Here is a 137,684-nt window from a genome sequence, read left to right on the forward strand (position 1 = left end):
AAAAAATGTTTTCAAAAAGTATAAAACATGCAAGATTTTGAAGAAAATTATGCTATTATATGGTTAGATGAGTTGAGACTCCTTTTTTATAAGAAATACGATTTCGCTTACACTGTCTTCGTAGTATTTTCGTAATTGTCAGAAGAAAAGTCAGTCATGAAAGTTTTATAATCTAGACAATGTTATCAGTGGATAAAGGGAGTGTTCATGGATTTCGATGGCAAAAGTTTTTGTTAATGTTTTGTTTACGGCAAAATATAAGGGTCTTTGTATGCCGTTCATGATACCAACAATGGCTACCAACAATGGCTACCATCGACTTATTTATAAACAATCTAAATGAGACTGAGGTCGAAACTTTTATTTTTCCGCTTTAAATAAAGTGCACTCATATCATACATTTGCAATACTGGATAAATTGTATTTATATAACATATATCTTGGTTATTTCAGACCCCACTCGATTCATCCTTTTTATTCATTTTTCTCTTAAAAAACAACCATGGGGGTGGCAAACTTTCCTCATTACATTTTAAGCACATTTCGCAAGCAAATACAGCAGAATCATATCTAAATAAAACCATCGTTTCAAAATATCAGTATCCGGTATTTAAAACCTATCTGAATTTAAATAATACAGCATTTGCAAACATAACACGGAGGTCATTTGTTTAAAAATAATACTTGTGCTACAAGATTTTAGGAATTATTGTCGCTGAACGAAACTTTCATTACACCTTTACATCTGTATGGACGAAAACTAGAACCAAACATATATACCTCGGTTAACCAAAAACACGCAGTTTAGTTTTACATTATTGGACGCAATACTTGTTTCAAGACTTTCTCCGCAGTAACTCAGAAGACGAAGAAGAAAACGAAATAAATTTAATCGTCTTATTAAATGCGAAACGGTTTAGCTTTAACGATTAAAAGTATAGTGAAATATCTATTTAAGAGGAATTTTAATCAATTAGTTTAGTCTCTTGGACCATTCTATAAGTCGAGTTTTCGGTTCTTTTAAACTAGTTTCTGCTAAATGAATTCACTACGATAGTGTATACGCCCATATATCAGAGCATCTTTTATGTACGAGTAGTTATAGCTTATTATATAACAAAAAGGGGTAGGCAACAGTTAAAATAACTGGCAAAAAATGAAAGCAATGTGATTATCATTCCATTACAAATTATCCTTGTTTACTCTTTACATAGCAATCACATAGGCCATTTTCACGAAACATTCACTAAAGAATTTGGAACCAATGTACCTAAATACCAGCAAATAAAAAGCAATTTTGTTCAAATTGGTTATATTAGTCGGACATGTTTTCTTTTAGATGTTTTTATATAGTTCCGACCCATTTTTTTGTTTGCATACAAATCTATGACACGGTGGACATATATCACGAGACATTATGGAAGTAAGATCACGTGATTGTATGGAAGTAAGATCACGTGATTGTATGGAAGTAAAATCATTATGAAATTAAGATCACGTGGTGCATAATGTAAAAGAACAATGAAAAATAAACTATTACATTTTAAACAGGTATTCAGTATTAGATATATGTTGTAGAATGAACTTGTTTCGACTATTTCTTTTATGAGAAAAAAAAACATGTTTTACTTTTCATTTCCGTTAATCGTAGAAAAGTGATTTATATGTTTACTTCAGAGACGGAAATAGAGTCTGTGTCATATTGATTTCTTATTATACTTGTAGAACTATACAAAAGAACGATTTCAATTGTATCGTTCTTAAAATATGCATGTCCTGTCTTTAAAATCTCAATGTCATCATTCACTCAGACTACAAAATGCAAACGTCATTCAACCGATTTACCTGCAAAATCTGGAATAATACGTCGCTATCAAAACAAAGGCTTGTTTCCGTCAGTTATTGAACGGCTTAAAAAAAGACTTGCCTTATGTTTGGTAAACCATAGTTATATGCTGTTTATTATATATTAAGCAGCAATATAAGATTCGAAATAAATAGCACAAACTGTTTTTATACAACCTATTTTTGGACAGACCAGCCTGGCCTTATCTTAACACTTTTTTTACAATGACATTTACGCCATGGACGAATCACTGAAGACGAAAAATCAATTCTTGATCACCTTATTTAATGCGACATTGTTTATGCTTAGACAGATGTATTTTTTAAGACACGACACATATTCAAATGAGTGAAAACATCAAATTATAATTGATTCTTTTTCGTTAAACTTCGATATTTCACAAAATATATCCAATGTATAGAAATAGCAGTTCCAAAATATTTGACCATGGAAGTACAGGTGAATAACTGCGCTATATTAAGTCACAAATTAAGCGGTGTTTTGCTTTTAAGAATGACTGCCTAAAAATCCTCTCGATTGGACAGATATTAAAGACTTTAACATCAGTTGCCATTTTAATTTATAAACGAAAATTGTATTCATGTAAAAAAATTCACAGACAAGCCGTCAATTGATAAACGATAAAAAAATGGTTATTGTCGAGTCGCACAAATATTCACGGATACTTTGTCATATAAAAAAGTAAAAAGCGTTGTGAAACTCTTTATAATGATGAAATTAATCCCCATGCCAGGAACCCTATAGTGCTTTGTAAATCTTCAGGCAATATTATTTAAATAAAGAAAAATACTTGCATGCATTTCAGAAAAAAAAGGATTTACAATGAACATTACATTACATTACATTTTTTTTCGGTTACACAGATGTGTGTCAAAACAGCGAATACCTCGTCAACGGAGCCAACCCGGTGATCGATTCCCAGCTGTCAGTGTCCTCTGTGTGGGAGAATAACGAGGCGATGTATGGAGTCCGAGGTGCCCGCTTACACACACCTCTTACAGATACGAATGTGGGTTCTTGGAGCGCAGGTGTTAGTGACCTAAGCCAATTCATACAGGTATGGGCTTTTTGTATAAATATCACCTTTTCATACAGTTTTCTAATTTATTAGATTTCATATTATGTTGTTTGTTACAACGGAGAGTAATTCTTTTACGGGAACACATTGTTCAGAACAAATTGGATATGTCATGCGACGTCATATTATACACAATTTTATTCAACAAATTCAGGCAATATATAGTGAGCGAACCTTTGGTCAAGGACTAAATGCAAAAAACTGTGCACTAGATGTTGACAAGTGTCAGATCCTGTAAGAAATGTAATACCATTACCAGGACAAATTTCAATTCCGTTAATTATTTTAAATTGTGACGTCATATCTCCTGACTAATTGAACTAATAGCTATATCCGACTGTTTCAATTATGTTTATAGAAAATGTGTTTTATTTTGAAGAGTGACGTCATATCCGGTAAGATAACGTCATTACTTGTTTATGTCCGTGGCGTCCTTGCAGAAATGAAGTAACCGGAATCATTCAAAACCATATAGGCATCAGATCGCTTTAATTATATTTGTAAGAACAATGCATACTCAGATGGTATTCAGTAAAAATCACAATATTAAACTTATACTTTAAAAGGCATCTTAGTTTTTGGTTACTGGGTTTGTCCTTGTGTTTCCCCGCACTATATGCTGACGCCTTGCTAGGAGTCTACGAACGATAATGGACTTATTATGTACTTTTATTGTCGTTCTGTATTAGCTATTAGTTCTTCATTTAATCCTGCATTTTGCAGGTCGATTTCAACAATTTGGTCCAAGTAAAAGGCATCGCTTTGCAAGGCCGAGCAAGCCAGACTCAGCACGTTACATCATATAAATTCCTGTACAGCCAAGACTGTGTCAACTTCACTACCTTTCAGAACACAAACGGAACAGACATGGTAAAAATTGCAGCGTATTAATGCACCAGTCAATTGTAACCACGCCCCCCCCCCGTCAAGGTTCGGGTGTATACCGGGGATTGCTGGGGAAATGGGCCGTGCTTTTATCTTCCAGGTGGCCCCGCAGTGCCGGGCGAATGCGGTGGTTTTGTCTTCGCGCCAAATATATCGGGGAATGGGCCTTATCTAGGGTCCCTGGGGTAAGGGGGCATTTAGCGGGGACTTAGCCAAGAGTTCGTCCGTGCAGGGCGGGGATTTTACCTGGGGTTGGCATTCAAAGTCCCCGCTTTTCCTCGGACCTGGGGTCGAGGTGGAGGGGGGAGGCGTGGTTACAATTGACTGGTGCATTACTAATACACATAATGAATGGGGATAATTTTAACATAACCAAATTGGATACTACTTCAGGAATAAATATATGGACATTATATATTGCCACAAATCATCACCGTTCTCTGTCACCATGACCAATCAAGTTACTCGCTGATATAACAAGCTCTTTAGTCAATTCAAATCGAGACAAGCACGTAGTTGTATTGTCATTTTTGAAAGGTAAACACGAAATTCGTTGATGTGGCTTCAGCCCATAATAACTTGAGTAAAAGGTGGAAACATTAAACCATATCGCGCTTCAAAATTCATGTGCACATCATAATGTTTACAATTCAACAAGGATTCATTTAATACATGGAAACTGTTTTACCAGGTATTTGCAGGGGTTTCACTTAGTTTTGGGTTCTCATTGTTCAGTTTTCGTAGTTTTATTCACATGCGATCAATTGTTTGTAACGCGTTTAAACTTTCGCAATAAACTTACATGTAAAAGATCTGACATAGGTGTCAGGTGTTACCATTAATAATTGTAAAAGGCTCTTGAAAGGTTTTAATAATGTTCTCAATTATAACATTATTTCATTGACGAGTTTGACATGTATAAACATATGTTCAGGTATTCTTGGAAATGCAGATAAATATTATTGTTACAACTATGATACAGAGGGTGAGATAGGGCTAGTGTTATGGACAGTATTGTGGTTTGGAATCCCGCAAGGGTACTACTTTGTCACCACTTCTCAAAATTGACGCTTGTACTTATTTCTTCCAATTAAACAAACTCGATCGTAATTGTATAAGTTGTCAGCTTTTGTCACAAGCCAATTAAAAGAACGTTTTGCTAACTAGCCTGAGTCTGTTTTATTACTACGGAACTTCATTTATAAGTCGTGCATAATGAGTTCAATTTGCGTAGTTATATTGCATACCTGTAGACATTGAATATTTCAAGGTTTTTCCCGGAAATACAGACCAGGAAACCGTTGTGACAACTATGTTACCCTACCAAGTGCCCGCACAGTGTGTCCGAATCAACCCGCAAACATGGACCTTCCACATCAGTCTACGATTTGACATTCTCGGATGCTATTAAATATACTTACGGATTAATAGCATTGCATAAAGAAAATGACTGGCCTAAATGTAAAAGGTACTGCAAATTGTTCCTGAAAGTGCGTATGCCATTTTTTCAGAATTATGTAATCATTCAATTCAAGTTATTTTTTTCAAAAGTGATTTATAAACCAGTTCATTTCGGCATGCACAGTTATTTGTCTGCTATTATATTAAAGGATGCTATTATATATTGTATTTGAAAATCTTTAAACTCTATATCTTCTTGATTGAGACAGTTCTAAGGCGGTTAAAGATCACAGAATTATATTGACGACGATTAGTCTTTTCTGTTTGATGTGTATGTATATTGGATATTCGTTGTGTATGTTTTGTTTTGATTAATGTTCATTTTAACATGAACATGGTAGCTTTGGAGGCTGCTGGATGTCCATGTAACTTTGGTTTCCATTGTACTATAAGTGTATGTAAGGAATACAGCAGGTGTGCGGTAAGTTAGACGGTTCACAGATGGTAAATAAATTATTTAATGGAAGACGTTTGCAAGTAAATATTTATGCAAAAAGCTACAGAAACGAGCTCAGTAGCAAAACGTTTAAACATAAACCCGGTTAAGTGGCACTTGGCAAACGCCAAAGATGTTTTTCGGGAAAATTCGAATTTTATCTCGTGAATACCAATAATTCACATTTGAAAATCAATTCATTATCATCATTTTAATAAGTATACAAAGTTACTCTTTACCATTGATGTTTCATGTATCCCTTTGTTATTTAAGAATGGAGAGTTATTTTTTTTATATAGAGTTTTAACATATATTCCTGATTGCTGTGCTTTGATGTTTTGAAGTGAGGTTTGCTGTGAAATTGTGTGATTTTCTTATTCTAAATTTGCTAATTTGATCAGTCGACAAAAGTGTTCTTTATAGCATAAAAAAGTATTTCTGTTATTACCGATTGGTGATGCAAAAATACTTTTTATCTTTAATGCATTACATTGTTTAACTTGTTTGACTTAAATGATCAAAACAAAAACACAAAAGGATCTCGGTGCAGGCGCAAGGATATTAGCGCTAGTTGGGCGCTTTTTAACATCGGAATTTGTGGCCACGGAGCTTAATTAACAAAGAAACATTTTAAAGTCTGTTATTATTTTAGTTTGCACACAAACATATGATGCTTCATTTGATCATTTAAGTCAAAGGATTAAAAAATTTAAAATGTATATTTATGATGCGCATTCAACCCGTTTACTCTGTATTTAGCGTTTACACGTCTAGATAAGACCCCTTTATTCGTTGAATTACAAAACACATGCGTAAACATGGGATAAACATTCTTATATTTTTTAAATATGTATGTCGCATTTAATACAAAACCAATAGTAAATTTATTTTATTCAGTAATAAGCGACATTCAGTAGCAAGATATAATAAACATTTCTTTATTAATAATAGTTACGAATTCTTTTAAATACTGTTTTCTTTTGATGTGATATTTGGTGTGTATAGTTTTAATTTTACGTAATCATCTAGTACAATAGTCATCTATTTTAATTTTGCAATGTATCTTATATTACATTTAGAAATACAGGGACAAGCCCGGTGGTGGGAAATTAAAAAAACATAAACCCTTTTTAAGAGTTGAATAAAATAAAAATTGATTTAATGATTCCGTAAATTGGGGAGCATGCTCTCACTTTATATTGATATATTATAATATAATATGTTTAAAACTGAATTCCCTTTGTTCATGTCATCCTCAAAATGGTGTTTTGTAACCTGTATCACTTTTTTGTTGACTTCATTTGTCATAAAATAAATGTTGACATTTTGACCCAATTGTGCTTGTTATTTGTTGAAACGGGTTAAAAACTGCATAAATCGTCACCCCATTGCAATGACTATAAATATAAGCAGATATTTCACCAAGGGACGAAATATGTCCCTTTATCACTTTATTTGTTTTTAAGCCATTCAATTGGTGTGATTATATGTACCAGTTTCTACTAACTATATGCGAAATGACACAAAATGTATTGGCCTAAATCGGTAAATCCGATTCATTAGTCGGCCTGTCTGTTCAATTAATCGATATTGAAAATCCAACCGATTTTCCATCACTAGGTTTTGTACAAATTCCGCTCGCTTCCATGGTGGCCAGACACTTCGGTGGACAAAGTATTTTTCTCTGTAAATAGTACAGTAGAAATTTAAATTGATAAGTTAATATTTCTGCTACCCACCACGGGTTTTACACTGATCGCGGAAAACGTTACTGACAACACCGAGCATACTGGTGGAAAATAATGCGTTATTCATTAACTATAAAAAGGAAACAAACTGAGTTTAAAACAAACTGAGTTTATCTCCGATGCGTTATTCACTATATATGCATGTACGTACCTATCAATGAAAATAAAACGATAACCGTTACGTGTATACGTTTGTCGTTGTAAACAGTGCATTTTGATGTATGTATCTGCAATTGAAATATCGTTAACAACGATCAGTCGAAAGCTAATTAGGTGATCGGGAAAGGATAGTCGTTGAAGAAGACATGTTCTCTCAACCACTTGATTTTTGAAAAAAAAACATGTCACAAGACAACTTTACATTTATACATATATATGTATTGCTATATTAGTCCAAGAACACCAGGCTACAAGCTTAAGTCCATCTTTAAAACGAACAGGAATCAAAGGCGAAGGGTACATATGGCAAAGGAAACAAAACATTTCAATAGTTCAAAGTTATTTATCCTCTTCAGTTTTACTCTTTTCACAATTGGTTTCATCTCCCAGTTTGTGGAACCACTTTTCTGTCATATCATGGATCTCCTTGCATTCAAGAATCGCACCGTCCTTTACCTGCAATAACATGGGTATAGAGAAGCATGTTTGTTTAAATGAAACGGAGTTAATGTGCTTCCACAAACTTACTGTCTAGACTTCCTTAATAACTCCGACCACTGTTACAAATAATATAATTCTAATGAATAAAAGTACCGAAGAAAAGTATGGGTAAGAACAAAAAAAAAACAAAAAAAAACAATACAGCAGATATTTTGTGAGGTGTGTTCTTCTGTAGAAGTTGAAGATGAAAGATTATGTTTAAATTAGTACTTTTGCTAAACGAAATAAGAAACTTAAGGTTATAATTTTAAAATAATTTTAAATACTCATTGAATTGTAAAATGAGTTGATACTCCTAGAAAACTGAAGATGCCATTTTAGTAAAATGCGTGTATCATTGGGGAGAACTCTTCAACATCAAAGCTCACTTATATATAGTATACATAACGGATCTGGTAAGATTGTGAGATTATAGACATATAAACTAGTTTAAGCCCAAATAGACTCATTCGTGAACACATGTTTTACATTTGTGTATGTGAGGTTTATACGTCAGTGTCTCAAGTCCATGGTAATTAGGGCTCTTGCCTTGTGGACAGTTTATTTTTTTAAACAACTATGCTTGTGCTTGTGGTTTCCCTTGTATTGTTAATACAACGTTTGTATTAAATGGCAACGAAAGTAAGGTTATCTTAGTCACATGACATAGTGGTCGATGAAAACGTTCGGTAAAAGGTTTGGCGCTAAATTAGTAGGGCGAAAGGACTACTCAAAAATCAAGTTATATTACACTACTGTTATATCTTCCCCAGAAAATTCGTGAATGTTGTACAGTGGAAACTCACTAAACCGGACAAGGTCCGGACTGGGCAAAATTTCCGGTTTAGTGAGGATTCCGGTTTAGTGAGGATATGATGTACGGAGTAATTTTACTCAAAATATTAATTGAGTTATCCTTTTCAGGGAAGTTGATTTAATGCTTGTTAAGTATGTTTGATAGTTTAATTAACGCACCGCTCTAACTTAATTCAATCTTAGAAGTCTTAAGATAAAACAACCCTCCAAAATGATCACTTAATAAGCGTTTCTAGTTCTTTATTTTCAGCAACAAACAAATTAATGTTGCAATCAATTTTCTTTTCACAAGTTGGATGATCGTTTGATTATCGCGTGGCAGTCAATCCACAGCGCAATCATCATTATCGATTATCGAGTTAACACAACATCACAGGTGCAATATTTAACGACGCACCGGCTGTCAAAACAAAGTGACACGCGATTCGCGAATTCCTAATACGCAAAAACTTTTTGACATGTTTGGAAAAATATACGTCCGGTTTTGTGAAGTAAAACTACGTTGATAACGAACACATTTTCTCGATTTTTTGTCCGGTATCCGGAATTCCGAGGTTCCGGTTTTGTAGGGATTATTTTACATTGAAAATAGAAGGGGGAAATAGAGACTCTGAAAAAAGTCCGGTATCCCGAGGATTCCGGTTTTGTGGAGATCCGGTTTAGTGAGTTTCCACTGTACTTCACTTAAAATAGGAAACGCCATGTGATAAATACCAATTCAATGAGTGATTTCAGCTGGTCTCAGTGTGCGTCCCATCCTTGTTGTTGATTAAGAGACAAACTCAACAAATGGTTGAGTCATAATGACATATATTGATACATATAATATGTATTTGACAGTTATCATCATGTGCTTTAGAGCAATTTATTTTATGATGTTATGTGTATTTCAATGTTTTCCCAATTTTGCCCAAAATTCAAAATTGTTAACACTGATACCGACTCCATGACTTCGACCATACCTAAAGAAGCATATAGGCTAAATATGTCAACATAGATTAAGTTCATTATATGGGATGAAGTCCAGTAATGCAAAACAATTTACTTGTGAACAAACTCTTGATAATTATTGTGACTTATTGTGCCCGTCTTATAACCGATTGCCTGTGATGTCAAGATATCGTCAAGTTAATTAAACAATTTAAATATGAATGACAATGGTTAATTATTTAATTGCGGAATTGAATCTACAAAAGACATACAAACACCGATACATGATAGCTTTTGTATGTATTGGTGTAATCTAATATATGGCCTTAAACTGTAACATGATATACTGTTGTAATGATGGTTAAAAGTCGGTTCCATTCATCCCTTCTGTTCACTTGGTTCATTAACAATTCTGTGGTTACCTAGACACCTCTTGTTGTTTGACTTCTTCAAGAGATTTTGTCTCTTTTGTGATGGAATTGAAGGACTTTCCACTCATATCTTTGAACTCCTGACACTCCACCACAGCTGAATCGGGGACCTATAAGGGGAGGGAATGGAAAGTCTTGAGTGGATTGAATAGTTAACTCTGAGCTTGGGGAATATATGGAGGCGGGGAAAGTAGAAATGTGTATGGTTAAAGATGAGATAGAGGAATATATGGAGGCGAGGAAAGTAGAAATGTGTATGGTTAAAGATGAGATAGAGGAATATATGGAGGCGAGGAAAGTAGAAATGTGTATGGTTAACGTTGAGATAGGGGAATATATGGAGGCGAGGAAAGTAGAAATGTGTATGGTTAAAGATGAGATAGGGGAATATATGGAGGCGATCGAATGGAAATATTTGGGTAAATATATGCACGATTAAAATGAGATTAGTTCATATCAGGAGGGGATGGGATGAAATTTAATAGGTAGCAATTTCTGCGGGTAGAGATGAGATACGGGGAGATATAGAGGCGTTTGAAAGCTCATGGCTAGTTATCTTAATAGTAAACGCTGTGAGTGCGGCACTTGTTGGTAAAGTATGAGATTGGGAGCTATATTGGGATGGGGAATTTGGAAGTTATGTGGTAAAAATGTGTCTGGCTAAAGCTGATAGTAGGACTTATATGGTGGTGATGAAATAAAATTCTAAGGGTGATATGGTGATATGTACATAGTAAAACTTAGATTGATATCTTCAACTGGATTAAAATGGAACTCCTAATAAGATATTTGTATGGTTAAAGATGGAATTGGGAGCTAATTGTAGCCGAGGAAATGTTGATTGTTTTGGGGTTTATTTATAATTGGCTAAAGATGCGATTGGGATCTTACTGAAAATGGCGAGAAAATGGAATTTCTGGGGTCTATTTTTGATAGGCTAAAGATGAGCTCGGGGTCTTTATGAAGGCGAGGAAATCTATCTTTGGGTCAAACACGAGATGAATAGCTATATGCAGATGAGGAAATGGACATTTTTGTATGCATATGGAGGCAAGGGATGTTTATGGATAGACATTTGTATGGTTAAAGCTTGGTTGTGACCAATATGGCTTCGATTAAAATGAAACGACTGGAAAGGATTATTTAAATGACAAGGGCCTTGTTTGAGACCTGTGAGGAGCAGGAGAAGAACACATCTGCATTTGGTACTCTTTATGAGAAAAGTGGAATGTCTGGATATAAAAATAAGAGATATCTGACGGAGAAAGACTTAAAAAGTTACATTGATACCACATTTATTTGAGCATTTAAAACAAATGTTTTGTAAGATTGTGTGATGCAAAGGTTGCTAATTCTTCAAAGCAAAATAAATCATAGTATTATTGATTGATTTGAAAAAAAGAAAATCAGATGAAACGTATGTTTTTCGAATTCAAAGTGAATTAAAAATGTATTCATAGAAAACCTTACTGTGTTAAACTATATCGCATCGTGAGTTTATTAAATTAAAATGAGATACAATGCCCATTGTAGATCCTGCAAATGTTCTAAAGCATATATAGGCCAGTCCTGTCCCTACATTCTAGACAAGCTGGATATAATCTGGTTGGGAATGATAGCGAAGACAAGCATAGCAAACGAAGAATCATTTTACCTTCTAAAGAGGCGTGTATCTGGTTGGGGTGGTTACGAAGGAAAGCATAGCAAAAGGAATATTCTCACCTTCTGAAGGGGCGTATATCTGGGATGGTGATGCTCCTTGGTAGGGTTATTATCTGCCTTGTTGTAGGCACAAAGGAACGCCCAACGCCGGGCTTCGCTCATGTTGGCGCTGCTGCAGTGAAGCAAGTTGCAGTCGAAGAAAAGGGCATCGCCTGAAGTGAAAATATATCTGTTAATATACATTTTAGAAAGTAAATGGATATACTTTGTAATATTATACCATAGGGCAACGCCTAGTATTGTGTACATATATAATTTGTGTAGGGAATGGATAGTTCTTGAAGTAAAATTTAAGGTTAAACTTATGCATGAGAGGTATGTATGTGTTGTTCGTATGTTTTGTACGTGCGACGTGTTAGAACGTCCATGGTTCGATAAATGTAGTCAACGGTTCTTGTTGTTATAACATGCTCGATATGATACAAAAAAAGATAATTTAAACGTTTACTTTTACGCACTTTTGATGATCGCGGCTCATAAGAGGAACGAGTGATTATAATTTATAGCGAAGATAGGTACGGAAGATTGTTAAAATGGAGTATCACACCGGCTATTCCTATACTGGCGAAGGTAACGAAGCAGATTAGACCATTATTAACCGTGCAGGAAAATGAAACGCAATTGCAGTAGTTGTATTCAAGTATTCAATTCGAATTATGAAATATACATTGACGAGAAATATTACTTAGATTATAAAATACAAGTTTTTCTATTTTTCGTATTTTAGTAGAGCATATTGCTTACCTAAATAACATAATCTTCAAGTTTAAATCCTTTTCTTTAAAGGCCCCCAAGGTAGTTTACAATTCACTTTTTATAAATGACAAATGAGTCTATACCGGAATATGATTTAAGGTAATGATATTCTTTAGAGTACTTGCAGTCACTTTCTTACCCGCCACCATCTCCACAAACTGTAGTGGGCAGACCTTGCTGATCTCATCAACCCGGGAGACATCTGCTCCTACTTGGTTCCCAACCCTCACGTGGTCGATACGACCACATTTGTGCGATGATTTCAGCACCTGATTGAGAAGACAAACTTATCAATGTAATATGTGCATTAATAGATTGACATTATAGTGTAACTTTTTAGTAGTTACGTTAGAGGAGAACACTTGTGGTGGACTTATTTCCTGTGTCCCATCCCCCCTCAGGATTAGAAAATATACTTACTGGGAGTTTGGGCGGAGATTTGGCATTGGAAGCGTAGGTTAATTTGAATCCAAAAGACTGCTTTTTAGGATATCTCTTGCCCTGTTAACCATATTGACACGAATCGTTCACCTCGACATTTAAGGAGGACAAGTGCGCCACATCTGAATAAACTATTGCTCTATACTCGAATTTAAACTTCATAGTTATAGTTAGATTGTGTTATAAAGCTTGCTATTATTAATGAATGGTTGAACAAGTGAGAGATTTGGTACCAATAAATCGGTTTGAACCCCCAGTAAACTCTCCGTTTCGAAGACAGTTCCAAGGCAGTCACCAATACATTTGTTGCAAGGTAACAGTGTTTTTGTTCGGTATCTATTGGACTTTTAACGGTCTGTATTTAAGTCTGGCTAGTTTTATAATGTTCTAGACTTCTATACATAATTCAAACACGAATTTTAAAACTACAGACGCCACGAAAAATACTGAAAACAAATTAGGAAATCTCAGCCAAATGAAATATCATTCCGTGATCTAGTTTTAAAATGTATTTCACGAGTTGTTAGAAACGCAATATTCTTTTGGTTTAATGAAAATTCGTCAGCTTTATTTTGCTTCGACATAAAGCAGATATAATGCCAGACGGTTTTAAGCTAATAATCGGCCATATATGGCTTAGTCTCTTACGACAGGAACCCGCATAATACCTGCAAACAGCTGTTCTGCTTTGTACAGTTGTCGATGGCGATGAATACGGTCATCATGTCGGGAAACAGGCAGCCGTTGTTGTACCAATACCTGGGATGAAAGTGACACTCTAATTCAAATTCAATACTTACACATGTATAACAAACATAAATTTTGAGTGACAAACCCTCAATTACTTACTAAATAATGCATTTATGGAAAATATTAATGACTGATAACACGATTGACACCGTGTATTTAATGGTTGAAAGCGCAAAAACTGTAAATGATTGGTGAGTGCTAAAAGATTTAATGAGGTCTATTATCGTCTCATAAGAAGGTCATGCCTTGTTTTCTGCAACTTTCTTTAAAATTAAACTCGGTAACCATCATAAGTACCATTGGTTTCGACATTTATTCATTCGTTTCGGTATATTACAACAATTATATTCACCGTGGTAAATCTTATTTGAGAGTAAGAGTGCATCTTTAAAGAAAATGTGTATGGCAAATCATATTGTTTGCACACGCCTAGTATATGTATGTATATGTTTGTCTTGCTAATTTTACTACACTTCTCATTCAACAAAGGCAGCGTGTGTATACCACGTGATAAATTGCGTCATAAATGCTACGTCGGAAGGCAATATTTTGCTTTAAAGGGAGACTTTAAACAAACATAGATTTACTATTGATTCCGGATGATTAGTGAAAACATACGCCAAGGCCCATGAAGGCCGGAAATTGAGCCCGGGATGCCTTGATGAGAAGCGAGTGGGCTAACTATAGCCCTTACTAATGAGCCGATTAATTGAAAACTAAAAACACAATTAAGGCGTTTACCCATAGTCCTGGTGCCAGATGTGTTTGCCGCCAACTTTCGCAGGCTTCTTCATTAGCTTTGTATGGTAATGGTAGACCTCCCCACCGAGCAGCTGGTGTGTTTGTATATTTAATTACAATAATGTTAAACAACTTGAAACAAGATCAATAATGTATACTTTGTTTTACCGTGGTACACTCAGAAGTTGTATATTGTAATTATTTCAACTTAACAATAGGCTGTTGAGAAGCTTGACAATAGAAGCTTATTAAAGTGGTAATTAACCTTAGACAGTGGTCAGTTAAAAACAAACTAAGACGAGAGTAATTTTCCCTGCCTAAAATCCAATTATCTGATTAGCTTGTAAAACTAGCAAGCCAATTATGCGGCCGCAACGTCTTATCATTGTTTGTCATGGGACTTATAAAATAAGCGTGAACCCAGGCCCTGGCGCCATTTTTCCATAAAGGTGGCGAATTAATAATCATTATGTATACATTTCTAAAATGCAAATGTCATAAAAAAAGTTAATAAACAATAGTGAGCAAAATAGAAAGTTCACCTTTTCGCAACTCCCGGCTACTTTCTCACACCTACCAACCATTCCAGTGACGTCATTTCCGGGGTGATTCCAGAGGACCATGTGTGCTTTCTTCCCTTCTCCGTCATCTACCTGTGATTAAAAATACGTTTATTTGTAGACTGAACATGAAAATAACACTATAAAGTACTTTAGAATTTAGAATTGTCATTAACGATAGACATGATACTTGAAACAATTGTGTGCATGCTAATCAATTTAGTTGCTTAATGAGTTTTTTAATCATAGCTTTATCACAGCAATGATGTTTTATCGTAGAGTTATAACATAAATAATGTTTATATTGTAGGTCTATCCAAGAAATGGTGTTTTATCGTAGATTTATAACAGCAATGGTATTTATTGTAGATTTATCACAGTAGTATCTATTATCGTAGGTTTATCACAGCAATGTTATTTTTATCGTAGATCTGTCAAAACAAAGTTTTTTTTATTTGTTTGTTAATCACATCAATAAAGTTTTATCGTAGGTTCAACATGGTTGTTAAATTATTGGTACCAGGTCCATCACTTAATATGTTTTATATAAATGAAACAACGGATTGGGCGGTACTCTCTTTCCCGATCACCAAGCCATATTGGAGAATTCCGAAGGACCAGAACGCAAACAAATACACACAAATGGTGCTACGTTACCCCGTATGAGTGGTTTAGAATTGGTCCTTCGATAATTGCTTTCTCAATGTGTGCCACCTCTTCTGTTGAAAACAGACCTCTGAAAAGATAAGACAATGAGAGCATATTAAGCGAGATTCATACCGTTTGGGTCAAACTACTTTTATCAAACCCACAAATTAGGTTCATCATTGAATCAATATTTATGCTATTAATTTATTTGGTAAAACATATAATACGGCAATAACAAATATTTCGAAAACTATTTATATATTTTTCCTACTAGGTTAAAACTAAAATAAAGTTATTTCAAATGATTTAAAAAAAATTATAGCTATTTCAATTAGTTTAAAACTGATTAAAACTCTCTTTACCTGACGAGTATGTAGCCATCTTCCTTATAAGCGTTTTTCATTTCATCTGTGATGACGAAATCACCACCCTCATATTTGAAATCTAGAGAATCAACCGAAACTAATAAATCATTCAGTAGTCATGTACTCAACTTAATTATTACCCCACCCACATGGCCTAGAAATAATCTGACATTTTATTATGTGACATAAATAAAAAAAACGTGCATAAAACAGTTTGCTCATTTTTATCTGTTCTATATGAATGAGAATCATTACATACCAATTGATATAACGTCGAACCACTCTGATATGAATAGTCATAAGTTTTAAACCAATGAATAATTCTAATAGTCACGAGATAGACATGAACTAACAACTACACGTGAACTTGAATTCTGAATATATTATATAGTTCAACAAAGCAAGAAATTATCGATGGCTGTTCTAATCCGATTTGTTCCTCTAGTTGTCGAGTACGTTTCGTTTACCTTGACGCCGTAGTTAAATAAAAACTACTCGAACTACCACTTTCTTTTTACAACTTAATATATTAAAAAATACTAGCTAAATTATGGCGCTTTTTTACCGTGGAATTAGTGGCCACGTAGCTACGAATGCACAAAAAACATTCATAAAGGCATATACTTTATATCTGTACACAACTCATATGCTTTTTATGTTTTGATCATTTAAGTCAAATGAGTTAAACCTATGAAATATTGCATCTACCTATAGTATGTGCCTTTAACATTTTAATGTGGATTTTAATACATATAAATTTAAAAACCAGTTGAATTTACATAAGTTTAATTATAAGCATATAGCCCATTTTTCACGCTTAAAGGTTTTCTATTGTGAGGAGTCCGGATATAATGTGGATGAAATTTGAAACCCAAGAGCCCAGTGTAAATATAATTGGCTTCAAATCGTTAACTTCCGTCATTCAATACAGTATACAGAATAAATAGAATACCGGCAGCTGTTATTGACCCAAATACATGGACTTAGTAGTGTAAAGAAAGCAGGTAAAATTTATATATAAACATATTCTCATATTCGTTAGTAGATATTACAATTCTTCAGTATATATGACAAATATAACATTAATATGCGTATTAAGAATTAAACTAACCTCGAAGACTCATCTTGTAGAAAGAATATGCACACTTTTGATAACTCAAAGGTTAAAAACTAGTGGTTGGTCTAAAAACTAAAAACATCAAGTAAAACTAGTGTTATCCGTTTAAAAGTCCATGTACAACTAGTTTGATCTCCGTCACATCTATATCATGTAAATTTAAAATAAACTCATTATTGTTCAATGAATATTTTATCTCAAATATATCAGATAGTATGCATATCACTGAAGTGTGAGTTTATTTTACATTAACCTCAATTTATACACACTAACTAAGGGAGGTTACTATAAATAAGGACAACTATACTGTATGCAGATAATCACGTGACACCTCTCCGTTTACAAATAATTGTGTTATTTGCATGCTATTTTCAGTTGAGCTGTTACATATATTTTATAAGTTAACACTTTATTTTATAATACGGTATGAATAGGGTTTTAAAGGCGCACAATATAACTTAAAGCCATTTTAATGCATTATCATGTTTAACTCATTTGACTGTGTTTATACATATATTTTCCAATGAGTGTGGAACAAGTTCTTAACAAGTATAAGACACTTGATGTTGACACGACTTTACCTGATAGTGTGTTGGTGTGATGTGGGGGGGGGACACTTCCGGCTTTGTGACCACACACCAAACGTTGCTTTTCCAAGGCCGTAATCGAACCTTAGACGTTCAAAATGCTGGCAGCTTGATTGTACGTCTTCCGAATTACATTTTAGTTAAGGTATATTAAAATAGGAATAGCACTAATTTTAATTCCAAACATAACTTGATGGTATGCTTTAGAATAACCATATGGTTTTCTTTAAAAAAGCCTAAATGTATTGTTCATGAAAGAGTTATTCCATACGTTTCTGTGTGCTAGCTATATAAATTCCTACTGAGTTATTGTACGACTAGCATACAGCTTTTACTAGCGGAACCGGAGGGGGCGGCGGGTGAATCCTTTAATCGTTTATTTTAATTTCAATATAGAAAACAAAAAAATACAAAAGGATTACGCCTCTAAGTTACCCCACTTACCCAAACTTTGGGATACCCCCCTATCATTCATATATTAACTTTGCTGGACACTGTGTTGACTGCAAACTTTGTTTAATACATTATTTTCAATGAAACAATATAAATATCCTCGATGAAAGAAAACAAGTCTTATCGGATAAAATATGAACTGCATTTATTATAAAGACATTGGAAGACAAAGACAAATGTAACAATTTCTTAATCTTGGAAAATATTCGAAGTCCCTTTAGGAAAAACAAGACAAGCATAATCATTAAAAAAACGCGCACCTTGCGCTTGTGCCCATATGAAGGTTCATGTAAAATTATACTAATTAACTGTTACAAATCACATAATACTGTTTATCAAATATAAAGGGCCGCAAGAACATGTGCTATTTTATTCATTCCGGTGGTTTATATCGATTTATCAGTGTAATATAAATAATAGATGAAAGATTTTGGATCTGTTTTTCATTAAGCTTTGACGTCTTCCAACAGCGACGTTTTGTCCACTCCTAGCGGCATGAAGTCTTTGCCTTCCACGTCAATCATAGTAGTGCACGAAAGAATGGATTCATCCGTCACCTGTAATTAGGAATATAAGACTAATACACGTCCCCGTCTATTCTAGCTAAGTTTCTATCCATGCTAGCACATATAGCAATAAAACACAGTGTGGAGTTCACTTTTACTTTACTTGGCTCAAACGCATTTTGAACTTACTTGTAATTCCAATTTGGTTCAATGTTTACAAACAAGGACATATTGTAACTCAAGTAATAAATCCAATTTAGGTAAGTAATAATCCAACTATATTTTGTATAATTGATTTAGCTAATCTCAATTATTTTATATTTCGTTTAATTTTTGTGGTATCTACATTCGTTTGAGCTTGAAGACTTAAAACGGAAATGAAAATATCTTTATGAAAATCACTAGAAACTATTTCATATTTCGTAAAAACAAGATTTAAGAAGACATTTAGCTGAATGAATTACGCTACATAAGCTTTTCTTTGTTTGGAAACTTTCATTAAATTGGGACCTAACCTTTTTCAATGGAGTGTATTGCGGGTGATGATGCTTGATAATGGGGTTATTGTCGGCCCTGTTATAGCAACAGAGTAAAGCCCATCGGCGCTTGTCGCTCAGATTGGCGCTGCTACAATGCAGAACATTGCAATGCATGAACAACGCATCCCCTGGAAATAAATAAATACAACGAGTAATATAGCAATGCTACCGCTGAATCAGTTTCCATGTTTATGCGATGTACAGCATCCTCAAAGGTAACGAACTTTCAAACTTGAATGTTTGTATTTTAACTAAAAATTAAGATGCCAAAAATGTGAAAGATTATTGAAAACTATTCTTTGTTGCATATAAACTTTCTAATTATTTTAGTGATTGGAAATATAAGATATTTTTCCGATTTTAAAAACAATAATTTGATTTTGAAAATCCAATGCCAGAGGGCTTAACATAGAACAGACCAACAGGCTCCAGAAATCCATTATATTTATGCGAAAAGCTACAGAAACAAGCTCAGTAGCAACAATAATTTTAAACATAAACCCGGTTTAATGGTATTGGGTAAACGCTAAAGACATAGAACATAAAATCACAAACAAGAAACATGGAAGAACAGCACAAAACTCCATAAACAGCACAGTGCATACATACTATACAAAAAAACTAGGCCAACAGCAATGGTGACATTCAAGACTTGTTCGGGAATGTTGAAGAATTATAACATAAAAGGAACAATTGCTGGTGGAAATGTTTGCGAATTGGTACAAATTAAATGCATACATTTTACTGATCAGAGAAACTTGGCTTAAATTGGCAAAAGCTGCATCGATGTTTTTGGAATTCATGACAAAACATATAAACCTACATCATTCAGGTCAATATAATTTCAACATTTGTTAATAAGCGTTTGTCAAGTTATGCCTCCTTAATTACATTTTCCACAACTATATTTGTTTTTTTGTGTTGTATTTTTTTTGCTAATATTTCGCAAAGATACCGGCATCCCTTGTAACATATTACCTGACTCCATCTCCGCGAAAGCCAATGGGCAATGTTTCTTTATGTCTTCAATGCGGTCTGTGTCCGCTTCAAACTGACCACCTAATCTATGATGATCTAGCCGACCACAAAGATGCGACCCTGGTAAATACTGGAATAGGTTTTTGATAATATTTATTTATTGTTTTCAGTTAACGAAATAATACAAAACGTCCATTCAGACCCTAGAAGATACTAGACTAAAATTTCGATGGAATTTCGATACCTTTCATTGCGATTTCTGAGTTAAAGAATTAATGAAACTCGATTGTTATTTATGTTATACGAATGTATCAAGCGAGTTCGAAACATCAGGCCATTTCAGTAAAACTTGAGGAGTTGGAAATACCAACCTATAGATGTGTAGTGCTGCCTTTATCAAACATTATATAATAAAACTTAACATAGTTCTAAAGCATAAATTTACATAATACAAAAAACACCGACCTGTAAGCATCCATTAGCTTTTTCACATTTGTCCATGGCGATGAACACTGTTATCATGTTGGGAAATAGGCATCCGTTCTGGTACCAATACCTGGAAAGGTTTTTATTCGTGTTAAACTGAATAAAAACAGTCGAGACAAACGCTTTGCCTTATGATTAGGCTTAACGACGTGAATATTATGCCATCTAGTCCATATATCTTCAAGGCGCCTAAAAAGATTAACGCAAAAAATATATTTTTGATTTTAATGCGAAACGCATTTGACTGTAATGATTAATAAATAGTACATAAGAGTTGTGTACACACAAAACAATATTAGTTATAATTTTATGTTGTTGCTTTTTAACTGGCGAATATGTGGCCACGTAGCTTTTGTTTAAAAAACAAATCATTTATAATGGCTAATATTTTATTTATTTTAAATATACTGCACACAAATCATTTTTTATCATGATAGTCAAATGAGTTATTAATGGAAATTAAAACATTTTTTTTGCATAAACCAAAATATAGAAAGTAAAACATGGATCAGTATAGTCAAATGAGTTATGAAATGATAAATTAAATGCATTAAAATAAAAAAAAAAATAAAAAAACAACATGTTTTTGTATCAACCTAAAGTGTGTGCTTTTAATACATTGGTAAAGAAATGATAAAAGTAAAACATGTACCCATAGTCCTGATGCCAGAGATGTCTTCCGCCCTCTCTTGGGGGTTTCCCCATCAATTTAGAATGGTAATGATACACTTCGCCTTCAAGCAATGCTTCACACGTGTTCACCACTTTCTCGCACCTGCCAACCATTCCAGTGACGTCCTTTCCGGGCTGGTTCCAGATATTCATGTGCGCCTTTCTACCTTCCCCGTCATCAACCTTTTAAAGAGTTTGATCTATTGGAGTTTAAAAGGACAGCGATCTACTGTCGCCTCATAAGTTAGAAATACCGTGCTTTCTGCACCTTTTTTTTAAATTATACTCGGTATCCTTCATAAAAACCATTGATACGACATTAATTCATCATTTTTGGCATATTAAAACAATTGTACTAATTGTGGTTAATCTTATTTGGGAGTAAGAGTGCATCTTACATGTTTTGTTTATAACATTTATTCATTGATTACCTACAGATTATATCTATTAGGATATTATGGCAAAAACGTATAACTTGATTAAGGGTCGCAATATAACTCTGCAATAATTTGTCAGTTTGATAAACCAGAATAACATGTTTGGTATAGTAATGACATAGTGACGTCGACAGTAAAATGTGTAAACGACTTGCTTTTTATAAAACAAAACAAAAACAAAATACAAAAAACAATGGATTATTATCCTACACAATTACACAACAGCATGTCTACGTTCAACACAATAGGGATTTGACGTTTATGTAGTTAGTGAAAATATAATTTGTTTATCAAAAAGCTCTGATTTCAGCATAATTTCAGACTTTAAAAGGTTGCCAACATGTGGTACATCGTTTTTAAAGGTAGAAGGGCACTTGTTTTTGTTTACCCCTGCATCTTAAGAACACTGAGGCGAAACTATAAGTTTAACATCACTTTAAATGTACTGCACAGCAATCAAACACAGAGTACGGAATATTTAAACCTATAAACAATACAATATTGAGATCAAGAGAAACACAGAGTACCGAATATCTAAACCTATAAACAATACAATATTGAGATCAAGAGTCTTATATCTACCCCTCTCATCGTCTGTTTGAATTCTGGAGCCTGCATACTGGCCATGATATAATCAACCTCTTCTTTGCTAAGGAGGTTTCTAGAGAAGAATATCAATTTCATGATTTAATTAAAAGAACTACCACTCCTCCAATCATTACAAATCATATCCTTTATCAAAACCCCTTTAAATCTTTGAAGAAAGGACCAAGTTTTTGTCATTGTTGTTCGGAGGGAGGTGTAGTTTCCATTTTACCATCATCATTTGAACAACGACATTCATATTATATATTTTATCGGATGTTCTCTTTACAAATGAATACTTAACATAGCTATAATGTATATTTGTCGAAATGTAGAAAAATGTATTTCTAAACATAGTTACAATTCAGAATACCCATAACCCTAGCTTAATCGAAATATTACTTTAAAGCAAATATAAATCTTTTACCTGACCATGATGACTCCATTTTCATTAAACTTGTCCCTCATACCATCAGAAACCGAAAACGGTGTTTCAAAGTTATATTCTGTAAAATCAGAGTAAATCCATTGCAAAACAAACAAAAAATGAGATCATTCATTAGCTGAAGAGTAATGGAAGGGCGCTGCACCCTGACCTTTTTCAGTTGCACGCTTCTGCCCCCATGGAGACCAGCATTGGTACCCTTCTGCCTTTATAGAAATAAATGCTCAAGACAGTCAAATATTGCTTTTGTATTGCGTACAACTTCTAATAAGGTTATAATTGCATACACACTTTACATATTTAGCAGTTGAAACCATATATTACTTATATCCTCATATTAAATGCACAATTTCTTATATTTTCGGCCAAATTCCTAATGTTCAAGTTCTTCATAGCCAGACTCAATGTGGCCCCTTTTACCCTTAGCACCCTGTCCCTTTTCTACAGCACCCTTTCATATTTAAATCTTGGCAAAACCCTAACATACTGTAACCAACAGCAAGGCGTCTGGTTGCTTTAAACTCTTAAGAAACAGTACTGAAACGTGAAAGGTGCAACATTGCCACCGCCTCCCTCCTTCAAACCCCGCCCCGTCATCAACTTCAGCAGTATTCTCAATTTTAAAAACATCAAGACAATATATACCACACATTATGGCTAAATATTGTATTATTATTTGTAAAGCTGTTCAGCTTACCTATAACATAATTATGTATTATGATTACCTTAAAGAATTAATGTTAACAATGATTTACCTTATTAAAAAATTATCATAGATTTATTCATTGCATGAAACAAATATATATTTAATTACCGTATTCCATGATAAATATACCGAATGTTTTAGAATATTAAACACACCGCCTTAAATTAAATACGAACAACCTACATTCGCTGTTTACACTATTAAATGCAATTTGCTGATAATTCATCATGTCAAGGTCATTAAATAGGTCATAAAATAAGATAACATATTTTAAAGTGCATGCATTTATCATGAAAACTATGGGGAAACAATATATTACCATCTAGACGTACGTTATGCTCTTGATTCATATGCAAACTTTGGTTGCAAAAGGGAGAAATACCGTGTTTTCTGCACATTTCTTTCAAATTGAACACAGTATCCTTTAAAAGAACAACTGCATTCGATATCGTTTCATCCTTTTCGATAAATATAAACAATTGAAGCAATAATGGTTATGTTTATTTGGGGTTAAGAGTTCAAAGATATTACAATATTACATCATCACTCACCATTTTACTCGAGCGTTAATGGTTTCATGGTCTTGGGAAATCCACTTGTTCGGCTTGGTGACCTTCAACCCAAGCTCAACTCAAGTAACGTGCAAAAAACAAATGACATGTTTTGTTCATTTCAGATATTAAACAAAATGGCCCATCGACCTTTCATCACCTATTTTATCGTCTACCTTACCATACACAAGATCAGCACGAAGCAGCCCCACATATTGCTGATCGTTGCAGACGACTATGGATTCCACGATATTGGTTACCATAACCGCGACTTTCAGACTCCGAATTTGGACAAGCTCGCTTTAGGTGGTGTTCGTCTCGAGAATTACTATGTTCAACCGATTTGTACTCCTACAAGAAGCCAGCTGCTTTCCGGCAGATATCAAGTATGTTTGTTTAGTTAATTTAATATGTTTCAGAAATAGAATGAAAACTGCAGATACAAGCCCTGTAGTAGTCGAATATAAAAAAAAAAAAAAACCTGTTTAAGCTTAACATTGAAGATAACATAAATTACGCCCAATTCCGTTTTTAATAAAGACAAAAATACCATACCAATACGGATCTTTCATTGCTATCACAATTGCTATGCATAAAATGTTTATATTAAGGAAGAACATTTTTGACATACTCCACTGAATATATTCATGAATATTTTACTTAGTGTTTACTTAGTTCTTTAAGCTCACTTGGCAGAAATGAACACCGACAGCTTTTAAAATCACGCACGAGTCCGTTTTATGGGCGAAATCCAGTACTTGTGCCCCTTTTGTGTGGCTATTAGAAGATACCCCTGGTGAAGATCGAACCCACACTCTATTTGAGGTGGACACATATACCAGAAAGCGACTCTCATCCTCGAATAATGTAATAATTGCTGTTTTTCAGATTCACACAGGTCTACAGCACAACATCATATGGCCAGATCAGCCCAGTGGTTTACCACTAGATAGCCCAACACTTGCTGATAAGCTCAAAGAGGCTGGCTACTCAACACATGCTGTCGGAAAATGGCATCTAGGCTTCTATAAAGATGATTATATACCGACGAACAGGGGCTTCGATTCTTTCTTTGGTTAGTGTGGTAAGATTTTATATGTAATCTTAACACAAAAAAAACTAACAGGAGTTAGCCAATCACTTGATCAAGATTTGAACTTAAGGATTAAAGCGCAACAACTGCTAAGTGTATTTATAACTGAAGTATGTCTTTTTTCTGACGTCGGGCAATTTTTTCTTGTTTATAACTGGACTGTTTGTTTAAATGTTCTATAGCAGTTCGTATTTCCCGATTGAAAGTATGCCTAGGACGTAGCTATTTCACGTATCGCATATACTATCACAAAAATACAGGCGGGCCCCGTTGTCTCGAGCTACAATGGACAGGCAAAAAAAGAGCCTCGGGAAATTCGAGTCAAGCGGGAACGCCTTCAGTGTAAAGAAATCGGTCCCTTTTATCACAAAAATACAGGCGGGCCCCGTTGGCTCGAGCTACAATGGACAGGCAAAAAAAGAGCCTCGGGAAATTCGAGCCAAGCGGGAACGCCTTCAGTGTAAAGAAATCGGTCCCTTTTATCACAAAAATACAGGCGGGCCCCGTTGGCTCGAGCTACAATGGACAGGCAAAAAAAGAGCCTCGGGAAATTCGAGCCAAGCGGGAACGCCTTCAGTGTAAAGAAATCGGTCCCTTTTATCACAAAAATACAGGCGGGCCCCGTTGGCTCGAGCTACAATGGACAGGCAAAAAAAGAGCCTCGGGAAATTCGAGTCAAGCGGGAACGCCTTCAGTGTAAAGAAATCGGTCCCTTTTATCACAAAAATACAGGCGGGCCCCGTTGGCTCGAGCTACAATGGACAGGCAAAAAAAAGAGCCTCGGGAAATTCGAGCCAAGCGGGAACGCCTTCAGTGTAAAGAAATCGGTCCCTTTTATCACAAAAATACAGGCGAGGCCCGTTGTCTCGCGTTACAATGGACAGGCAAAAAAAGAGCCTCGGGAAATTCGAGCCAAGCGGGAACGCCTTCAGTGTAAAGAAATCGGTCCCTTTTATCACAAAAATACAGGCGAGGCCCGTTGTCTCGAGCTACAATGGACAGGCAAAAAAAGAGCCTCGGGAAATTCGAGCCAAGCGGGAACGCCTTCAGTGTAAAGAAATCGGTCCCTTTTATCACAAAAATACAGGCGAGGCCCGTTGTCTCGAGCTACAATGGACAGGCAAAAAAAGAGCCTCGGGAAATTCGAGCCAAGCGGGAACGCCTTCAGTGTAAAGAAATCGGTCCCTTTTATCACAAAAATACAGGCGAGGCCCGTTGTCTCGAGCTACAATGGACAGGCAAAAAAAGAGCCTCGGGAAATTCGAGTCAAGCGGGAACGCCTTCAGTGTAAAGAAATCGATCCCTTTTATCACAAAAATACAGGCGGGCCCCGTTGGCTCGAGCTACAATGGACAGGCAAAAAAAGAGCCTCGGGAAATTCGAGCCAAGCGGGAACGCCTTCAGTGTAAAGAAATCGGTCCCTTTTATCACAAAAATACAGGCGGGCCCCGTTGGCTCGAGCTACAATGGACAGGCAAAAAAAAGAGCCTCGGGAAATTCGAGCCAAGCGGGAACGCCTTCAGTGTAAAGAAATCGATCCCTTTTATCACAAAAATACAGGCGGGCCCCGTTGGCTCGAGCTACAATGGACAGGCAAAAAAAGAGCCTCGGGAAATTCGAGCCAAGCGGGAACGCCTTCAGTGTAAAGAAATCGATCCCTTTTATCACAAAAATACAGGCGGGCCCCGTTGGCTCGAGCTACAATGGACAGGCAAAAAAAGAGCCTCGGGAAATTCGAGTCAAGCGGGAACGCCTTCAGTGTAAAGAAATCGGTCCCTTTTATCACAAAAATACAGGCGAGGCCCGTTGGCTCGAGCTACAATGGACAGGCAAAAAAAGAGCCTCGGGAAATTCGAGCCAAGCGGGAACGCCTTCAGTGTAAAGAAATCGGTCCCTTTTATCACAAAAATACAGGCGAGGCCCGTTGGCTCGAGCTACAATGGACAGGCAAAAAAAGAGCCTCGGGAAATTCGAGTCAAGCGGGAACGCCTTCAGTGTAAAGAAATCGGTCCCTTTTATCACAAAAATACAGGCGAGGCCCGTTGGCTCGAGCTACAATGGACAGGCAAAAAAAGAGCCTCGGGAAATTCGAGTCAAGCGGGAACGCCTTCAGTGTAAAGAAATCGGTCCCTTTTATCCAGTTTGAGACAATTAGGAATTCGAGCCGTGGCTCGAACTCTTATGTAGCTTATGCAAACACAATTACTGCTTTCACTACACAAGTGAAATATATATTTGTTTTATAACATTTCTAGCTACTATGCTGATTACGTCTGAAACCAGAATGGATCACATAGAGTTTGAAACAGGCATGTTAGGTTAAGCGTATTATGAATCACTTCATGATTCAATTAGAGAAGGAGAGATCTTGCCTTAACACACATTATTTGTAGTACAACCTTTCTACCATTAGTGTGTTTTGCGGGCATGGTTTTGCTCCTTTCTTAATTTGTTTTAAAGTTTCTTAACTAAAGGCGAGACGCACTACACTCACAACCTTTCTTATGACAATCAGTTTGGCAGTCCAAACCATTACCTTTGCTATAACAATAAGTGCTGCAATCCATGTTTGGCAGGTAATGTTTGTTTTCTTTCTTCTTAAATTTGTATCCAGGTTTCCTAACTGGAGGCGAGACCTACTACAATCCCTGCCTTTGCTATGACAACAAGTGCGGCACGGACATGTTAGGCAGTTATTGTTTTATTCCTTCTTTATTTTGTTCCCAGGTTTCCTAACAGGCGGCGAGACCTACTACGCCAACTACCTTTGCCTATGTCATTCAGTGTGGTATCCCGTGCCTTTTCAGGTGTCCTAGCTGGAGGCGAGACCTACTAACCACACTGCTTTTGCTATGACAAGAATTGTGGCAATCCGTGTTTGGCAGACACTGTTTTATGTCTTCCTTCTTTTTTCGTTCCCAGTTGTCTTTAGTGGAGGCAAGACCTACTACATCCATTATCTTTACTATATCAGTAAGTGGAGCAACCCGTATTGTTTTCTTTTCTTTACTGAATGCAGGATTTACCTAACCCGCTACCTTTGGTATATCAGTAAGTTGGGCCACCTGTGTTTTCCAGGTTTCCTAACTGGAGGCGAGACCTACTACACTCACTACCTTTGCCATGATAATCAGTGTGGCAATCCATGTTTGGCTGGCATTTTTTTCTAATTTAATTTGTTTCCAGGTTTCCTTACTGGAGGCGAGACCTACTACACTCACTATCTTTGCTATGACAACAAGTGTGGCACGGACATGCGCGATATGACCCATCCTACAGACGCTTACAACGGAACCTACTCCACCACATTGTTTGCTGAAAAAGCGATAGATGTTATCAATAACCATGATGAAGACAAGGTTTGTTTTGAAGTTAAAAATCGTCCATAAATTCTCCTTAACCATAAGTTGTAGTCGCTTTGCACAATATGGATGGGTACAATTTTCACTTCAAATTTTAAGAAAACAACAACATTATTAAATTTTAGATGTAGAATCTATGATATAAATCTTGTATAAAATTGAAAAATAATTTTCAAAATCATTTGACCAGCAAAAATGATATTTAATGATAATTTTTGCATTTGCTATCTCGATGAAAAAAATTCGTCTTTTTTAGGGGCTTCTGAAATTTCATTCCTATATACTGCAATTATTTTATAAATAAACAATTGCTCTGAATTAGAGACTAGCTCTGAGAAATGATTTGACCATATGGAGAGATAAAACAACCTGGTGAAATAAATTTAACTTTCGCACATGCCTAACACAGATTTGCCAACTATAATATGATTTGGGATTATATAACTATTCAGCCAATTTTAAATTCATTTAAATGAAAAAAAAATGTTTCTACAGCTTATTTTGTTTCTGAGTGTTTGAGCCATACAACTTACATAATATGGTCATAAATTACAGCCCCTATTTCTGTACGTCCCTTTCCAAGCTGTGCACGCTCCGATGGAAGTACCGGAGAAATACATGGAGCCTTATCGACACATCAACGACAAATTCAGGCGTATATACGCAGGTGATTCCATTAATTGAATTTCCAACTTCAATATTACACTTGTACATGTACGCAAAAAAATATTTTATTAAAGCTGCACGCTAACAGATTGGCTGTAACTAACGTTTAGTTAAATAAATAACTTCTATTATTCATTTGTTTGTAATCTTTGAATTTAAGCCATTTTGCGTAATAGTCTAGAAACCAGTGATACAAGTCAGCTGAAAAAAGATCAGATATATAAGTACGAAATTTGATATTTTATGGCTAAGAGCCTAAATAACCATTTCCAAACGATTGAGATCTGTTCTATTGTGAGTTATCTTTTATGACTGAATTGAAGGCATTGCTACCGGAATCTGCTGATTAATATGAAACGAAACCAAAACTGTTGAATGTGTTTTAATGTGTACACAATATTTTGAAATTGTTATTTACTTTACAAAAAAATCGTATTGTATCACATTTTTACCTCCAGGTATGGTGGCGTGCATGGATGAAGCCGTTGGGAATATAACAGAAGCCATGACAAAGAGGGGGTTTTGGGATGACACTGTTTTGGTTTTTACTACAGGTAAATGACTCAAAGTTAATAATAATAATAATAATAATAATAATAATAATAATAATAATAATAATAATAATAATATACTTACAGGGACAAACCTAGAAGTCAATTATGTAAAATATAAACTATGTTTTGGGGCACAAGACAGATTATATTTGCATCAATAAACGCTGTGGTCTTTCTGTGGGGATTGCTCGTTTATGACTCTAGTTCAGTGTCGTATAATGGGCCTTTTCGTGTGTCTTAAGATAGAGTTAAAATATGAATTTTGACTGCAGGACTTGTCCCTAAAGTTTTAATTTATATTGCCCCTGTAGTTTTCATTGACTTTTGTGTGATTGTCCATATAATTTTTACTTGATCGATAGCTTGAATAGACATTATTGTGTTTTAATGAAATATGTAAAAGAAATAGTTCCCATCATGACAAAAGTTTCCACTTCCAGATAACGGTGGCGAAATTGCTGCTGGGGGCAATAATTACCCTCTCCGTGGCTGGAAACATTCTTTGTGGGATGGAGGCATGCATGCAGTTGGGTTTGTGCACAGCAAACTGATTGGTTCCCAGATGACTGGATCAGCTACCATGGAATTGATGCATGTAACGGATTGGTTCCCGACTCTAGTTAAGTTAGCAAAGGGAAACCTGAACGGAACCAAACCTCTTGATGGATTTGATCAATGGGCGACAATAAGGTGACCTGAACATTTGTTATTTTGTGATTTTGTCCTGTTGAATTAAAGGGAGACTATGCAGATTTACACTTGAAACATTTACAAAAGAAACGTATTGTTTTAAATCAATATAATATTTATTTCATTTGACTTTATTTGTCAAAACATAAAAATAGGCATATGGCTTGTGTACAGAAACAAAAAGAATTAGTATTAGTGATAATTTGGCGCTTTAAAGCCCATGTATAAAGGCTAATGGTTTTACATGTACATAAATTAAATGTTTTTTTGTTTTGTTCTGAGCATTAAAGTGAAATGTGTTAAATATATTAATACATTATATAAATACGTTTTTCCAATTTAAAAATACTTTCCTGCATTAACCGTTGTTATTTGGAACATAGATGCATTACTAAAAGTGTATTGCTGATTATTCATAAAATATTTGCTCTAAAACACGAGTAAATAATGAACTTTTTAAAACTTATTTGAGATGTAATTTTCCACGAGCCGGAAATAGAAATTAAATCTACGTCATCAACTACTATATCAAAACTTTGTGTGAGGGGCGTTCCACGTGTAGCGGCGTAACAAACACTCTTTCTAAAAAGGGGGTATTTAGAAATATTGATTATAACACCAATAGTACTCAGAAAATAAACATAAAAGCAAAGAAAATGTGTGGATTTCAGTGTAAGCTTCGCCACTCTACACATATATATTTTTTCTATGACACTCGTGTAATAAAATACGATCTTACACTAAAATAATCAACAAATATCCTCTATATCAATTTCTATTGATAGTAACGCAGGGGACAGTCCACGCCAAGAGATACTACACAACATAGACCAACTCTTCAAACCCTCGGGCAGACCTCTCTACAATGGCACCTTCGATACAACTATAAGAGCGGCTTTGAGAGTTGGAGACTGGAAAATCATCACAGGCGACCCAGGTAAACTATGAATTGTGTACGCGTTTTTTTGTCAGTGACCACCCATATTGACATTTGGCTCAGAGATTTGGCTTATCACAGAATGTAACGGATTCGAAAGAGTACATCTTGAATTTTGTAAATATTTTCTAGGAGTTCTGTAAATAACTGTGTGGCCTTAGATGAATGTCGGGAAGTATCACTGCATATGGTCTGTTTTTCAAAATGTGTTAAAATAATTTGTGTAATATATTACATATACCTGAAGACAGACTTCCACGGATTTCGTGTATTATAATTGAGCCCCCCTCCCCACGACTATTTAATAAGGCGTGCCTGGGCAACTTAAATTAAAGAACTACTCTTTTGGATTGCCCAGGATGTTAGAGATATGAATATATTTATGCACCATTTTAAAGCTAGAATTACTGATTGTTGTTGGCAGAAATGTAGAGATGATGTTGATAGCTCCTCACGATGTGATACACATACATATTATAAGTCTTTGTTCCAAAATGAATTCCTGTTGATGCATGTGTGGTCTTTCCATGTTGTTTGGGGACGTTGTTTGTCTCTCCTTTGGTGTCTATTAAGTTTTAGCATTGTGCCTCTATACAGGGCATTTGCTAAATGTATTTCTACTGGGCTTGTCCCTAGGGTTCTTTATTTGGCTTGCTTTATTTGAGTGAATACGTTCACTCTCCACTACAACAGGTAACGGAAGCAGTATTGTCTTCGTTAGATATCTATCTACTGGAATTGTATATGAAGTTTACTCCCCTCTACAACAGGTAACGAAACCAGTATTGTCTTCGTTAAATATCTAACTACTGGAATTGTCCCTGAAGTTCAGATCCTCTACAACAGGTTACGGAAACTGGATTCCTCCGGAAAATTTGACATTATGGCTCTTAACGGGGTCTTCATTTAATGTTTGCTTGTCCCTGTAGTTTAACTTGCCTCGGTTATTTCAAAGTTATCATATTCACGCTCCTCTATAACAGGTAACGGAAGCTGGATTCCGCCTCCGGAGTACGGTTTGCCAGTAAGAGATGCTCACGAACAAACGACTGGACTAAACGCCAAGAACCTTTGGTTGTTTAACATTATGAAAGATCCTACGGAGCAACATGACATGTCCGAAACAGAGCCAGGAATAGTGACAAAAATGTTAGATAAGCTTAGAGATTACCAGAAATCTGCGGTACCGTGTGTGTATCCAAAGCCGGATCCCCGTTCGGATCCGGCAAAACTAGGTGGATTTTGGGGACCTTGGGAATAGCGAACGTATTATTGTATAATAACCGAAAACATATTTTTTTTTTCAAAATATATACTTGCTTAGTACAACAATATTTTTGGTATGTATTGCTGTTATCATTATTATTTTGATTATTAAAATCCACTCTCTATTGTTTCTTCAATCTTTACCAAACTACCTCGGATATAGATTACAAAATGACACAGTGGTATTTGGATAAGAAGTCGGATTTGACTGATGCGATTGGAACTGTGTTTTGAATACCCAGCCTTATGCCTTAAATACATAGTTTAACTTCCGCCCCAAAATCCTGTGTAATGCAAAAGGTTTTGTTTTTTATTGCTTAGAAATATAATATTGCAAAAGCAGAGATTTGCCCTTGTGATCTAGTTGTTAAGCTCATGTGACCTATTTTCAAACTATTTCAAGATTTCATCGAGGCGATTTCTGATTACGTTTCATGAACATTGGAGTGGAAATACTGTCTCCGCCCCTTTACAAAGTTTTTTTTTCAGATTTGACCATATGAACTTGTTTTTGATCCCGTGAGACCCTGTTGTTAAAGTTTACCAAGATAACATCAAGGGGAACATTCTGATCACAGGTTCAACAAAGTCTGACTAATCAATACCAATAGTTGGTTTCGGACACCAAGATTTGACCCCGAGTTTTTTTTTCTGACCTCAAGTTTCATTCTAGTCTTTTATTTTATCAAGGAAAACGTTCTGATTCAATTTCATAAATATAGGACTAGTATGCTACCAAGACTTTGTTCTAAGATTTGACGTAGTGACTTAGTTACGGACACCACATGACCTATTTTGCAATAAGTCCTAGAGTTTATCAAGGAAAACATTTTGATAGAGTTTCATGAATATTGCACCAACTATAATGTCTCCAATATGTCACAAAGATTTTCCTAAGAATTGACCTAGTGACCTAGTTTTTGACCCAAGTGACCCACATTTACAAGCAGTCAGTAATTATTCAAGAGGGACATTCTGACCAAGTTGGAACATTATCTGACTAATCCGTATACTAGATATGGTTACGGAAAAAATATGTGACGGAGAGACGATCGGACGGAATAATAGACAAAGACAACAAATATCCCCCTCCCGAAACCTTCGGTTCGGCGGGGAATAATATACAGGGCATGCAGAACTGGGGATAAACAAGGCAGACCTTTACTTAAACGAGGACATTAATGAAAAAAAAACACATGACAAAACAAAATTCATGTCAACAATGCACATGTGTTTATTAAAATGTAATAGATACAACATACAATAACAAGACCACATACATAGAACAGTATCCCAAAGCATAATCTACCAGCTGCCAAATGAAAAAGATCTACAAAAGAGTTTCTAAGAAAATATTGCATTTGCTTCAACAAACGTTATGTTGAATTAAAGTATTTAAAACTTAGAGTGTAAAAAACATTTAAACGGGCATAAAAACTAATCCCTACGTTCTAAGAATTCAAACAGCAACGGCCATGACTAATTAATTTCATGTTTGGCATCCTGTTCAGAGGCGGAGCAAGAATTTGAAGTTCGTGGGGGCGTGACTTAGGGGCGTAACATTTTATACTTGAGCCCTCTCTCAGAACCAAAATTTATTTGGTATAATGTGTTGGCAGAGGGGTTTGGGTGTACTCCCCAATGTGTTTGAAACATTTTATTACTTTTGTTCTCCGTTATCGAACTAAAAAGTAAACTTGGATAATCTAATGGGAGGCGCGCGCCGGGTGCGCCTTTCCCCAAACTTGGATTCGCTAGTGCTCTTTCATTGTTTTGAATAAAAGAAAATACTATACATCAATATTAGGCTAAACAAAATATCTAAAGCTTAATAACTTTGAAAATATCATAAAATAAATTCAACATTTTAAGTACATTTCAAACATTGTAAGAAAATCAGGTGTTTCAAACACATCATGTGCAAAATGTAACTGGCAGTTTTACGGTTGATTATGCTTATACAACTTGGACAGCAAAAATCACTCTACCCAACATCTTTGAATGAACACCTCTGGCGTGTCATATTTGATGTGCACTCAACCATGACAGCCATATCACATGTGCTGCAAGTTTAAGATTAAAATCAATAATTTTTAAACATAATAAAACACTTTCAAACCATTTACTTGATCCAATTTAAAGATCATTGGAGTAGATCAGAAATACTATTGGTCAAGCTTTTAATTATATACATGCATGATTGGGTATCTACAATATCGTTGTATATACCTGTAGATAGAGGTATGATGTTAGATATTCCATAATTTTTCATAGGTGAAATATTCTATTTCCAATTTTTCTAACGTTGGTTTAGTTTAAAGCATTAACAGAATTTCATAAACAAAAAACAAAAATATAAACCTTGTGATGTCACTTTGGTAAATTTAACATTTTAGAAAGTCGAATTCAATGTTACAAAACAGTCACTTGATAACAGACAACCGGTTCACCTGTCCTTCAAAACAGTTTTTAAACCTTTTATAAAAACATTTATGACTAAATAAGAAAACAATTGCAATGATTCTAAAAAAATCACAAAATCAATGCGATAAACTTAAACACAATGTTATGTCTTCAACTTCAAAGAAAAATCTAATGTGTAAAATGTCAAAAAATGAATGTGTTAATTAAAACACAGAATTAATGTGTTTATGTAAAACACAAAATGAATGTGTTCAACTATAACACGAAATTGATATTGTTAAACTAAAACACAAAAGTGTTAAAGGGGCTGGACACCAGATAGTCACAAAATCGACAAATACAGTATTTCCACAAAACAAGACTCGAATTATCAATCTGAGCTAGTATGAGGCCTAAAATACATTATTTTACATGATTTAATTAATATTTTTTCTCTGTCACAGCTGAGTTTACCCGTTAAAAATAGCGTATACTGGTTTCCCAGTACAAATACATATACTAATAAAGATTTACATGGTAGACAAACCCAGTAAATTTCGCATTTGAAAAATATGCAAAAAATGGGAAAGTTACATGTGTCATAAGCAATATGATACATCAATCAATTAAATGTAAGTTTTTGACAATTTTCTTTTTTTCTTGCAATTGTATCATCTGGTGTCTAACTCCTTTAAAATTCAACAAAAAAATAACGTGTCAATTTTGAACACAAATTTGTTATGTTCAAATTAAAAGCAAAGTTTATGTGTTTAATTAAAACACAAATTATATGTTTTGAAATATTAAACCAAAACAAATTTAAATTGTTACACTAAAACACAAATTTATGTATAAGCTTAAAAAACAAAAAAATATATTTTTGAACTAAAACACAATATTTATATAGTCATTAATTCAATGAACAGAGATCAAAGGCCTATGGAAATGATATCAAATACATCCAATATCTACAATGATCACAAAATAAACATACCATAATTATAATAGGTAACTCATACAACAGAAAACAAAGGCCAAAACAAAATAGTTTGGTTAGGGTTACCTTCTTTTCAAAAACAGGTAGGGTAGGGTAGAGTAGGTAGGTTTTTATTACTTTTTGGGGGGCCCAAAATATAAGAACGTAATTTTCATCTTCTTAGAATGGTGTTAAAGTAATATTCTGACAGAAGCTTTAAAAGTTTAAAACTACATATTAAAAAACAGACTTAAAACAATCAAAAAATCATAGGTAGGGTCGGGTAACCCGAACCAAATATATTTATTTTTTAGGCCTAAGAATGAAGGTCAAGCGGTTAAAATACTTATTTACAACAAGTGATACGGACTATTTACACTGTAGGTAACAGTGGTTAAAACCAATTTCCAAAAAAAAAAGTCAAAGGTTTCACAAATAGAAGTATGACAATCGCTCCATTGTTGATGTAAAAACTTCACACAGGAATCACTCTGAATACAAATTACACACAATATGAAAGTCTTAGTTCTGTCATTTGGCTGTTTATTCTTGTTTATGCTAGTGCTATTTTCTTTCAAGGTATTTCACCCATAATAAAGCTAGTTATTGTATTGTCAAATTAGCCATCAAGATGTAAGTAAGGTATTTCACTCATAATGAAATTAGTTAATGTATGGTCAAATTATCAAACAAGATGTAAGTAAGGTATTTCACTCATAATGAAATTAGTTAATGTATGGTCAAATTAGCCATCAAGATGTAAGTAAGGTATTTCACTCATAATGAAATTAGTTAATGTATGGTCAAATTAGCCATCAAGATGTAAGAAAGGTATTTCAACCATAATGAAATTAGTTAATGTATGGTCAAATTAGCCATCAAGATGTAAGTAAGGTATTTCACTCATAATGAAATTAGTTATTGTATGGTCAAATTACCCATCAAGATGTAAGTAAGGTATTTCACTCATAATGAAATTAGTTAATGTATGGTCAAATTAGCCATCAAGATGTAAGTAAGGTCTTTCAACCATAATGAAATTAGTTAGTGTATGGTCAAATTAGCCATCAAGATGTAAGTAAGGTATTTCACTCATAATGAAATTAGTTAATGTATGGTCAAATTACCCATCAAGATGTAAGTAAGGTCTTTCAACCATAATGAAATTAGTTATTGTATGGTCAAATTAGCCATCAAGATGTAAGTAAGGTCTTTCAACCATAATGAAATTAGTTATTGTATGGTCAAATTAGCCATCAAGATGTAAGTAAGGTCTTTCAACCATAATGAAATTAGTTAATGTATGGTCAAATTACCCATCAAGATGTAAGTAAGGTCTTTCAACCATAATGAAATTAGTTATTGTATGGTCAAATTAGCCATCAAGATGTAAGTAAGGTCTTTCACCTATAATGAATTTAATTGTTATTGTATGGTCAAATCAGCCATCAAGATGTAAGTAAGGTCATTCACCTATAATAAATTTAATTGTTATTGTATGGTCAAATTAGCCATCAAGATGTAAGTAAGGTCATTCACCTATAATGAATTTAATTGTTATTGTATGGTCAAATTAGCCATCAAGATGTAAGTAAGGTATTTCACTCATAATGAAACTAGTTAATGTATGGTCAAATTAGCCATCAAGATGTAAGTAAGGTCTTTCACCTATAATGAATTTAATTGTTATTGTATGGTCAAATCAGCCATCAAGATGTAAATAAGGTCATTCACCTATAATAAATTTAATTGTTATTGTATGGTCAAATTAGCCATCAAGATGTAAGTAAGGTCATTCACCTATAATGAATTTAATTGTTATTGTATGGTCAAATTAGCCATCACGATGTAAGTAAGGTATTTCACCTATAATGATTTTAATTGTTATTGTATGGTCAAATTAGCCATCAAGATGTAAGTAAGGTATTTCACCTATAATGATTTTAATTGTTATTGTATGGTCAAATTAGCCATCAAGATGTAAGTAAGGTCATTCACCTATAATGAATTTAATTGTTATTGTATGGTCAAATTAGCCATCAAGATGTAAGTAAGGTCATTCACCTTTAATGAATTTAATTGTTATTGTATGGTCAAATTAGCCATCAAGATGTAAGTAAGGTATTTCACTCATAATGAAACTAGTTAATGTATGGTCAAATTAGCCATCAAGATGTAAGTAAGGTATTTCACCTATAATGATTTTAATTGTTATTGTATGGTCAAATTAGCCATCACGATGTAAGTAAGGTATTTCACTCAAAATGAAGTTACTTATTTTATTGTCAAATTAGCCATCAAGATGTTAAATGGAAATTTTGATGCCAACTGTGATAATGTAATAAATAATTATTGTAATTTGAAAGCTATAAAATTAAATCTCATTTCAAACATAAGAAGATTTACATATACAGAAATTCAGTCAAACGTAGATAGATAGACCATATCAAATTTCCAGAACCTCCCTACATGGGGGTTCTTTGGTTATACTCTCCATGAACAATATGTTTATGTCCATTCAAACAAGATTTATTATCAGTAGGAAAAAGATAATGAGCCTATACGTACCCCTACTGCATTATGAGGTTATTTGAAAATTGACCCCAATCAGTTCATACTAAACTTATTTTCCTACTTTTTCTTTTAATTTTAATATCACGTAATTAAGCACTCTATTAGGCATCAACATTTTAAGTTTGTTATTGTGGTAAAATACCTTAAAAGTTATTTAGCGCACTAAGCACAATGAAATCTATATCATGATTGTATACCGCAACATGTTCCATAAATTGTCCTCCTTTTTTATCTTAATGAGGTCTGCCAACGCATTTTTAAGAGTCTGAATTATGCTGTAACCGTTGGCCTATGAGTATCGCGAGATGTCAGCCTCGTTCATCCTCTGTCTAATGAGGTCTGCCGACATATGAATCTGAGTTGTGCCGTAACCTTCGGGTAGTATCACGAGATGTCGGTCTAAGAAGTTCTTGTATATGCTGAACAATCAGGTCAATGGCGACTATGTTGTCTGCTCCCCGGGGAATGATCACGTCCGCATACTTTTTTGTCTGAAATGAGAGTCCAGGTAATTAATTTCTAACAGGGCTTCTAAAAACCGGCAATTTGCCGGTCTGGACCGGTTTCTAATGAAAGTTTCTAATGTGCTATGGCTTTTTGAAGCTGCACTTTTACAGATTGACAATTTTGACAACTTTTTATTTTATTTTTGTCTTGGAATGAGGTAAAGCGCAGCTGTCTGGAAAATAGTGATATAAGACTGCTTACAAAATATCAGATCCTAGTTTATCATATTTCTGTTCACAAATTTATGACTTATGGCCAAAAGTGTAACTAATTAACCCTGATTTTTTCAATCTTTTTTGCAGACATTTGAGATCTGTTATATTGTGCGTTATCTTATATCACTGGATTGAAGGCATAAAACCAAGTTGTTTCGTTGGTATTGGTATCAGACTGTTTCGTCCAGAAAGGTATGCAACCCTAAAGGCATTGATGCAAAATCAGCTGAGTCAAATATAACTAGAGCTGTCACAGTAGTGACGAATACCCCCAAATGCCGCCTGGACACAGGAATGGCAAACCATTCCTTTGAAAAGAGGCCATAACTCCAAGGTTACTGCAAACTGCATCTTCTTTTATCATGCATGTACTGTTTTATTTAAATATGTTGAGTAATTTAGAAGTTACACTGCTGACAAGAAAAACTAGCCTTTCATGAGTTATCGTCCGGAAACCGTTTTTCTATTTTTAGTAACAGTGACCTTGACCTTGGCCCCAGCAGCCCCAATATCAAACTTGACCTGTATCTTCTGATGTTACACCTGTGTACCAAAAATTGTTCAAATCTGTCTAGCCTTTCATGAGTTATCGTCCGGAAACCGTTTTTTCTATTTTTAGTAACCGTGACCTTGACCTTGGCCCCACCAGCCCCAATATCAAACTTGACCTGTATCTTCTAATGTTACACCTGTGTACCAAAAATTGTTCAAATCTGTAAGCCTTTCATGATTTATCATCCGGAAACCGTTTTTTCTATTTTTAGTAACAGTGACCTTGACTTTGGCCCCACCAGCCCCAATATCGAACTTGACCTGTATCTTCTGATGTTACACCTGTGTACCAAAAATTGTTCAAATCTGTCAGGCCTTTCATGAGTTATCGTCCGGAAACCGTTTTTCTATTTTTAGTAACAGTGACCTTGACCTTGGCCCCACCAGCCCCAATATCGAACTTGACCTATATCTTCTGATGTTACACCTGTGTACCAAACTGTATCTTCTGATGTTACACCTGTGTACCAAAAATTGTTCAAATCTGTCTAGCCTTTCATGAGTTATTGTCCGAAAACTGTTTTTCTATTTTTAGTAACAATGACCTTGACCTTGGCCCCACCAGCCCCAATATCGAACTTGACCTGTATCTTCTGATGTTACACCTGTGTACCAAAAATTGTTCAAATCTGTCTAGCCTTTCATGAGTTATCGTCCGGAAACCGTTTTTCTATTTTTAGTAACAACTAGACAAAGCTGTATAATTTTTGCCTATTTTAACTTATTCAGGGGCCATAATTGGAGACATGATCATGTGATTCCAACCACAATCACAGGGGCAAATGTTCTCACCATGGCTAAAAGTTTGAAAAAGATTCATTCAAAAATGACGAAGGAGTAGGACGAACAAAACTAATTTTACCCAATTTAACTCATTAAGGGGCCACAACTCCACTCAGGATCATGTGACTCGCACCAAATTCATGGAGGCAAAGGTTTACATCATGGCCATTAATATTTGAAAGTTTGAAAAAGATTTGCTCAATAGCTTCAAAGAAGAATCCTGGACAAAGCTAATTTTGCCCAATTTAACTCATTAAGGGGCCACAACTCCACTCAGGATCATGCGACTCTGACCAAATCCACGGAGGCACAGGTTTACATCATGGTCATTAATATTTGAAAGTTTGAAAAAGATTTGTTCAATAACGACAAAGATGAATCCCGGACAAAAAAAAAACGGACGGACAGACGGACGGACAACCCGATTCCAGTATACCCCCCCAAACTTTGTTTTGGGGGGTATAAAAACAACACACACAAATAAACATGTCAATCTGTGAAAGTGTAGCTTTAAAAGTAATAGTTACGGCACATACTACTGAAGTTTTGAAATATTTACAAAACCACATAATTGGAGTTGTATAATTTCAATCATGAAGGTTATGGGTGAGGTAACTATTTTGAGCCATGCTGACAATGAAAACTTTCAACAGCTTAAAGGGACTAGACACCGGATTGTCCCAATATCAGCAAATACAGTATTTCCTTAAACAAAGCCTAGAATTATCAATAAGAGCTAGTATGAGCCAATAATACATAATTTTACATGATTAACATAGTATTTTATTGCTGCCTCTACTATGTAATCTAAGCTGAAAAAATTAACGAAGAAATCTTAGCTGAAGACAAACTATGTATTCCAAGCTGAAGACAAACAACTCATCATACTAATTATATCATGATTACTGCTGTTCATCACTGCTTTTTTATAAGGAAATAAGAATTTTCTAAGCAAATCTTCATCACAACCACTTTTACAGCATTGGGGGCATTAAAGAAACATCGCACAATGACATTTTACACAAGATGATCTTAAAGAACACCTTGAGGGTGTGTGGTATCTAAGGGATAAGGTGTCCATCTATCAACAAAGAGGTTGTTGGTTTGATCCCCACTAGGGGAACTTTCTCAGCCGCTCTCCAAAAGGACAACTGCATGGGCTGTATTAAATAACCAACTTAGATTTCACTGCGGTTTAAGATTTGAATCAAAGTATTTTGGAGTAAAAAAATAACCGGCTAATAGACAGAATGGAATCAATGAGGCGTGTCTAAGGATAAGAGTAATAATAACCTTCAAAACTGTTCCAGTACTAGTCTCTATGCAGGAAACAGATTCGAGCATGATACTTTAAGCTACCAGCTTTTGTCACAGTCTAAGCTTAACAAATAGGTCCAAACGTGAGAACACATACCGGTAAGCAGAACTCCTCAAATGCAGGTTTTACGAGTGTCGTGTACTGGGTTAGTATCTGGTCCAAGTCTCGTCCTCGTTCCTTCGTATCACGTAACACTAAAAAACACAAAGCACATGATCATTTTTTCAAATATGACAAACTACAGAATTATGTTTTGTGCATCTAAGGTGGATTGAACCCATGACTCTTCGCACCGCAGTCACACACTCCACCCCATTGCTAAAAATGTTTGGCCTAAAGCAACAGTATAATATCATTCAATACCCAGTTGAACAAATGTTGTAAGTGTTACCTTATATATAAGTAATTTTTAGTCAGGTACCATATCACAAAGTTTCTCAAGTGAAATCTAAATCTCAAATAATTATAAAACCTAAAAGCATGGTATGATATAAAATCTTGTATTTTTTACCTCATAAAACATGTTTTCTCATGTAACGTGATGATAAAAAATATTTTGACAATATTTCTAAGGAAACTAATTCTAGAGCAAAATTACACTTCAGTAAATGCTAAAAACATTGAGTTGTGTCCATGACTTTTTTTTGCCGAAGAATATTTAATAATTTTATCTTTGGAACCTTGACTTAAGTTTTAAATCAACATGTTCTTTGAGAGAATGTGCGTTTAAAAAGTGTTACCAAGTTTTAAAAACTTCTAATGTTATGTGGTAAAATGAGATGAGATTGAGGTTTGACTGCAGCTGAACTCATAAAACATCTTAAACCATTTCCCAACTTAAGTCATACTCTTTAAGTTAAGTATCACACTTATCTTATGATAAATCACTTTGTTATCTGAAATACTTTATTTACTCTTGTTTATTCTTAAGCAGTAAAACATAATTACAATTATATTTTCAATTATTAGCTACGTGATCTTCAATTGAAAACAAGATATTATGGTCACAATCATGTATGTAAAGTTTGGTGAGGATTGGACACATACTTTTCAAGAATTAGATTGGAAACATATATTTTTGAAGTATTTTTGGCAAAAAAGGCCCGTAACTCCTAAATGACTAAAGCGATTTCCATGACTATCGAACTTGATCAAGATATTATGGTCACAAACATGTGTTTAAAGTTTGGTGAGGATTGGACAAACAGTTTTCAAGAATTAGATCGGAAACAATCTTCGGGACGTATTTTTCAAGTCTTTTTTTGCAAATAAAGGGCCGTAACTCCTAAATGACAAAAGCGATTTCCATGGCTAAGGAACTTGATCAAGATATTATGGTCACAAACATGTGTTTAAAGTTTGGTGAGGATTGGACAAACGGTTTTCAAGAATTAGATCGGAAACAATCTTCGGGACGTACGTACGTACAGACAGACAGACGTACGTACGGACAAGGGCAACCCTATATGCCGCCACTTTGTGGGGGCATAAAAAGTCAAAATATCGTTAATATGAAATATGAAAATCTGCTATCTAATTATTTGGTCAGCAGTCTTTTATCACTGGTTTGGAGATATGTACGCAAAAATTTGCTCATTCCAAGACAAAAAAGTTGTAAAAACGGCAAATCTTTGAGAGTGCAGCTTCAAAGCATGCTACTTTGTTTTGCTGGAAACCTTTACCTCTTCTGCTCAGGCGAGTGTCTGGATCAGTGTCCACGAATAGCTTCATATGGAACATGTTCCGGAGTTCCGGGAAGTAGAATACGAGAATTCCCTCAAACAAAACCACATCTGCGGGATAAACAGCATGGTTACCACTCCTCCTGCAAAGGAAAAGAAAGATAATTCATGGATAAGATTTTCTAATGCTTTAAAGCTGCACTCTCACAGATTGAACATTATGACAAAGTTCAAACTTTTTGTTTTCAAACGAGCCAATTTTTGCAAAAAAAAGCATGGAATCAGTGATATAGGACTGTTATATTTATCTTCAAACATTATTGTTTTATTCCTTTTTCTTAAAGCATTTTAACCATAAAACATTAATTTTCAAATGGAAATATAAAAAATCTGTGACCTGATGTTTTGTCAGCAGTCGTATATCACTGGTTGTTAGATATTTATGCATAAACTGGCTCATTCCAAGATAAATAAATAAACAAAAGTCAAAACATCAAATCCGGGAGAGTGCAATATTCTGCTTTAAGAAATGCACTTGACCCTCATTTTAGCTAGTAGAACATGAGCTTTTCTTCCTTTAATACCAAATCAGCATGATATACAGCATGATTTGCAGATTCTGTAGTGAAAAATCAAGCTTGTGTTACCAGTCTTTTTTCTATCCATTTTTTGGGGAAAAAAACAGACAATCTGGGAAAATTTTCTTCGCAAAGTATGCCAAATTAAGAAAAATTATCATCGCTTTACATCTAAAACTGGGAAAAAAAAATTCAGTTTAAAGACAAAGATTGTCCGTCTCCTGGAAATGAGGAAATTATTAAAATGATAGTTTCTTTTCCCTTTCAAAAGACCCGAAAAGGCTATCAATCCTTGGGGTGTAAATATCTATTGCAGTAAAATCATGACAGTTAATATTGCATACTGATCTCTTAATGAGATGAAAAGTTTGTTTGAATTCATAACTTTTTGAAGCTTTAAACAAAACAAAAGAAATATTTGATTATTTTAATCATTTAATTTTTTTAAAGGCAGGGGAGTGCACAGCTTGGTCACCATAAGGGCAGAAGGGTGCTTCCAAAAAAGGATAGGGTGCAGCATCCGCCCATTAAACCCTCTAGCTAAAACCCTAATGATATTTATCATGTATACGCTTCTTACAAAAACATGAATGCCATGCCAAAAAACTTTCTAATATAGCAGGAATCACACAACAGGGTGAAAGTGGGGTGTGTGGGGGGAGGGAAGAGAGAGTGGGGGGCAGGGGATGGACCAGTGTACATGAGATTTGTCTGCTGTATCATGTTGTGGAAAGTTTTTTTTATTAAATTTGACTTTTAAATTTAATGCAACATTGACATTTCAAGGATCATGACTTTTTTGTGTATAGATCTATACAGATGAATTTATTTTAGAATAATATTTGGGTGACCTTAAGGCTTTGCTGCAAGAAACAGAATGAAGTAAAAGTTCATGGAATATTTATATGATAAGGGGAATTCAGGGTTTAATTTCATTCATCTAGGCTTTTAGCTAGAGATTTATGGAAGGGTACTGCACCCTGTCCCTTTTTGGTAGCACTCTTCTACCCTCAGACATAGTGTACTGAATAGGCCTTCATAGAATTAAATGCTTTAGACTGTAAATATGTATTTTTGTTTTGACTGACCCTTATAATAAGATTATAAATTTATTCAAAATTTAGATATTTGGCAGTGAAAGTCAAATATTACTTTTAACACAAGCCAAACATTTTCTGTCCAATTTATAATGTTCAAGTTCTTCATAGCTCGATACAACATGCCCTTTTAACCCTCAACACTCTGTCCCTTTTCAGTAACACACTGTTGTTCTTAAATCCTGGTTCATTATTCTTCAATTTTCTTATTTAGATGTAAGCTTTAAAAGATTTTTTGGTAAATGCCATTGGAAAGATGAAAATTTCCACAGTTTACCAAATAAATGAGATCTGTTCTATTGTGAATTATCTCATATGACTGAACTGAAGGCACTGATGCCCAAATGAGCTGATTCTGAAAAAATATAAAAAGGGCAAAACTGTCATTTTGTGACAGTGCAGCTTTAAAGGCAAATATCTCTGATATTATTTTGTTTCTATATCCATTTGTGCATGAATATCTTATTTAAATCAATTATCAGGGCGGTTCTCAAATATTTCTAACAGTGATGAGTGAATTACTGTTAAGTCAAGAAACTGTCCTTATTCCCTGAAACAACAGGGATATTTTCCTTTAGATGAAAATTTGCTAAAATTGATTGAGGTCAGTGTTTCTTTTTTGACTTAAAATGGGGAAAAAAATTCAGCCCTATTCAAAATCCCAAAAAGAATTCTTTTTTCAGAAAAAAATGGACTCAAAATTCACAATTTAATTTCTTTGTCATGTTCTCAACTCTTAACAAGTCAACTTCTACAGTTTAAATGCATTCTTTATCTCTTAAAATTCTGTATACGTGTTAAAGTGCCTTTGCTTTTTTTCCTTGTTTAAAGTGACACTCTTATTTAAAATCAACACATACACATGTATAACAAACATACATTTAAAGTAATAAACCTTAAACTTCTACTTCCCAAATAATACATTTGTGGAAAATATTAATTACTGATAACATGATAGTAATTGTGTATTTAAAAGCAGAAAGCGAAAAAATATTAAATGATCAATTGGTGAATGCTAAAAGATTTACTGTGGTCTACTATAGTCTCATAAGGTAGACATACCGTGTTTTATGCTCATTTCTTTCAAATTTAACTTGGTATCGTTCTTAAGAATCATTGTTTTGACATTTATTCATCCTTTGTGGAATATTAAAACAATATAATTATTAATTGTGGTAAATCTTATCTTGGAGTAAGAGTGCATCTTTAAAATACACTATCATTAATTCACAATTTTTGGCATTTTGTTGCTATTATCACAATTCACAAAAAGGTGCGAGAAAACATTTAAAGTATTCCTACAACATATGGAGCCAGGAAGTCAGGATTCCATCCCAAATCCCAACTTTGCAACCTCATCCACAAAATCACAGATCAACCCCTGCTACCGATCACTTTTATAATGTCTCATCTAAATGAATAACACGACATTGCTCAGAACTTTGTTAAAGTTAACAACGTCGTTCACTTGGTGACAGGTCGTTGTTAACTTTCAAATCTTTAATACTTTGAAAGTTTCATGGACACTAATGTAATATGCAGTATTTACACAAATTTTGAGACATCTGCAATGCTTGTTTTACTTAAATACATCATCACCTTTAAAAGTTAACAACGAAAAGGATGCTGTTAACAGCGTTGTTTACTTAAGCAAAATTCTGAACAATCGGCGTTAAATCTTACCTGGAGTTGGTGATGTAATCGTACTGTGGAATATCCACTGTTTTCCCACTGACCACTTTCTGCATGGTCTCCATCATGAAGTTGAAATCATATGCCTCTGAAAAAAACATTTCATTGTCACATGATAATTATTATACATATTTTAAAGGGACTAGACACCAGATGATACAATTGTAAGAAAAAAAGAAAATTGTCAAAAACTTTCATAAAATTGATATTTTAGTTTATAATGCATTGAATCCTACTTACTGATGTATAACATTGCTAACGACACATGTATCTATTGCAGTTTAAAGCTGCACTCTCACAGATTTACCATTTTTACAACCTTTTATTCTTTGTCTTGGAAAGAGAAATTTTGCGTAAATATCTGCAAACCAATGATATAAGATTGCTGACAAAAGATCAGATCGCTGACTTTTATATTTCCATATTTTCGAAAATTAATGTGTTATGGCTTAAACCGTTACTAACGGTTTAAGAAAAATGCATAAAACATCAATTTTTGAACTTAAATATAAAATCCTGCGATCTTATTTTTTGTCAGCAGTCTTATATAACTGATTTCCATGGATTTTTGCAAAAATTGGCTCGTTCCAAGACAAAAATAAAAAAGTTGTCAAAACGTTCAATCTGTGAGAGTGCTTCTTTAAGGCTGAACTTTTGTTTTCTGTTTTTGTCATGCTAAATTAACCACCAAAAAAGTAATACAATATATAATATAATACCTTATATAAATGTGTCCCTTCTTTGTGTATATAAAGTTTATCGGTCCGTATATCAATGCTTTTTAATAAAAATCCAGTTTTTATGATGTCAGTGGTCCATATCATGTTTTTGGCCAGTCCAGACCTCGCCAAAACATAATATGGACCGCTTACGTCATATAAAATGGACCGCTGACGTTATAAAACTGGTGAGTGCGGCTTGCAATTTTCACAACTTTTTTTTATTTCGCAAGTAAACATTATAAGATGTGTTCAATAAAACACATGAAAGGCGCTTTAAAATTAATAAATGGTAAAAAGTTGTTCAATATAACATAAGAAATATAACACACCACTTCGGGCCATATGACATTATAAGGACCAGGCAGTCAGCCCCGGGAAGGTGAATGGACCTCGGCGTTACCTTCGGGTGCTGACTGGCCGGTCCTTATAATGTCATATGACCCTCAGTGGTGTTATATTTCTTAAATACAATGAAAAGAACAGGGACAAGCCCAGTAGATGAAAATTCAAAAATAAACCCTATTTAGAGGCTAAGGAAACAAACATTATGAGTCTACTGTGAGTCAGATTATTCAAGCTTCAACACACATGCATTATAAGAGTTTACCAATAAACTAGAAATGTGTCCATAGGACACGGATGCCCCCACTTCGATTTTTTGTCACAGAAAATAAGCCATAATGATTATTCAGGATAATCTGAGGGCCCTAACTCCTAAATGATTAAAGCGATTTCCATGGCTATCGAACTTGATCAAGATATTATGGTCACAAACATGTGTTAAAAGTTTGGTGAGGATTGGACAAACAGTTTTCAAGAATTAGATCGGAAACAATCTTCGGGACGTATTTTTCAAGTCTTTTTTTGCAAATAAAGGGCCGTAACTCCTAAATGACAAAAGCGATTTCCATGGCTATCGAACTTGATCAAGATATTATGGTCACAATCATGTATGTAAAGTTTGGTGAGGATTGGACACATACTTTTCAAGAATTAGATTGGAAACATATATTTTTGAAGTATTTTTGGCAAAAAAGGGCCGTAACTCCTAAATGACTAAAGCGATTTCCATGACTATCGAACTTGATCAAGATATTATGGTCACAAACATGTGTTTAAAGTTTGGTGAGGATTGGACAAACGGTTTTCAAGAATTAGATCGGAAACAATCTTCGGGAATTTTTGGCAAAAAAGGGCCGTAACTCCTAAATGACTAAAGCGATTTCCATGACTATCGAACTTGATCAAGATATTATGGTCACAAACATGTGTTTAAAGTTTGGTGAGGATTGGACAAACGGTTTTCAAGAATTAGATCGGAAACAATCTTCGGGACGTACGTACGTACGTACGTACGTACGTACGTACGTACGTACGTACGGACAAGGGCAACCCTATATGCCGCCACTTTGTGGGGGCATAATGATGGGTTTCAATGAAATAAAATAAAAACCACAAGTTTTAAAACAAAGCAAACCTCAAGGTAGGTAGTTTTAAAAGAAATAAAACCATAAGCCACAAAATTAAAAACTTACCTGGATGATCAAAGTTGAATTGTCCTTTTGAAGCAAGCTCCCTCTCGCGGTCATTGAGAATTTTATAGAATGAGTCTTGGCTAATGATGACGACCTGTCTTTGTCGACTGTCAACTTCCGCCTGACCCAGCTCCTTCATAATCCTCTCACATACTGTTGACTGGGTAAAAAGTTATACATTATTTCATTAGAAAAAAAGAGCTATAAATGTTTTAAGACATTTAAAGAACACACAGCTCTCTAGACCTCAGGCCAGATCTAGAGAGCCGGCAGTTTGGCACTCTAACCTGGGATCTAGAGAGCCGGCAGTTTGGCACTCTAACCTGGGATCTAGAGAGCCGGCAGTTTGGCACTCTAACCTGGGATCTAGAGAGCCGGGCCCAGCACTGCAGCCACTGCCTAATATCAAACCTTGAGAGTGTTATGAAAATTTCTAGACAAATTATTTCTGAATATATAAACTCTAATAGCCAAAGTGGACAGATTGACTTACAAGCACATGGTACAAGTATTTAAAAAAGTGTACAAATTTCACTTTTGACATATTTGGTTCAAGTAAAAGATTCAATCTAGCGAATGATATCAGAAATTAATATGATTTTATATCATATTTAATTAAATGACCTATAACCAAACTTTTTCTTATTGGTCAAAAGGAAGCTTGGGTTGGTTAATTACACTTAAAATGAAACATCTTAAAAATTCAATATAACCAACAAATATCGTAGTTGACATTTCATTGGTATTTAACCTATCTTTTAGTGTTCACTGTTGTATTGTGTGTGGGAAAGAACCAGCTGTTAGCTCTTATCAGTTAGAGCACTGGTGGCCAAGTGCGTTTTTTCAGACATTCCCGGTTTGGCCCCACATTAAGGGCACTTTGCCTCCCAGGGTTACTTCAGGAATGACAGAAGAAAAAGGAAAGAGTGCTTTGATCAGCCTCATAGTTAATAGGGGCAGGAATGTAGTGTGTGGCCGTTACCAACAATAATGAGCGATCAGGATACCTTTTTTTATTATTTTGACATTTCTTATCTCGAGTCTGCCATAGTAAAAAAAATCGTCAAAAGACTCATGGACGGCCATTTAGGTGGACAAGTGGGCCGTATCAACCAGCGGACTGGTTTCAGTGCTCCAGCCAGGATTTGAAAAGGGCAGGGTGGAGTTTTGAAAAGGGCAAGCTACATGAGTCTTGTAGGGCAATTGGGGGAGGGTCCACCCCTGTCACAAGTTGTTGGGTTTTTTTTGTTTTTTTTGGGGGGGGGGGTCTCCCCCTATAATTTGTTTTGTTTTCATACTGTACTCAATTAAAATCATTTTCCATGATTTCCAGACTTGAACAAAATGGTGTTTTTTTTCTCAAAATTTAGAAGGGTGTATTTGAATATCAAAATTAAAATTTGTCTGTGGTAGTATGATTGTACTTGTCTGGAATCTTCTTTGGTGCAATGTCACATATTTCTCAAAAAAAACATGTAAAATAAAGAAAAAAACAAAGACAGTTAAACATTTGAAGCAATCAAATGAACAAATACACAAAAAAACAAATATGTAGGGGACGAAACTTAGTTTGGTATGATCTGGATTGGGTACGAATGTTACATTCAGCCTGGCTGTTATTTAATTGTCTTTGGTAAAATAATGTTTAATATGCTAATGTTTTAGAATAAAATGACAATAAAAATCACTGCCCTTGCTTAAAAAAATCACTTATAAAACATAGAACATTGATAAATTAACTCCGAAATTTGTTTTGACAAAATGGCGGTTTCGGCGATTTTTGATATGATCGTAGACATGATAGGTAAAAGCTACATAAAGCATCAACATATATTTGTGGGAAACAAAGAAATTGTCATCATGAATATTTTACAAGTAAGCTTTCAAAACATTTACTGAAATAGTGACCTATTTGATTGTGTTAGCGCCACCTTTGTTATGTTTAATTCGGCAGTGACCGTCTGCTTCAAATCAACAATGTTTAAATGGCGAGTCTCGTCTGTACAATATAATTAACAATTATTTTAAAAGATTTAATTGTGCTTGACAACTTTTTTCACCATCCCTTCGCATTTTCTATCGCATTTTACGAACTTTCATCATTGAATGAACAAATTCTCAATGTATATTCTGATTGGCTGACATTCAATAGGTCCGCCTCCTGCCGATGTTTCCCTATTTGGCTCTTCTTAATTATTGGATTAAAAGATGACCGATTATGAATACACAGGTCGTCTGCTCACTACACATATACACAATTACCTGTCATATGACTTGGACAAGGCACATTGGAAGATGAAAGGGCAGTGCGGCATATTTTAAGCAGTCAATGTGGGCATGGTGACACCTAGCGGGAACACTGAATTGTCATAAGTATTACGTAATTTGTCTCAATTATAACAGCGGATTAAGGGCTGCCAATCTTTTGCAATGATTTCAATAGTAAAAAGGGCACTAACAGGATAACTGGTGCTATTAGAGCATTTGTGAAAAGGGCACTACTCAAAAAAAGGGCAGGGCGGTCAGAAAAGGGGCACGGGCGCTGCGCCATTGAAAAACAGGCTAGCTGGAGCACTGGGTTTGATCAGTCTGATAGAGCACAGTGCTAGTCCTGAGAGCAATGTGAGTCCAGTGGTCATGGGTTCAACCCTACCTGTCACATTTTCCCTACTCTGAGGTTTGTTTTAGTTTTTTGCCGGCCAAATTTTGTACATACTTTTTACCACTGAATATGTGATAATATTCAATGCCCCCCTAGTCAATAATTATGTAATCATGGACATAATCAAACTATTAAGAGCTTCATTTCTCATCATATCTTTGAGAATCTGTTTTAATTTCAATGCGACCTTTGTTTTTTAAATATACTCCGAAAATATTTGTATCCGAAATGCGTCAAAACTTATTTTATACGTGGAAGTACAAAACTCACGATATAATCATAAACAACTGAAAAACAAACCTTTCCCGATGCTGTTCCACCAGCAACACCGATCACAAACGGTCGTGGGACTCTCTCCGAGCCGTTTGTTCGCAAACCTCCGTTCACTGCAGCCATTGTCTTTGGCCAGAAAGCGTGTGAAAATGAGGTCAAGGTTAGACAAGGAAACAATTGAATTTTCATTTATTGCATGAAATAATGCCTTTGATAATGATTCTAATGAAATCAAAAACTATTTATTACTATATTTATATGTTCAATACTTATTACCTCAGTAATAACAATTTAGTCCATGAATATTATTTCACGACAATCGAATATAAACCGAAAGTAGGAATTCCCTGGTCGACTAAAGTCCAAAAGGTCACAACTTTCCGAACGTTAATTGAATATAATTAAGAAAACAGGTATGTACCATTTAAGTGCTTATATTTTCTATAAATTTGGATAATGTTTATTATTTTCTTGTTATGATTTTTATGAAAAGATTAAGACTATTTCCGCTAACGACAATACGGAGTACAAAGTAATAAATTTACAAAACTAGGACCTTGCAGTGCGTTACAAATTAGACAGGTACTGTACGGTACATGTATAATTATTTACTACATGCAAAATGTTACTGATTTTTATTTAAACAGGTTCTATAGAAGTATATGTATATGTGATGAAACAAATAGTGTGTATTTACCATTCATGATATAAAATTATTAATTAACTCATGTACATAAAACCACTCATGACTAGGGATAAATATTATATACATGTATGTAAAATATGGAGAAAAATTGTACTTATCATTTAGGTAGCCGTAGATCATTTACTTCCCATCATAATAATTAAATACAATCTCTATTTAAAAAAATTAAATTCTATAAATATAATTTCCGTGTATCGTATTTATCCTTTAAAGATCGAAAATGATTTTTCAAAAATCATGCATGGCCTATATATATCTTTCCTTCTTGAAAGTGAATTTATCTAACGTTTGAATGTGAAAATGGTAGTTTGATTTGGTTTTATCATGTCCTTATATTTCTTAAAAATGATATCTGTTACGGTTTGAACATGTTCGTGCGGATTCAGTTCTTGTGTTAAACTGTTTTGTAGTAACGTGACATGGTTTTGGCAAACTAACATGGGGTTGGCAGATGTAGATGACAGCTTTTTTAACGATCCGAGGGACGGGGTGATAGTTTATGCATTGATTACTCAACATGTTCTATATGTTACATCTACAAAAGGCATGATAAGATGTATTCATGATAAAGTACTTGGCAGGGCAATACTGTTGGCAGGTGCGTAGCTGAGTGTACGCAAATACGCAGTTGCTTAATGGAATTTAAAAAAAAACGAACGGAGGGGGCGACCCCCTCCAAAAGAGGGACCCCCTCCCACACCTTCTCCAAAACATCGATCTGCGTAATCCCAAATTGGCCCTAGCTACGCGCCTGGTTGGCATGTGCATTCAATCTTGAATGGTTAAGATTCGGGGTGGCTCAGAATTAGAGTGTTCGCCTCCCGACCAAGAGGTCACGGGTTCGATCCCCGCCAGGGGACTTTCTTGTGACTTCTCATTTGGACACTCAGTACTGGTTTGGCCCAGGAAACGGACTCGAGAGAGACTCTATAAGCTCAGCTTTCGTCGCAATCGAGCTAAAATAAATTGGTATAAACCAATCTTGAATGGTTCAACGTTTGGTATTTGCCCGATCATGCCCCGCTGGTTTGCATTTATGTTCGTAACGTGATTGACACACTTTGATAACGATTTCAAAACTATGAAGGCTAAATCCAATATGAAAGAATACATTGATACGTGCGCGTACACACCGATCTACCACAGCAGATATTAAAGCGTCACAGGCTAAAAGTCTATAAGTAGCTAACATGTGAAAACATATGATGTATACATTGAAACGACTACTGCTTTAAAGGGACTCGCTTACATAGTTGACAATATATTGTTAAAAAAAACTTTTTTGAAAATAAGTTAAAATATGGTATTTTTGTCGAACCGTCGGCGGTGAGCTAGACATAGGGGTCACAGTAGCGGTTCCGGGTATGTGTGTGTCCGCCCGTGCCTCCGTCCGTCCGTCCGGACTCCACCTTATCCGGGATGTATTTTGACTATGCATTAGAGGATTATCAAAGACTAACTTGGCATGAAGGTTCACAATTATCCAGGTCTGTACCTTAAAAGTCAAGGTCAAGCTTGGCGGTCAAATGTTAAAATGATTACTGTACGTCGTCCGGGCCGCTTTTTAACCAAACACTTTAGGATTTCCTGGAAACTTGACATGAATATCCATCAAGATAAGGCTGCGCGTCGCGTACACGTCCCAGGTCTGTACCTCAAAGGTCAATGTCACGCATAAAAGAAAAGGGTTTAAATGATCCTTGTCCGGGTTGTATCCTTACCATGTATTGTATTATAGAAATTTCAAAGTATTGTCAAAAAGGTTCACTATGATAAGGTGGCGTGTCGCGCTCGAGACCCAGGTTTGTACCTCAAAGGTCAGTGTCACGCTTAGTTAGAGGACAAAGGTTGAAAAGATCCTTGACCGGGCTGCATCTTGACTATGCATTATAGGATTTAATAAAGACTCGTAATGAAGGTTCGCCATTATGTGGTTGGCTGTCGCACTCAAGACCCAGGTCTGTTTCCCAAACGTCAAGATCTCGTTTGGAGAACAATGGTTGAAATGTTCTTTGTCCGGGCTGTATCTTGATCGTGTATGATTATAGGAGGTTTATGATGATTGGGCCATGCGATAACAATCTGCTTATTGTTATGTTATTTGTGTGGCAATTACAAAGAAGAGCATTTTGCTGGTGTTTAAGACTCTTTTAATCGTCTCGACATGTCGCCATTTGCTGTCTAGTATTGTGTGCCTGCCGGTGGTTTATAGACATTTATCGGTGAAATAAAAAAAAACACTGTTGTGAATAGATGATATCTTGAGCGGAATGTTATTCCTAGACAATGAATTTGACTTAAGCATTTATGAATACACTAAATTTTGCAGAGATGAGTACCTACGAAAACTACGAAAGTGTTTCTAAGACCTATGATGACCAGCGAAAAGCAATGGGCAGTGACGTCATCGCGGGCATGATACAACTCTACTGCAAAAAGCCGCTCAGTGTAAGTTTGCCTACCTGTAAACTATGTAGCGTATCTTTGACACCCCAGATTTCACTACCGTATAAGATGTACGCGGGCAGCGATAGCCAGCGACGTCATTACGGGCATGATACAGCTCTACTGCAAAAAGCCACTCAGTGTAAGTTTGCCTATCTGTAAACTATGTAGCGTATCTTTAACAACCCAGATTTCACTACCGTATAGATGTACTCAGATAGCAATAGCCAGCGACGTCATTACGTGGATGATACAGCTCTACTGCAAAAAGCCGCTCATTGTAAGCTTTCTAATTTGATATTCAGCATTTCTTGGAACACCCCAGATTTCTGTACCGTATATATGTACTCGGAAACCAATGGGCAATGACGTCATTACGGGCATGATACAGCTCTACTGCAAAACAGTCACTCAGTGTAATCTGCCTGTTAACATTGTAGCATATTTTCAAAAATCCAGATTTGAGTTCTGTATTCATGTTCTCGGAAAGAAATGTGCAGCGATGTTATTGCTGGTATGATCCAGCAATCGGAACACCTCGGCCATCTCCGCCATACGAAGAACTTCGGATGTTTGCCTGTGTATTAGTAAATGTAGTTCGTAAAAATTAAATTGCGGCGTCTGCTTTATGTCAGACAGGCGATTTTTTTGCCTGAAAATGACAAAGCTGCAACGAGTCAGGTGAGAGTGGTCTAGTGGTATAGGCGTCCGCCTCTCACCCAATAGTCTCATGGCCTCTCAAAAAGGACACAGTACTGCCCAGAAAGCGGACCCGAGGGTGATCTTCGTAATACTCGAGGTTTACATAAATTAGTATCAACCAAAGCGTCAGGTGTATTTTGTAACTGAATTCTTTGAAATTACTACGCGATCTACATGCAACGTAGTTAAATGCATTGTAAACCGTTTATATAAATCCGAAGTTGCTTCGAAGGAAAATGGCCAAGCTGCTCCGATTGGATAATCAAGTTGAACTGCAAACATTCGCTTTAATAGTGTCAGCATGACTATAGTTAGCATACAGTATAAAAGATGTAACTCCTTCACCACCCTCACCCCCACCGATTTGAGTTCTGAATACTTGTTCTTGGTAAATGATGTTTTTTGCGGGGATGATTAAGCTCCACTGCAAAAAGCAGCTTAGTGTAAGTTTGCCTACATAAAAGTTAACATGTCTTTATTGATGGGATAACAACCCCCACCATGTATTCGGAAAGTATTATTAAACTAAATTTACCCTCCCTCACTCGTTCAATCCCAAATACTCATTTCCCTTAAAGCTGCACTCTCACAGATTGAACGTTTTTTGTTTTATTTTTGTCTTGGAATGAGCCAATTTTTGCGAAAATGCATGTTAACTAGTCATATAAGATTGCTGGCAAAATATACGATTGCAGATTTTTATATTTTAGATTAAGCGAGTATATAAAACTTACTGCACGTGCTTTTAAAAAATAAACACGAGCGCGTTATTATAAAAGTACTTTGTTTAAAGCTGCACCCTCACAGATTGGCCATTTTAACAACGTTTTTATTTTTGTCTTGGAAGGAGCAAATTTTTGCGTAAATATCTGCAAACCAATGCTATAAGATTGCTGACAAAAAAATCAAATCATAGATTTTAATATTTCCGTTCGAAATCAATGTTTTATGGCTTAAACCGTTACTCTTGGTTTAAGAAAAATGCATAAAACATCAATTTTTGAACTTATATATAAAAATCTGCGATCTGATTTTTTGTCAGCAGTCTTATATCACTGGTTTCCATGGATTTTCGCAAAAATTTGCTCGTTCCAAGACAAAATATAGAAAAAAATGTCAAAACATTCAATCCGTGAGAGTGCAGCTTTACATTATCAGTACGCTATTTTTTCTACGGAAAGAGCTCTCAAACTCTCAGCAGGGTACAAATAGAAGTCACACGGTTAAGTAATTGACCCGATAAATATTATCAGAAGGAATGATATGACATGGCGTACGACTACAGATATTTTACTATGTGTTTCAAATAGCCACTAACCTGGATGTTCATTTTTAAACAGTCCCAATTGAAAAACGAGTAACTGGCTGCTGCAGAACTATCGAAGACACACAATTTAATCTCAAAAAAACATATGGTTGACCAATGCATTTTCTCACAAAATTGAGTAGTAATACATGACCCTGAGGTCAAGACGAACTAAGGCTACTAACAATCAATTTACATAGTTCGACAGGCAATGATATTTCCAATTTTTACTCTGGAACCTATCTTTTTTTTGCGATACAGTGTCATTTTATTTATGCAAAAGGACCACCCGTTTTTTGTCTTTCATTCAAATTCGGGTGTGGGGGATGTATAGGCGGGGTGCGCGCGGGTTTACATTTTTTAGATGACTGTTTCACCGTTGACTATGTGGTCATGCCCGTTCTTTTTGCATTAGGGCCCATAAACATGTGCTTATAGACGAACCACGAATACCATAGTAACAATACTCATTTTTACATGTGAATGTTGACGTCGACATCGGCTGGTATGAATTAACGCCGTTCCCGGATGGTACCGGACCTATACGCAAATACATACCCCAGTTCAATATTTTTATTTAAATCAATAAAATTAAGGGAGGGCGAAAAAAAGAGGGGATTGGCGGGAATGAAAATCTAGCGATTTATTTATGGTCGCCTTACGCCTAACTGTACCTTTTGCAGGAATTGCACGTGCTAGATGCCGGTTGTGGAACGGGTAACTACGCTCGTGATCTGCTTGACCACGGATGTGGTCACGTGACTTTGCTTGACGCATCACCGGGCATGCTCGAAAAAGCAAGAGCGAAGGTAGCCGACTACATCGAGTCCGGGAGGGTTAAAGATATAGTTGAGGCAAAGCTACCAAAGATCCCATTCCCGGATGGAACATTCGACGCTGTCATGTTTAATTTGGTAGGTGTTTTTTTATAGAAATTAATTCTTTGTGTGTGAGTTTTATTTTTATTTAATTTTAATGCAATAATATGTTTATCTCATTGACCATCAGGGGCCTAGTTTAAGGAAGGTTTGGCATGATAAACCCCTGCTATGCATCCCTTGTTATTTGCACCGGTGTCACAGTAGGGGCTAATTTCCTGTGTATTTGTTTATTGGCTCAGGGCAATTAAGGGTTGACACTATTAGAGTAGATAATCTCAAAGTCTCACTAATTCATATAAACAATATGCATAACTAATGTATTTATCACTCACATCGATTTAAATTACTTAATTATTTTCATACAAAAATGAGCGGGAGGTTTTTTTTTGTCCGTGGGGGGGGGGGAGAATTTGTCCGCCTCCCGATTAAGATCGATACTCAGAAGTTGTGTACTATACACGGATTAGGGGTGGGGTCACTTATAGATGGCTTAAACTAGGCATTCAATGACTGATACAAAAAGCCTGTGCTTTGAGTACAGTTACAAAATAGGAGCCTTTATAAATGCTTTTTTCTTCCTCAATGAGTATTAATCTGTACACAAAGCGTACGCTTAATTTAATTTGATCATTAAACATAATATTGCATTAAAATAAAAGAAAATGATTTGCATTAACTTATATTTTGCAATATATAGATACAATATTGTAGATTTTAGCCCGATGTAATTGAATATCGCCCGTCTGTTTTTCGAAGAAAACAGTAGAGGTATAGTGATATACTTCTTGTCGACTTCGGCTTTAGCGTCTGGCCAAAAAAATCCTTTTGCATGGCTCAAAAACCGTTCGAGATATTCATATGAAACATGGTACATATGTTGCCAGTGATAATACATACATGTACAAAAATGCCCTGAACTCTGACTTTATTAATGCTTATTCATGCCCCTTTTAGAGTTCATTGTTATAGATATCTGTATTGAAAAAAATTCTATACATATACACACGTAATTGTATTGAATGCAGTTAAATTCTATACAATCATATTGTATATACGTGAATACGGTTAATTTCTATACAAGTATAGTATATGTATTGAAAAGTATTAACTCTTTCTAATAATGTACTGAATGCAGTTAATTACCATCGACAATGTAAAGAACGTAGCTCATTTCCGTACACATTGTAAAGAATGTAGCTCATTTCCATACACATTGTAAAGAATGCAGCTCATTTCCATACACATTTTAAAGAATGCAGCTAATTTCCATACACATTTTAAAGAATGCAGCTCATTTCCATACACATTGTAAAGAATGTAGCTCATTTCCATACACATTGTAAAAAATGTAGCTCATTTCCATACACATTGTAAAGAATGCAGCTCATTTCCATAAACATTGTTAAAAATACAGCTCATTTTCATACATATTGTAATGAAGGCAGCTTAGTTCTATACACATTTCGTTCGTTCGTTTGTATAATGAATGCAATTAATAACTGTATGTATTGTATTGAATTATATACATGTTGTTCACTGTAGTTATTGAACAGTATGTTATAATTAATGTCATCGTTACCTGTCAAGCGTTACTCTTGGACCTTGGATTTTTAAGAAGAAAGAAACCCATCTCCCTGTTAATACATCAAAAATGTATATTTTTATCATGTTTTAGAACAATAGCTCGTCGGTGCCAAAGTCAAACGCTCGTCTATTTTCTTGTCGAAAAGGGGGTATAACTGGACAGTTATGAAAGTCATAATTATGGACCTTGTTTTAAATGCGTATATTGTTTCTAGCAACATGTGTGCCAAGTTTCATTTGAAAACCTTAAATGTCTTTAATTTGTTTTCAATGCATATTGTTTTAAATAAATATTAAGGGGACACTTGAGGATTTATGTTAAACATACAGCATTGAATGAACCATTCTCAAGCATCCTAAACTGCAGGCATTGAGTGGAATTACGACTCTTACCAGTAAAAAATTACATTATACACACCCCTACTGTATTTCATTAAAGTGACACTCTTATTCAAAATCAATACTTACGCATGTATAACAAACATAAATTTTGAGTGATAAACCTTTAACTACTTACTAATTAATGCATTTATGGAAAATATTAATTACTGATACCAAGATTGTAACCGTTGTATTATATAGCAGAAAGCGCAAAAATATCAAATGATCGGTGAATGCTAAATGATTTACTGTGGTCTACTATAGTTTTATAAGGTAGAAACTCCGTGTTTTATGCTCATTTCTTTCAAATTTAACTCGGTATTCTTCATAAGAACCATTATTTTCGACATTCAATCATTCTTTTTTTTTAATATTAAAAAATATTATTAATTGTGGTTAATTTTATTTGGGAGTAAGAGTGTATCTTTAATGGTCATGATATTGAAGCATTCGCCATTTCGAAGGAACCAAAATTGATCATTCTCGTACCCCAGAGTGATGATGCTTTATATGTGTAACAAGCTAGATTTATCATTATCAAACCTCTGATGAATGAGAATGTAATTGATTTGTATGTCTTGAAAATGCCTAGGTACGCCCCTTACTGTTTATATTAATGAGGAAATGATTACCACGTTTGTTCAAAAAGGTGCTGCACCACATCGATAGCAAGGACGATGAAACATATAGCGAGGCTGTGCAAGCGTTAGCAGAGAGTCGTCGCGTCATAGGTCCAAACGGAATCATTATAATAACCACAGTACTAAAAGACAACATCACAAACATCTGGTACTGCAATCTAAATGAAAAATTAAACAAAAGGTTTTGCAAGAGGATGCCATCTTTGGAGCAGTTCAATTCAATGTTTCGCGCATGCGCGTTGAAATGTGTTCAGAGAATGAATTTTCTTGGATCCTCTTTGGTGTCAAATTACGGCAATTACGAAGGTCCTCTAGACAAGGAGTGGAGAAGCTTCATCTCTTATTGGGCGTATGCAACAGATGAAGAACTTGACGAGATTAAGCAGAAAGTCACGGATTTGAAAGAAAAGGGCCAGCTAGTATCGTGGTGCAAAGCACGTGATCATGTCGATACCAGCGGGTTTATTACATTATTTCTTTGCCAACCGAAGTCCAGTTGATGCATTGCAGATCGCAGTTATATCATATCGTTTGTCTTTACCAATGCATTTGTGTATATTTGGAATTTGATTTGTGCATGTGGTTCTTCATATTACCTATCCTAATACCATATTCGTCAATCGTCATGACCAAGCATTTGTGTATATTTGGAATATATTTTTTCGACGTACAAATTATCACCAAATTGTTCACACGGATTTGTGTTCCATGTTAACAAGTTTGACTGTGAAAGGAATAACATTTTGTTAACAATGTGATTTATTGAACTTGAAGGTTATTAATTCCATCTAGTCATTGAAATGGCTCTATGCCCGGGAAACGGCTTTCATTAGTTCAGTCCAATCCAGTATGTGTATGTGACTTGCATAAACTATGTATGTTCATTCAGAAAAAAAAATGTTTAAGGCGAATGTAAAATAAATGGTTGGTTTTCATTCGCCTCTTTTGTCCGCCGCCCTTACTGTCCAGTACTCGCCAAGAACGGCGTTTATTCATACCTATATAACAAAGGAGAACTGGTATGTTCCTTTATGCAATAAGAAAGTGCTTGAACCCTTTTTAACGGTGAAATAGTCATCCCCCCCAAAAAAAAAACAAAAAAAAAACAACAACATTTTTTTTAAATAAAACGATGAAAATCTAGCAGTTGATTTATATTGGCGTAAATTAAAGCATTTGGGTGTATGATTCATGCATCGAATTTCAGCTTACCTTGATAATCAACCATTATACTTATCGTAAATTGATCATGCAATAAAACAAATTATAAAACTAAATCATTTATGCATATGATTGCTGCATCAAATTTCAGCTTACTCGATTATGAGTAAGCTATCATACTTATCGTAAATACAGCGTGCAATAAAACAAAAATATGAAATACTTGGGTATCCCTGTGGTGTTTTAGATGACTTATATTCTAAAGGTTCTACACCATTTGGATACCGAAAATACTTCAGACCACCCGAACGCTACAGATGCTTCTTCTTAGAGGACACAGATGAATGCACCAAGATGTGCGATTGTTTTAATCAAAAACATATGTTTAACTAATATGTGAAAAGCAAACTCTTGAAGATAAAATCAAGTTTTATTCTTATTCGTAGTTGTTGAAAAATCGTTTTTATACCATAGCAAGACTGCAATATGTTGTCAAAAAGACCAAACACCTGTTTACGAAAAACCTATTTTGTTTTGCTTAGTCAATATTTCGAATCTCATGTAAAATAGTTCATGTTCAGATGCTGAAGCTCGAATATTGTATTATATTCTACTTCATGCAATACTTTTGTTATTGCTTTTGTGCTATATATATATGGAATTACTAACACTTTTGTTATTTGAATTACACACAAGTTTGTTATTTCTGTTTATCGGTAGTGTTCAAATAAAACTGCTTACCCGGTTGGAAATTGTTTAAAGTCACTTTAATACACTGTGTATTTCGTGTTTTTTCTTATAATTGTCAATGCGGAATAGCCTTTGGTTGTTGAACCGCATGGGATACCTCCAAATGCTTCTGATGAAAGTTTATATAGCAATGTATATTAAGAAATTTACGGCAGTTCAATTTTTATGGACCTTTTCCAAGCTTATACTGTTCTACTGTGCATGTGACTTGCATGTACTTTGTACACTCTTTTAGAAAAAAAATAAAATAAATCATTTATGAGTATGCTTTTTGCATTGAATTACGGCTTACCTCGATATTGAGTAAGCTATCATATTGATGGTAAACTGAGCATGCAATAAAACAAAATTATGAAATACTTCGGTAGCCCTGTCTTGTTTTAGATTATTTATATTCTTAAAGTTCTACACCATTTGGACACCGAAGAAACTTCAGACCACCCGAACGCTTCAGTTGCTTTGAAAGAGACTAGACGAGTTTTAAAACAGTTAAACGGTTGCTTGATAGTCACAACATGCCAACCTGCACAACTAATGAATAGTGTTTGGTACTGTAACTTGGTACCATCGCTCAGCGAAAGGTACGGCAAACTCTTTATGGACGAGGAGCAGTGGGCAACCGCTTTCGAAAATAGTGGATTAGAGTGTGTCCAGAAGATGAATATTCTTGGGACGAAATTCTCGATATTCAAGAACCACTACGACTTCGAAGGCCCTTTGGATTCCGAATGGAGAAAAAACGCTTTCGTTTTGGGCATTCGCGACAGAGGAGGAATTGGAAATGGTGAAAGCAAAGATTTTGGATTTGAAGCAACAAGGGGAATTGGAGAAGTGGTGTAGAGATCATGATAGAGTTTTAACAAGTGGGATCCTGACGATGTTAGTAATGAAGCTCGGGTTAAGCTTTAACATAGCAAGTTAATGCAGTTTAAAATAATACAAGAATACAATATATGATGGCGGACACAAAGGTTTTATGCTGTCAATTTACGTTTTTGGTTTGATAAAAAAACAAAACAACGGAAGATATTTCTTATTGGAGACCACAGAAGATTGCACCTAGATGTGCTATTTAATCCAGAGCATATGTGCCACTGAATTGTGAAAAACGTATTTTTAAAGATGAAAGTTTTATTCTTGTTTGTTAAAAAAATCGTTTTTATGCCAAGAAAGACTTCAATGTGTTGTTAAAATTATTTTTTAAAGAGCAGACACCTATTTACGATACCAAATCTTGATTTGATAAGTCAATATTTCGAATCGCATGTAAATTTTGTATGCTCGGATGCTTAAGCTCGATTATTGTGTTATATTCTGCTTAATGCCATACTTTTGATATTGCTTTTGTGCTATATATATGGAATTACACACAAGTTTGTTATTTCTGTTTATCGGTAGTGTTCGAATAAAACTGCTTACCCGGTTGGAAAGTGTTTAAAGACACATTGATACACGGTGTAATTCGTGTTTCTCTCAATGTGGAATAGCCGTTGGATTTTTAGCTGCACGGAAGAGGATAAAAGTTTAATTTCGGAAATTTCAAAACTGGATTAAGTGGCCCTCTATCTTGTGCAGCTCTTCTGACCTTTTCCCATAGGTGGCCACTTAATACAGGTTTGACTGATTATTAAAACATAAACTACAGTTCAATGTTTACAGACAGTTTATACTTCAATTTTTTGTATACATATACATTTATTAAAAACGAGTTTTTAAGTGCTTAGCGTATTGATTGTTAACTTGCTGATGAAAACAAAACGAGTTATGGTGGATAAGTGAATTACAATAAGGCATACACAAAACAATGTGTTCGGCTCTCGACCTACCTGTTCTATGTTCTATGTTCTATGTTCTATGCCCCGACCCTAAACCTTTGTATTGCCGTGAGAAATATATTTGTATTCATCAATTGTTTGATTTTGTTTCTTTTAAAAGTGTTATTGACCGCAAACAATGTCAGTGGTGCTAATACGTATTGCATAGATGTTTTTAAGCATATCATTTATAGTTTTTGGTTACAGAAAATAACAACAAACGATTTGCCCCCCCCCCCAAAAAAAAAGTAAATTAATCGGACCTACCTACCCTATATACCTACCCTATTTATATATATATATATATGTGTTGAGTTAAGGCGAAAGAAAATAATATGTTTGTTCTTGGTTGCATACCCTCCCAAGAACAAACATATTATTTTCTTTCGCCTTAACTCAACACAGAACAATTAAATATTAATTGATTATGATAAAAGGCGACGATGATGTGCACGAACTAGTAGCATAACTCCTATTAGTTTCGAATTTACCGACGATGGTTTGTTTATTTCTCCCAAATGCCTATTCAATTTCACACAAAGCTCGATTACGTAAAACCAACCTGTAACTTATGAGTCTGTTGATGAAATATCAATGGGAATGCCAAAACAGTAAGAGCTCTTTGGGGGAAAATGAGCGGCCGGTTGTTTTTTGGAAACTCTGAAATACAAATGCAGTAACTGGATCTTGATTTAGCGTATCGGATTGCGTACTGATACAGTGAATGAAGTTATTGATATATAGCCGCAGGCTGTCTTTTATGGTTAAGTGTCAAACAGTCTTCTGAATCGTGGGAGAACCGTGAAATGTTCTAGGGAATTATACAGAATTTGATGTAAGAGGGGGCGAAACTTCCCCTTCCCCAGGACCCAACATTCTCCAAACATAGTAAGGGGCTTTGGGTGTCCATAAATGGGGCGACATATTATTTTTGCTCGAGTTATCTGTCGTGTTCAAGGTCACACTAAGAGGTCAAAGGTCATAGGAATTCATTTCGTGTCCGCTCAATATCTCTTGCACCACTTGAAGGATGTGTGGGGAGGGGGCATGAGCCGAGCCCACCCGCTCCCCGTGATTCGATAGAGAGCACGGATGTATATAAAACTAATACTATATCAAAATTGGTATAGAGATTACTTGGTTTTTTTTTCAAATCCCCTTTGTGAAATATTTGCTTACAAATGGCCAAACTTGTTCCATACTTGTTGTCAGTTGGTCAGTTAAAACCTTCGTATAACGATACCCATATGATGACATGTTATACGAAATAAGACTGAAGGTTAATTACCTTTCCTTTAATGTCTGATCGTTTGATAAGTCGACCAAAAATGCATTCCAAGACTAAAAACTAATATTGCCTTTTCTGTCCATACGAATTTGGACTGTTTTTACTTATGGTCTCTGGTTGACTTATAACAAAAGTGCAGTCATATTAAGCTGCTTAGCTTGCTTTTTTTGTGCTGTCATTGCATACTAAGCTTTTTACAAGTATTTCTTTGCCAGGTTCTACATCATTTGAACACTGGAGTAGCGGGCGATTGTCCGACCACAGTTGAGGTCCTAAAGGAAGCAAAACGAGTCCTGAATTCAATAAACGGTTGCTTGGTCATTACCACTTCGTTACCATCTCAAATGGTAAACTGCCTTTGGACTTATGAAATGGTGCCATCGCTTTTCGACAGATACAACAAGAAATTTATTTCTGTAGAGCAATGGCCAATTGTCTTTGCAAAGGGCGGATTTGAATGCGTCCAGAGAGTGAATGTTCTTGGTACGAAATTCACATTATTCAATAGTTATTACAACTTTGAAGGCCCTCTTGATCCGGAATGGAGAAAAGGAACATCTTGGTGGGCAATTGCGACAGAAGAGGAACTGGCGACGGTAAGAGCAAAGATTCTAGATTTGAAGGCGAAAGGTGAACTGGAGAAATGGTGTACAGAGCATGATCGGGTTTCAACGAGTGGGCTCCTAACGCTTATGGTAGCAACGGTCCAGTAGAGCTTTGATGTATCCCATATACAATAATAATTGATAGGTTATTTAGCATTGTTTTATACAATACGGAGATATATTAGGACAAGTACACAGCTGTTAAAACTATATAACGGCTCGTCCAATATGATTTTCACAGCTATGTGCGAGTCCAAATTGATCTCGTATAGAACAAAACAATGTTAAATTACTTATTTATTCTATACATCTATTATTCCAAATATTTAAATTATATTATATTATATAAAGGCGTTGAAAGTAGATTTTTACAACATTTTGAAGTTTTGTTTGCAAATAAACGAGAATTAATCATTGTATTAAAGATAATTCATATCACTCTAACTTTAGGACGTCTGTCGATCCCGATTTTCATTCGGAACCTTTTCACGCGTTTCGGTCTTTATACTAGATTTAACATGGGAAATGTGAATCGTACAATACGGAAAAAACAGGATTTTTTTTGTACGCGCGTGAGTCCCGATACAGATGTATAGTGTACGGTCACGTATTGAAAACGAGAGTGTACGATTGGACGTATAAATTTGGTATATAATAAAGCTTGTTATTTTATGTTACCATTAGCGATAATGTTAAACATTGGCGCTTGGTGCCGCCGTATATAGGGATACCATTTTACGCTGACTGATAACTAATATGAAAAAATAAATAATAGGAGTTAGTGTTATTAAACTAGCTAATCTCATTAAACATTTTTCGATTTACATTACCTTTTTTTAAGATAAGGACAGGCACTTATCAGTTACAGTTTTTGGGCCACTGAATTATTTTCTTTGGATTTTATTTTTATTGCCTGTAAACAGAATTGTTAAAAAAAAAGGTAAAGCCATGCTTGTCGCGCCTATAGCATTTCAACGCTTTTAGCCTTTTATTTTAGGTCGCTATGCTGTGTTTATGATTTCGTCTTTATATTTTTCAAACTCCAGCTTTTATGCCAACCGGGTTTATGTTTAAACTTTTTGCTACTGAGCATGTTTCTGTAGCTTTTTGCATATATATTTTAATGCAGGTATTAGATATCTTAGTTTAACATTATTCATTTCATGAAAATACACTAAAAGCTAATATTATAACCTCTCTCCTATTCATTTGAGCTAAAGAGTCCCACGAAAACCCTATTTACCATGTAGCGGAAATAAGAAACATTCATACGAAACTATGTAAAAGTAACTTTTAGGGACAAATTTCACATTTAGTTTGCATTTTCCAAACGATAATCTCAGTCATTTTGTTTTTATTCTAGCTAGTCATTACACGATTCAGGTATTTTTGTCGTTACGGGTTTACCTGGTATGGTGCTAACTGTTTTGCATTATTTTTTCTGTGTTTAATGTAGATTTTACTTACCCGTTATTATCTGTGTATGACTAATGTAGTTATTATGTACTCGGAATACATTTGTTACAAATACATGGAGTATTATAGAGAATTGTAAACGGAGATTATTTTGTAAATACACCTCTTTTTGGTAAAATAACGAGGAAAACCATTCTAGCATGGGGTTGTTTATGTCTAAATATGTTTATTTAAAAAAATGGATTTTTGATTTAATTGTTTTACCACGCTTATTAAATTAAACATGTCAAATTAACCATTTTCTTTTGAATTTTGTTTGCTCGGTGCCTTAGTCTGGTGATTGTGTTGTAACTCTATTATCTTACCTACCATAATCTGTGTTTTGCCAATGCCAAATGATTATATATATTCAGTTGATTAAATATTATTTCTTTATCTTTGTTATCTTGGTTGAAATGAACAAATGCTAGTCAGGACATAAGTGTATTTGATTGGCCGGTACAAAACACTTAAAATAAGTCGAGTTTTTTTCTTTTCTTTTTGTGTGGTAGAGCGCTCGTATTCTGGTTCGTATATCTGTTTTGATTGACTGGTTATACCTGTTTGGTTTAGCGCTCGTAAACCTGTTTGGTTGAGCTCTCGTATAACGGTTTGGTTGAGCGCTCGTATACCTGTTTGGTTAAGCGCCCGTATACCTGTTTGGTTGAGCGCTCGTATACCTGTTTGGTTTAGCGCTCGTAAACCTGTTTGGTTGAGCTCTCGTATAACGGTTTGGTTTAGCGCTCGTATACCTGTTTGGTTAAGCGCCCGTATACCGGTTTGGTTGAGCGCTCGTATACCGGTTTGGTTGAGCGATCGTATACCGGTTTGGTTGAGCACTCGTATACCGGTTTGGTTGAGCACTCGTATACCGGTTTGGTTGAGCGCTCGTATACCGGTTTGGTTGAGCACTCGTATACCGGTTTGGTTGAGCGCTCGTATACCGGTTTGGTTGAGCGCTCGTATACCGGTTTGGTTGAGCTCTCGTATACCGGTTTGGTTAAGCACTCCGGTTTGGTTGAGCACTCGTATACCGGTTTGGTTGAGCACTCGTATACCGGTTTGGTTGAGCACTCGTATACCGGTTTGGTTGAGCACTCGTATACCGGTTTGGTTGAGCTCTCGTATACCGGTTTGGTTGAGCACTCGTATACCGGTTTGGTTGAGCACTCGTATACCGGTTTGGTTGAGCGCTCGTATACCGGTTTGGTTGAGCGCTCGTATACCGGTTTGGTTGAGCTCTCGTACACCGGTTTAGTTGAGCTCTCGTATACCGGTTTGGTTGAGCGCTCGTATACCGGTTTGGTTGAGCTCTCGTACACCGGTTTAGTTGAGCTCTCGTATACCGGTTTGGTTGAGCGCTCGTATACCGGTTTGGTTGAGCTCTCGTACACCTGTTTGGTTGAGCTCTCGTATACCGGTTTGGTTGAGCTCTCGTACACCGGTTTAGTTGAGCTCTCGTATACTGGTTTGGTTGAGCGCTCGTATACCGGTTTGGTTGAGCTCTCGTACACCGGTTTAGTTGAGCTCTCGTATACCGGTTTGGTTGAGCGCTCGTATACCGGTTTGGTTGAGCTCTCGTACACCTGTTTGGTTGAGCGCTCGTATACCGGTTTGGTTGAGCTCTCGTACACCTGTTTGGTTGAGCGCTCGTATACCGGTTTGGTTGAGCGCTCGTATACCGGTTTGGTTGAGCTCTCGTACACCGGTTTAGTTGAGCTCTCGTATACCGGTTTGGTTGAGCGCTCGTATACCGGTTTGGTTGAGCTCTCGTACACCTGTTTGGTTGAGCTCTCGTATACCTGTTTGGTTGAGCTCTCGTACACCGGTTTAGTTGAGCTCTCGTATACCGGTTTGGTTGAGCGCTCGTATACCGGTTTGGTTGAGCTCTCGTACACCTGTTTGGTTGAGCGCTCGTATACCGGTTTGGTTGAGCTCTCGTACACCGGTTTGGTTGAGCGCTCGTATACCGGTTTGGTTGAGCTCTCGTACACCTGTTTGGTTGAGCGCTCGTATACCGGTTTAGTTGAGCTCTCAAATACCGGTTTGGTTGAGCACTCGTATACCGGTTTGGTTGAGCTCTCGTATACCGGTTTGGTTGAGCGCTCGTATACCTGTTTGGCTGAGCGCTCGTATACCGGTTTAGTTGAGCTCTCGTATACCGGTTTGGTTTAGCACTCGTATACCGGTTTGGTTAAGCGCTCGTATACCGGTTTGGTTAAGCGCTCGTATACCGGTTTGGATGAGCGCTCGTATACCGGTTTGGTTGAGCTCTCGTACACCTGTTTGGTTGAGCGCTCGTATACCGGTTTAGTTGAGCTCTCGTATACCGGTTTGGTTGAGCGCTCGTATACCGGTTTGGATGAGCGCTCGTAAACCGGTTTGGTTGAGCGCTCGTATACCGGTATGGCTGAGCTCTCGTTTACCGGTTTGGATGAGCGCTCGTATACCGGTTTGGTTAAGCGCTCGTATACCGGTTTGGATGAGCGCTCGTATACCGGTTTGGTTGAGCTCTCGTACACCTGTTTGGTTGAGCGCTCGTATACCGGTTTGGTTGAGCTCTCGTATACCGTTCTGGTTGAGCACTCGTATACCGGTTTGGTTAAGCGCTCGTATACCGGTTTGATTGAGCACTCGTATACCGGTTTGGATGAGCGCTCGTATACCGGTTTGGATGAGCGCTCGTATACCGGTTTGGTTGAGCGCTCGTATACCGGTATGGCTGAGCTCTCGTTTACCGGTTTGGTTGAGCTCTCGTTTACCGGTTTGGTTGAGCTCTCCTTTACCGGTTTGGTTTAGCGCTCGTATACCGGTTTGGTTGACCACTCGTATATCAGTTTATCTTCCAGTCAACTCCTTCAACATCGTCGACAACCACAGTTCTAAATTCCGTTATACTTTATAAATGCAATGAAGCAAAGCGTAATAATGTCTCGGGAGTATCCGAAAATGCTCTTAATAATGCTTTAATAATACAAAGTAAACTTCAGGGACAAGCCGCGTATTCGACAACTCGAAAAACAATCAACGATGGCACAAGGAAAGGGCCCACACAACATTGATTTTGAGACACAAACGTATACATTCAATACAGTCGAAAACCGTTGGCTCAAACACTCAGGGACCAGCAAAAATACCTCGAGCCTCCGAAAATTCGAGCCAAGCGGAAGTGCTTAACTTATAAGTAATCGGTTCTTAAAATCTAGTTCGAGCCAACGAGGAATTCGAGCCAAGCGATTTCGAGCCAACGGGGTTCGACTGTTTACGCAAATACACACTCATAAAAAGTTGTATAAGATTTAAACGCTCCTCACTTTTCCCCATCATCTTATAATACACTTATGATGTTTCTCCATTTCAAAGAAAGCTATACAACTGATTGCTTCTGATTATCATGAACGTTTAACATTACCAAAGAGAAGCTATACTATGTCTCCAGGAATGTTTTATGTTGATAATACGACTCTTTATGGCATTGTATATCAGGTTTTTATTGTCCCAAGTCCATTAAAGGTTTGTTTTATCATTAGTTTATGTCTGAGTAATTGTGAGTCCTGCGTGTACATGATGGTTGTCTCCTTTTCTGTCTAAACATCAAACAAAAAATCATTTAAGTACTCGGATGTACAAAAAAGATTGTCGACATATTGAACCATGTGTTCGATATAAAGATGAGAACCAATACGGAAACATATACGGTCAACGCATGACCAATCTTGGACCAATGGCGTTGCTTCATTTTTGTTCGAGGTGTGACATTGGTAAACATTGATGCCTGGTGAACCATTATGAATTTTGTATCATTTAAAGGGTATTGATTAATATTTACTATTATCAAAAATAAATGACGGCAAGTAAAATAATTGACGGCAAGTAAAATAATTAAATGACGGCAAGTAAAATAAATGACGGCAAGTAAAATAATTATATTCGGGCAAGTAAAATAAATGACGTCAAGTAAATTAAGTCGTCAAGTAAAATAAATGACGTCAAGTAAATTAAGTCGTCAAGTAAAATAAATGACAGCAAGTAAAATAAATGACGGCAAGTAAAATAAGTCGTCTGTCACTCAAGTAAAGAAAAGACGGAGAGTCAAATAAAAGACGACAAGTAAAATAAATGGCGGCAAGTAAAATAAATGGCGGCAAGTAAAATAAATGACGGCAAGTAAAATAAGTCGTCTGTCACTCAAGTAAAGAAAAGACAGAGAGTCAAATAAAGGACGACAAGTAAAATAAATGGCGGCAAGTAAAATAAATGGCGGCAAGTAAAATAAATGATCGGCCATGATGTTGCCAATCCATGAATTCCACCGATAGAGATTACAAGAGGTTGACCGGCTCATGCGAAACGAACGACAATTTTATCGTATAGATAACCAAATACGAATAGAAAAATCTGATATTCGAATTCGAAGGACTTTTCTGTGTACACATTCGTTCTTTTCCCATTTCGCCCTTTGGTTTAACAAGTATAAAAGTTATCATGATAGTAGATATAAGTAAGTATACGATAGCAAGAAAATGTGCTACAAGAAGTCAAAGTACACATTTGTAAAATTGAAAAATAAGCATTTATGTAATAATCTAATTCATAATACTGTAAATCATTAAAGATTTAACATGTGGAGTAAACTACAAGAATTTACAAGTTGACATATTTTATTTACGATTAACAATAATGCACAAAATAAAAATAAATAAATATTGACAGTTTTACAAAGGTTGGCTTAATCGAGAGGGAAAAAAGAAATAATTGATATATATGCATGTATAAACCCTTCTAAATAATAATTAAATAATAATAGCTCACCAGCAGCCTATTGCAAAAAAGTGGAATGCTTTTGATTATTCAATCTTAACCAAAACATATTGATTGTTCAATATTTATTCAATGATTAGTTTTAAATAAGAATATCATTTAAAACTAAGTTTTATACAATTGGCCTTAACAACTTAACTAAGCAGTATACAAAAATATCTCTTTGATTCATTCAAGTTTATCCGAAATTGTTTTTAATGATTATTATTATTGTACAATCAGTATCCTCTTATGTTTACCAGAGACATGTATGCGCTGTTGGGAACACTTGGAGCTGATATACACTATGACAGAGAAACTTTTATACTAAACTGGAAGTAGTTGATATTTAAAAGATATCCAGTTCGCAAATATTTTATACGAATATGTTTTTTGCAGTTTTTATTTACAGGAGTTTTCGTAAAGAGGATTATATATAAAGGTCCATATTTAATATACGTGCATTTGGCGAATTTTAAAAAAAAGACATTAGTGCAAACAAAGATTTTGCACGGTTAGTATTTAATTATATATATTATATTAAAAGTTACGTTGGTGTCCAGATATGAGATACATACAACTGGACCTGTTAAGTCTCAGTTTCATTGAGAATGTGGAAAATGCGACCCAGTAACACAGGCTTATCTGGAACAGAGCTCTTCAGGGAGCCCTTACTGAGAATGAAATTAATCGAGATTGTTTATTGCCGGAACCTGTATATACAAGCTGAACACGTCTACGAGCACCGGAGCTGTTCAGGAAGCACTACATACCAGAGCTTGGACAGTCTCGGCCGTTTATTGCCAGCAATTGTAAAGTTAGTAATAGAAGTGGCTGCAACACGGTAAATTTCACTAGCAGTGGATATTCTAAAAGAAAGCCCCTTTAGAATTTAGGAAGCATTACTACATACGAAATAGCTGTTTAGGTCTCGACTGTTCATTGCCAGCAATAGTAATGTAAGCAATGGTAGTGCTTGTAACACTGTAAACACTATTAGCATCGGTTATTTTGGAAAGGAACCCTTTAAGTATTTACAAGTATAGTGAAGTACGTACCTACACATGAAATATCGGTTTCATTTAGACTCATCATTGCAGGTAATAACTAAGGCCGGTCGTAATGCGTATGATCGGCATATCAATTATCCTAAGGCCCAGACAATTCACTGAAATAACTATAATGTCGCATAGCTAAATGGCACATTTTAGAACGCAATACCCAACGGCACTCGGGAGTAACATTCGTATTAAATTGTTTAGCATTTATGGACAAAGTGAGTGGAGATATATCCGTCGAATGGTTTTAATGCATTAACGTTTCAAGTGAAAATAGTTTTTTGTTAAGCAGGTAAATTATGTGCACCAATGACGAGCTTATTTGAATATGTTTGTAAAACATTCTAATGAAAGTGGTATATAAAATTTATAAGCTTTATGGTGACTAGGTATTCAGTGATGGCTCTCTTTTTTAAAATAGCAACAGACATTATGTTCCCTTTAAAAGCAAAAATCCTGAAAATTAACAATGATTTTTTTTAATACAAATCCCCCCACCCCTCCCCTAAACATGTATTATTATTGAAAATTAAAGTTTTACCTCTTCTACAACACAATATATGTTTGTCAAGTTATTTTCAACATTTTCTGAGAAACTTGTTCTTGAGTTTTGAGTATTCAATTACCATTTATTGATAAAACAATATTTCAACACTTGAACAATTAAAAATTGAGCCTAAATCGAGTATATTTTTTTATTGTCCACATCTGTCGTGGTCATATTCCTAGAGAGCTTTTTGTCCCTCATAGTATCGTTTACTGATAACACGAATTATTTAATTGTTGCTAACGTCGTCCCGATTGCTAAATTGGCTCTAAGCATTGGTTGTCCATGGCAACTCTTGAATCGCTAAATGTTTAGTTTTGGTAATACAGTCGAAGCGATTCAACAGAAGGTAAATAATGATATAATTTAATGAAAAATGACCTTGGTGAAGACCTATGGATCACTTCGAACAATGTTGGAATGTTTCTCAATTTGTGTTAAATGCGTATATATTTTTAAACGATCGGATTACAACTTAGTAACTATTAATGAGTGAACAACTAATTGAGTTATTTAATTAACTTCTAAATACTGGCTACGAATTCTTGAACATGCCAAAGGTAAAATGTATAAACAGTATAAAGGCAACAATGTAAAACCATCATTGAACCTACCGAGGGACATGATCATATCCTCACCTCATTCCTCCTCCACTCCTTGCCAGCTGCCCATTAAAGCTTCCACTCCTGACATTGTGTTCGCTTGCTCTTTTACTCCAAAATAAGATTGACCACAATTAATACCATTGTTTTAAAATTCAAAAAAGGATAAATAAATGTCGAAAATAATGGTTCTTATGAAGGATACTGAGTTGAATTTGAAAGAAATGAGCATAAAGCACGGTACTTCTACCTTATAAAACTATAGAAGACCGAGGTAAATCTTTGAGCATTCACCAATTATTTAATATTTTTGCGCTTTCTGCTATTAAATACACGGTTACCATCTTGTTATCAGTAATAAATATATATCATAAATGCATTATTTAGTAAGTAGTTATAAGTTTATCGGTCAGAATTTATGTTTGTTATACATGAGTATGTATTGACTTTGAATAAGAGTGCCACTTAAACGTAACTTCTTCGTAACTGTTGTTTAGTATTTATCTTCTTCTATCATTATCTAGTTCATTCTGCAAACATTTTGTCTCCTTCGGATCATACTATTATTGGGAAAACATTACACATTTCGGAGTGGCGTGCTTTTGCGCAAGATCCTGGCATTATTAGAAAACAATCATGAAATCATAACGAAGTGGACCTGTTTTGTAAATGATTCTGTCATTGTTAGAAAAAAAAGACAGTCATCATTAAGTTGCATTGTTTTGTAAGTTTCTGTCATTTTTAAAGCATTTCACCACTATGAAGAGGCATTTTTTAATGATTCCAACATTATTCGAAGTGATGCATAGGTCTTCACCAAGGTAATTTTTCATTAAATTATATCATTATTTACCTTCTGTTGAATCGCTTCGACTGTATTACCAAACTCAATATTTTTTATTGAAGATTTTTCGAATATTTCACAACTTTCCAGAAAATATTACCCGGAAATAAACTTTAGTTAAAGTTCAATTGCATTAAAGATCGGATGTCCAATTTTGTAGATCAATATCCGACAAAACCTCTTTAAAAATTGCCGTAGTTTTTTTCTTATTTCTCGGCCCGTATTTTCTTTCTGCATAAAACATGGCATTCAGTGTTCAAGTTTCAATGCATGTCAATGAATGCAATATTTGATCAACGTGACAAATGACACAATAAATAGTTAATCAAACGTGATTAATCAATTGATTGTTTTCCATATTGCATTGTATATTCTGGTGCACTACAATGGAATAATTATGCTATAAATGAAACAAAACTTTTAAAAAAGGCTATTATGGTTGGTTATTCGATGATTTCTGCATTGAGCATTGTTTTTGGTAAACAAGCTGACAAACGACACATTAAGAAATCCACATGAATTTATATGTCATATAACTTGACTCCACCCTGAAATTAGTTTTTAAGGTTTTCTTTGAACTGGAAGTAATCGTTTTTATTCCATACAAAAAGTACTTCGGAATGGCATACAAAGTTGACACAATTACAATTGCGAAGCATATTCATCTAACAGTTCTTGGGTATCAAATGCTGTTCCGCGGAGTACACACTACTCTATACCGCTCAAACGTCATTTCAAGATGTACAAAGCTTGTACAATTTATAACTGAATTAGAAAAGAGCCTAAAAAGTAAACGGTAGTAATGGTTTGTTATGTATAAATCTCAATTGTGTCACCTACAAAGAATGCTATGAACATTCCTCGTGGAATTCCACGTTTTAATTTCTTGCTGTACACATTTTATATCAAGCGAATCAATTACCGGGAATTCCAACTCTTAAATCCACACCTAAACATAGAATGAAAGTAAAAAGATAGGAAATTGCTTTTCAATTGCTTCTTTAATTATATTTGGCATTATGTCACTGAATTTGCCCATGTGTTAGATACCGAACACTAAGAGTCCTAAAACGTTTTGAGCTGTTTTTTGTGTTCCGTCAAACCTAAGCCTATTTTGGATTATTTATCATCGTCAAGCATTAACTTTACTTAAGTCTTTTTGCGTTTCATTTAAGTATTGTCATAAATATCAAGTAGGCTTATGGCACTTCAATACCTATTTAAAACATTAATTCAACCACGTGATATTTTCTCCTCTGCATAACCCGATTTCATGACCCCTGTTACAAGCATAAGGCGACGCGAGCAAATTTAATTCAAATAACGACTTCTGTAATAACCACTCGTAAATTTTTCAGCTGCTATGATACTTGTTTGGCATGCTAAGAACAGGATCAGCGTCACAGTCAATACTTATGCAATAATAAAATTATGTAAACCGTTAATTAAATTAGAGCTTCCTGATCAGATATTGGAGATTTACATATTGAGTACTTGCACATGTTACGTAGGGTGCGTTAATGCGACAAGCCCTTCGTTCATTTTTTGCATTAGCTTCTAATCAATTGGGTTGCCCGCTTTGCTAGCTACGAGTCAAGATGGGAAATACAATACAGGTTCATAACGGTAACTATTTTAATCCACTGTAAGCCAAAATTTAAATCAGGACAGATCAAGTTTGTATGTTTTATTGAATATCAATGTACAACCCTCGATATGTTAAACTAGTATTGCAATTCTCTTCAAGTTTAAGAAACAGACGAGCTAAAGGCTGTGTTGCAACAAATCAATAGAGCATCATTTGGACTAGTATTTTCCAAATTAAGGCTTTATTGGGGGAGTAATGTGAGATTAATTTTATTAACGTCACATTATCCATTACTGCAAGTCACTGACATTTATCTTACATAAATAATCTGCAGTTACTCGATTTTTTGCAGTACAATATTGTTCGAAGTATATATATCGTATTTGTTCGTTGCTAGTTCGATCGCTATTGAAAATATGGCGCGAATATGACACCCTCATTGGCATTAGTAATTATCATTATTGACCGTTATTGAAAACAGACGAATTACCAGCGAAATCCCAACTTTTTTAATTAAAGTCGGCGAACAAAGACACTACCTCTTTTATTGAGACCTCTAAAATGTCAGCAGCAAGAGTATTAAACTAACGCACTCAAAGGATACTGGAAACAGAGCGCACTGAAATAATGTATGTACTGATTATCAACAGTTCTTGGGTGCAGACAATTGACGTCAAATAAAAAAAATCATGCTTATATTCGGCGTTGCCGCATTGGCGTCTTGTTCATAGTTATGTTTGAAAATTGATGTTAAAGGTTTTGATGTTTAAAGGTTTTACTCACGCTTTAAGAATAATATAAAATATAATTTCGGCAGGTTTCGTTATCTTATTTGACTGAAATAAAGACAAGGTTGCCATAATCAGCCCATTCTGAGAGAAAACAAAAACAACTAAAACATTTTCAACACTGTCAATCTGTGAACGTGCAGCTTAAAGCCATGCTGGTTAGTTACCTCTTATCAGATGGGTCACGCGCAACATTGCGCCACCTTTTATCAGATGGGTCACGCGCAACATTGCGCCACCTCTTATCAGATGGGCCACGTGCAACATTGCGCCACCTCTCATCAGATGGGTCACGCGCAACATTGCGCCACCTCTTATCAGATGGGTCACGCGCAACATTGCGCCACCTCTCATCAGATGGGTCACGCGCAACATTGCGCCACCTCTCATCAGATGGGTCACGCGCAACATTGCGCCACCTCTTATCAGATGGGTCACGCGCAACATTGCGCCACCTCTTATCAAATGGGTCACGCGCAACATTGCGCCACCTCTCATCAGATGGGTCACGCGCAACATTGCGCCACCTCTTATCAGATGGGTCACGCGCAACATTGCGCCACCTCTTATCAGATGGGTCATGCGCAACATTGCGCCAACTCTTATTCGCTTTTTCTAGCCGGACCTGAAATATATTGTTCTTACACACGATCATCTCTCAGTGCATATTCGTATTCTTAAAGTAAGTCAAAGGCCCATTAGATAGTACATGATCCGACCAGGGAGATCTTAATTCAATTACCGATTTACATAATAATGTGGTTGTATTAATACTGAATGTTTGCTTCCTCTGTTATGAGTATATGACAATGCTTTGGGAATCTGATCATCTCAATTTCAAATATCCAATATCCTAGTTATTTGCGAGAGACCAAACTAGCCATGTAGCTATTGGATAACAAGCTGCCTGCCTCGCCGGCGAAACACACTAACAGTTGGAAGAACCTTCGTGAAATTGGATTGTGTGGAGATATAATAAAATAGTTGTGATGTTAAAGTGATGTTTCAAATTTAAATGTGTAGCCTTAAGGAATATTAATAATGATGACAATACTTGTTTTAATATTGTGCTAAGTCGTAAACTCTGTAATGCAAATTTAATTCGATAATAATGACAGTAATTGTTTAAATATAGCCCTGGAAGGTAAACTCGGTATTCTTGGGAATGGAAATTCTCAGATGTACATTGAACAGCTGTTGAAATGAATAATATAAGCTTAGAGAACGCAACGGCTTTGAAGAAATACAGTGACATTGCACCTATCATCATTCAGACAGCAAACGAAAAACAATTTTATTTATTTCTGCCATCATTCTGTGTCTTATGTGTGCTTTTAATCGTTGGAATTCCTGGAAACTTTTTAGCCTTGTTTGTGTACAGCAGGAAACTAAAACGTGGAATTGCACGAGGACTATTCATGACTCTGATTACAGGTGACATTTTGTCATGTCTAATAGTCGTACCTTTTGAGTTACACATTATGAACCACTTTTTCGACTATAATTTTGAAATGCTATGTAAACTTCTGAGACTCTTTTCTTATTCAGTTAACAACATGACTAGCGTTGTTCTTCTAGGAATTGCTGTTGAAAGATATAGGGTAGTATGTACACCATGGAAGAGCAAGTTAAACCCAAGTACAGTAAAGCGGATATGCTGCTTAATTGTGATTGTGTCTATTTTGTACGCGATCCCGATGTACATTTTGTATGGAATACAAACAATTCCTCTCTATTCAGAGAAAAGCACAAGTTCCAACTTCACAATGGATTCATATAGCTATAATTTAACAATGTCATACAAAATCATTGGAGCTCCAAGCAGTGAATATACAGTATTTGGAAAAGCTTGCCTAACGGATGATGATCTTCAAGAAAGTTCATTTCCACTAATTATTGTGCATATGTACATTGTTTCAATAATTCTTGAATTTTTAATTTTGGTATTTTTTTATTTAAACGTTATCCTTTTACTGTCAAAAAGACGCAAAACGTCAACTTGTCAACAAAACGATAAGTGGAAAAGAAAATCGGCAAAGCGCGTTAGGAACGTGACGTTGACGGCGTTGGTTTTGACGTTATCCTACGTATTGTGCTACCTTCCTTGTTTGGTATGTGTTTGTATAAGGTTGTGGATACCAGATTATTACATGACGTTATCAAAACCGGGAAAGATGCTATTTCAGTTGTTTTTGAAGTTTTTTTTGTTAGATTCCGCTATAAATCCAATAATTTATTGTTACTGCAACAAAGACTTTAGACAAGCCTTAATTTCGTGCCTAAATCTGAACAAGTGCCGTAAAGAACACTCCGTTATAGAAACTGGGAACGCCGAGTGCAATGATAATGACACTGACGTTTAATTGAAATATATTGATCATTTAATTATATACGTGTAATCATTTTGATTAAACATACGTTAGAACTATACTATTTGGATTAAACATACGTTAAGTCTATACGACTGTGATTAAACATGCATTTAAAGTAAAAACTTTGATAGTTATTCATTTTATATTATTTTGATTGTACCTACGTTAGAACTATACGATGATGATATAACAAACATTTAAACTACATGGTTTTGACTAAACGTACGTCTTAACTGTATGATTTTGAATATACAAACGTTTTAACTATATACGTTTGATTAAATGTAAGAATAGACTTTCAAGTAAATGATGTTGGTAAACATATTGGAGATTATCGTGATCAATCAACACACTTTGTAATGACGTGAACGAATTGTATTTTAAGAGAAGTAAGAACATATTTCAAAAATAAGGTTACTAGTCACCAGATGATATCATTGCAAAAAGAAAAGAAATTTGTCAAAAACTTATCCTTCTGAACAACGCATTGAATCATGCTTACAGATGTATCACCTCGATTTCGACAAATGTATTTGCCGCAAATGTTGCGCATTTTCCAATTTGAAAATTTAATAGGTTTGTCTACCACGTTACTCCCAGTTAATCTAAAAATAACGTCGGTAATTCATCTGTACTAATCACGTGACGTTAAAATTCTAGAAGTATATACTATAATCTTGGAAACCATTATGAGATATTTCTAAAATCGGGTAAAATCAGCTGAGACAGCGCCAAAGTATTATTTACATCATGTAAAATAATGTATTACCAGCATCATACTAGCTGGTTTTGACTATTCTTTGTTTTTTTAGGAAGTACTGCTGTTGCAAATGTTTAGACCATCTGGTGTCTAGTCCCTTTTATATTTAAAAAACTATCTTATAATTATTTAGACAGTTTTGGTTCTACAACTAAATAAATGTTTGCCCTTTGTAATGTTTAAGTACATTACCATGATTTAGATAACAATTTATAACTATATGAATCGTGGACGCCTGGTGATTCATATCTATTGATTACAATAATGATGGTACGCTTATCATATCATTATTAATAATTATAATTTTAATTATCAACCTTTATCCTGCTCATGGCAATAACAAGTCAATAACTGATGATACATCGTTCTCTCTGACAGCCAATCACTCGTCTGCAGTTTTTTAGTCGACAAATGTGCATGAATAAACACTAATTATGGACTTTGCTATCATCATGCGTATTGACACTGGCAACATGTGTAAACATTTATATTTGGATATTTTCAACGCTTTCTAAGTTATAGCCAATGTTAAAGATAAAGCATAAGGGTCATGGCCATCAAACACCGAACAAAACAAAACTCCACAAGACAACATACATTACACAGTTATCCAAATAGTGTCTTTAGAACAAAATTCGGACAGCATTGGCACGGTGAATGTAAGTAAAACGTTACTGATACTTAAATAAAAACGTGTCGCAAGCGCAGTTCAGTTGGTTATGAGGACGTAATATAGCTAGAATCCTATTAGCAATTATATCAACATTAAATATTCTATTCAAAAGGTTGTCAATTACATGTGATAAGTGACACTCTTTTATAGTCTGATATGCTACTATGAATTACAATGTTTATTTAATTGAAGCATCTAATCAATTATATATGATCTCTCATTTTGTTTGTCTGAATGCTATATTTAGAATGATTTGCTTTTAAATGGATTAAAACAGTAAATAATTTATTTAGTTTAGTGCGGAATATTTGATTAAATTTATCGTTTAACGTGATTTCTAGCGTAACTTTTTATGCATGTTGTCCAATTTTCTTAAATGTGTGTTTTGATATTTTTTATCACAATATTAAGTTCATTACTTTGTGAACTTAAACGAGCGCATTATCCAGAAAAAGGGTGTTGACATGGATATGTTAAACCTTCATTCACCATTCAGTTTGAGTGGTAAGTTTATTTTATATAACGTTTTAAGGCAATACCTGACTGTGTATACTAATAAATACAATGGAGACACCTTGGACAATACCGGTAGACAAACATTCAATCAAACACCTGTTCAGAGACTCAAACCTTAGGTTTAAGCTTTACAAACGTTGCTATACGAATCACAAACCAGTTATCTGCAGCCAGTTGTACACTATTGGATAATTTTTACCACAGGTTATTATGTGGAATGAAAGAAAATTGATTGGTCAGCATTAACTATTGGATAAATACCAATCAATAAAAGTGTTGGCTAATTTAAACCAAACAAAGATATTTACCCATTTTATGATATAGCTATAGGTTTATAGGTATATAGTTGCGTAGCTCTTCGTCAGAATGTCCAAACGCAGAAATTGTCACTAGAGTCCACTGCATAAACAATAGGTATGTTATCTATGTCTTAGCGACTGGTCAGATTGTCAAAATGCAGTTATTATCACTAGAGTCCACTGGGGCAATATTTGCATAAACAATAGGTCTGTGATCTATGTCAGAGAGACTGGTCAGAATGTCCAAACACAGTTGACCCAGGTCAATATTAACTATTGGATAACACCAATTAATAAATGTGTTGGCAAATTTGAACTATACCAAGGTATTTACCTATTTTATCAATACGTATATAACTTATTCCCTTTTCTTCAGAATGTCCAAACGCAGTATGTCTTACTAGAGTCAAATGGCACAATATTTGCATAAACAATTAGTCTGTTATCTTTGTCATAGCAACTGGTTAGAATTTTTTTTTTGAATGCTAGGTTCACATAGCAAATTTGCACTGGTAATGAGATTATGTTTATATTTACTTCCAAAATAGAACAGTCAGAGTAAGCAGTTCAATTCAACACAAATTTTTAACACAAAAATTATAGTATAACTATACATATTTTATCTGGTCAACCGATCTGAAACCTTATTAAAGTTATTATACAAAAATTGTGAACTCGAACTCGGGTCGCGTCAGTGAAAAGCGAGAGCGGGCCTAATTCTGCGCTTATCGTACAACTGATAAGCCAATATAGAGGTGATATTGTGCTGAATAGTGTATGCTATAAATTCATTAAAGTTATACTTGTATTTAAAATACCACCATAAATTACGAGTGATAGATTATTAACTATAGATTTAAACTCGTTTGTGTAGTAACGATTAATCTAAATATTTTTCTGTTATTGAAACAGAACACTGTAAAATGTTGCAACATATCTGACAGTAAAATCACAATAAACTAATTCATCTTTATATTTGCAATTACATATGACAGACGTCAAGCCGTTATTATTTTAAAGAGCTCTTGCTGTTGATTGACTGCTCCCTCGTGGATTTACAAAGAAAAGCAGAGCCAATAAAACATAAGGCGAAATGGTTGGCATCAGTAATTGGTTCTCTGAGTTATGTGATAGTTTGGGGAAATAAGATAAACAATAAATTCTCTAACAATATTATCAAATCCCAAATAAAACATTGAACTTGTACTACTAAGACATAATCAGTCCACTACAAAGGATTGACCGCATTCATTGGTATTGTGTCAAATTTGAAGAAATCATATATTACGCTACAAAGGAATACAGTTAATCAATGGAAACCTCGAGACAGACATTGTAATCTAATGGTGATACTTTACGCCTAGTCTGTGATACATTAATGATGTGTGTATATTTGTTGTATTGTGTATACGTTTTTATCTCTAGTCCATTGTCGTTTGACCCTTGCCCTGCGTCTCCAAACAGCGATTAATTTTGAATGTTCGACTACTGGGCTTGTCCCTTTAGTTTTCATTGTATTATTTGGAACCTGATAGTGACTTGTTGAATGGTAGTTACAAAACTAATGTGTGCGAAAATTATGCAAAATTAAATTGAAGAAAGTTAAAACAGAGCCTATTTTCTGGAAATAGCTTTAGTCCCTTATAACATGATTAAGCTAAGCTCGTTACGTTTGTTTTGGTATAAATTGTGTATATTTCTTTTTTTAAAAGTTATGAGACTATAAAATGAAGTGTTTTTAAGCTAGTCATAACAAAAAATGTTTTGTTTTATGAAATTAAATTTAAGCAAATATCTTTGCTCAATAAAATATGATACATAAACCGGTTATGCTTAAGAAAGTTCGAGAAATTTAGGCATGACAACAATGGATACACTAACCACTATCCAACAATCATGTACCTTATTTCATTTTATTGTTTCCAAGAATGGTATGCATTTTTAATATTAACAACAGTCCTAATTTAACTTTCCCATCGCAACGCCTTGCACAGTACAAGAGTTTAGGGTAGGTTTCAACAGAATGCCATTTGTTTGTTTCAAGTTAATTACAAGTTCAGGCCGTACACATTTATCTGGCAATGTATCAACAGGATGTTACACACCTGTACATTATTTCTCTTAGCAGTTGTTCAAATATGTTTGCATTGCAATAGCTCTGTCTTAGAAAATCGTTTATTCTGTTAAAATATATTTGAGGACATCCCAACGATTTCAAAGGATTTATTCAGGGCATTTTGAGCCTTAATTTAAAGATAAAATTTGTGAAAGTGGAGTTCACTTTGTTTTCCATCATTGCCAAAATCCCGTTTATTTAAACCATTTGTTAAATTACAAGCGAAAGAGTGTGCTCATTGTAATAGAAAAACATATATTGTAATTATATCATTGAAGTTATTGCTACAGTGGGTTTGCAAGGTAACCAGTCAAAGGAATACAACGATGAAGACTACAGAGATAAGCCAAGTTGTCAAACAACTTACAAATAACCTGTTCAAAGGCAACAAAGCTAATGCAGAATACATTTTACGAGAGACACTTGACGTACAGAAATACCACAGAAGCATTAGAATATCTTTACTAATAAAGATTAAGATTACCGCCTCAACACGGTCATCGACAAAGGAGTTCTCTGGTGGTTTATATGAGTCAATTTAAATCAATCATCATTTATCAATACTTGCAAATCAAAACTAAGATTCCTATTTATCTGAGTCAGCATCATCTTGAATGCAAAGCGAAATAAAATAATACAAATCATATTAACTGATTTACTATAATATATGCTCATCGACTAGATACACACATTGCCTGGACACGTGTGTTCACACCTCGAGTTACTATGCTACCGTGTAAATTCAGATATCACCTGCAAAAAGTGAATCTTGCGGGGCAACCGTGCACTCTTAGAGAAACTGGCTCCACCTGCACGCCGACAAATACCGCTGGATAAAATGTGCCACCTTCTAGATACATACCTCACATGCAAACTAATGAATACTGACAGAGCAACAGGACCAGAGTGATTTGGACATATATAACAGCGCCACTCGTCAATGCCTCCAAACATTGAAAAGCTAATTCCATTTGCAAACAGCATTATGGAATTCACGCAATTATCTAAAAAAAAAGTTTAGGATTTGAAAATATTTCCCCGATCTGGCGCGTTTTATTCCCTCTATTTGTAAAAGGTTGAAAGCATTGGAAACGCAAATAAGATCCAGACTGACTTAAACGCTCCGAAAAGCAATTGGACATTTAAAGTGTTAAACCGATGATGAGGATAAATATTCAATCTGATCCAGTATTAGATCAGACAGCGCTAAAACACGAAAAGTGAAAAAGTCGTATTACTATCCTCAATGATCTGAAATATCCGATCCCTGTCTGAATTGTCGTAAACGCGTTTTAGAGCCAAGCGGATTGGTAATGGTCCGGAGAGGTCGACCGACTTCTCCCGACAGTTAGATGCATCCCGTAACATTCGGGAAACCCAGAGAGTTTATCTAGTAGGATTATAACCTTGACTTTGTTGTGGCAGATTCTGTTGTTTCGGATAAAAATTGTAACAATATCCTGTGTTGTCTGGACAATCGGATCAGAATCGGACCAAGAACGCGATAATCGGGACGAAGTTGTTTTAAACGGCTGAATCGGGGCGCTTCCTTTAAACTTTAAGAGTGTTGTCGTTATTAAATAAATGTTTATTCAAACTTTCATGAAGTTTTAATTTCAAGCCACAAATTACAGCATTTTGATCATATTTTAGATAACATTTTATCGGGAAAAGTCCAATCAAGGATTTAGTAAAAATCCTGAATGTATGACCGAGGTTTAAATGTAAGGTGATAATGTATTTAGGTGACACTTGATTATCACAATCAATTAAAATAGTTTGCGCCTATCAGGCAACTAACCTTTGCAAAAGAGGCTTGTCCATACCATTGCTTGATACTCGAGATATTGCAAATGCAGTAGTATGATGTTACTGATTTTAATGTTTAATGCTAGTTAATGGATTGCATAAAAGGATTTACCCATTAAGCTAATTGCATGTTCAAAAATGTTGTAATTATACCAGCAGTGAAAATGATATGGATTCGAAACACGTAACATTGAAGCTTTTTATTGAAATCCTTCGCCTAGACGATATAGTGTTAGTATAAAAAATTAAAAACACAGCAAACAAAAAAACCTATTCAGAGACATGTATCTTGTAGCATTACTAAATTAATTTTTATAAAAAAGGAACAACATTATTCTTATTATTTGGATTACTGGCTTGTTCCTTTAGTTTTTACTGTACTATTACAATGTGTATCGATAGGCTTAATGAACAATGCACAATAGCAAACAGGTTATTCATTTCAAAAGTATTGTTTTCCATTCGGGATCATTGAATAAGTCTTTATGGCCGTTGGACGTACATGAAAAGGCGCTGTATCGATAGGCTTAATGAACAATGCACAATAGCAAACAGGTTATTCATTTCAAAAGTATTGTTTTCCATTCGGGATCATTGAATAAGTCTTTATGGCCGTTGGACGTACATGAAAAGGCGTTGTATCGAAAGGCTTAATGGACAATGCACAAATAGCAAACAGGTTATTAATTTCAAAAGTATTGTTTTTTCATTCGGGATCATTGAATACGTCTTTAAGGCCGTTAGACGTACAGGAAAAGGCGCTTTAGCAGGCGTTAACAGTGTAGAACGTTATATTAATCACAATGAAGAGCTTCCATCAAACTTGGATTTAGGTGTTTTTTTTCCGAAGCATCTCCTTTCTGGAATGTACTTGTATAGTCAAGTGCATATAAGAACAGTATGGCCATCGGATGGAGACTGACAATGTTCACAGATTAAACAGGCAGATACACTTACATTTAAGTGCAGAAATTAACTTTTAATGCAAATCACTATTCTGCAACATGTCGCTTCCTACCTTATGACATGTTTATGAGTTTGCACTGACAATATAATTGAATAATATTGAGTTGGTTATTATACAAACAGGTATCTCATTTCCATCGCTAAACAAGACGGGCGTCAATAACGACGTTTTCTTGATGCATAATCACGGATTAAATATCATCGACATATAATGCATTTTTTTGTTTCAAATTTCCCTTGTTTGCGTTGATATAATAGGTTTTTGTCTCTGTCATTCTATAACTCACGATACACATTTGGCACGGCATTCGTTATAATGTCAATATGTTTCACTAGTTGAGTTTATAGTTATAGACTCTTCCCAAGCAGTCATTGTTTTCATAAACTGATCAAACAATAATTACTGATGGTGTTAATTATCCTGCAATTCATGCAACACATATTTTTCTTGCAAAAAAAACCGTTGCGTTTAACTGTTTTCCCATATGGAGCGAGATTTAATTTGAATGAAAAAACAGCAAAACAAACATGAAACAAGAAAAATAAATTAAAGATAATTTTAGGACAGTTATAAACAGTGAATCTTACATGCTGCGCAAATGTGTCCTTATTGCAGCAGCCCATTAGCTAGTTAAAGGTGCTTGTAAACACTCTCCTTCGCTCAGTCGGCTCCAGTCGACAAAGACTTGCGCTCTTTGAAACTCAGCATTTTGTGTCCGGATCATGGACAGTCTGGTAATTTAGAACACGTCATATTTTCATCAAAAGTATGTAGTGCGATGTTACTCTCATAATGTAAATGAGTCAATCATTTAAAAGTACAGTTTCAATACACTTTATCTCATTCTTGAAGCCATTTTAATGGTATTGTGTGTAGCTTATGATAACCGACAACTTCATGGCTCAAAAACGACTAATCAGCATTCAAAAAGCAATACTTATCATAACAATCACGGCTACCGTTTAGCGAATTATGTAATTAATTTATCAACATTTGTTTAATTGACCAACATTTACTTGTCATCTTGTCGTTCAAAATGTGTTTAACGAATTCGATATGTTTTCTTCAAGATGAATCGACATGAGTGACCAATACTGAAACGAATGGAACGTTTGACACTATCAGTAATTAGTTTTGATCAATGTCGAAAGCCACCGACTGCATAGATAAATAATTGAAAGATAAATGAGTACAGCCCGATCAAGAACATTGCGATAATATCGGACAGCAAACATTTTACTAATTTGAAACAAATAAATCGTACATTAGTTTAAACCTGATTAGCGTTGCGATAGGAAAAAAATAGATTCGTACAGTAATCAATATATAAATGCATAACACTCACGTTGAAATTAAAATGGAAACAGGTACACACGTATTTTCTCCAGGTTATGTTTTGCCGGACATGAGTGTTAGAAATGGGATCAATTCATTATTTAAACGCTAGGCCACAATTTCTTTAGCATAATAGGTTTAAACATCATATTTCATTAAATTAATTTACCCTCTTAAACTTGATTTCATAAACCGTATTTATTATGATAAGCTTTAAATTACTTTCCCTCAATGGTCTCAAAACATTTAAAAAGAGAAATTTGCATAATTTATACCAAAACAAAAGTAGTGGGTTTAGCGAATTAATGCTCTATAGGACATACGATATACAAACGATAGTGGTCTGACTAGTCTTTCCTCCTTTTCTCTTCGCCTCTTTATCAAATACACACGTTCTGTAACTGCCATTCACCAAGGAAACACTAGATTCCCAAGCTTTAGTATTAGCATTAGACTACAATGTCTTTCGCAGATTTCAGTTGATTGGTTGTCTTCTTTTGAGTAGTATATCATGTTTAATTGACACAATACCAATAAATTTGTTCACTCCTTTATAATGACTGGTTATGAGTCTACTAAGACGAGTTGTATGTCTTATTTTGTAACTGAGTCCCAATCAATTCAAATATTCAACGTATTTGTTTCGTTGTAATTGCATAGTATATACTTTTTATCATCCTGGAGAGAAATTAATGATTCAACGCAACCTGAATATCACCTAAGGACATCATAAAACATAACAAAAACATCTAACGATGTTTCAGGTAACGCGGCTTTTGTATTAAACAGTTTGCGATTATTTTGAAATTGTATAGCATATACTTTTTATCAGTTTGGGGAGGAATTAATGATGCCACCTAACTTGAATATATCGTTAGACCACGATGTTTAAGGTAACACAGCTTCTAAATAAAACAGTTGGCGATCAGTTGGTGAATAGTCTTGATATATTATTCTTCTTTTAAAAAATTCAGAAATCTTATTTATTCATTGGTTGACTTTTGAATTAGCTTAATACTATTTTCGTTGGTAAAATGTTTGCGTTCTGATTGATTCTTAATTTTCAAATGAAGCAATCTTCGAAGACTACGATTTCAGACATTAAGGACGTTGTATATGCATTGGTTTCTCGTCAAAATCTCGATCATATTGTTACAGAAAATTGTGTTTATCTTATGATTTCCCACATAACTCATAGAACCTATTACCGATGTCAACCATCGTGCATTTTGTTTTATTGTTGTTGTTTTTAAAATAATTTGTTAGTCCACTTATAGAGCAGTAAAACAAGTGCATACTTCTTACATATTTGTTTGCAAGTACCAAGAGAAATAAATTAAAATAAATTTCACATCCATTTATCTTTCCGGAGTACATTGCTATATTTGTATCTTGGTAATTCAAATTATTTTATTCAGGTAAAATGACAAACTATGTCATTTTTGTATTTTCATACAAGTTTTAAATCTTTAAAGAGACCCGCTTCAATAAAGAAATACTATTTCAAATAAGTCTACCTAAGCACATTTTCTTTAATATGTAGAAACATCACGCTTGGCAAAAAGGATTCTCATAACTCCTACTTAGTTTTCCACTTTATAGTCAATGACCTTTAATTATCACAAGTATATAGGATTTGTAGTCCTTCGTTCGATTCGCACAAATATATAATCTACTAATGATTATAAGACCGTTAGATGAATTTAACTTGTCATTCTTTAAAAACAATGATTGTTTTAATAGAGTGGGACATGCCTTGTGTTACACTTAAAATACAGTGCAAATAACAGAAACAAGCTCAGCAGTCGTATTTGGAAAACTTTTTATGGAAAATTGTTTGGGGCAAATGGACTCTAAACGAGTGAGACAGAACACAAACAACAAATACATACGAACCATCCAGTTCATTTAAATAGCTATATCAATGAATGATTGAGCTACCGTGGTGGAAAAAGAGTTAACTGGGGACTTTAACGAGTTGCTATACTCACAATCAAATACTTGCCCAAAAATATTTCCCAATAACATTTTCTTTATGCTGAGCGACAGACAAGGGATCTAATGGTACCAAATTGTCAGCGTTTGTCGGTATGGCGCTGTCGGGGACTGAACTCTTCACTTACAACTTATAACATACACCAAAAAAATTGCGTCGATATGCTCGACGTCCTACCCATGAACGCCCCCCCCCCCCCCACCGTTAAATTTGATGAAATGAATTTTGTCCGGATCTTTGTTAATTTTTCCATTATCTCAATAATAATGGAAGCTACTGGGATCGTCCATGTTGATTCCATTATTTCATTTGGAGTTTGTAAAGCTATGGCATGCAGTATTCAATGTAATATTGCATGTATAGTTTTAGATCGGTTGTCCGATTAGCGCAGCTTAAAGCCCACTCAGTTTTTACAATGGCGACCAGGGCTCGATTCCTGCTATTGGCGCATATGTGTTTGGATTGAGGTCGCTTAGACAGACCACTGGGTTTTCCCGGTTCCCGATTTCCTGCACAACACAAATCCATAATATGTCAAATCTTGTTGCCAACGAGAGTGGCTTAACATAAGTTGATATAACTATTGTCTCAATCGTTTTAAAGTTTTAACTAAGATTGGTTTAATATTTAGATAACATAATTATAGCATTACTACGATTGAAATGAAAAGAACGCCACTAAACACTTTCAGAAGGAATACATTGAAGGTTGGCAGGCTATTCTGTATTCTGGTCAGTTTATTTATTCATATTCACGAATAAAAAGTCATCATGTATGTTTGTATTGGCCTACTGAACACTTCGTATTACCCAATTATCTGATAGCTAAAACTCTTAAGAGTGTTTACATTAACAAAGGGCAATAAACATTATAATGCTAACACTTCTGTTTATCAAGTTATAATATTTCATGTCAAAACAAGATTACTAGCAACACTTAAAGAATGCTAATAGTTTTGAAACCCTTGCAGGTTATGCAGTTCTGGGTATTTGGTTATATATTCTCTAACAAAATATAAATGCTTCACGTGTAGTGAACAGTAAATATAGTTCTTCTTTCAGTCCGTACATTAGGGGAAAACACTGTTAAACAATATAATCCCCTCCCCACCCCCGCGCAATATAAATGTTTTAAATAGTATTGTGATATAGCAATACTACAATTTGTCAATGTAATTTGAGTTTTCATAGTCGGAGGCATTAAATAGTGGCGGTTTACGTTAGAACACTCCGCTCCAATCCTGAACGAATTAACATCAATATCAAGTAAATATGTTAATATATCACGTGACAATATTTTGAAATTTCGGACCGTCCGGAAGCTAAAATGAATGTGTAAATGATTAACATTCCTCAAAAGGCTGAGATAAAAATGCAAATGCGGCGCGTAGACTTCAGTCGCTACTTCTTTTATAGTTTCAATTTGAATAGTGTGTCTTTAAACACAATCTTGGTTAGATTATAGGCTTCTGGGCTTATCAATGTTGATTTCACACTCTTTTTTCAAAACAATTACAATCGTGACTTTGCCAAGGCAGATTCTGCTGTGTCGGATTAATTTCGTAACAATGTCCTGTGTTGTCTGTACGGTGTCCTGTGGATACGGAAAGATCTGGAGAAATTTAAAAAAATTATTTCCGATTGAGTCCGGGACTATCATGTGAAACGGTTTTCTTACGGATATCTTCTAAAAGTGTCAATTCACTGTCTGGTATCTGTCTTGTCTGTTTCAGAACGCATTCGCCAGATACGGGATGCTTTCAGGAAAGATTCGGTCGTTTTATATCAAGCAAATGATACAAATCGGATCGGATCAAAGTCGGATCGAGAATGCGATAATCGGGACGATTTTTGTTTGAAACGGCTGAAACGGGAAGCTTCCTTAAAACTGTGATATTGTTGTCGTTATTAAACATTTTTTTTTACAAACTTGTATTAATGTTTCACAGGATTTTGATCAAATGTCAAATACTAAAGTATTTTAGTGACAATTAATTATCAAAAGGAATTAAAGTGGATTTCTCCTTACAGGCAAATAACCTTTGCAAAAGAGGATTGTCCACGCTATTGCTTGATACTTGCATCCATTAAGCTTAATTGCATCTTTCAAAAAACGTTGACATTTAACCAGCAATAAAATTATACGGATTAGAAACACATTATATTGAACATTTCATTCGAAGTTTTTCGCAAATAGGATTAAATATTAGTATAAAAAATAAACGCAGAGCTAAAGGCCGAATTAAAAGACATGTAATTTATAGCATTCCGAAAAGTGAAAAAAGTACACTTATATAACAAATAAACAACATTTTTCTTTATGTTATGAGTAATGGGCATGTCCCTACAGTTTTCACTGTGGATATTCATATGTGTACCGATGGGCAATGCACAATCGCAAACAGGCTGTTCATTTAAACAATAATTATTTAATTTACCAGATGGATCATTGAATATGTCTTAATGACCGTTAGCGCCGGTTCAAGTGGATGTTAAAATCATACAATGTTAAATTAATGACACTGAATGGTTTACATTAAACCGAAATGATCATTTGCTTAATTTGGATTTTATTTGTTGTTCCGTAGCATCTCTCTTCTTGAATGTGTTTGTATAGCCAAGTGCTGTTCATTTACATATATGACCATTGAGGCAATCAGAAGGAGACTGAAAAGTTCACATGGCAAGCATGCATACCCATTAACATTTAAGTGCAGAAATATCTTATTAATTCAAAACACAATTCTGCCGTATGTTGCTTCCTACCTCATGACATTTTGATGAGCATGAACTGACAATATAATTGAAATATATCTAATGGATTATTATGCAAACAGATGTCTAATTTCCATTGCTAAACAAGACGGGCGTCCATAACGTCTTTTTCTCGATGCGAAATCACGAACTAAATATCATTGACACAAAATGCATTTTGTTTCAAATTTCCTTGGTTTGCTTTCATAAAATAGGTGTTTTAGGGTCAACAATGCAATGGTCACGTTTGGCACGGCATTTGTTACTGTGTCAATATGTTACACTAGCTGAGCTTCAGTTGTATAGTCTTTTCAAGCAGTCATTGTTTTTATAAACGGATCCCATATTACTTAACTATGGTTTCAACTATCCTTATTGTAGTTCTTTCATGAGACAATTCTTGTTTCTGGATTTATTGAAAATTTTAAATTTGATTTGTTTTTTATATATATAAACACAGCAAAGCCGTTGCGTTCAACTGTTTTCCCATACGGAGCGAGATTTAATTTAAATGAAATACAGCAAAAACCAACATGAAAAACAAGAAAAATAAATCAAAAATGTTTTAACGACAGTTTCGGCTAACATACTGTCCAATTTTCTCCTCATTGTAGAAGTTGTTTAGGTAGTCAAAGGTGCTAACACTCTCCTTCGCTCAGTCGGCTCCAGTCGAAAAAGACTTGTGCTCTTTGAAACTCAACAATTTGTGTCTGGATGATTCTTGACAGCCTGGTGTTTTAGAATACATCATCTTTTCATCAGAAGTTTGTAGAGCAATATAATGGGCATAAATGCAAATACAATACGCGTTTCAATGACTGTTTTAATACACATCTCATTCTTATAGTAATTTTAATGGATTCGTGTGTAGCTTATAATGAACGACAAACTTATTGCTCAATAACGACCAATCAGCATCGAAGAATCTATTATTATCAAAACAATCACGACTACCGTTTAGCGCATTCTGTATCTAAATGTCAACATTTGCTTTGCTTTATTGACCAAAATTTAACTTTTCTTAAATAGAGTTTAAATAATTCAAAATATTCTGTTCAGGAAGAATCGACATATATTACCGATAGTGAAAAATATTGAACGCGTTCGACACCAATAATAATCAATATTGATCAATGTTGGAAGACACCGACTTTTTGGAGAGATAATGTCCGACTCGTTTGTTTAAATACATTGGCAGATAAACGAGTACAGCACGACCAAGAAAATTGTGATAACATCGTCGGACAGCGATACCAAAGATTTTACTAACTTGAAACAAATAAAGTGAACATCAGTTGAAACCTGTCTGGCCATACTTAGCTGTACATCGAGTTGCGATAGGACAGTTTAATTAGTACTTTAATCAATATAGAAATGTATAATACTCACAAAGACATTCAAATGGTAGGTAACACACTGATCTCGTATTTTTCTTAGTATTTTTGTCTGACATGAGTGTTGGAAAGGGGATTATGTGATTATTCAAACGTCATGCATCAATTACTTTAGTTTCAAAACATTTAAAAAAGAGAAATGCAGCATTTATACCAAACCGATAGTAGTGGGTTTAGTGAAATCATGCTCTGTGGGACATAAGATATCTCGAACAATTGAGGTCTAGCTGGTCTTTCCTCATTTTCTGTTCGCCTCTATATCAAATACACTCGTTCAGTAACTACCATTCAACAAGTAACCACTAGATTCCTAAGCTTTAGTATCACCATTAGACTACAATTGTCTGTCTCAGATTTCAGTCGATTGGCTGTTTGCATTTATTGAGTAGTATATCATTTTTAATTGACACAATACCACTGAATCTGTTCAATCCTTTGTAATGACTGGTTATGAGTCGTCTAAGGACATGTTTTATGGCTCATTTGGAAACAGAGTCCCAATTATTTCAAATAACCAACGTATTTGTTTCGTAGTTGTTGTATAGCATTTACTTTCAATCATATTGGGAACAAATTGATAATGCCACACGACCAGAGTATCTCGTTAGAACATTAGAATTCTTTTATATTCACTGGTTGGCTTTAGATTAATGATATTTTCTTTGGTAAAAAGTATGCTTTATAATTGTTTCTTAATTTCTAAATGAAGCAATTTTTTGAAAAATATAACTTCAGACAATAAGGACGTTATATATGCATTGATTTATTGTCATCAATTGCAGTCTTCATCATATTGTTTACAAAACTTCAAACAAGTAGGAAGGATGGTAAATACATTGATTTCATTTTAACGTTTTTATGATGATCATTTTTATATATCTTCAACATAGTTGGGCGTACGGTATATGCATTGATTTTTTGTCACAATCTGGTTCATATTTTTACAGATTATTTGTTTCCCTTCTTTCAAATAATTTTCTCATAACTCAGTGAACTGATTACCCAAACCAACCAATGCACCTTGTGTTTTATTGGCTTCACTTTGTTTATCGACCGAGAGAGCAATCCATCAAGTTCAAAAGCCCTTGAATAAAATTGCAATACAGCCTAGAGTACAAGCCTTTCCAAGGCGGTACCTAACAATCCTTGATAAACAAACCTTTTTTATATAGTAAAGATGCACTGTGTTGTTTGTGGAGTGGATGTTTTTGCTGTTGTTCCATGCTTTTGTTTTGATATTATTTGTGTTTGTTTTTCTGTTCTAAGTCTTTAGCGTCTACCCACTGCCATTAAACGGGGTTTATGTTTAATCATTTGGCTACTGAGCTTGTTTAAGTAGTTTTTTACTTAATACTCTTTTAAAGCTATGTTTGATTCCCAGTTTGCTACTCGGTTAAGTTTGTTAACTTATTTGACTTCATTTATTTCGTATTTGAACTTGGATCTGAAATGGACAATTTGTTCATGATATTCTCAGTCAAAATGTACTTGCAGTACATGTTATAAGAAGAGAAAAATACAGAAAATAAATAGGTTACGGTCGGCGACTGGTTTGATATCAGGAACCATAAATTGCTAGACGAGATATGTACAGCTGGGTCGCTTTAGCATCTATAGTTAACAGGTGTAAGGTATCAGCATAAACGTAAGTTATTTTATATATCGGAATTTGTCAACATGACATTACAAGTTGTAAACATTTACAGATTTATATTAATGTTTTAAAAAGGAGAAGTAAACATGATGTCGATTATCAGTTTGTTAAAATGTTAATAAGAAGCATTCGAGTTCCCTTGTACTACCTTTTTGTTGTGAGTTTGAACAAATATACTAATCACAGCCGGAAGTGTAGCTTAAAGGATATCTGTGTGTTGAGACCTATGAACTATGTAAGTCCGTGTAGACATTGACTAAAAGCACTTTACTTCGTCTCCCATTAAACTCTTAAACGTCAAATTGCTTTTAGAGCGCCTAGTTCCATGTCTATGCATTTTCAAGTGTGGCATAGTTAGTAGAGACATACAGCAGCCAGACAAAAATGATTTTGTTCATATACCAACACGTACTGTTCGATCGCAAATCGCTTGTGGAAGGTTAATAAAAACTTCTGCCCATATTTTAAAAAAAATATGTTAGGACCTGACAATATTGGAAGTATACCGAGTATTCTGTAATCAGCAGGCAAACAGATGTGACCTGACAATATTGGAAGTATACCGAGTATTCTGTAATCAGCAGGCAAACAGATGTGACCTGACAATATTGGAAGTATACCGAGTATTCTGTAATCAGCAGGCAAACAGATGTGACCTGACAATATTGGAAGTATACCGAGTATTCTGTAATCAGCAGGCAAACAGATGTGACCTGACAATATTGGAAGTATACCGAGTATTCTGTAATCAGCAGGCAAACAGATGTGACCTGACAATATTGGAAGTATACCGAGTATTCTGTAATCAGCAGGCAAACAGATGTGACCTGACAATATTGGAAGTATACCGAGTATTCTGTAATCTTCAGGCAAACAGATGTTTAATATCCACTGAGACAAGGGAGCGTCAATGTTCACGATGCGGAATCACAGACACAACATCAGACAGCTGTTGGACAATTAGTCAATACATTGTTTTCATCGCGTCCTGTTTCCAATATCCTTTGTATGCGTTATTAAAATACCCTTGCTACCGTCATTTAAGAGGTCTCAATTATAAAATATATTGTCCTAGTTCGGCGCCGTAATAATTTATGTCAATATCATTAATAGAGTTGATATTTTGCCAAGAGTTCGTCTTTTTTCAATAACGGTCAATATTAATAATTGCTCATGCCAAATATGGTGTCAAATTCGCGCAATATTTTAATAGCGATTGTGCTGTCCACACACTATCACGGTCATTACTTAAAACACTTTTAATATATGTGTGTTGATGCCTATTTATGCAATAGAAAAATCAGTGACTTGCAGAAAGGGATACTCAGACTGTACACAAGTTAACCGCACATTTCTTCATTCATAGATTCAACAAAGGGAGAAAAGGATAATCCAAATGGTGTTCTTATGATGTGTTGCAACACATCTTGAAATTGCTACATAGGGCAAAACAATTATTACGTTATGCCTCTTATCGAATGCAAAAAGGGGTGCTCACAAACTCGTTTGTTGTTGTTGAGATATCTACATCAAAATAGTTTATATAAACAATGCTCAACACATCGAATTAAATCAAGGTAAAGGTCATCTGTTTCTTTAAGTCAAAGTAAATGGTAAATGTGTTCAACATATTCAGGGTTTTAAATTGACATTAAATAAAAAGCAGATATTTCTGCCCTGAGTACAGTTAAGGCTAACAGTCGATCACGAAAGCTTACATTAGCAAACTATTTTGTTTTGTATCCCTATTGAATCAAAGCCAAAACACTGCAAATGAGCAACCGAATCGCAAACGCAAATAGCAAATACGTTACCTGAACGCCGGGCTGTTCGCTTTAACATCGCAATATGCAGCCTACTCAATAAGTGCAAATCCTGTGAAAGTGCAATTTATGCAAAGAGGCTCTAAATTATTTAACACTTTACATAACTATATTATTGTGTTTGTATTGTTTTAGTATTTACTTTGAGACGGAACTTGGTCATAATAATTTCAATATTGCAACAGTCGCGTAGCAACGAAAGCATTTACGAGCGGTTATCAAGAAAGTCGCTGTTTAAATAAAATTAACTGGCGTCGCTTTCTGCTTGTAAATGATGTCATGAAATCGAATAGTGCAGAGAAGAAAATATTACGTAGTTAAATTTATGTTCTTAATGTGTATTGAAGTGCTTGAAGCATAATTGATATTTATAACAACAAAACGAGGGGTGTTCGGAAAGTTTCGGGAGAAATGCTTTCATATTTTTATTTCTTGACATTTTCGTATGAATTGTGCAGCACACGTTTTATCTATCCATGCCAATTATGCATACACATATTGTTTGGTTTGGACGAATTATTATGTTGTTATGGTAACGTCGGGTATGCGTGTGCTACTACATCAAAATCGAAACCGACTGTAGAACTACAAGTTTGGTTTACATTAATGGTCCTAATCAGCTCTGCAAATTGAAGGTAACATATGTTGACGTTATTCCGCAAAATTACTTGACGTCCACGATGTCATTTCCGGTCTGCACGGTAAACAACTAGAGGCATTTAGTGACTCCATGATTATGAATCCAGAACAACAATATTCCGTCAAATTTTGTGTCTTGATGGGTAAAAGCAGACACGAGACATTTTCTGTGATCCAAAACACATGTGAAGCTACGGCTATGTCTAGGAGTCGGATCTATAAGTGGTACAACACTTTCAAGAAAGACCCTACTGCGTGACGCAGTAGATTATCCAAGGGTTGGACGTAACAACTCACCGTCAGGAAAAGCCGATGAGATTTCGATGTTACTGAGAGCTGACCGGAGATTAACTGTCCGGGATATCGTATACTAAAGATGATGGATAAATGTCAAACAAATGAAGGATGCCGAGTTTAATTTGAAAGAATGGTGCAGAAAACACGGTATTTATACCATACGAGACGATAGCAGATCAGAGTTAATCTTTTAGCACTCAGTAATCATTTTTTTGCGCTTTCAGCTATTGAATACACGGTTAAAATCTTGTTATCAGTAGCTAGTTTTTTCCGTAAATGCATTATCAAAGAAGTAGTTAGAGGTTTATTAATCAAAATTTATGTTTGTTGCATATGTGTATGATTGATTTTGAATAAGAGTGTCACTGTATAACTTGGTTTTACAGACACGAGATGTGTGTGAAGTACTCTGGGGAATATTTTGAGAAAAATTGACATGTGTATTGTGTCCAATATTACGACATAGATCTTCCGTAATTATTTATACATTTAGTTGCCCCGCTCACTTTTATTTAATATGGTGATAATGACTGGCGTCTTATTTTAAATCTTATCATTTTGCTTCAGAAAATGAATGAAAGTTATATAGAGCTTTGTATGTTTTATTAATTATGTACGAATTTTAAATAAAAAATGTATATTACTTGTCCCGAAACTTTCCCACCACCCGTACTTTCAATAAAACGGAAACAAGATTCAACTGAATGATTGGCAATGGAATTTAACTGAACTATTTAGGAAAAGACATTCGGAGCATTAGCTTATTAAAATAGTGTTATTGTCTCCATTCCGTGGGCGGTCCCGATATACTTTTTGTATGAAATACAAACAATTCTTCTCCATTGGTTTTGACTTCTCCTGTGTCATGCTACCTTCCTAGTTAAAGTGACACTCTTATTCAAAACCAATGCATACACATGTATAACAAACATAAATTTTTAGTGACACAATTCATTTGAATTAAACTCGGAATCCTTTATAAGAACCATTTTTTTCGACATTTATTCAACCTTTCTGGTATATTTAAACAATTATATTAATTGTAGTACATTTTATTTGGGAGTAATAGTGCATCTTTAAGTCTGTGTTTGTAGAAGGCTATTGGTACCAGGCTTTTATAGAACGCTATCAGAAGCAGGATATTTCTGTTTCTTGATTTTTTTGTGTTTTTTTAGTGTGTGTTATAATCTGCAATAAATCCAACTAAAAAAGCCTTAAATATATGCCTAAAATACAGAAGAGTCGTAAGGAACAGACTAAGGAAATGAAAACGCCAAATTTAATGATAATGACAACAACTACAGGGACAAACCGGGTAGCCAAATATCAATTACACCGGTAATGTTATTAAGCATACCGATTAAAAAAAAAACATCACAAAATATCAAAGATAGATTTCGCATGCATAAAAACATTATTTAAGATGAATGTGGGGTAAACGCTTTTGTACTGTCAGCTACATTTACCAAAGTATGATTTTCTTTAATGTTTGTTGCCCCTCTTGTGTGAAGTTTGATACGCATTGAACGTGTGCTTTTAAAACGTATCTTTGTCAACATCTAAGCTACTGGACTTTTCCTTATTGTGTTCCTTTTTGTTTTGTTTTTCAATCTTGTTCATGAGTACTCAACTTAACTCAAGCTCTAAACGTACCCTTTGATGAATAATGTATCCCTTTCTTTTTAACAGTTTCTCAATACAGTACTTATATATCTGGATGGAATTTTATTATCAGTTTCTTTTCATACATAAGAAAATAAAACATATTTTCGTGATGATTTTTTGGACTGTATTTCACACAAACTACATCAGCATTCATTCATAATTATGTTTTTTCAATTGCATATGTAATGACGATGTCATGTTACAGGAACATACATTTCATATTGAAAAGAAGGCTTCGATCTCTCCGCCAATTATTATTCATTACGATATTACTTCATGTCATCTAACTATTACTTAAATTTCAGTGCCTTAAAACTTTTATACTGGAATATCTCTGAAGGTCTTCACTCTTTGAAAATAAAAGCGCCGATTTTTTTTGAAAAACAACACTTTATGATCTCAAACGAGATCACAGAATGTCATTCCCTTGTGCCGTAAGGTATTGTGGTCTTAAATGTGCACTTATGCTTTGCAACAGTGTAGTGATTTCAATTATTTTTCTTGTCATTGAGGATAATTGATGCAAGGGTTTCCGATATAAAAGAGTAATTCATGGTGTTTACATTATCAACTATGCATATTATTCTTGGAGACGTATAAATACATATAACGCAACTCTCTCGCATTTTGTCATAACATTTATTTTATGTCGGACATGATTGCTGGATATGTGATAAGTGCGTCTTTAATCGCCAGTAGCCAATTAATTGCACAACACTTTCATAGGTTGTCCATGTGTTATCGATTGGCTAGTTGACTCATTAAATTTGATTTGATTGGTTGGAAGTTGTGATCAATATTGATCAATCAATAAATAATTTTGATAACCGACCAAACCAAAAACAAAACCGGTTTTATACAATGGTTGTAGGCCTCAATTCCTCGAAATGTCTTAAGTGTAACAAGTTCGAGTATCATATTTGTTGCCAAACTTATAGCTAGAACTTGATTTTTCATGAACCATTATTGTTATGATTAGCCTTAAACTACTTTCCTTTGTTAGTCTCAAAATATTTACAAAAGATAAATGTTCACATTTCTTTCCGAAACAAATTACTGACCTTATCTTAAGCATGTTAAAATGAACTTAAGATGTGTCGAGCGATTGGGTGTATCTTAACTATCCTCTATTTACTTTCATTTCTTTGTTTTATAAAGTAGTTTTGAAAGTACCATATACGAAGATTCCCAGAATTTAATTCCATCACTAGACTACAATGTCTGTCTCGATATTACAGTTGATTGTTTGTCTTCCTTTACAGCGTAGTATATCATTTTTAATTAACACAATACCGTTGAATTTGTTCATTCCTTTACCGTTGACTGGTTATGAAATTTCCAATGCAAGTATAATGTCATTATTCGGTCAAAAATCAACGTAATTATTTTATTGTTATTGTAAAACATATACTTTTATTATTGTTGGGAGAATTTAATGATGAGGCGCAACCAGAATAGTTCGTAATAATAAACAGACTTTGTAACGATGATTAAGGAAACACGGCTTTTAATGTGAACAGTTTGCAATTGTTTTATATATACGCCTTATGGTGCCATTATATTACTCACGAGAACTTAAAAGCTACAAGCTCCCGTCATAACCGAGCTTAACTAAATAAGTATAAACGACAGTCATAACAAGTGTAAGGTCATGGCCATACTAACTAGTTAAGCCCCCAGTAGACTAAAATTATAGCGACCTCTTGTTTCACCTACCGTTCCAAACCGGTTATTCCATCATTTATCTGTAAAGCAAGTTTGAAAAGTGTGTGGTCTGTTTTTAGTGTTTGTGTTTGTGAGTGGTGTTAATATGTTTTTGACTCTAGTTCATTGTCGTTTAGGCTCTTGCCCCGTTCACATAAACATGATTTGTTTTAGAATGTTCGACTCCAAGGGTTGAAAAGGAAGTTTTCATTTTATTATTTATATTTTATTTCGCATTTGAGCATCAAAAGTATGTGACCTTGCTATATTATTACCTCGAAGCAATGTTATGGCAATGTTTACCAGAGTGGTTTTATTGGCTACAGAGGAGAGTTGTTTTAATCAAACTTAAAAGATTTATAATAGTGTTATGCCATGTTATATTTATACGACAGAGTTATGAAGCGTTTATAGAAAACTAATTTATATAATACGGATTGAGAAACTCAGGTATTGCATATATTAATATTCTCATCACAATGTAATTTTATATGAGTAATGATCTGGCTGACGATGCATGAGAATGCCATTCTGCGGTTAAGGAGTGCCTCGTATACAATCGTAAAGTCTTTGTTAACAAACCTGGATGAGTTGAATTTCAAAGCGAAAACTATTTTAGGATCTATGCAGTCTAATGTATTGAAGCATTAACTAATGTCATGTTGCTTTCCAGCAAAATAGTTTCATTAACCAGATTATATATGTTTCTATACATTTGAATGTTGCAATTCATCTTTTCAATAATTTTAGAATTACAATGTATTAACAACTAAATGACAATTTCCTTGGTAATATGTTTGCTTTATTAATGGATCGTTAATCTACTTACGAAGCAATATTTGAAACCTACAGCTTCAAGCATGTAGGACGTATGAAATATGCATTAATTTCTTGTCAACATTTGCGATGCGGATCATATTGTTACAGAATTTATTGTCTCTCTTATTGCTTCTGATTTTCACATAAATCAGTGAGCCGAATAGAAATGCAAATCATTGTCCCTAATGCGCTCTTGGCTTGGCGTTCCTTTGGTAATTCACCTGAGAGCAATCCATCAACAGCCGGAGATTTTTCATAAATATTTGCGCAAGTACCAAGTGGAATAAATTGATAGAGATTTTTTTTAACATACGAATAACAAACTTCAACAGACTCGGGAAAAGTATTTTAAATTAGAAGTAACAACTACCACACTCTTTAATATATAGTATCATCATAGTTGGCAATAGAGGATTTATGGTAATGTTACAAACTTTGTTTTCCATTTTGATAGTCAGTGAAGATAATTTGGACAATTAGATTGCATTATAATTTGTATATCATACTAAAATAGTTTCAACCTGATATTCAACTTAAAACTGTACATATAGAATTTATGGTATTGTCATGCCATGTTACATTTATATGACAGAGTTATGAAACGTTATTAGTAAACTAATTTCCATAATAAAGTATGAGAAACACAATTATCACATATATTAAGATAAAGTACTCACTGTCATGTGTTCCGAATATGTGTTATCATCTTGCTAATGATGCATAAGTATGCCATTCTGCGGTTAATGAGCGTCTCGTTAACAAATGTAAATCATTGATAACAAATAGGCGTTTGAAATACAATGATAAAAAGCTTTTGGGATGTGAAGTCTGGTGTATTAGGGCAGAAACATGTTTTATGTTACTTTCCATTCTGCGGTTAAGGAGCGTCTCGTAAGCAAATGGAAAGCCTTTGATAACAAATTGGCGATTGAAATACAAAGTGGAAAAAGCTTTTGGGATGTGAAGTCTAGTATATTGTAGCAGTAACTTGTTTTATGTTACTTTCCACCAGACCAGTTTTATTAACGAGATTACTTATTTTACTTTACATTTCAATGTTGCAGTTCATCTTTTCAATGAATTTAGAACTTTAATATATTAACAACTAAACGGGCAATTTCCGCGGTAATATGTTTGCTTTATCAAATGTTCATCAATTTGCTAACGAAGCAATATTTAAAATTTACAGCTTCAATCATGTAGGACGTATGAAATATGCATTGATTTCTTGTCAACATTTGCGATGCGGATCATATTGTTACAGAATAAATTGTTTCTCTTATTACCTCTGATTTACACATAAATCAGAGAGCCGAATACTAATGCAAATCATTGCCCCTAATGCGCTCTTGGCTTGGCGTTCCTTTGGTAATCCATCTGAGAGCAATTCATCAACAGCCGGAGATTTTTCATAAATATTTGCGCAAGTACCAAGAGGAATAAATTGATAGATATTGTTTTTATCATACGAAAAACAAACTTCAACAGACTCGGGGGAAAATATTTTAAATTAGAAGTAACTCCAAGCACACTCTTTAATATATAGCACAATCATACTTGGCTATAGAGGATTTATGGTAATTTTTCAAACTTTGTTTTCCAATACGATAGTCAGTGAAGATTAATTTGGACAATTATATGGCATTATATGGCATAATATGGTTTACCAGATTACAATTTTATAGTGTTACTAAAATACAATGGTAATATAAAGTACAAGTAGACAAATTTTGAAGATTTGGAAAGTTCGTGGGTTATTCTGTATACTGGCCAGATATTTGTTTATATTCAGGAATAAAAAAACAAAAGCAAATTATAGGTTGGTATTGTGTGTTCTGGACAGTTGTTTACACACACGAATCAAATGATATGTTTGTATTTGCCTATTGAATGCGTCATGTTACCAAATTACCTGACAGCATAACTCTAAACTATGTTTAGATGAACCATTGGCCATAAACTTTCTAAATGCTAACACTTGTGTTTATTAAGTTATAATACATAACAAGTCATGTCAAAATAATCTTACAAGTACCACTTAAAGCCTGCTATTTTATTTTTCAGTACTTGAAGTTTTGGCATTAAATCTCTAACGAAACATCGTGATCTCAACATATCAATTATTGTGTTTTGTATTGTACATTTTTATCTTAATTTGCTCGGGGGAAGCAGTGAAACAAACTGTCTCCCCCAAAGTGGCTTGAATGACGCATAGTTATTGCTGTGAATATTCTTGCAAAATAGCAATATTACTCTTTGTAAATGAAAACAATTTTTTTCGAGCTTTTAAAGAAATAAATAGTGACGGTGTAAAGTTTAAACACTCCACTCTTAATAGTGATTGCTTTTTGAACTACTTAAGTCTCCGAAACATCCAAAAATACCTCTAAATATCAGGTGACAAACTTGATCAGCTAAGATACTGACTGTGATATTTTATATATACGTCGGTAAAACATTTCCTCGTAGTACGGACAAAACAGCAGTTTGAAATAACTTTTTGTTGTTTTTTGCTCGCATTTTTAATTTTGATAATGCACGAGGACACGCGAACAAATACATCGAGCTCACTCATGCATGGTGCATGGTAACAAAAGAAATTACGTGACGCGAGAAATCACGTTATTTTAAAACACCGAATCTTTCTGATATTTATAAAACGTAAGTATAATAGAAATGATGTAATGTAAATATACGTGTTAACAAAATCACAAGGTTTAAATGTATGTGTAATCAAAATAATACCTTTTAATCTAAGATATAATCCGAATCATTCAGTTAAACGTCTGTGTCATTATCATTGCCCTCGGCGTTCCCAGTTTCAACAACGGAGTGTTCTTTACGGCACTTGTTCAGTTTTAGGCACGAAATTAGGGCCTGTCTGAAGTCTTTGTTGCAGTAACAATAAATTATCGGATTAATAGCGGAATCTAACAAAAAGAACTTTAAAAATAATTGAAATAGCATCTTTCCTGGTTCTGATAACGTCCTGTAATATCCTGGTATCCACAACCTTATACAAACACACACTAAACAAGGAAGATAGCATAGCACGTAGGATAACGTCAATACCAACGCCGTCAACGTCACATACCTAACGCGCTTTGCCGATTTTCTCTTCCACTTATCATTTTGTTGACAAGTTGACGTTCTGCGTCTTTTTGACAGTAAAAGAATAACGTTTGAATACAAAAATACCAAAATTAAAAATTCAAGAATTATTGAAACTATGTACATATGCACAATTATTAGTGGAAATGAACTTTCTCGATGATTGTCATCGGTGAGGCAGGATTTTCCGAATACTGTAAATCCATCGCTTGAGGCTCTAATGGTTTTGTATGACAGTGTTAGATTAAAATTATATGATTCCATTGTAAAGTTGGAGCCTCTCCTTTTCTCTGAATAGAGAGGAATTGTTTGTATTCCGTACAAAAAGTACATCGGGATGGCGTACAAAATAGACACAATCACAATTAAGTAGCACGTTCTCCTTATAGTACTTGGGCTTAACATGGATTTCCACGGAGTACATATAACTCTGTACCTTTCAAAAGCAATCCCCAGAAGAACAATGCTTGTGATATTGTTAACCGAATATGAAAAAAGCCTTAAAAGTTTACACGGGAGTTCATAATAGTTGTCGAAAAAGTGGTTCATAATGTGTAACTCAAAAGGTACAACTACCAGACAGGATAAAATGTCACCTGTTATCAGAGTTATTAATAGTCCTCGTGCAATTCCACGTTTTAGTTTCTTGCTGTACACAAACAGAGCTAAACAGTTTCCCGGAATTCCAACGATTAAGAGCACACATAATACACTGAATGATGGCAGAAATATATAAAATTGCTTTTCGTTTGCTTTCTGAATGATGTTTAGTGCAAAGTCATTGTATATCTCCACAGCCGTTCCGTTTGCAAAACTTCTATTTTCCATTTTTCAAACAGCTGTGTAGTCTACATGAATTTCCAATTTAAAGTGAACGGAGTGTATCTTTCAGCTTTATATTTAAACCATTACTGTCATTTTTATCGAATTTAATTTTCATTTCCGACATTACACCTTAGCATGATATCAAAACAATTATGTATATCATTATTTATCATGCTTTAGGCACTACATTCACATAAAAGCATCACTTCAACTATTTTATTTTATCTTCGTATAATCCAATTTCATGACGGTTTTCCTATGGTTTCACTGGCAAGGAAGGCACATTGTATTCCAACAACGCTTTAGCTAGTCTCTCGTGCAATAAGTATTAAAGGTTTCGCTGCTGTGTCGCGTTGAAGGAATATTGGATATTTGAAATTGAGATGCACAGATTCCCAAGCTTTGTCATATAGTTATAATAGAGGAAACAAACAAGCAATATTTACAGAAACATTTGTTTATGTAAATTGGTATTAAGTATTGAACAGGTATTCTTGATAGGATTTTGACTCACAAATAAAAGTCGTGCAGGCATTGAGATAGGATCATATGTAAGACCAAACTGTCGATGTACTGATAAACTACTAAGTATGTACCATAATTACAGTAATGATGATATACTTAAAGATATCTTTACCACAAAGCGAACAAAATAATGTTTGAAGATACAGCTGTATAGTTGTAAAACGTTATTACCACAAGGTATAGATAACAATGCATGCGCATTTATAAGAAAAATACATTGCTTCATTTATATGGCTTTGAAATGAAGAGGATGAGCTGTAAATCGAAACTGTTTTGTTGTAAATAAAACAATTTTGATGGTATAATCTCAATGATTACCAAACACACTTTTAGTATAAGATTTGTTGATGTTTTCAAAGGTCTTACTCAAAAATGTATCTTTATTTTGATGTGAAAAAATACTTGATATAATGATAAGATATTTCGCAAATATTAGCTTAGAGACCTACTGTTAACAAATATAAAACAAACATGACAGAAAGTTTTTAACAGTTGATGTTTGGTATTTTGCCATAGAATTATGTAAAATTATACATTTGAACATATTTAAAAAATAGTTGCCACCAATACATCTGCGAAAAAGTCCATTCAAGCTATACTAACTGCAGCCAATGGGTTTCAGTAGCTGTCTGCTACCTAATTGTCAGTAAAAACTCTAATGTTTACGTTCTGTGTACACCCCTCGACGTTTTAAAGAAAAAGCAGTCACTAATTCCAACCAGAAATATAAAACAAACGTGACAGAAAGTTTTTAACAGTTGATGTTTGGTATTTTGCCATAGAATTATTTACAATTATACATTAAAACATATTTGAAAAATAGTTTCCACCAATACATCTGCGAAAAAGTCCGTTCAAGTTATACTTACTGCAGCCAATGGGTTTCAGTAGCTGTGTGCTACCAAATTGTCAGTCAAAACTCTAAAGTTTACGTTCTGTGTACACCCCTCGACGTTTTAAAGAAAAAAGCAGTCTTATTCCAACTAGAAAAAGATGAATTCTGCTGTCATCGCCATCTAAATCAAATCAGTAAAATTAAAAGAAGGGGAATACTACAACAAACACAGTTCATTGCGGAACTCATCAGATCGAACGATTATGAAGCAGTTAACCATGATTTTTATTATGCGAAATAGACACCATACACATCGGATTAACTATGTTGTCGATATTGGAGACATCGACTAGTGAATTAAAAGCATATGCGTCCATCTAAGGAAGCGCAGCATGAGTGTAAATATTGGATCATAGATATTGAGTCCGTGATCCGCATCGGAAATACATTAACAATTGTTGCTCTTGTGTCCCAATGAAAATTAAACATCTGTTAATCAAACAATTTCCTGTATATTGAAACTATTGATGTAGTAGTCTGTATTCTTAATCAATAGCAGATTTCCATCTAGTGATTATTCAGATCACCGTCCTATTGAACTATATTAATATATTAGGGCAAATGCACTTTATGAATTAAACCACTTTCCTGGAAACATGGATTGCTAGACGAGATATATACAGTTGGGCAGCTTTAGCATGTATATGTTACATTGTGTTAGGTAACAGCATAAACGCAATGTATTTTATATATCGGAATTCGTCTACATGGCAATACAAATTGTAAACATTCAAAGGTTTTTTATGTTTGTTTACAGGAGAAGTAAACATATTTTGTTATTATTAGTAACATTTGTTAAAATGTAAATAAGAAACGTTCGAGATATCTGATAGAACCAGTATTTTTCATGAATATGAACAAATATACTAATCACAGCCGAGATTATAGCCTAAAGGCATCTGCGTTTTGAGACCATTCTAAGTAACTAAGTAAGTCCGTGTAGACATTGACATAAAACACTTTACTTCGTCCCCCTTCAACACTTTAACGTCAAATTGCTTTTAGGGCGTCAAGTTCCGTGTCTATGCATTTCCAAGTGTGGCATAGTTAGTAGAGACATATGGCAGCCAAGGAAGTGATTTTAATGATATTCATGCCCGGGGATCCCGGAGATTTTAACACATACCATATGGTTCAAATGAAGCATTCTACATCTGCATGATATGTTCTCCTGTTTACTCATAGTCATTACTTATCATTGGCTAAGACTGCAAATGGTAATGGAAATATGTATATGCATTAACAATGCCTGGTAAAACGATGTCTTTTTTCACCCCAATGTGCCTCAACATAACCAATATCCATTCATTGTTCTAACCTACAATTAGGTCATGAACCTGGAAATGTGAATTGTAGCGAAAATGTAACGTAATGGCCACTCGCACTGCAGCCCCGGATGCCTTGCAACACGAGTAGATTGTAGCTAAAGGACACGTAATTCATCAGACATCAATTCATTTCTTTATCAAGCACTCTGTATTTTGACATTTTGCTTAAACGTTTAAAGACCACTTCACCTTAAACGTCGTCTGTTTAATTGTCATACAAATTAAACATATCGCGAAACATGATAAAAATGTCCACACAGTGCTAAAAAGTCTGTAATAAAAAATGCTCTAACACGAGTCAGGAATTGATGAATGATTCGTAGTTCCCTAAAAATACATAATGCTTGAAGCAGCATGATTTGAAAAATGATGAAAACAAATTTAATGGTATTGTCATCATCATGTTTATTTACTACGCCATAAAAATAGACTTGCAATCAATTTAAAAGCTTAGAAAGGCGTTGCTATTATTAGGCTTTGGAAGACTTTCATTGTATGAAAAGAGGTCAACGTTTTCACTAAAAAATGAAAAGTTAACATTAAGCACCAATAGTTTAGGGAACAAACTTTGGCTTAGGGTTGGTACTACACTTTTTAACATATATTGAATACGTGTTAAGGTGAAGACGATCACTTATCACTCATTTATATTACAAGAAAATATACAATACCGCATAGGTAAATGACAAAATGACTGCATAGAAATTTGGTGTACATTAGCGCTCATAAATAAAAAGTATACAGTGTCTTAATATTGCATATGCACACCTATATCCGCATGCGGTAAGACAGTTGTTGATTTTAAGCTTTTTAGGGAGACAATGATAAATGGAAAAGCAGATGTTGCTTACCAGATGAGAACGAAATGAGTCTGTATGCTCACCAGCACTAACTACTTGATCGCAAATCACTTGTGGACGGTTTAATGAAAGCTTCTACTCATATTTTAAAAACAAATTTTATGACCCGACAATATTGTAAGTAAACCGACTATTATGTAATTAAGGCACAACAAACATGAATGTTTAATTACAATTGGTACACGGTAGCGTCAAAAGGCACTATATATATTATGTTCACAATGCGAATCACATCAGACAGCTGTTGGACAATTATTACAAACATTGTTTTTATCGCGTCCTGTTTCCAATATCCTTTGTGTGCGTTAATTAAATACCCTTGCTACCGACATTCAAGAGGTCTCAATATAGCATGATGTCCCCTAGGTGACGTAATCATTTATGTCAATATAATTAATAGAGTTTATAATAGAGTCGCAAATAATTCGTCTTTTTTAATAACGGTCAATAGTAATCATGCCAGTAATGGTGTCATATTCGAGCAGTATTTTAAAAGCGATTATTTGTCCACAAAACAAGCACGGTCAATACTTAAAACATTTTTCATTTATGTGTTTTGATGCATATTTTTGCTATTGGAAAACAATGACTTACAGAAATGGATACTCAAACTGCATTCAAGTTAACCCAACACTATTTCATTGATAGAATCAATAACATTGGAAAAATATAGTACAAATGATGTTCTTATGACCTTTTCCAACTCATCTGGAAATTGAAACATAACGCAAGGTATTTCGAAGTGGTATAGTTGCTATAATTGCTGTTTTTTTTTGCCGCAATATACTAAAATTATAGTGATTCCTTGTTTCCCTTACTGTTCCTAAAATTCGAAGCAATTTAATTGCAATGTTTCACAGTGCAGTTCTATTGGTTATCGAGGAGAATTGTTTGGATTCAACTGAAAACTGTACATATAGGATTGATGGTATTTTCATGCCATGTTACATTTATATGACATAGTTATGAAGCGTTAATAGTAAACTACTTTCTATAATAAAGTATGAGAAACACAATCATCACATATATTAAGATAAAGTTCTCACCGCCATGTGTTTCGAATATGTGTTATCATCTTGATGATAATGCATGAGTATGCCATTCTGCGGTTAAGGGGCGTCTCGTAAACAAATGTAAAGCCTTTGATAACAAATTGGCGCTTGAATTACAAAGAGGAAAATACCGTTGGGATATGAAGTCTAGTGCATTGCGGAGGTAACTTGTTTTATGTTTCTTTACATTTGGGATATGAAGTCTAGTGCATTGCGGAGGTAACTTGTTTTATGTTTCTTTACACCACAGCAGTTTTATAATCCAGATTAAAAAAAATACTGTGCATTTGATTGTTGCAGTTCATATTTTAATGATTTTATTATGACACTAAATGAACAATTAAATGCCATATTCCTTGGTTATATATTTGCTTTATTATTTGGCTCATTAATCTACTTACCAAGCAATATTTGAAATTTACAGCTTCAAGCATGTAGGACGTATGAAATATCCATTGATTTCTTGTCAACATTTGCGATGCGGATCATATTGTTACAGAATATTTTGTCTCTCTTATTACCTCTGATTTTCACATAAATCAGGAAGCCGAATACAAATGCCAATCACTGTCCCTAAGGCTTTCTTGGCTTGGCGTTCCTTTGGTAATCCAGATGAGAACAATCCATCAACAACCAAAGCTTTTTTTATATATATTTTCAAGTAAAAAGAGAAATAGATTAATAGAGATTAGTAATCGTACAAATTAAAAACTTCTACAGGGCCCCGGGAATGATATTTTATATTTGTGATAACAACTAGCACACTATTTAATATAAAGTACAATCATACTTGGCGATAGTGAAGATATGTGAATTTTTCCAACTTTGTTTTCCATTTTGATAGTCAGTGAAGATGAATTTGGACAATTATATAGAATAATCATTTGTATATGCTACTAATATAATTTCAACCTGACATTGTTGTAAAATAACCACAACAAACAATTGTGGTATTGTCCTTGTGCGAAAGTCATAATGGTAAGAGAAATAACGAAAGGTACAAACAACACACACATACAGATCGCATATAAATGACAATGGCTATATCAATAACTGTTGGGATTTCCGCTGTTAAAGACAATATCATCGGGGATATAAAACAGTTGATATACACACAACCTCACACTGGCCTCAACACTCATCCCAATACTACTTATAATGACGATACATTTAGGCTACTGGGCTCTACCCTGTAGGGTAATTATATTGACACTTGAAACAATTACACTGTTGAGTTCAATTTTGGCTCTTTAATTTGTTGTACGGTTGGTGCAGTGTTAAACGCTCTGGTCTCATACTGAAAGAACCGGGGTTCAAAATTCGCCTAGCTGCATGATGAATAGTTTGAAGGTTGGTCGTTAGCAAGCTGTATGAGTGGGCTATCTTCGGTCTCGGCCTCGACAACACAATTCCGAATTCCCGCCCAACATCGTGCAATAGTGAGTGACTAAGCATATTTCAATACAATTTTCGCCAGAATCTATTTAATATAAAATTGAGATAAAGCTAAAATCGGATTTCCAGATTACATTATACAGTAATACTACAATGGTAATAAAAAGTGCAAGTAGACATACTCAGAAGGTAAGAATGGAAATTTCGTGGGTAATTCTGTTTACTGGCCAGTAATTTGTTTATATTCAGGAATAAAAAAACAAATTATAGGTTGGTATTGTGTGTTCTGGACAGTTGTTTACACACACGAATCAAATTTGTTTGTATTGGCCTATTGAATGCGTCATGTTACCCAATTACCTGATAGCAAAACCCTAAACTGTGTTTAGATAAACCATTGGTCATAAACATTCTAAATGCTAACACTTACGTTTATTATATTATAATACAAAACATGTAATGTCAAAACAATTTTACAAGTACCACTTGAAGCCTGCTATTTTGTTTTTCAGTACTTGAAATTTTGGCATTAAATCTCTTACGAAACATAGTGGCATTAAAACGAGATCTCAACATATCAATCATTGTGTTTTCTGTTTTACATATTTATCAATTTCATCAATTTGCTCGGGGGGAAGCAGTGAACACACTAGTTTCCCCAAGGCGGCCTTCATGACGCATAGAAATTGCTGTGAATCTTTCCGAGCTTTAAAAGTAATAGATATTGGCGATTTTAAGTTTAAACGCTCCTCTCCAAATCGTGATTGCCTTTTAAATGACTTAAGTTTCCGAAACATCCAAATATACCTCTTAATATCACGAGACAAACCTAATCAGCTTTTATACTACCTGCGATATCTATATATTTGTCGGTATAACATTACCTCGTAGTACGGACAAAACAGCAGTCTGAAATAACTTGTTGTTGTTTTTTGCTCGCATTTTTAATTTTGATAATGCACGACGACACGCGAACAAATACATCGAGCTTAATCTAAGATATAATTCGAATCATTCAGTTAAACGTCTGTGTCATTATCATTGTACTCGGCGTTCCCAGTTTCAGCAACGGAGTGTTCTTTACGACACTTGTCCAGTTTTAGGCACGACATTAAGGCTTGTCTAAAGTCCCTGTTGCAGTAACAATAAATTATCGGATTAATAGCGGAATCTAACAAAAAGAACTTCAAAAACAACTGAAATAGCATCTTTCCTGGTTCTGATAACGTTCTGTAATATCCTGGTATCCACAACCTTACACAAACACACACCAAACAAGGAAGATAGCATAGCACGTAGGATAACGTCAAAACAAACGCCGTCAACGTCACGTACCTAACGCGCTTTGCCGATTTTCTCTTACACTTGTCGTTTTGTTGACAGGTTGACGTTTTGCGTCTTTTTGACAGTACAATGATAACGTTTGAATACAAAAATACCAAAATTAAAAATTCTACAATTATTGAAACTATGTAAATATGTACAATGATGAGTGGAAATGAACTTTCTTGAAGATTGTCATCCGTGAGGCAGGATCTTCCAAATACTGTATATCCATCGCTTAAGGCTCCAATGGTTTTGTATGACAGTGTTAGATTATAACTATATGATTCCATTGTGAAGTTGGAACTTCTGCTGCTCTCTAAATAGAGTGGAATTGTTTGCATTCCGTACAAAAAGTACATCGGGAAGGCGTACAAAATAGACACAATAACAATTAAGTAGCACATTTTTCTAATCGTACTTGGGCTTAACATGGATTTCCACGGAGTACAGATAACTCTATATCTTTCAAAAACAATCCCCAGAAGAACAATGCTTGTCATATTGTTAACCGAGTAGGAAAAAAGCCTTAACAATTTACACGATAGCTCATCATAAAAGTCGAAAAAGTGGTTCATAATGTGTAACTCAAAAGGTACGACTATCAAACAGGACAAAATGTCGCCTGTGATCAGAGTCATGAATAGTCCTCGTGCAATTCCACGTTTAAGTTTCTTGCTGTAAACAAACAGTTTCCCGAAATTCCAACGATTAAAAGCACACATAATACACTGAATGATGGCAGAAAAATTTGGAATTGCGTTTCGTTTGCTTTCTGAATGATGTTTAGTGCAATGTCACTGTATATCTCAACAGCAGTTTCGTTTGCAAAACTTCTATTTTCCATTTTTCAGCTTGATATCAAAACAATTACTGTCATTTTCATCGAATTGAATTTTCATTTCTGACTTTACGCCTTAGCGTGATATCAAAACAATTATTTCTAAAATTCCGTACCATGCTTTAGGCACTACATTCACATTAAAGAATCACTTCAACTATTTTATTGTCTCTTCGTACAATTCAATTCCATGACGGTTTTCCCATGGTTTTGCCTTCAAGGCAGGCAGGCAAACTGTATTCCAATAACGGTTTAGCTAGTCTCTCGCGTAATAAGTAGTAGAGGTTTTCGTTGCTGTGTAGCGTTGAAGGAGTATTTGATATTTGAAATTGAGATGCACAGATTCCCAAGCTTTGTCATATAGTTATAATAGATGAAACAAACAAGCAATATTTATAGAAATATTTGTTTATGTAAATTGTTAATTAAATATAGAATAGGTATTCTTGATAGGATTTTGATACACTAATAAAAGTCGTGCAAGCGTTGAGATAGGATCATATGTAAGACCAAACTGTCGATGTACTGATAAACTACTATTTATGTACCATAATTACAGTAATGATTATATACGTCAAGATATCTTTACCACAAAGCAAACAAAACAATGTTTGCAAATACAGCTGAATAGTTGTAATGCGTTATTACCACAAGGTATAGATAACAATTCATGCGCATTTATGAGAAATATACATTGCTTCATTTATATTGCTTTTAAATAAAGAGGATGAGCTGTAAATTGAACTGTTCTGTTGTAAATAAAACAATTTTGATAGCATAATCTCAATGATTACCAAACACACTTTTATTATAAGATTCGTTGATGTTTTAAAAGGTCATACTACTACAAAAGGTATCTTTATTTTGATGTAAAAAAATACTTGATATAATGATAGGATATTTCCTACCTACTGGTAGCAAATATTAAAAAAGTGACAGATTGTTTTAAACAGTTGATGTTCGGTATTTTGCCATAGAATAATGTACAATTATACATTAGAACATATTTAAAAATAGTTTCCACCAATACATCTGCGGAAAAGTCCCTTCAAGTTATACTAACTGCAGCCAATGGGTTTCAGTAGCTGTGTTCTACCAAATTGTCAGTCAAAAGTCTACAGTTTACGTTCTCTGTACACCCCTCGACGTTTTAAAGAAAAGGCAGTCACTTTGTCCAACCAGAAATATGAACGAAGATGATTTCTGCTGTTGTCGCCATTTCAACAAAATCAGTAAAATCAAAAGAAGGGGAATACTACAACAAACACAGTTCATTGTGAAACTCTGCGATTGAACCATTATGAAGCAGTTTACCATGAAACAAGAGCTGTCACAGAGACAGCGTGCTCGACTATTCCGCCGCTTTTCAGTGTAAGGATTGAAAAGGTTTGGGGAAACATGCATGGATCACTGTTAGATTAGATTTCAATGCAATACATGATGTGCGGAGATATTAACATAAATGTGGTTACATGCCAAATTTTAACCAGATTTTTTAAGTGTAATGATAAAGGGCCATTATTTGCAAAACACAGTTATCTTACTTGATTATTCAATTAGGTTGGGTGGTTAAATACCATTGTATAAAGTCTCAGTACAATTCATCCAGAAATTGCTGAGATATTAACATATGTGTGCTTACATGCAAAACCGTAACCAGAATTTCTGAGTCAGATAATGGAGGCAAGTATTTGCATTAAATGCAAAATAGAGTTATCTAACTTGGAAAATTAAGTAGGTCGGCTGGTTGAGTACCATTGTATCAACTCTCAATGCAATACCTCAAGCAGTTGCTGATATATTAACCTACGCCGACGCTTGGGTGAGTAGTATAGCTCTCCTTATTCTTCGAATAATCGAGCTAAAAATTGCGAAATAGATTAGATTGAAGCTAAATAACACGTAATTAATCAGATATTCATTTATTTCTTTATTTAGCATCCTGGATTTTGACATTTTTCATAAACGTTTCAAGACCACTCTACCGCAAACATCGTCTGTTTAATTGTCTTACAAACTATAAATGCCGCGAGACATAGTAAAAATGTCCGCACAGTGCTAAAAGACTTTAATAAAAATATATGACACGAGTAATAAATTGATTTATGATTTGTAGTTCCCTCAAAATAGATCATGCTTGAAGCAGCATGATTTAAAAATGGTCAATTTAAAAGCTAAGACTGACATTGCTTTTATTGAGAATTGGAAGGCCTTCATGGTATGAAAAGAGTTCAACGTCTTCACTAAGAGATTGAAAAGTTAGTATTAAGCACCAATTCTTCAGGGATTCATGGCTTGGGGTTGAAACATCACTTCCTAACATGAATTGAATTCGTGTTTAGGTGAAGATGATCGGAGATCACTCAATTATACTGCAAGAATCTATACACAACACATATATGACGCAAAGGTAAATGAAAAGTGACTGAATAGAAATTTGGTGTACATGAGCGCTCCTAAATAATAAGTATACAGTGTCTCAATCAGTTCTTGGCTATGCATACATAAACCCTCATGCGATCAATATTTATGCAAAAAGCTACAGAAACAAGCTAAGTAGCAAAACGTTTAAACATACACCCGGTTTAGTGGCACTGGGCAAACGCCAAAGAACAAAACTCCACTAACAGCACAGTGCATTCATACCATATACTTAAAAAATAGGTATGTTTATCAAGAATTGTTAGGAACCGCCTTGGAATGGTCAGTAAAATGTAAATTTACTTGGGGTTTAAACTAATTTATGTGCACAAACCTCACTCTTATCCCTAAAATCCTTAATAAAGATAAAACGCAAAAGGTAAATCTTATCAAAGTATGCATTAACTTGAGGAAACTTATCAATAAAACAAATAATAATAAACGTATAGGTAAACCTCATAAACTTGATTTTAAGCATTTTAGGGAGACAATGATAAATTAAAAAGGTCATTTTACATATCAGATATGATGTTGTATGTATACCAACACGTACTGTTCTATCACAAATCGATTATGGGCGGTTTATTGAAAGCTATTTAAATAAAATGTTATGACATGACAATATTGGAAATACACCGAATGTTCTGTGAGCAGCAGGCAGTCCGATGTTTAATATCCATTGAGTCAAGGGAGCGTCAAATGGCAATATGTATGCGGAATCACGGACTCAAAATCAGACAGCTGTTTGACAATTAGTACAAACATTGTTTTCACCGCGTCCTGTTTCCAATATCCTTTGTGTGCGTTAATTAAATACCCTTGCTACCGTCATTTCAGAGGTATTGTTCGGCGCCGTAATCGTTTATGTCAATATAATTAATAGAGTTTATAATAGAGTCGCGAATAATTCGTCTTTTTTCGGTCAATAATATTAATTTCTCACGCCGGTAATGGTGTCAAATTATCGGAATATTTCAATTGTGAGTGTTCTGTCTACAAACTAGCACGGTTTAACGTAAAACACTTTTACAATATGCATTTTGATGCATATTTATGCTTTAGAAAAGTCAGTGACTTGCAGAAATGGATACCCAGACTGCATTCAAGTTAACCCCACACTACTTCATTGATAGAATCAATAATGTGAGAAAAAAGTACAAATGATGTTCTTATGACTATTTCCAACACATCTGGAAATTGAAACATTACGCACGGTTTCAGTGTTCGATTTTGTTTCATTATTTAGTTACCAATATGACTAGCTGTGGTAATTGCTATGAACAGTATAGTAGTAGTGTGCAATCGAAGTAAGTGCATATTTAACCCTAATACAATTAGGCGAATGTACTTCATAATTCTAGTCCATTATGTACGCGTTTCCCATACATGTATATGTTTTATATGGAATACAAACAATTCCTCTCCAATGGCTTTGAAGTTGTCCTACGACCTGTGCTACCCTCCTTGTTTGGTCTGTGTTTGCATTAGGCTGTTGGTACAAGGCTTTTACAGTACGGTAAAAGAATTAGGAAAAATCCTTTTTCAGTTTGTGTCTCTATAAGTTTTTTTGTTGGTTTATGCCAAAAATCGCATAGTTTATTGCTTCTGAAAATTATTATGTGTATGCCTAAAATTTTAGAGGTTTCGTAGGGAACAGAATATCGTTGCAAACGAGACTGCTGAATTCAATGATAATAACACTGACGTTTAAAAAACATTTGTTTTACAATCGGAAATATAGGGCAAGCCAAGTACACAAACTTATCAATTACACAGGTAATGTCTGGCCTAGCAAATACAAAAAAGAATCACATAATTACAAAATATCCTTTGCAGGTATTAAAATATTGTTTTAGGTGGACGTTTGGGGTAAACGCATTTGAATTGTCAGCATCATTACTAAATTACGCTTTTTTTGTGACATGTGTGTGGCTAATCTTCTTTAAAGTTTGATACTCATTTAACTTATACTTAAACCGGATCTGATTTGTCATTTACATTGGATGCCTTTGAAGCAGTTTTAAGATTACGACCATTCAAAGAGTGAGGAAAGTAGGTACTGTTTTTAATCATATTCAGATGATGACTGATATTTGCAGATAAACTTGTATCCTCTAAGAGGCAGGGAATAAGTAAATATCAGGTTATTTAATGTGACTTTGACTTTTAACTCTATGACTTCAAATCCATAGTGGTCATCTACTGGTCACCACAACCTAAATGTCAAGTTAGAGGGCCATGGGTTCAAGCATTGTTGAACATCACATAGAGAAGCTTTTTGCATTCAAGGTCACTGTGACCTTGACTTTTGACCCGATGCCACCTCAAATCAATAGGGGTCATCTACTCATTAGACCCAGCCTCCAAGTCAAGATTGAAGGCCATTGGTGCAATATTGTCGAGTTATCACTCTGACAATATTTTCGCGTAAAAGGTCACTTTGATCTTTACCTTTGACCCATTGACTCCTAAAATCAAGAGGGTCATCTACTGGCCAGGCCCAATCTTCTTGTCAAAATTGATGACCATAGGTCCAGGATTCTTCGAGTTTGCGTTCAAGATCAGTGTGACTTTGACGTTTGACCCTGTGACCACTAGAATCAATAGGATTTAACTACTTGTTAGGCCAACCCTCCAAGTCAAGTTTGAGGGCCATGGGTACATGCATTGTCGAGTTATCATTCTTACAATCGTCAAGGTCACTGTGAATTAACATTTTACCCAATGACCCCTAAATATCAATATATCCATATTTCCAGGCATTTTTGTGTTATCAGTCGGACAAGCTTTGACAAACATCTCCTGTTAAAGGTCACTGTGACTTTGACCTGTGGCCCGATGATCCCTAAAATCAATGGGGGTAATCTAGTGTTCAGGCAAAAACCTTCATTTAAAGTTTGATGCCAATAGATTCAGGAATCGTTTAGTCGGACAAGCTTTGGTCTACCGACAGACCGACTGACCGACCGACATGTGCAAAGCAATATACCCCCTTTTCTTCGAAGGGAGGCTTAAAAATAACTGCGTAACTAAAAAAAATCCTCCATTAACTTTCGCTTCTTTTTCTTATACACTAGTTTTGTAGGTTATATATACTAGGTCAAAATTCGAAGGCTTTAAAAAAAACATAAGCCTAAAATATCTGTCTCGACGACTGACAATCTTTTTTTATTGAGAAGTATAGCATTCCTTTTTGACAAAATATCTTTGAATGTGTTCATTCCTTTGTAGTTTACTGGTTATCAGTCTTCCTAGAACAAGTATAAAGTCATTTTTGGGAACTGAGTAAAAAATCAAAGTAGTCATTTGGTTGTTTTTGTATAATTTATACTTATTATTTTGTAACGATGTTTAATGTAACATGGCTTTTAATGTGAACAGTTTGCATTTATATATATACATATATACGCCCTGTGGTGCCTTTCTATTACTCACGAGAACAATTACCTACCAGCTCCCGCCACAACCGAGCTAAACGAAATATATATAAACAACAGTCTTAACAAGTGTAAGGTCTTGGCCATATTAAATAGTTTAGGCCCCCAGTAAACTAAAATTATAGTGACCTCTTGTTTCACTTACCGTTCCAAACCGGTTATTCAATCATTTACTGGTAAGCAAGTTTTATAAGTCTGTGTTCTGTTTTTAATGTTGGTATTTGTTTTTGTGGTGTTAATATGTTTCTGACTCTAGTTCATTGTCATTTAGGCCCTAGACTTGTGCACTAAACATGATTTGCTTTAGAAATTTTAACTACTAGACTTGTCAATGTAGTTTTCATTGTATTATTGAAAGATTATTTCGCATATATGGGTCAAAAGTATGTCACAGTTCTTTATAATTACCTCGAAGCAATTGAATGACAATGTTTAGCAGTGCAGCTTTATTGGCTACCGAGGAGAATTGAAACTGTACATATAGGATTAAGTGTATTGTTATGCCATGTTACATTTATATGACAGAGTTATGAAGCGTTAATAGTAAACTTATTTCTATATATAAAGTCTGAGAAACATATATTAAGATAAAGTTCTCACCGTCATGTGTTTCGAATATGTGTTATCATCTTGATGATGATGCATGAGTATGCTATTCTGCGGTTAAGGAGCGTCTAATATACAATCGTAAAGCCTTTGTTAACAGAACTGGATGCTTTGAACTTCAAAGAGGAAAATGCTTTCGGGAAATGTAGTGTAATGTATTGAACCATTCACTTGTTTTATGTTACTTTCCACCAGAACAGATTATTTGGTACTGCGCAAAAACGAAGTCGGTAAGGAACCTTTTTCTTGATATCAGGCGATATGTAATGAAACATTTAATACATGTATTTAAAAAAGTGAAAAAAAAAATAAACACGCAGTGTTTTCAAGAATTAAAGAAAGGCGCACTTTTTTCAGCGAAACACGACGCCGTTTTTCCCCGCAAAAAATGACGTTATAGACGAATTTAAAATAAACACGTAAAACAAGAAAAAGGAAAATATATGTGTGTGAACGTTTTCACAAGACGCACTTGAGGTTGAAATTTCATAGCGGTAAACGAAGAATTGATGAAATTATCGGTTATTGTAGCTGGAACGCAAAATTGACGGCAGTGGTTTATTTTGAAGACTCGTAGATTCAAAACTGTTCCGAATATTGAAAAAGTAAAAAAAAAACAGTCCCTACTTGGACTAAACTGGTCCCTAACTCTTCTATTCGTATACCAATTTTTAGACAGTAATTCGAAAATTCGTTCATAGTCGCGCTCCACCTTAAGTATATTACTATACATTTGAATGTCGCAATACATCTTTTCATTGATATTAGAATTATAAAATATTAAGAACTAAATGACAATTTTCTTGGTAATATGTTTGCTTTATTAATGATTCATTAATCTGCTTACGAAGCAATATTTGAAAACTACAGCTTCAAGCATGTAGGACGTATGGAATATGTATTGATTTCTTGTCAACATTTGCGATGCGGATCATATTGTTATAGAATAAATTGTTTCTCTTATTATCTTTGATTTTCACATAAATCAGAGAGCCGAATACAAATGCAAAGCATTGTCCCTAATGCGCTCTTGGCTTGGCGTTCCTTTGGTAATCCATCTGAGAGCAATTCATCAACAGCTTGAGATTTTTCATAAATATTTGCGCAAGTACCAAAAGGAATAAATTGATAGAGATTGTTTTTATCATACGAATAACAAACTTCAACAGACTCGTGGCAAAAATATTTTAAATTAGAAGTAACTTCTAGCACACTCTTTAATATATAGCACCATCATACTTTGCGATAGAGGATTTATGGTAATTTTTCAAACTTTGTTTTCGACTTTCATTGATAGACAGTGAAGATTAATTTGGACAATTATATGGCATTATATGATTAACCAGATTACAATTTTATAGTGTTACTAAAATACAATGGTAAAATAAAGTACAAGTAGATATATTTTGAAGATTTTTACGGAAAGATCGTGGGTTATTCTGTATACTGACCAGTTATTTGTTTATATTCAGGAATAAAAAACAACAACAACTTATAGGTTGGTATTGCGTGTTCTGGACAGTTGTTTACACACACGAATCAAATGATATGTTTGTATTGGCCTATTGAATGCGTCATGTTACCCAATTACCTGATAGCAAAACTCTAAACTATCTTTAGATGAACCATTGGCCATAAACATTCTAAATGCTTAAACTTATGTTTATTATCCTTTAATACAATGCTAACACTTGTGTTTATTATGTTTTAATACATTACAAGTCATGTCAAAATAATCTTACAAGTACCACTTAAAGCCTGCTATTTTGTTTATCAGTTCTTGAAATTTTGGCATTAAATCTCTAACGAAATATCGTGATCTCAACATATCAATCATTGTGTTTTGTATTGTATTGTACATATTTATCTTAATTATCTTAATTTGCTCGGGGGAAGCAGTGAAACAAACTGTGTCCCCAAAGGTGGCCTGAATGACGCATAGTTATTGCTGTGAATATTCTTGCAAAATAGCAATATTACTCTTTGAAAATGAAAACAAAATATTTTCGAGCTTTAAAAGGAATAAATAGTGACGGTGTTAAGTTTAAACACTCCACTCTAAATCGTGATTGCCTTTTAAACTACTTAAGTCTCCGAAACATCCAAAAATACCTCTAAATATCAGGTGACAAACTTGATCAGCTACGATACTGCCTGTGATATTTTATATATTTGTCCGTAAAACATTACGTCGTAGTACGGACAAAACAGCAGTCTGAAATAACTTCTTGTTTTTTGCTCGCATTTTTAATTTTGATAATGCACGAGGACACGCGAACAAATACATCGAGCTCACTAGTGCATGGTGCATGGTAACAGACAAAATGACGTGACGGGAGAAATCCGGTTATTTGAAAACACCGAATCTTTCTGATATTTATAAAACGTAAGTATAATAGAAATGATGTAAAGGTACGTGTTAACAAAATCACAAGGTTTAAATGTATGTGTGATCAAAATAATACCTTTTAAGCATAGATATAATCCGAATCATTCAGTTAAATGTCAGTGTCATTATCATTGCACTCGGCGTTCCCAGTTTCAATAACGGAGTGTTCTTTACGACACTTGTCCAGTTTTAGGCACGAAATTAAGGCTTGTCTAAAGTCTTTGTTGCAGTAACAATAAATTATCGGATTAATAGCGGAATCTAACAAAAAGAACTTTAAAAATAACTGGAATAGCATCTTTCCTGGTTCTGACAACGTCCTGTAATATCCTGGTATCCACAATCTTATACATACACACACTAAACAAGGAAGGTAGCACACCACGTAGGATAACGTCAAAACAAACGCCGTCAACGTCACATACCTAACGCGCTTTGCCGATTTTCTCTTCCACTTATCATTTTGTTGAAAAGTTGACATTTTGCGTCTTTTTGACAGTAAAAGAATAACGTTTAAATACAAAAATACCAAAATTAAGAATTCAAGAATTATTGAAACTATGTACATATGCACAATTATTAGTGGAAATGAACTTTCTCGATGATTGTCATCCGTGAGGCAGGATTTTCCGAATACTGTAAATCCATCGCTTGAGGCTCTAATGGTTTTGTATGACAGTGTTAGATTATAACTATATGATTTCATTGTGAAGTTGGCAACTCTCCTTTTCTCTGAATAGAGAGCAATTGTTTGTATTCCGTACAAAAAGTACATCGGTATGGCGTACAAAATAGAAACAATCACAATTAAGTAGCACGTTCTCCTTATAGTACTTGGGCTTAACATGGATTTCCACGGAGTACAGATAACTCTGTACCTTTCAAAAGCAATCCCCAGAAGAACAATGCTTGTGATATTGTTAACCGAATATGAAAAAAGCCTTAAAAGTTTACACGAGAGTTCATCATAGTTGTCGAAAAAGTGGTTCATAATGTGTAACTCAAAAGGTACGACTATCAAACAGGACAAAATGTCACCTGTAATCAGAGTCATGAATAGTCCTCGTGCAATTCCACGTTTTAATTTCTTGCTGTACACAAACAAAGCTAAACAGTTTCCCGGAATTCCAACGATTAAAAGCACACATAATACACTGAATGATGGCAAAAAGATATGAAATTGCTTTTTGTTTGCTTTCTGAATGATGTTAAGTGCAATGTCACTGTATATCTCAACAGCCGTTTCGTTTGCAAAACTTCTATTTTCCATTTTTCAAACAGCTGTGTAGAGTACATCAATCCGTGTTGAACCTCCAATATAAAGTGAACGGAGCTTATATTTCAGCTTTATATCAAAACAATTACTGTCATTTTCATCGTGTTGAATTTTCATTTCCGACTTTACGCCTTAGCGTGATATCAAAACAATTATTTCTATCATTATTTATCATGCTTTAGACACTACATTCACATTAGAGCATCACTTCAACTATTTTATTTTATCTTTGTAAAATCCAATTTCATGACGGTTGTCTTACGGTATAGCTGGCAAGGCAGGCAAATTGTATTCCAATAACGCTTTAGCCTGTCTCTCGCGCAATAAGTGGTAAAGGTTTTCGCTGCTGTGTTGCGTTGAAGGAATATTGGATATTTGAAATTGAGATGCACAGATTCCCAAGCTTTGTCATATAGTTATAATAGAGGAAACAAACAAGCAATATTTATAGAAACATTTGTTTATGTAAATTGGTATTAAGTATTGAACAGGTATTCTTGATAGGATTTTGACTCACTAATAAAAGTCGTACAGGCGTTGAGATAGGATCATATGTAAGACCAAACTGTCGATGTACTGATAAACTACTAAGTATGTACCATAATTACAGTAATGATGATATACGTAAAGATATCTTTACCACAAAGCGAACAAAATAATGTTTGAAGATACAGCTGTATAGTTGTAAAACGTTATTACCACAAGGTATAGATAACAATGCATGCGCATTTATGAGAAATATACATTGCTTCATTTATATGGCTTTTAAATAAAGAGGATGAGCTGTAAATCGAAACTGTTTTGTTGTAAATAAAACAATTTTGATAGCATAATCTCAATGATTACCAAACACACTTTTAGTATAAGATTCGTTGATGTTTTAAAAGGTCATACTACTACAAAAGGTATCTTTATTTTGATGTGAAAAAATACTTGATATAATGATAGGATACTTCGCAAATATTAGCTTAGAGACCTACTGTTAACAAATATAAAACAAACATGACAGAAAGTTTTTAACAGTTTATATTTGTTATTTTTCCATAGAAGTATGTAAAATTATACATTAAAACATATTTAAAAAATAGTTTCCACCAATACATCTGCGAAAAAGTTCCTTCAAGTTATACTAACTGCAGCCAATGGGTTTCAGTAGCTGTGTGCTACCAAATAGTCATCTAAATCAAATCAGTAAAATTAAAAGAAGGGGAATACTACAACAAACACAGATCATTATGGAACTCTGCGATCGAACGATTATGAAGCAGTTTACCCTGAAAATATACGCGAAATAGACACCAAACACACGGTAATTAACAATGTTGTACGTTATTGGAGACATCGACAGGTCAATTAAAAGCATATGCGTCCATCTAAAGAAGCCAAGCATGAATGTTCATACTGGTTCATAGATATTGAGTCCGTCGTCAGCATCGAAAATACATTGACAATTGTTGCTCTTGTGTCCTAATGAAAATTAAACATCTGTTTGCCGAATGGTTCATTAGAATGTTCCCTGTGTATTGAAACTATGATATAGTAGTCTGGATTTTTAATCAATAGCTTACACTCATCTCGTCATAAATCGGGTCAATGTCACTTTTAATACAAATCATGTTACTTGTTTGCTACTTGGTTAAGTTTGATGATGTTAGATGATGTATCGTAGTCGATAGAGGATTTGGTACAGCGAATGTCCGTATATATCGAAATATTTAAATATAACTATTTATGTATCTCGATTTTGTATGTAAAGTGGACAACTTTATTGATGCTTTTTTCAGTAGAAAGTTCATGCAATATATGTTAATTTAAACAGGAAACAAATTGGTTAAGATCGCTAACAAGTTAGCTTACAGAACCTACGAATTGCGTGTCGAGTAGGATACCGCTTGACCATTTAAGTATCAATATGTAACAGGTTTTACGTAATCTTGGTTGTAATATTTAATGCCAGTCAAAATGTTAATAAGAAGAGTTCGAGTTTACTAATGCGACCGTTTTGGGGGTTTTTTGGTGAAAATGAACAAATGAACAAATATACTACATGTAACCAAAAACGAGTTTGTTGCTAACAGTGCATCTGCGTGCTGAGACGAATCCACTTAGTAAGTCCGTGTCGATATTGACATGAAACAATTAACCTCGTCTCCTTTTGAAAACCTATACGTCAGATTGCTTTTAGAACACTTAGTTCCGCTAAGTTCCGTGTCTACGCATCTGCACGAGTAACATAGCTGATAGGGACATTAAGCAACCAATGAAGGCTTAAAATGCTCAAGATCTCTAGGGATGCCGTGGTGTTTAACGAACGCCATCTTGAACAAAACAATTAATATAAATTTGAAATTACCCTCATCTAAATGTTCGTTTAATATTTATTTGAAAGATAAAGTCGGTGTTACTAAAAAATATCAATATCTTTTTTTTTTCAAAAGTGACCCCTCACAAATATACGTTTTACAAAAGTTGTAAAGTGTAGAATATGTGTCCGACTGTCATTCAAAAGATTCAAACCGTGCATAAGTTATGTTTTCTACTAAGTTTTAAAATTGCACATTTTATAAAACACAAATTTAAAATTATTGAATATAACTGCATATATATATATATATATATATATATATATATATATATATATATATATATATATATATATAATATATATATATATATATATATGTATATATATATACCTGTTTTTTTTTAAAAAACCAAAAACAAACACATACAAAAATGATGTAAATAAGATCGGGATTGTTCAAGAAAATATTTTTAGTTGTGGCTGAGTCATGTTCATACTTTTAAACCGCTGCCATATTGCCTAGGGCCATTTGAACTAGACTCTAAAATATTATTTTTATGCGTCTCGTCGATACGAGAAACAACCTAAGAAGATTACAGTGTTAGTTGTCACAATTGTTAGTCCTTTTTAATCAATAGGTAATTGATAATTTATATCAAGAGCCTTATCTTTCTATTAGTAAGGTTTCTTTGCGTGCATAATAATATTATATTGTGTTACCCAAATCTGCCTACCAAATACTGTGATTCTATTTTGCGAGTCTTAAAACTACACCATGCAAAATTTTGAATTTTGTCTTTTTGAAAAGGTCCCTGAATACGCCGATCAAAATCGGTGGCTTCACCTCATTAGGAATATTGGTATATTTCAAACTTTAAGCAAAGGCGGCGTAATAACCACCTGCACTGTAATGCTCCGGATGCTTTGCAACTACGAGTAGATCGTACCTACATAAGTTACTTTAATCAGATATTCATAGATTTCTTTATTTAACATTCTGTATCTTCATCTGTTTTATTATCTTACCAACTGTGCATATCGCGAAACATAATACAATTTTCTCCACAATCCTAAATTATCTTTAATTGAATTTGTCTGACCCGAAAAATGAAAGATGTATGACTCGTAAGTGCCGAAGAACATCATGCTTGAAGCAACTTGATTTAAAAAGAATTGCAAAAATTAATGGTATTGTCATCATCATTGTTTACATTTTACGCCATAGGGATAAAGGCATGCAATCATTTTAAAAGCAAAACAAGCATTGGTCCTATTAGACTTATCTTAACAGATTTAGGAATTCTTACATTTTATTTCTCATATGTGACGAAATCATATGTGTGAAAAAAAAAATAATTACAGTTCAACAGTTCTTATGTATACAACATTTTTATCAGAAATTGCACTTGCCAAAGCAAGAGACATAAATATATGTATAGATAGATGTATCTGATATATTTATTTACCGAAATTAACCTACGACCAGAGATTCCTTTATAGATTCTCGTCCGGATTTTCAGAAAAGTTCGAGCGAGTGGTCGTTGCTTTTCTTTTAATTTCGGTACAAATTTCAGAACAAAATCTTAAAATCTCAATATAAAACCATGGGTGATGATCTTTTGGACAAGAGCGGGCGGGTGGCAATACAAAAAAATGCTGTCTGTTTGTGTTCATCTTAATGGCGGATCGAGGCTCTGTATCAAAGGCAGAATCTTTGTTTTACTAAAATCGTTTTGTGTTTGAACGACTCTTCATTTAATCGACGCGGCGTCTTTTTATTGTACACCGGAGAGGCATTTTCGGTCATGCTGGCACCCCGATGCCAAATAATTCACAAGTGCCACTTTATATTTCCTGAATTTGATGGTTTATGAAGAGTACATTACGTCCTTTTAAAAAGTTCAATCAAATTAATAAATGTGCGAATTTTTAAACTAAAAATGAAAGCAAATAATCGTCAAAACGCGATTTGACTATTTGAGGCCAACAGGGATCTACAATTTCCACGCATCATGTATGCAAAATATATACAATTCATGTTTTATGTCTCGGCGAGCCTCGTTATCGGTTTACTCACATGTCCTCGGGTCGGATTTTCTTTTCGGATAGGAAGCACATATAATTGATATTGACGTGGCGTCTTCCATATCGACACGGCGTATTAATTTATCAAAGTAATTCGATTATATTGTGTTTCGATTTTAAACAAGAACTCTTATAACCATCATTGAATTTTCTACTCATAAATTATATCGGATAGTTCTAAAACATATATCGGATGCTGGCTTGTATATGCCCCCCCACCCCACATACACACACACCGGATATGAAATGCTAGAGTTAGATAGAAGGACGGACAAACGGATGTTATGGAGCTATCATATACGCCTAAAGCAATTATTTTCTATTCCATACTAAAAATACCAATCATGATTTATCAAACAGATATCAAGATATGTGCCGATTTCGTATGAATACAATTTAAAATGTTGTTTTTCATCAATTTTTTACATGTTAGTTTTACGTCTTTTGCCTTCAAGAGGTTTTAGGTACTGTACATTTTTTTGACAAATTTGTGACATTTTCTATTCGTACGTATTTGGAAAAGATATTTGAAAAATTTATACGACTTTTTCACACATAAGACGATTTGGTATGTGCAATCAGCCTGTGCTTGTGATATTAGCATTTTTCATTTTAGGTAGATAGTGATAAATGAAAATGTTCATGTTTACATATTAGAAGGAAATGACTTGGTTTTAACACAATTGCGTGTTATTTGCTTGCAAATCGCTTATCGTCGGTTTAATGAAAGCTACTGCTCATACTTAAAAAATGCTTTGTTAGAAACTGACAATATTTGAAATATGCGTGCGGGTAATCTGTAATCAGCAGGCAAACAGATGTCTAATTTCCATTGGGACATTGGAGCGTCAATGGCAATATGTTTATGATGTGGAATCACGGACTATCAGAGAATTGTTGACAATCAGCTTATACATTGTTTCACAGCGTTCTGTTTCCAATATCCTTTGTGTCTCTTAATTTAATCCCCTAGCTTTCGTCAGTATAGAGGTCTTAATAAAAATGGTAATGTCCTTGTTTGGCGCAGTAATCATGTCTGTCAATATAATAACAAGAGTTAATATTTCGCTGAGAATTCGTCATTTTTCATAAATGATGAATATAAAAAAATATGATGCCAGTGATTTTGTCAAATTCGCAACATATTTTAAATAGCTTTCTATCTACGAACAAGCATGGTATTTACTTTAAACATTATTGACTTGCAATAATATGTGTATCTAAAGCTTACCTTTAATATAGAAAAGTTGGTGACTTTCAGACATGGATAATCTGATTGCAGTCAATTATACCTCACACTACGACATCCATATAGTCAAACGCGGCATACATTTGGGAAAAAAAGGTTAGTCCAAAGAACGTTCTAATGATTTGTTGCAACATATCTGGAAATTGCAACATAGCGCATGATTTTTTTTACGTTATCGATGCAAATTTTAAACTTATCTGGGAAAATATATCATTACCTCGACCTTTATTGAAACTTGCACTTTAGTTTTTCTATCCTGGTGTCGTTGTTGTCATTGCTGTCGTATTCTTTGTGCTGGGCATACAATATTATTTAGATCATAAAAAGGTAAGGAACGAAATTGATTTCTTGGACTTTTTTCACTCTTATTACATCAACTATAATTCTTAATTATGTTAATTTCAATTGCATAAGTAATGACGATGTCATGTTTCAGGAACACAAACTTTACAATGAAGAGCTCCGCCTACTCTTAATCATTAACATATTACTCCATGTCGTCTAACTAATTATTAAATTGCAATGCCTTAAAAGCTTTCTACTGAAATATCTCCAATGTTCTTCACTCTTTCATATTAAAAGCGCCGAGTTTGTACATAACCAATTACCGATCTAAAACGAGACCCTCCTTACTCAGAATGATATTTTCGTGTGCCGTAAGGTATCGTGGTCTTTACTGAGCACTTTTACTTTGCAACAGTTGAGTAATTTCAGTGTTTCTGGGCCTTGGGGATAATTATTATGCCGTTCAAACGTATAACGATCGCCCTTGACAACTGCCTACGTCGGTTAACATTCTAGCATTTGTTTGCGCAGGGTTATCATGTGAATATTAATCTCTCCAATGGTCTAAAATATATGCATTTATATCAGGATAGTTCGGCTTCAGGAAAATCAAATAGGACTTAGTGAATCTTGCAAATCGAATAAACTTAAACCATTGGATGTTGGCCTTGGTAGTATTGCATCTGTCATGACAGGCAATGAGCAGTTTCAATCAAACCGATATGTTATATGTTGTTATGCTTTTAAGATAATTAAAGGGCTTCCTGCAAGAGCATCCACATCTAGTGACGTAAACCTTGTTGCAAGAACTCTCATTGTTTAAAGTACTATCGCTGGCAATGTACAATCGAGATTATCTGCAACTTGGTATGTAGTGCTTCCAGAACACCTCCCTTCCAGAATGGCTGGGCTCGTAAGCTTGGACAGCGTGCATCTACAATTTCTGGCAATAGAAAGTCTCAATTAGTTAGATCTTAGTTAGTACTTCATGCAGAGCTCTCATCAACACATACCAAACAGGACATGCAAAACAACCAAAGCCACATAAACACCAAACAAGATCCTCACAACAAACAGACATCACAAACACCAACCATGACCCTCACAACAATCAAACAACACAAACATCAACCATGACCATCACAAAAATCAAACATCACAAACACCAACCACAACCCTCACAACAATCAACCAAACAAGACCATAATATGCTACAAGACAAACAACTTCATGAATACAAAAGAAATGTACTTTAAAACGCTACTATCAAAGAGATTAGTGTGATGACTTAACTGGTGTTCAAACAATCATATATAACATTTACCAGTATATGATTAATCAGAAATGGAAAAGGGAACGGCAACTTGTAAGTACAGGTATGGCCACAAATCGTTAAGTTACGCGCGCCACAAAGTAAAGTTTGTTAAAACAGTCTTGTTATGGCCTGAAAATATTTAAAGTATATCGGGTATTCTCTAAGAAGCTTGTTAACAGATGGGACACAGGAGCGTCAATTGACAATGTGTTTTCTATCCAGAATCACTAACTCAACATCCGGGAACTATTTTACTAGATCGTTTGACATTCAGTGCATACATTGCTTTCATCGCGTACTGTTTCCAATATCGTTTGCGTATGTTAATTTACTACTATTTTGTTTCCGTCACTTTATAGATCACAATTAACATTGCAATGTCATTGTTCGGCAACGTCGATATATCTATTTGTTGATATAACGCTGAGCAGTCGTTGTTTGACAGTACAGGTCAATATCAGTAATTACTGATTGGGTCAAACTTGTGATATCAAACAAGTTAACCTCAGACTTCACCATACGTAGAGTTGAACACGACACAAATTGAGATACGGTTCGGCCAAACGATTCTCTAACACATCTTTGAATTACAGACAAGGCACAAACAAAATCGTTTTCGACTTAAAGGCAATTTAAAACTTCAACAAGGATATTATATCATTAGCTCCTCTGTTTTTCGAGGACACGTGCTCGACGTATTCTGAAAGCCTTGATGGCATTGTCGTCTATGTTTTTTCTTTGCCATATGATCGTTCCATATATGAACAATGGTATGACCAGTATTCCCGTTTGTTCTTTAATTGAAAAAGACAGTTCTGCTCCTGCCATTGCTGTCGATGGGAACTTCTGCTCACTTACATTGATTGGATTTAGTTTATCTTTGCGGGGGAATTTTTCAGAAGGTATTTGCAAAGCGCCATCCATTTGGTTATTTTTAACAAGCGATTGCTTAGATGACTGAAACACTATTTGAAGCCTCACTCAGATTTATGGTCATCATTCTTCAGCTGTGTTTTCAAGATACATTTGCGACAAAACTATGTTATGCCATTGCAAATGCTTTTGCTTTCAACTTCTTTAATATGCCATGGTCCATGTTGGAACTAAATAACACCAGGATAGGAAAAAAGAAAACTAATAATTGGAATATCAATTAAGTGACAAATGATTAGAAGTTTCCTTTTATTCCAGCTCTACATTAGTCAGTTTTTCTCATTACTTAATTAGATCTCTTAGACAGTTCTGCACACTGCTTTATATACTCTCTCTTATTAAGCTCTACAAAATACAGGTCTAACTAGTTTTCTATGTCAGTTCTGCACATTACTTAATTTATTTGATTGAACAAATATTATATCGAATGCACTTTATGCTGTGAGTTCAACATTGTTCAAGTATTCAATAATTAGTGGCGTTCGGCATAAACAAAACAATAAAAAGTAGATTCGACACCACCAATGATCAATATTTGGTCAATATTATGAATATAGTGACAGCCCGGAAAGTATCTACAATTGTTGCTCAACTAGGGAAACATATTGACACTTAATGCGGCTCCGAACGGAAACATTACCGTGTTTATTGTGAGATATTGATAGACAGCAGCATGAGTGTTTCAAATTAAAGGAACAAAAAGAAAACGGAAACAATATCCGTTGAATGCAATTTATGTCCGGATCGCAAGGACATTGAATCCGTGAGTTGGTATCGAGAACATGTTTTATTATGGCACATCTTGAATCGCTAGGAAAAATGAACATAAGTTTGGAAAATATCTCATTTCATACTTTAAACATATTGTCAATGCCTAACACACTTAAGCTAGAGTTGACATCAAAGTGTGACAAGATAGTAAGCGAAATGTGGCCGATTAGTGGTTAACATTGCATATTGCAAGTGGTAGCAAGCGACATCTGCTTAAAGGTGGTTTACGTCAATATTGCAAAAGATAGCATGCGATATGTGCCCGAATTATAAGTGCATTATAGCATCATAAAGCAAGAGTCGAAATGTGTCCTAGCCGATTACTATAACATCGTTTTTTACATCAGTAAATATTTTTAAGTGAACAATATTTATTTGAACTTCTATCTAAAAATAGAATAATTTAGAGCCCTTGAAAAGAGCTAATCCTATTGTCAAAATCAAGTTATGTTATATTTTCAATCAAAATCGCGTGAAATACAATTTATAAGCATGAGCCGACTACGACATATTTTACAAAAGCGCTAGTTGAGACACTAACAAACAGAATGGACGAGTTTCTATTGGAGAGCTCTTACCACATTCGGAACAGAGTTGAAATCATTTTTCCTTTAAAAGATATATTGAACAGAAGTTAATTTCGTTTAAGGATATATTTTTTATCAAATTCATACCCTGCTTATTGTTAGCTCTTCAACAACGGTATTTTGCTTTACATTTTGTGATTTTGAACGATGGAATTTTATTACTCATATTCGCAAGTGCCATGCAAAATTCGATTCGTAGCGCTTTTTTCTCCCAAAGTTTTAATTGTCTATCTTTGAAGGAAATCTTTATTATTGAAAAATAGTTTAGTCGTAGAGTAGTGGTATTAGCTGTGTTACACTAGTTCATAGGTGTCTTTTAATTAAAAACAAATCATTCAGGGTAATATACATAGCTGTACGAAATTGATGTTTTAAGTTTAGGTTTAAAGCGAGCTGTATGAAATGTTTAACCTCATTTTCGCTGAGTTGTTGTTTAAGATTTAAGAGATGTATTTAGTCGATATTTTGTATCATTAAGACTATATATTTATCTCAAAAGTCTGTGAAGAAAAAAAAAATACTTTTAACGGTAAAGCAATTTTTAATGATGGTATTGTTTGTTTGTTGTGTTTGTTTTTGTGTATGTGGTGTAAGTTTGTTTTTAGTGTTGCTTTTGTGTATGTGGTGTAAATTGTAGTTTAGGCGCTTGCCTTGTGCCCCTAACAGGGTTAACATTTGAATTTTCGGCTACTTAGCTTGCCCCTGTTTTTTATTGTATTATTGTAAAAGGAATAATGAAGGTTTACACTCGATGGACACACAAAATAAAAGTTCTAAATCAAATGCATTATTATGTTAAATTATTTGAATTTAAATATCAAAATAAAAAGAAGCATTTGATTTGTGTATGGACAATAAATATAAGCCTTAAAAATTAGTTTTTAAATTAATAGCTGGGTGGCCATAAATCCCCCTGATAAAACGTGCCAAAAATACCTAATATTTTGATTGCCTGTACTTATTGTTTTTAGTAATTACGGAAGTACATCTAGAGAGAGCTTTATGCACATATTCACATAATGTTTAAATCAACCAATTCCATCACAAAAGACGTTTTATAAAATAGAAAAAAAAACATTCAAGATTTTGAATATATGGTAAAAGGAATCAAGACTAAGATTGAGGTTTAACAGGAATATTTTCCTGATACTTTGGCCCAGTTTTTCTCAATTGCTCATGACTCTGAAAATCTGGTTGAGCTATTCCCTAATGAGATATTCTGTATACGGATATTGAATTTCCAATTGCCAAACAATAGGACCATTAATTGTGAACGTTGCGAGATATGAAAATACGAACTCAATATACTCGACCACAGAAATAAATTGCTTTCATCGTGTTATGTCCAATTCCCTTTGTTTGTGTTAATATAATAATATGTTGCCCATCTGTAATTTGATAAATCCAAATATATAGGGTAATGTTCATTTGTCAATATGAACTAGTTGCGCATTTACTCTTTTCGTTAACTGATCCCAATATCAATAATTGATGATGGTAAATTAACTTATTGTCCGTTCATGCAAAATTCCCTTTCTCTTGGGCTACAATCTTATTTAATGCTTGGCACAATATTCAGTTGGTAACAAAACGTGCTATTGAAGCCAATATTTCCTCATAGAAATGAAATATTAATATGTAATTTGCAGAACAGGTTAAGGGACTGCTGTAAAAAAAAGAAAGGGTTTGTCACTTCACCTTTTTTAAAAATATTTTTCTCCCGACATTCGTTTTCGCAAATGCACTGAAATAATTCGGTAGGGTAATACTTTGTGCCACCAAGTACCATGGTGAAGTAGTCAAAATTCAGTAAAATTATCTGTTGCGATGTCACTGCATAATGTCCTATATATATTTCAG

The 137,684-nt window shown here is 34.6% G+C and overlaps 5 protein-coding genes across 8 annotated transcripts; 2 read left to right on the top strand and 3 right to left on the bottom strand.

Annotated features, from left to right (window-relative positions):
- Positions 1-7,826: 7,826 nt before the first annotated feature.
- LOC128224023 (L-proline trans-4-hydroxylase-like) lies at positions 7,827-17,662 on the bottom strand. Of its 2 annotated transcripts, XM_052933618.1 has the most exons (10): positions 17,386-17,662; positions 16,272-16,353; positions 15,919-15,997; positions 15,244-15,354; positions 14,702-14,793; positions 13,879-13,969; positions 12,909-13,038; positions 12,014-12,165; positions 10,283-10,401; positions 7,884-8,090 (listed from the first exon to the last, which is right to left on the bottom strand). In XM_052933618.1, exons 1-10 carry the CDS (start codon positions 17,396-17,398, stop codon positions 8,087-8,089), a joined length of 873 nt encoding a protein of 290 aa, XP_052789578.1. In that variant the 5' UTR covers positions 17,399-17,662; the 3' UTR covers positions 7,884-8,086. The 2 variants fall into 2 exon arrangements, with proteins under 2 accessions (XP_052789579.1, XP_052789578.1); XM_052933619.1 differs by lacking the exon at positions 10,283-10,401 and having other exon boundaries at positions 7,827-8,090.
- LOC128224022 (arylsulfatase B-like) lies at positions 17,099-33,029 on the top strand. The gene is made up of 9 exons (XM_052933617.1): positions 17,099-17,278; positions 24,462-24,722; positions 25,225-25,411; positions 28,616-28,788; positions 29,347-29,458; positions 29,916-30,011; positions 30,452-30,701; positions 31,487-31,638; positions 32,622-33,029. Exons 2-9 carry the CDS (start codon positions 24,474-24,476, stop codon positions 32,897-32,899), a joined length of 1,497 nt encoding a protein of 498 aa, XP_052789577.1. The 5' UTR covers positions 17,099-17,278; positions 24,462-24,473; the 3' UTR covers positions 32,900-33,029.
- LOC128224024 (probable phytanoyl-CoA dioxygenase) lies at positions 18,560-24,071 on the bottom strand. The gene is made up of 8 exons (XM_052933621.1): positions 23,894-24,071; positions 23,062-23,140; positions 22,632-22,710; positions 21,593-21,795; positions 20,920-21,010; positions 20,455-20,584; positions 19,453-19,604; positions 18,560-18,988 (listed from the first exon to the last, which is right to left on the bottom strand). The coding sequence occupies exons 1-8, from the start codon at positions 23,901-23,903 to the stop codon at positions 18,878-18,880; spliced, it is 855 nt and encodes a 284-aa protein (XP_052789581.1). The 5' UTR covers positions 23,904-24,071; the 3' UTR covers positions 18,560-18,877.
- A 1,085-nt stretch (positions 33,030-34,114) lies between the features above and the next one.
- On the bottom strand, positions 34,115-53,480 carry LOC128223166 (uridine-cytidine kinase 2-like). Its single transcript, XM_052932461.1, has 7 exons — positions 53,278-53,480; positions 52,501-52,614; positions 49,539-49,698; positions 47,273-47,369; positions 43,915-44,057; positions 42,329-42,426; positions 34,115-39,348 (listed from the first exon to the last, which is right to left on the bottom strand). The coding sequence occupies exons 1-7, from the start codon at positions 53,278-53,280 to the stop codon at positions 39,187-39,189; spliced, it is 777 nt and encodes a 258-aa protein (XP_052788421.1). The 5' UTR covers positions 53,281-53,480; the 3' UTR covers positions 34,115-39,186.
- Positions 52,676-68,563, top strand: LOC128223165 (demethylmenaquinone methyltransferase-like). Of its 3 annotated transcripts, none has more exons than XM_052932458.1 (4): positions 52,676-52,886; positions 55,509-55,627; positions 58,316-58,546; positions 66,348-68,563. In XM_052932458.1, the coding sequence occupies exons 2-4, from the start codon at positions 55,511-55,513 to the stop codon at positions 66,843-66,845; spliced, it is 846 nt and encodes a 281-aa protein (XP_052788418.1). In that variant the 5' UTR covers positions 52,676-52,886; positions 55,509-55,510; the 3' UTR covers positions 66,846-68,563. The 3 variants fall into 3 exon arrangements, with proteins under 3 accessions (XP_052788418.1, XP_052788420.1, XP_052788419.1); XM_052932460.1 differs by lacking the exon at positions 66,348-68,563 and adding an exon at positions 61,128-62,054 and having other exon boundaries at positions 52,690-52,886; XM_052932459.1 differs by lacking the exon at positions 52,676-52,886 and adding an exon at positions 52,999-53,055.
- Positions 68,564-137,684: the final 69,121 nt, after the last annotated feature.

Source organism: Mya arenaria, chromosome 17, assembly GCF_026914265.1.
Source record: "Mya arenaria isolate MELC-2E11 chromosome 17, ASM2691426v1".
NCBI lineage: Eukaryota > Metazoa > Mollusca > Bivalvia > Myida > Myidae > Mya > Mya arenaria.

Coding starts and splice junctions, on each gene's coding strand:
- LOC128224023 (XM_052933618.1), bottom strand. Junction 15,998..16,271: donor GATGGCTACATACTCGTCAG/GTAAAGAGAGTT, acceptor TTATCTTTTCAG/AGGTCTGTTTTCAACAGAAG. Junction 13,970..14,701: donor ATCTGGCACCAGGACTATGG/GTAAACGCCTTA, acceptor CTTTCATCCCAG/GTATTGGTACAACAACGGCT.
- LOC128224024 (XM_052933621.1), bottom strand. Junction 20,585..20,919: donor AAGCTAATGGATGCTTACAG/GTCGGTGTTTTT, acceptor AACCTATTCCAG/TATTTACCAGGGTCGCATCT. Junction 19,605..20,454: donor TTTCGCGGAGATGGAGTCAG/GTAATATGTTAC, acceptor ATTTATTTCCAG/GGGATGCGTTGTTCATGCAT.
- LOC128224022 (XM_052933617.1), top strand. CDS start 24,474: ATGGCCCATCGACCTTTCATCACCTATTTTATCGTCTACCTTACCATA. Junction 24,723..25,224: donor TGCTTTCCGGCAGATATCAA/GTATGTTTGTTT, acceptor GCTGTTTTTCAG/ATTCACACAGGTCTACAGCA. Junction 31,639..32,621: donor AATCATCACAGGCGACCCAG/GTAAACTATGAA, acceptor CCTCTATAACAG/GTAACGGAAGCTGGATTCCG.
- LOC128223166 (XM_052932461.1), bottom strand. Junction 44,058..47,272: donor GATTACATCACCAACTCCAG/GTAAGATTTAAC, acceptor TTTCCTTTGCAG/GAGGAGTGGTAACCATGCTG. Junction 42,427..43,914: donor CACTCGCCTGAGCAGAAGAG/GTAAAGGTTTCC, acceptor TGTGTTTTTTAG/TGTTACGTGATACGAAGGAA.
- LOC128223165 (XM_052932458.1), top strand. CDS start 55,511: ATGAGTACCTACGAAAACTACGAAAGTGTTTCTAAGACCTATGATGAC. Junction 55,628..58,315: donor ACTGCAAAAAGCCGCTCAGT/GTAAGTTTGCCT, acceptor TACCTTTTGCAG/GAATTGCACGTGCTAGATGC. Junction 58,547..66,347: donor ACGCTGTCATGTTTAATTTG/GTAGGTGTTTTT, acceptor TTTCTTTGCCAG/GTTCTACATCATTTGAACAC.